The sequence below is a fragment of the Eptesicus fuscus genome, chromosome 1 (genome assembly GCF_027574615.1).
Source record: "Eptesicus fuscus isolate TK198812 chromosome 1, DD_ASM_mEF_20220401, whole genome shotgun sequence".
Lineage (NCBI taxonomy): Eukaryota > Metazoa > Chordata > Mammalia > Chiroptera > Vespertilionidae > Eptesicus > Eptesicus fuscus.
The window spans coordinates 69941867-70086045 of record NC_072473.1 but is presented as its reverse complement, the minus strand read 5'-3'; the positions used below and the strand labels follow the sequence as shown (position 1 = coordinate 70086045).

The 144179-nt window shown below is 40.9% G+C and overlaps 2 protein-coding genes and 1 pseudogene across 2 annotated transcripts; 2 read left to right on the top strand and 1 right to left on the bottom strand.

Annotated features, from left to right (window-relative positions):
• The first annotated feature begins 53495 nt into the window (after window positions 1–53495).
• SYTL4 (synaptotagmin like 4) lies at window positions 53496–112126 on the top strand. Its single transcript, XM_008156542.3, has 16 exons — window positions 53496–53624; window positions 53876–54091; window positions 54225–54334; window positions 54562–54664; window positions 67293–67394; window positions 67853–67928; window positions 76182–76272; window positions 76388–76491; window positions 79372–79482; window positions 81173–81351; window positions 81648–81750; window positions 98098–98259; window positions 103066–103174; window positions 105193–105292; window positions 106044–106252; window positions 110565–112126. Exons 1-16 carry the CDS (start codon window positions 53515–53517, stop codon window positions 110738–110740), a joined length of 2061 nt encoding a protein of 686 aa, XP_008154764.2. The 5' UTR covers window positions 53496–53514; the 3' UTR covers window positions 110741–112126.
• Window positions 93280–94207, top strand: LOC103299716 (heterogeneous nuclear ribonucleoprotein A1-like; annotated as a pseudogene).
• Window positions 112127–119608: 7482 nt separating the features above from the next.
• On the bottom strand, window positions 119609–142692 carry SRPX2 (sushi repeat containing protein X-linked 2). The gene is made up of 11 exons (XM_008156541.3): window positions 142533–142692; window positions 140411–140628; window positions 135999–136079; window positions 131373–131564; window positions 128638–128814; window positions 128213–128339; window positions 127961–128082; window positions 124835–125014; window positions 124354–124487; window positions 121925–122046; window positions 119609–120856 (listed from the first exon to the last, which is right to left on the bottom strand). Exons 2-11 carry the CDS (start codon window positions 140490–140492, stop codon window positions 120676–120678), a joined length of 1398 nt encoding a protein of 465 aa, XP_008154763.2. The 5' UTR covers window positions 140493–140628; window positions 142533–142692; the 3' UTR covers window positions 119609–120675.
• Between the last annotated feature and the right edge of the window lie 1487 nt (window positions 142693–144179).

Sequence of the window (144179 nt, the reverse complement as noted above, 5' to 3'; positions counted from 1 at the left end):
AGACTGAATCTACTTTTTACACCCTGAACTCCCTATAGGCCACTAGTACACTAAATATGCTTGGTCAAGAAGCCTTCTATTTGTTGTTCATTCATTTTTTTCAAAAGTAAACTATTACACAACAAGAAAGGAAAAGGAAGTGTCCCAGCATCCAGAAGTAAGATTTGGTAATTGAAGAGTACTTGATCAATAAGAGAACACATAAAATTATAATATTATTATGCTTGGAATGCTCTGTAGCAGTGAAAATGAATTAGAGCTACATCTATCAACAGGGATAAAACTCATAAGCATAATGGTGAGTGAGGAAAGTAAATTGCGGAAAGTACAGACAGAGTTATTTATGTAAAGTAGTACATATTGTTTAGGAATAGATGCATATGTAGTAAATGTATAAAAACACACATGGAAATGATCAAGATCAAATCTGGGAGAGTAAAATCCTTGGGATGGAGATGTATACAGAAGTCTTGGATTGCAGTGGTAATGCCTTCTTTCTTAAGCTGGGGGATGGGAATATGTTGTTATATTATTCATTATACATGTATATATTTTTGAAATATTTAATACTTTTCAAAAAGAGCAATTGCTCAATATTGAGGCATCCTGTCACCTGGGACTGAGGAAAAACTCCATCTTATCACTTTGCGCTAGCCAGAACTCCTTCAAAGTGGTAAAACTGAACCACTCATTGAATCCAGTCATTTACTATGGGACAAGAGCTTACATACTATACATAGGGTAATAATCCATAAGTTCCTGTTTACATTATTGCATAGGATGATGCCTGGGTTTGCTTGAATTAAAGCCTTTACAATAGGTGGCATAAGAATTTGAGCACAGAATGCTTGTGGCAAACATAGAGCATCAAACAGAAATGGACAGCAGTTTGCAAAACATAGATAGAATCTGTGGAAACAGTCCATTGACTAATTTTGTTTTGGTTCATTGTTTATGTTTGTCTCTGTATTTGCAGCTGGTTTAGTGATACTGTCTTAGAATAAATGAATCAGATACACATCCTATTTAATGAGGTGGATCTTGGAGAATGAGAAACTGCGCAGGTATAAAGAAGTACAAACTTGAAATGATATCTGGAAATTTTTATGTGGAATAAGAAGATTGAACTGAATGTTTTCTGAAGTCTCTTTTGGCTAAGGGTATTTCCAACTCCTGCCAAGCACCTCCTACAAAGAAGGAGCAGAGAAGTGCTTGGTCTGAATTCCTACAGACCAGGTTAAGAAAGTGTAAACAAGACAAAAAATCATCGAAGAAACAGCAATCCTACATGACTTATTAGAACAGATGGAATTAATTGACAGCTTCAGAACGTTTCACCCCAAAGCTACATAATCTACATTCTGTGCACATGGGACATTTTCAAAGATAGACCACATATTAGGGCACAGGCCAAGTCTCTATAAATTCAAGAAGATTGAAATCATATCAGCATCTTCTCAGATCACAATGGCATAAAATTAGAAATCAACTACAATAAAAACAATAAAAAATAACGAAACACATGGAAGCTAAATAGCATGCTATTAAACAATGAATGGGTTACCAAAGAGATCAAAGAAGAAATAAAAAAACATGCTGGAAACAAATGAAAATGAAAACACAACAATCCAAAATCTATGGGACACAATAAAAGCAGTCCTGAGAGGGAAGTTCATAGCACTACAGGCCTACCTCAAAAAATAAGAAAAACTGGTAAGTTATCTAACCCTACAACTAGAAAGAGAGCAACAAGAAAAGCCCAAAGTAGAAGGAAGGAAATAATAAAGATCAGAGCAGATATAAATGACATAAAGACCAAAAAAAAAAAACCATACAAAAGATCAATAGAACCAAGAGCTGGTTCTTTGAAAGGATAAACAAGATTGATGAACCTCTAGCACGGCTCACCAAAAAACAAAGAGAGCAAACTCAAATAAACAAAATCAGAAATGAAAGAGGTAAAGTAACAACCAACCCCACAGAAATACAAAGGATTGTAAAAAAATACTATGAACAACTCTACTCCAACAAACTGGACAATCTAGAAAAAAAAAGTACATATTATTAGAAAAATACAAGCTTCCAAAACTCAATCAGGAAGAATAAAAATAATGGAATAGGCCAATAACTACTGATGAAATTGAAGCAGTAAACAAAAAACTTCCAGCAAACAAAAGCTCTAGTCCACATGGCTTCACAGGGGAGTTTTACCAAACATTCAAAGAAGACCTAACACTGATCCTCCTCAGACTATTCAAAAATATTCAAAAGGAAGGAACACTTCCAAGCTCTTTCTATGAAGCCAGCATTACCCTAATCCCAAAATCAGATAAATACACTACAAAGAAAGAGAATTACAGGCCTATATTCCTGATGAACATAGATGCTAAAATCCTCAACAAAATATTAGCAAATTGCATCCAGCAATATATTAAAAAGATCATACACAATGAACAAGTGGGATTTATTCTGGGGATGCAAGGCTGGTAGAATACCCACAAATCAATAAACATGATACATCACATAAAACATTGAAAGACAAAAACTACATGATTACATCTATTGATGCAGAAAAGCATTTGACAAATTCCGACACCCTTTTTTGATAAAAAATTTCAGCAAAGTGGGAATAAAGGGATCATACATCAACATAATAAAAGCCTTGCCCAAACCGGTTTGGCTCAGTGGATAGAGCATCGGCCTGCGGACTGAAAGGTCCCAGGTTTGATTCCGGTCAAGGGCATGTACCTTGGTTGCGGGCACATCCCCAGTAGGGAGTGTGCAGGAGGCAGCTGATCGATGTTTCTCTCATCGATGTTTCTAGCTTTCTATCCCTCTCCCTTCCTCTCTGTAAAAAAAAAATCAATAAAATATATAAAAAAAAATAAATAAATAAAAGCCTTATATGACAAACCTATGGCCAACATCATCTTCAATGAGCAAATACTAAATCCATTTCCCCTAAGAACAAGAACATACAGGGATGCCGACTTTCACCACTCCTGTTCGAAGTGCTAGCCATAGCGATCAGACAAGAAGAAAAAAAGGCATCGAAATTGGAAAAGAAGAAGTAAAACTGCCATTATTCACAGATGACATGATATTGTACACAGAAAACCCTAAAGACTTCATCAAAAAACTACTAGATTTAATAAATGCATTCAGCAATGTATCAGGATACAAAATTAACACCCAGAAATCTATGGCATTTTTATACACCGATAATGAACTCACAGAAAGAGAAACTAAAAACAAACAAACAAAAACAATTTCATTTACCATTGCAACAAAAAAATTAAGATACCTAGAAATAAACTTAATTAAGGAGGTAAAAGACCTGTACTCAGAAAACTACAGGACATTCAAAAAAGAGATAGAGGAAGATATAAACAAGTGGAAAAATATACCATGTTTATGGATTGGTAGAATCACCATCATTAAAATGTCCACACTACCCAAAGCAATCTATACATTCAATGCAATCCCTATTAAAATACCAACAGCATGTTTCACAGACTTAGAGCAAACTCTCCAAAAATTTATATCCTATATAATTAAAGGCTAATATGCAAATTTCCCCCTCCACCAGGAGTTCAACCAGGGGGCAGGGCCAGCGGCCAATGAACTTCAGCCCCACCCCCGCCAGCCCCGCCTCCGATCAGCGCCCCCACCCCAATCGGGGGTGTGGCTGGCCAGGCAACCACCTGTGGCCCTTCTCCCAGGCCAGCCCAGCCCAATCGGCTCCAATCGGGGCAGGCCAAACAGACCCCACCTGTACACAAATCTGTGCACCAGTCCTCTAGTGAAATAATAATAATTAAAAAAAAAAAAACCGAATAGCCACAGCAGTCCTGAGAAAGAAGGACAAAGTAGGAGGGATCAGATATCAAACTATGTTACAAAGCCACAGTTCTCAAAACTGCCTGGTACTGGCACAAGAACAGACATATAGACCAATGGCACAGAACAGAGAACCCAGAAATCAACACAAGCCAGTATGCTCAATTACTATTTGACAAAGGAGGCAAGGCAGTCTCTTCAGTAAATGGTGCTGGGAAAATTGGTCAGATACATGCAAAAAAATGAAACTAGACCACCAACTTAGACCATACACAAAAATAAACTCAAAATGGATAAAGGACTTAAACGTAAGACGGGAAACCATAAAAATATTAGAAGAATCCATAGGCAGAAAAATATCAGACATATCTTGTAGCAATATGTTTACTGGTAGATCTCCTAGGATGATGTAAACTAAGGAGAAAAAAAGCAAATGGGACTATATCAAAATAAAAAGCTTCTGCATAGCAAAAGAAACCATCAACAAAACAATAAGAGAGTCCACTCCTTGGGAGAACATGTTTGTCAATGTTACATCTGATAAGAGATAAATCTCCAAAATTTATAGGGAACACATACAACTTAACAAAAAGAAGATAAACAACCCAATCAAAAAAATGGGCAAAGAATCTAAATAGACATTTTTCAAAAGTGGAATACCGAAGGCGAAAGACATTTGAAAAAAATGCTCCAAGTCACTAATCATCTGAGAGATGCAAATCAAAATGACAATGAGTTACCATCTCACACCTGTCAGAATGGCTGTCATCAACAAATCAACAAAGGACAAGTGCTGGTGAGAATGTGGAGAAAAAGGAACCCTCGTGAACTGCTGGTGGGAATGCAGACTGGTGCAGCCATTGTGGAAAACAGTATGAAGTTTCCTCAAAAAATTAAAAATGGAACTTCCATTTGACCCAGTGGTCATACTTCTAGGAATATATCCCAAGAGATCAGAAACACCAATCAGAAAGAATATATTCACCCCTATGTTCATAGCAGCACAATTTACAATAGCTACGATTTAGAAACAGTCTAAGTGCCCATCAGCAGATGAGTGGATTAGAAAACTGTGGTACATCTACACAATGGGATACTACGCTGCTGTAAAAAAGAAAGAACTCTTACCATTTGCAACAGCATGGGTGAACCTGGAGAGCATTATGCTAAGTGAAATAAGGCAGTCAGAGAAAGATAAATATTACATGACCTCTCTCATTTGTGGAATATAATGAACAACATAAAGTGATGAAGAAAAATAGATACAGAGACATAGAAGTATTGAACAGACTGTCAAACCTCAGAGGGAAGGCAGGGAAGGGGGATGGAAGAGGTAATAGACCAAAAGGACTTGTATGCATGCATATAAGCATACCCCATGGACAAAGACAGTAAGGGAGTGAGGGCATGTGCTGGGGGGTGGGAGTGTCCAGGGAGAGGACCATGGGGGTGGGGAAAGGAGACATCGGTAATACTTTCAACAATAAAGAATTTAAATTAAAAAAAAATTTTTGAAGAGAAAAAAAGGTGAAAATACGCAATGCCTAGGGCTGAGCAGAGAGCTCCCTAGGATGGAGTTGGGGAAGCTAGACAAAACAAAAGGATTTTCTTTTTGAAGTGGCTTCTTTGCACTTCAGGCTGTAGGCAGAGTATTGAAGAATTCAAGTATGGAGAAAACACTTGGGCTGAAGATGGCAGGAAGTTATGGAGGGAGAGAGTGTGAGAGAGTGAGGGAGCGATAGAGGAGTTTGTGGACATGTGTGGTGTGTGTGTGTATGAGCTAGGGACAGTTAGATCCTGCAGGTCTTCCAAGGAGCTGTCAAACCGGGCAGTCTTAGGCTGTGGAGCACCATTGCCATCGCGGACACTCTGGGGGCAGCCAGCGTGGGCACAGAGACCACACCATTTTGAAAAACAGAGCTTCTTGAGACTAGGATCCTGGCCTCAGCACCACCCAGTCTGGTCCCAGACGCAAACTGGGATCCTGCAGCCACTGGGGACAGAGACTTGCGACCACAGCTGCAGACCCACAGACACCAAAAATCCAGACATCCCAGCAGCAGATTTCTGTGAATCACAGAGCCCATCCCCCTTCCCGCAGGCAGTGCCATAATAACTGCTAGACCCGCCCCTTGCACAGGGCCACAGCGCTGCTACAGGAATTTGAGCCTGGGAGCATGTGGTCACTGGGAATCTGTTCCTCGCAATGCAATTGCGTGACCAAACCCCATGCCCACGCAGGGTGGCAGTGCTACCTGACTTCGATTCTGGGCAAGCGCACATGGAAGTCTGTTTTTCGCAGCGCAGGAGTGGACCTCCTGCCAAGACAGTGTTAACTGTGCAACCTGGTCCCCCAAGCTGACCGGGACCCTGATTCTTGACGCTGTTTCTCATTGCGTGTGCCTGGGATCCCTGATTCCCAGTGCATTCACACTAAGAGCCAATGACTCCAATTCTTGGAGCATGTGCACACAGGAACCCTGATTCTCGGTGTGAAGCCACACCAAGCAACAGAGACTCTGACACTCTATTCTTCGTGCGGGCACAAGGAAACTCTGACTCCTGGCACATGTTAGGGGACTCTGATTTTCGGCACACACCAGCGGGGTCTCTGTTTCAGTGCAGCACAGGTGAGGTCCCTGATTCTACATGTGCACATGAGGCCACACTGAGCGCTAGTGACTCTGATCCTGGGTGAGCGTGGCTCCCACCAAACCAAAGCAGCCACACTTCTTGGTGTCAGAGCTCTTCAATGACACTCGGGGGGGGGGGGGGGGCGGGGGGCGGTGGTGCGAAGCTTCCACTGCACATGGCCCAGGCCCATGCAACTTGACGTTTGAACCTTCTGGTGATAGTCAGAATGGCAAGATGACACAATCCCCAGAGGAAAGAAAATGAGGAGTCCCCAAGAAAGGAAATAAGTGAAACAGAAGCATGCAACATGTCAGAAAAAGTATTCAGAGTAATGGTCGTACAGTTCATACACCTGATGGATGAGAAAATCAACAACCTATGCAAAAATCAGGAAGAAATCAAAAGTGATATAACTACAATCAAAAACACCATGGAAGGTTTCAACAGCAGACTAGAAGAAGCAGAGAACCAAATTAGTGAGTTAGAAGATAAGGGAGAGAAGCTCAATCTGAACAGCAACTGGAGAAAAAAATTAAAAAGCAGGAGGAGAGTCAAAGGGAGCTTTGGGACAACACGAAATGAAGTAACATATGTATAATAGGGCTGTCAGAAGGACAAGAAGAGCAGCAAGGATTAGAAAATCTATTTGAAGAAATAATGACAGAAAACTTCCTGGATATGGGGAAGAAAAAAGTTACACAAGTACAGAGTCCCAAGCAAGATGAATCCCAAAAGACCCACAGCAAAACACGTCATAATTATAATGGCAAATGATAATGACAAAGAGAGAATCTTAAAGGCTGCAAGAGAGAGACAGAGAGTTACCTACAAAGACTCCCCCATCAGTTATCAAATAATTTCTCAACAGAAACACATCAAGCTAGAAGGGAATGGAAGGAGGCATAAAAAGTGATGCAAAACAAAGGACTGAATCCAAGAATACTCCATCCAGAAAGACTATCAATCAAAATTGAAGGGGAAATCAGGAGCTTCACAGACAAAAAAAAAAAAAAAAAAAAAAGGCTAAGGGAGTCTATCACTACCAAGCCAGCAAAGCAAGAAATGCTAAAGGGAATGCTGTAAAAATAAGAAATAGAAATGGAGGAAGGAACACAGGCTTAAAGTACAGAAATGGTTACAAACAAGTACCTATCAATAATAACATTAAAGGAAAATGGATTAAATGCTCCAATAAAAAGACATCGAGTGAGTTAATGGATAAGAAAACATGACCCATATATATGCTGTCTACAGGAGACCCACTGCAGAACAAGGGACTCACACAGTCTGAAAATGAAGGGATGGAAAAATATCTATCAAGCAAATGGAAATAAAAAAAATGCTGGGATAGCAATACTTATATCTGACAAAATAGACTTCAAATTAAAGACCATAATAAGAGACAATAAAGGCCACTTCATAATTCTAAAAGGATCGATACATCAAGAGGACATAACTTTGGTAAACATTTATGCACCCAATGCAGGAGCACCCAAATACATAAAAAAACTTCTGGAAGATATCAGAGGAGAGATTCACAGCAACACAATCATAGTAGGAAACTTTAATACCCCATTAACATCACTGGATAAATCCTCTAGAGAAAAAATTAGCAAAGAAACATTAATCTTAAATGACTCACTAGATCAGATGAACTTAATTGACATCTTTAGAACATTCCACCCCAAAAGTACAGAATATACATTCTTCTCAAGTGCACATGGGACATTTTCAAAAATAGACCACATATTGGGACACAGGCAAAGTCTCTCCAAATTCAAGAGGATTGAAATCATATCAAGCATCTTCACATATCACAATGGCATAAAAGTAGAAATCAATTACAGTAAAAACAATCACAAAAATTCAAAGACTTGGAGGCTGAATAGCATACTATTAAATAATGAGTGGGTTACCAAAGAGATCAAAGAAGAAATAAAACACATCCTGGAAACAAATGACAATGAAAACATAACAATCCAAAATCTTTGGGCACAGTGAAAGCAATCCTGAGAGGGAAGTTCATAGCATTACAGGCCTACCTCAAAAAAACAAGAAAAACTGGTAATAAACCATCTAACTCTGCAACTTGAAGAATTACAAAGAGATCAAGAAGAAAACCCCAGTGTGATCAAAAGGAAGGAAATAATGAAGACCAGAGCAGAAATAAATGACATAGAAACCAAAAAATCAATACAAAAGATCAATGAAACCAAGAGATGGTTCTTTGAAAGGATAAACGAGACTGATGAACCACTGGCCAGACTCACCAAGAAGCAGAGAGAGGACCCAAATAAACAAAATCAGAAATGAAAGAGTTGAAATAACAACAGATCCCACAGAAATATGAAGAATCGTAAAAAAAATACTATGAGCAACTCTACTCCAACAAACTGGTCAACCTAGAAGAAATGGACATATTCCTTTAAAAATACGACCTTCCAAAACTCAACCAGGAGGAATAAAAAAATCTGAATAGGCTGATAACTATGGAGGAAATTGAAGCAGTAATAAAAAAATTACCAACAAACAAAAGCCCTGGACCAGATGGCTTTACATGGGAGTTTTATCAAACATTCAAAGAAGAAATAAAACCTATCTTTCTCAGACTATTAAAAAAAGTTCAAGGGAGAGGAACCAAGATGGCGGCATAGTTAAACAACTAATCTGCTGCCTCACACAACAATTTCAAAAATACCACTAAAAGACAAAAACGTCTACCACCCAGAACCACGGGAAAGCTGGCTGAGTGGAAGATTTACAACTAAGAAGAGAAAGAAGCACAATCGCTGAAAAGCTGAGGTACGGAGGCACGCGAATCGGGCCGGCGGCGGGCGTCTGGGTGCGCGGCTTTTCTTCAACCCGCAGGGAGACAAGCTCCCGATCACTCTGAAATCCAGTTTCTGGGGACACTCGGGGGACCCAGGCATCTACGGGGAGAAGCTGGACTCTCGGCCATAGGGTCAGAAAGTGAGAGTGACTTTTTTGCAGTGGTGCGCCCAGCAATCATTGTTTACTGCACTGGAGCGCGGGGCGCAGGGACTTGGAAACGTGGAAAGGCAGAGACGGCTGACAGCAGCCATCGCCGTTGGCCACGCCCCAGCCTAGTGACGTACTGAGACCCCACCCAGCCCTGAGACCCCGCCCTGAGGCCCCGCCCCGCACATTCTACAAACCCGCCCCGGCTCCACACAGCGGCTTTTGCATATAAATGGCCTGTTCTGGAGCAGCTTAACCAACTGCAGCTCCAGTCAGACTGCTCCAAAACCGCCCAAGCAAAGGAGGAGAAAACTAGCCCTTGCTGTAGCTCCTGCTGGGGGACACACAGTACACAAGGGTACACCAAGAGTGTCCACCTCAAGTAACTGGGAGGCTGACCCGTTGAACCAATAGGACACCTAGTACACAAAACTACCCTACCAACTTAGGGAAGCAGAGAATATGAGAAGGCAAGGAAACAGATCACAAACCAAAGAAATGGAGGAGAACAAGCGACTGGACATAGAGTTCAAAACCACGGTTATAAGGTTTTTCAAGAATTTCATGGAAAAGGCTGATAAATTCCATGAGGACCAACTAGAAATTAAACATACACTGACTGAGATAAAAAATATTATACAGAGACCCAAAAGCAGACTAGAGGATTGCAAGAATCAACTCAAAGATTTGGAATACAAAGAGGCCAAGGACACTCCTCCAGAGAAGCATGAAGAGAAGAGAATTCAGAAAGTTGAAGGTAGTGTAAGAAGCCTCTGGGACAACTTCAAGCGAACCAACATCAGAATTATGGGGGTACCAGAAGAAGAGAGAGAGCAAGATGCTGAAAACCTATTTGAAGAAATAATGAACGAAAACTTCCCCCACCTGATGAAAGAAATAGACTTACAAGTCCAAGAAGCGCACAGAACCCCAAACAAAAGGAATCCAAAGAGGACCACACCAAGACACATCATAATTAAAATGCCAAGAGCAAAAGACAAAGAGAGAATCTTACAAGCAGCAAGAGAAAAACAGTTAGTTACCTACAAGGGAGCTCCCATACGATTATCAGCTAATTTCTCAACAGAAACCATGCAGGCCAGACGGGAGTGGCAAGAAATATTCAAAGTGATGAATAGCAGGAACCTACAACCAAGACTACTCTACCCAGCAAAGTTATCATTCAGAATTGAAGGGCAGATAAAGAGCTTCACAGATAAGAAAAAGCTAAAGGAGTTCATCACCACCAAACCAGCATTATATGAAATGCTGAAAGGTATTCTTTAAAAAGAGGAAAAAGAAGAAGAAAGATAAAAATTATGAACAACAAATACATATCTATCAACATGAATCTAAAAGTCAAGTGAATTAAAAATCTGAGGAACAGAATAAACTGGTGAACTTAATAGAATCAGGCATAGAATGGGAGTGGATTGATAATTCTCAGGGGGAAAGGGGTGTCTGTGTGGGGAGTATGGGAAGAGACTGGACAAAAATCATACACCTATGGATAAGGACAGCAGGGGGGGGGGAGGTAGGGGCAGAGGGGAGGTGGGAACTGAGTGGTGGGGAGATATGTGGGGAAAAAGGAGAAACAATTGTAATCTGAACAATAAAGATTCATTAAAAAAAAAAAGTTCAAGAGGAAGGAGTACTTCCAAGCTCTTTCTACAAAACCAGCACTACCCTAATCCCAAAACCAGATAAAGACAATTCAAAGAAAGAGAATTACAGACCAATATCCCTCATGAACATAGACGCCAAAATCCTCAACAAAATTCTAGCAAATCAAATCCAGCATTGCATTAGAAAGATCATACACCATGACCAAGTAGGATTTATCTTAGGGATGCAAGAGTGGTACAACATCCGCAAATCAATAAATGTGGTACATCACATAAACAAACTGAGAGACAAAGACCATATAATCATATCCATTGATGCAGAAAAAGCATTTGACAAAATCCAACAACCTTTCTTGATAAAAACTCTCAGCAAGGTGGGAATAGAAGGATCATACCTCAACATAATAAAAGCCATATATGACAAACTCGCAGCCAACATCACACTCAATGGGAAAAAAACTAAAACCATTTCCCCTACAAAAAGGAACAAGACAGGATGTCCACTCTCACCACTCCTCTTCGACATAGTACTGGAAGTTCTAGTCTTTGTGATTACACAAGAAGAAACAAAGGGAATTCAAATTGGAAAAGGAGAAGTACAACTGTCCTTATTCGCAGATGACATGATATTGTACATAGAAAACCCCAAAGACTCCATCAAAAAACTACTAGACTTAATAAATGAATTCGGCAAAGTAGAAGGATACAAAATTAACACCCAGAAATCTATGGCTTTTCTATACACCAATAATGAACTAACAGAAAGATAAATTAAAAAAGCAATCCCATGTACCATTGCAACAAAAAAATTAAGATACCTAAAAATAAAATTAACCAAGGAGACAAAGGACCTGTACTCAGAAAATTTCAGGACGCTAAAAAAAGAGATAGAGGAAGACATTAACAAATGGAAAAATATACCATGCACATGGATCGGTAGAATCAACATCATTAAAATGTCCATACTACCCAAAGCAATCTATAAATTTAACGCAATTCCCATTAAAATACCATCGACATACTTCAAAGACCTAGAACAAATTCTCCAAAAATTCATCTGGAATAAAAAAAGATCCCGAATAGCTGCAGCAATCTTGAGAAAGAAGAACAATGTTGGAGGGATCACAATACCAGATATCAAGCTATACTACAAAGCCACTGTTCTCATAAGTGCCTGGTACTGGCACAAGAACAGACATATAGACCAGTGGAACAGAACAGAGAACCCAGAGATCGACACAAGCCAGTATGCTCAATTAATATTTGACAAAGGAGGCAAGAACATACAATGGAGACAAGACAGTCTCTTCAGTAAATGGTGTTGGGAAAACTGGACAGATACTTGCAAAAAAAATAAAACTAGACCACCAACTTACACCCTGCACAAAAATAAACTCAAAATGGATAAAGTACTTAAATGTAAGATGGGAAACTATAAAAATCTTAGAAAAAGCCATAGGCAACAAAATAGCAGATATTTGTCGTAACAATATCTTTACTGATACAGCTCCTAGGGCAATGGAAACTAAAGAGGAAATAAACAAATGGGACTACATCAAAATAAAAAGCTTCTGCACTGCAAAAGAAACCATCAACAAAACAACAAGAATGTCCACTGCATGGGAGAACATATTTGCCAATGTTACCTGATAAGAGTTTAATCTCCAACATTTACAAGGAACTCATACAACTTAATAAAAGGAAGATAAATGATCCAATAAAAAAATGGGCAACGGACCTAAATAGATACTTTTCGAAAGAAGACAGAAGGAAGGCCAAGAGACATATGAAAACATGCTCAAAGTCACTAATCATCTGAGAGATGCAAATCAAAACAACAATGCGGTACCATCTCACACCTGTCAGAATGGCAATCATCAACAAATCAACGAACGACAAGTGCTCTAGAGGATGTGGAGAAAAAGAAACCCTCATACACTGCTCGTGGGAATGCAGACTGGTGCAGCCACTGTGGAGAACAGTATGGAGTTTCCTCAGAAAATTAAAAATGGAACTGCCATTTGACCCAGTAATACCACTTCTAGGAATATATCCCAAGAAAACAGAAACACCAATCAGAAAGGATATATGCATCCCTATGTTCATTGCAACGCAATTTACAATAGCTAAGATTTGGAAATAGCCTAAATGCCCATAAGCTGATGAATGGATTAGTAAACTGTGGTACATCTACACAATGGAATACTATGCTGCTGTAAAAAGAAGGAATTCTTACCATTTGCAACAGCATGGATGGATTTGGAGAGCATTATGCTAAGTGAAATAAGCCAGTCAGTGAAAGGTAAATACCACATGATCTCACTCATTTATGGATAATAAAGAACATTACAAACTGTTGAACAAAAAGAGACAGAGGCAAAGAAGCATTGAACAGACTGTCAAACTACAGCAGGAAGGTAGGGGAGGGTTGGGGGGTAAGAGATCAACTGAAGGATTTGTATGCATGCATATAAGCACAACCAACAGACGCAAGACACTGGGGGCGGGCAATGAGGGTAAGTGCCGGGTGGTAGGGGAGGCTGAGGGGACATCAGTGGAGGGGGGGGGAAGGAGACATATGCACTACTATTTGTAATACCTTAAACAATAAAATTAAAAAAGAAAATATATGAGAACAAAATGTTCAAACTGAGAAAAATTCTATCTAATAAAAGACTAATATGCAAATTGACCATCACTCCAACACACAAGATGGCTGCCCCCATGTGGTCAAAGATGGCCACCCCCATGTGGACACAAGATGACTGCCACAAGATAGCCGGCAGGGGAGGGCAGTTGTGGGTGACCAGGCCTGCAGGGGAGGGCAGTTAGGGGAGACCAGGCCTGCAGGGGAAGGCAGTTAGGGGTGACCAGGCAGGCAGGGGAGGGCAGTGAAGGGCAATTGGGCCAGCAGGGGAGGGCAGTTCAGGGTGACCAGGCTGGCAAGGCAGGGAAGTTAAGGGTGACTGGACCAGCAGGAGAGGGCAGTCGGGGGTGACCAGGCCTGCAGGGGAGGGCAGTTAGGGGCGACCAGGCTGTCAAGGGAGGGGGCAGTTATGGGTGACCGGACCAGCAGGGGAGGGCAGTTGGGGGCATCCAGGCAGGCCTGCAAGAGAGGACAGTTAGGGGCGACCAGGCCAGCAGGCGAGGGCAGTTAAGGGCAATCAGGCTGGCAGGAGAGCAGTTAGGCATTGATCAGGCTGGCTGGGGAGTGGTTAGGGGATGATCAGGCTGGCAGGTAGAAGTGGTTAGGGGCAATCAGGCAGGAAGGCAGGCGAGCATTTAGGAGCCAGCAGTCCTGGATTTTGAGAGGGATGTCTGACTGGGATCGGGCCTAAACGGGCAGTCAGACATCCCTCGAGGGGTCCCAGATTGGAGAAGATGCAGGCTGGGCTGAGGGCCACCACCCCTCATGCACGAATTTCGTGCACTGGGCCTCTAGTAAAATAAAATAAAAAGCTTATGTCCTCAAAAAAAAAAAAATAGAAAACACTTTGGTAGACCCTGGGAACTGAATTTTACTGTTTTGTCTTCTAGAAATAAAAAGATTTTTTTCTTTCTCTATTAAAGAGTTTAAAAAAATATGTTTTCTATTATCAAAGCTACACATGCTTATTTTAAGAAAGTTGACAAATATAGAAAAGTAGGAGGGAAAGGAAAAATGCATTTACTTCCACCACCTAGAGATGGCCATTATTAATATTTTGCACATTTCTTTGTAGATTTTTTTCATTAATATCTTCCCATTTCCATTAGTTGTGATTATATTTTATATTAAATGTTGTATCCTACTTTCAATTAATATTAGACATAAGCATTTTCTTGTCATTATGAGCTGTGTGTAAACACAGTAGTCCCCATTATCTGCCAATTTGCTTTCTATGGTTTCAGCTACCCGAGGTCAACTGCCGTTGGCAAATATTAAATGGAAAATTCCAATAATAAACAATTAATAAGTTTTACATTGTGTGCAATTCTGAGTAGTGTGATGAAATCTCATGCTGTCCTGCTCCATCCCATCCAGGATATGAATCATCCCTTTGTTTAGTGTATCCATACTGTAAATACACTATCTGGCCATTATTAATGTCTGGCTGTCTAGATTATCAGATCAACTGTTATGGTATTGCAGTGCTTGTGTTCAAGTAACCCTTATTGTACTTAATAATGGCCACAAAGTGCAAGAATAGTGATGCTGGCAATTTAAATATACCAAAGAGAAGCCATAAAGTGCTTCCTTTAAATGAAAAGGTATGTATGTATAGGAAAAAATCATAGTGTATATATGTGTGTGTATATATATGGTTCAGTACTATTTGTGGTTTCAGGCATCCCCTGGGTGCATTGGAATATATCTCTCATGGACAGGGAGGGACTACTGTGCCAGTTTTATTGGCTATATAATATTCCATTGTATGATTACACTAATTTACTTAACTATTGAACCATTAGGTCTATCCTCTAGTATTTGATTATTCTAAGTAATATTTCAATTAACATTGTAATACAAAAAGTCTGTGAAATACACATTCATTCATTATACAACTGTTGGTGAGGGCCTCCTATGTGTCAGGGATTATGTTAGGTGCCAAGTTTCTGCCTTGGTTTTTTATTTTGAGATAGGAAACACTGGATGAGGAGCAAATTTAAGAGAATAGATGGTAGGTTTATCTTTGGATGTTTTGAGTTTGCCTGCAAGACATTCAAGTGGAGACGTCCCGAAAGCAGCGCTCAGTGGCAAGGGCTAGATAGATACATAAAATACTGTTGTGGCCATATAGTTGTGGTAAATACAATCAAATGAGTGAAAGAGATCATTAGGAAGACAGTATAGGTAGCCTCGCCCAGAGAATGTCTGACTTTCACAGGTTAGATAGCAGAGTGGAATCTACAAAAGAGACTGAGGAGAGGGCAAAGGTGTACGAGGAACAGCAGAAGAGTATGGTGTCATAGATGCCACAGAAAGACTTTCAAGGAGAAGGAAATTGTTGACAGCATTAAATGTAGGAGAGAGGTCAAGCAAGGTAAGGACTGAAAATGCCTTATTTATTTATTTATTTATTTATTCATTCATTCATTCATTCATTCATTTATTTACTTATTTATTGGCATGGTTGAGTATCTTGTTGAACACAGTTTCAGTGGAGTGTTAGAGAAGGAAGCCAAGAAGAAAGGGAATGGAGATTGAAAATGCACATTTTCAATTAAATTTGCCTATAAAGAGGAGCTGGGGAGGTACCTACTGTGAAAGGAGGAGGACTTTTTTTTTTTTTTAACATGGTAAGAGACTTGAGTGTATTTAATTGCTAATGACATTTGAGAGGGACTTGAGTTTGGTTAATGGGTGATGAGAAGGGAGGGAAAGAGAGGAAGGGAGGAAAAGAAGGGGAGAGGAGTCTACAATTACTGGGTAGATATGAACATTTTACTGTCTCTTGATATATTGCTCACATGCTTTCTAAAAGGGTTTTTAACCAACATACACTCCCACTAGCAATTATGATATAATTTGCCTGGTGGCCCCTATGTCATCATTATTATGAAAACAAGCAAAAAACCTTTACCAAAGAATCTCATTGTTATTCTAATTTACTCTTCTTTGATTATTCTGAGTTGGATGTACCAATTGTGTCCGTGTGTGAATTTAGTCTTATGTCCTTTGCTCAAAATATTTCTATTTTAGACGGACATTTTTCTTTGCCATAAAAGACGGAAAGTCAAATTATCAGAATGGTATCATATTTTATTTCTCCAAATTATATGGTCTAGAGTCTTCATCTTCCTAAAAGAACACGACAAAAGTTTGATAACTGCCTGCAGAGGCAGGTAATTTATCATCTGAGAGAGTGACCACAGATGGAAGTGAAAGCGGGGTCCGGTCTAGTCTTAGACCCCTCTTCTTAGCCCTCAAGCTCCCTTTCCTAACCCGGGAGGACATCTGTCCAGTGCTTTAAAGCTTTGTCTCCAAGTGCTCCCCTTGGAGTGGCGCGATCCCCTACTAAGGAGCCCGGAGCCCTGTGCGGCCCCTTTAAGAGTCCAGCTCCTCCCCGCTCCAGGGAAAGTTGCAGCTTTTTCCGCCTCCCAGGAGGGTGAGAAGGGCCGGCCGCCTGAGCGAGATTGCAGTCTTCCCGGAGCTGTAGACCCTGTCCTGAATCGGACACTGGGACGTCTCGCCCTCTCGTGGCACCTGTTGCAGGTGACAGGTAGGTCCGCAGCCAGAGGCCGCCACTTTGCCGGGTCCCCACTCCTCCCGGGCCCCCAACCCTTTTGCGCTGCGCCCCCACCCCCATCTCCGGGACCTGTGCCCTACTGGCTCTCCCAGTCTTTCCTGTCCCTTCCCTTGCCTGCCTCTCAGGACCGCAAGTCCCAAGCCTTCACTCCAGTCTGCTTGGGGTGATCCCTCCCCGCCAGTTGGCTTTCTCGCGGGCCCCTTCCTTTTCCCGGCCGTCGCTAGGCAGGCTGTGCCCCTCGGTGTACCCTGTCTCGCCTCGCGCGGAGTGGCTGGCTTTTCCCGCCTGCGGGAGCTGAGGCACTTCCCAAGAGCTGGCCCTGGGGCGGAGGTGGGGCCGAGTTCCTAGCCGGAGCTTCGCCCTCGGAGGCGTCGAGTCACCTTTCGCTGGTTCCTCTGGCAGCGCCCAGCCTTCCCGCGTGGTCTCAGCCCCGCGCTTCTTCCGGACGGGCCGACGTCTGGTAGCGTCCGCTTCCTTGGCCAGCCGACCAGCCTGCTGCAGGTAACGGCTGCCGGCCCCAGTCCTGCCTTAGTGGGCTTCCTCAGTACTTGGGGCCCGGACGGAGCTGCTTTTACCTGCTAACCTTCAAGCAGGCTTCAGGGATTTGCTCCTGGAGGAGGGTCTCCAGAACCCCCAGAAAAGGCACAGAACACTTCTGTCTTCTGTTATGGTTTGTAAAGGGGTAGATGAACGCCTTCAGCCCTTAATGTAGAATGAAATGGTTGATTTTTGGTGGGGAAATCATTTGGTTAGAATTCTGGTGGCTTGAACAAGTGATCTGTTTGTCATTAACCTTTTCTTCCCCCAGTACCCTGCTTCTTTAGAACCAGAGGACCTAGCATTCCAGAATACAGCCTTTACCAGGGTTGGCCCCAGACCTTGAACATTTGTGGCAGAAATTAGTCTTCAGTACATCCTAGACCTCCTATTTTTAACTGGCTTCTTTTCTGCTTTTTCAGGTTCCCATCTCCACCCTTCAATAAATCCATTAATATTGCAGTATTAATGACCTAATGTGTTTACCCGCTGGTTTGTGGAGAGAACAATGTCTATTGCAAAGAATTGGGGCCCTGAGAAAGTATTTTGTTGTAGTTGTAGTTGACTTTTTTTTTTTTTTTTTAGCACCTGCTGGAAATCCTAGTAGGAAAAGACCACCAACTTGGTGTTCGAGACTTTTCCTGGCAGTGGGTGAACATTTCTGGTAACACAGCTTCCAGATACTAGCTCTAGGTCAGAGTATGTTGAGGGATATGTAGCATTCTGGATAATACTCTCTGAGCTTTTACCCTTAAAGGTTGTTACTAATAATGGTTGTTAGAATCCACTGAGCCAGGCGCTTTGATAAGTTCTTGACATAATTATCTCATATAATCCTCATAACTCTATGCAGTAGGCACTACAATTATAACTGTGTTGTGATGAAAAGGAGACTCAAAGGTTAAGTGCCTTGCCCCAAGTTATCCAATAGATGAGGGGCAGAGCTGGGTCATCTGACTGAACTGCTGTGTTCCTATCCCCTGTCATATCACCTCTGCTGTCTTAGATGTTAGAAACACTAAATAGCTCACAAGTGAAAACAAGTGATTAAAAATTTCCCAAGCTGAAGTAGACATAAGTTTTGGTCCTTGATTCCACCCTGGATGCACTGTGGAGACTTTGGACCACTTACCTCACTGGTGTCTTATCCACTTCACCATTTCACTTCCAATAGGGGTCCAATCACCACATTGCTACCATAAGCATACAACCCTGAATGTACCCAGCTGAACGAAACATCTGGGGCTCTTAGCTCAATAGTAATTGTCCTGAAGTTAGGAATGGGTAACTCTGGATTCTAGGGATGTGTGTTCTTGACTCAACTTCTTCCTTTTTTCCTGGCTAGGGGAGAAATAAGGATGTGAAATGTGAAAAGGTTTCCCCAACAGCCAGTCCAGAGAGCCTGAGGGGGAGTGTTTGCTTGTTTTATGGTGGGATGGATGGGGTACCTTAGGCAGGGACAGTCCAGTAGAAAATGTACTCACAGATCTCATCTCTGGGCCTTTGCTCAAACTTCTCTTCTCCCCCGCCCCCCTGAAAAGCTAACTTGCTAACCATAACACTCCCCTGCCATTAAATCCTATTCATCTTTCAAGATTTAGCTCTAAAGTCGATCACTTTGTTTACACCTCAGGAAAGCCCTTAACCCATCTTAATTGTGTGTTTTTTTTTCACCTGGAATGCTGTATCCTCTTTAAGGGCAAGGTCTGGATCTTAGGGCTCCCTTTGTTTTAGGCACAAGAAATTAACAAATATTTGTGCTAGGAATTGGGGATACCATGCCTTCAAGGGCCTGAGGTCTGGTGATGGTGGGGTTGAAGTACAAAAGAGGCACTTTAAATCTGACAGCTAGGAGTTTGTATTTAAATGTCATCTCCGTGGGACCTTCCCTAATCATTCTGTTTAACTTGCAACCCTTCCCTGAACATCCTATTTGCCCCTTCCTTACTTATTACTATAATGTATCATAGAGCGTATTTTATCCATTTTTCTTTCTTATTGTCTGTTCTTCTCCTCTCTCCATAATGTAAGTTCCATGTGGGTAGGATTTTGTTTGTTTTATTCACCAGTGAACCACAGCATCCATAAGAGGGCTTGGCACATAGGTGCTTACTAATATTGTTAAATGAATTAATGCATGACATTACTGTTCTAGGAATTGGCACTTTTTTTTTTGTGGTCTCCCAGAACTGAAATCGAGTGAACCCTGGCTGTCACCCTACAGCTGTAAGGTTGCCCTGGGCCCAGTTCTCACTGTTTTCCTTCTGCTGAGTTTTGCTTTGAGATTGCATTCCTGATAACAACTTTGACCTAGTTGGAAGTACTTCCTCTCTCTTTTTTAAGGTACAAGTCTCTGAATGGCAACTTCTGAAATTTAAAGTGGAAATGTAAAGATACTGTGCTTCAAGTGGATAGGGAGGGAGGCTGCACTGAAAGGATGGGGAGTGGATTGTCAGATGTCTCTAGGCATTTGGTGAGCTCAGTAGAAGCTGGAGAAAGTTACTGTGCAATAGGGAAGTAAATAGCCCAAAATAATAAAAGATGTCACAAATTAAGCATCTGGTCTCAAGTCACCTTTAGCTTTTTAGGTCTGAGGTAATTACTGGATTATGAACTTCATGGAAAGCCAATGCTGAGCACTGTATAGTACTTGACTAGTTTTTTAAAATTGATTTTTAGAGAGGGAGGGAGGAGAGACAGACAGACAGACAGACACACACACACACACACACACACACACACACACACACACAGAAAGAGAGAGAGACAGAGACAGAGAGAGACAGAGACAGAGAGAGAGATCAGTTGGTTATGTCCTATATATGTCTTGACCAGGGATATAACCCACAACCTAGGTATGTACCCTGATTGGGAATCACACCCGTGACCTTCTGGTGCACAGGCCGATGCTCCAACCAACTGAGCCACACTGGCCAGGGCAGTACTTGACTAATTTTATATTAGAATTATACTGTGAGGAAACTATAGGGAACATAAAAGAAAAAAGTACTGTTCTGTTTAAATGTGCTTTGCAATATTCAGAAAAAAAGGGCTAGAATCTCTTAAAAGACAAGCTTGCAAGGAATTAGGCCCTTGACATGGTGGTAAATATGTGATTCTTCACCATTTGATGTGTGTTAGTTAACTTATTTGATACTCAAGTTTGTACAGAAAACTTCTGCTTGGCCCCCCTATTCTACTAAATTTATCTCCCCAACCTTTGAACATTGGAGTGACATAGGACTCAGTTCATGGACTTTTCACCATCCAAAATCTTCCTAGAAGCATTCATCCAGCTCTATGGCTTTAAATACCATGTATATATACACTCATCACTCAGAAATTTATGTCTCTCACCTAAGCCTTTCTTCTAAGCTACAGCCTCATATATCCAATGGCCTATTCGACATCTCAAATGTAACATGGCCAAAACAGTACTCCTGGTTCCTCTCACATCCCCAGCCCCTTCCCTCAACTTCCCCTATCTCAGTAAAATGGCACCAACATCCATTCAGTTGCTCAAACTAAGAATTTGGGGTCACCCTTCATTCCTGTCTTTCTCTCAACCTCTCAACATCCAATTCATCAGCAAGTCCTGTTGACCTGAACTTCTAAGTGTGTCATATATTCTGTCATATGTATCCATCTAATTTGCCTATCACTCTAGTCTGAGCCATCACAATGCTGAAATAAATATCTTTGCACAATGCTTAAGGGGGGATATAGATATAAGATGCACACACACATACAAATATTTATGTAGGATAACTTTCTATTAGGAGAATTGTTGTATCAAAGGATATGTATTTTTAAAAATGTGAGTAGGCACTGCTGAAGTGGCATCTAAGAAGGTTTATACTGTCACCATTGAAAGTGGCTTTTCTTATGTCCTTGCAAAGATGGACATTCTTTTTAATTTTTGCCAATCTGATAGGTGAAAAAACAGTATATAACTGACTTAATTTGCATTTTTCTGATCACTGGTGTTATCTTTTCATGTGTGTTAACTATTTGTATTTTTCCCGAGACTTGCTTCTTAATATCCTTTGCACATATTTCTTTTGGCTTATATGTTTAATTTGTTTGCAAGAACTCTGTGTTTATTAGGGATATTTACCCATTGCCTGTTATATAGTGCAAGTTTTTTTTTCTCTCTAGTCTGTCATATGTCATACTTTGTTCATGATGTGTATCACTCCTGTAATCAGATAAAACACACTATAAAACATTTGAAAACATGTTCATTAGATTTGGCAATTAGGAGGTCAATGACGACATCGGTGCAGCAGGAGGAGAGAAAGGCAAATTGTAGAGAGTTGGGAGTGAGCACTGAGGACTGATAAGGAATATGGTATACACTTTGAAGGGGCTTGGCTATGATGGGAAGGAGATAGTGTTTCTTATAGATGGTCAAGAAATGTTGTTAATTAATTTTGTTTTTTTTAACCCTTTGCACTCGCTTGCTTTTTTCTCGATTCCTTTATTCTAATGCTAACTGTGTCGAGTCACACTCGACATCTGAGTGCAAAAGGTTAAATATAGAAGAGAGGTGAGCCCATTTATGTGTAGATGGCACAGAGCTTGATGATGCAAGGTTGTTGAGAAAGCAAGAGGATGGGAGCTCCAGATTAAAAGAGGTGAAAAGACTGGCCTTAGAGAAAGGGAGGTGGCTTTTCCATTGAGTCAGGAAGGAAAGAAGGTAGTATTGGCGAAGCTGTGGAGAAGGAAGGAGCTGTGGAAGGACAGGGTTTTGAGAGAGGTCCCATCTGTTGAGAGTGGTGAGGGGTTGGAAAGGCATTTGAGAGGGATGGAAAGAGGAGCCCTTTAAAGGCATATCATCCAGATTGCCACTTCTTAGCAACCCAAGAAAGGTTTGGATAACTTGAATGCGTTTCTGCCCCAAGTCATAGAACCCTGTATCCATTCTCTCTAGCACTCACCAGCCTAGGTGTAGAAACAGAGTGTAGAGACAGTCTAGTTTGAGGGATTTTTCTGGGTGGCTGTGACAGAAATATAAGAAGGCACGAGATTGGACACTGCTGCAGAATAGTTGAAATGATGGACCACTGTGGCTTTCATATCTGTGACTATCTAAATCTACCTTGAACTTGAGTAATTCTTAAGGCCTGGGAAATTTCCATGGCATCTACACTCTTTCTTGTTTGTAGCTCTTATCACTTCAAGTATCAGAATAGCTTTAGTATCAGTGTCTTTAAACTATTGCTTGCAACTTTTAAGAAAATATGGGTTGATTTACTGAGGGCCTACAATATGCCAGTTTCTAGGCTAGGTGCTTAAGATGTAGTGGAGAAGAACATAGATGATGGCCTTTTTAAATGGAACGTATTTTAGCAGGGGAAATATGTGTTAAACAATGTATCACATAATCAATAATTTAATCACAATTGTGATAGTTCTCTGAAGTTCAGTTTTTTAGAAATCAATTGTTACATTACTTACTCTAACAGGTTTTACCAATTTACATTGTATTTATTTTATTATTGACACTATTACAGATGTCCCCTGTCCCCTCCCTTTGCCCACCTCTACCCAGTCTCCCCCCCCCCTTTGGCTGTCACCACACTTGTCTGTGTCTATGTGCTATGCATATATGCATATACTTTCTTTGGTTAACCTCTCCCCATCATCCCCCTTCCCTCTGAGATCTGTTAGTCTTTTCCATGCTTCCATGTCTCTGGACCTACTTAGTTTGTCAGTTTATTTTGTTCATTAGATTTCACATACAAGTGAGATTATATGGTATTTGTCTTTCTCTGACTGGCTTATTTCACTTAGCATAATAATCTCCAGGTCTATCCAGGCTGTCACAAAAAGTAAGAGTTCCTTCTTTTTTACAGCTGTGTAGTATTCCATTGTGTAAATATACCACAGCTTTTTTATCTACTCCTCTATTGATGGACATTTGGGATCAATGTCACCAATTTACATTTGCAAACAAAGTATGAGAGTACCTCCTACATCTTCCTTCTTTAATATTGAATATTGTCTTTTTTTAAATTTGCTGAATTGATAGGTAAATATAAAAAAAATCTTATTACTAGTAAGAGTGAAACTTTTACTTTTTTATATCTATTGGTCATTTGATCTTCCTCCTTTAAGGATTATCTGTTCATTCTCTTTGTGTATTGGATACTTATCTCTCCTTGTTTTTAGTGTATCTCTATTTCCACGTTTGAAATCATTAATCACCCTTTTCTTTCTCCTCCCTTAGCTTTGGAAACACTAAATTAGATTTCACCCAGTCTCTCAGGCCATTCCCTTTTGATCTCCTTTGAACTTCTTTCTTAATTATTTTGGAAATGTTGGTGTGCTTAGGGACTGACTATATTTTTTATTACTTGACCCAATAAAAGATAACATAAATCTTCTGTTCTCCTCGCCACATTCCACTCCCTAGAGGTAACGATATTAAATATCTATGTCTTTCCATTTATATATGACTATATAAACATTTCCTTCCTTCCTTCCTTCCTTCCTTCCTTCCTTCCTTCCTTCCTTCCTTCCAGCCAGTATGCACATAAATGTTAAAAAAATACAAATGGAATAATAATATATATTTTGCAGTGTATTGTTTCCTTAATATTTATGACAAGTTTTCAATGTCAGTATATATAGAACTACATCTCTCTTTTTAACAGAGACATAGTATTCCATTATATGTATGCACCATACTTTTTAAATCAGTTCCCTATTGGTAGATGTTTAAATTATTGTGTGTTTTTGGTTTTTTTTTTTTTGCTGGTTCAAACATCAAGCATTCTTATGAATATATATTTGTGCATCTACTTGAATATCACTAGGATAAGTTTTTCAAGATGGAATGACTCCATCAAAAACTGGTCATTGGTGCTAAAGATTCAGAGAGGTCTAGGAAGATAAAGACTGACTATTGTCCATTGGATTTAGAAGGTTCTTGGTGACAGAGTAATTTCAAGGGAATGGGGGGATGAGATTCTAAACTTTGGTGGGTTGAGAAATGATTGGGATATGAAGGAGTAGAGGCAGTGAACATGGATCATTCCTTAGAGAAATTTGGCTCTGAAGAGCAGAGAGAGGGTGGTAGTAGGGGAAGGGTTGAGAGCTGGGGAATTTTTTTTTCAAGTTTAGAAGGAACTTAGAAGTCTTTAAAAGTTGATGGTAAGGAAGGGATAATTGATAGAGCAAAGTCCTCACAGGCCAGAGTCCTTATGCCAGATGGAAAAGGATCCAGAATGAGGTGAAGGGATTATTCTTAAATAAAAGTAAGGTCATTAGTGTTGGGAAAAACAAAAAGTGAATAGATATAGATGAAAATAAGTTTATAGATTTGACAGAAGGAACTTACTTGAAAGCATTTTTATTTCTCTGTGATATAAGAGAAAAGCTCATCCTTTTATAGCAGTGGTTGGGGTGGAACAAAGTTTGGGTTGGAGATTTGAGTTACTTGAGGAAGGTTTGAAATAGTTATCATGGTGACCAGGAGAGCAAATTAGGACCAGGGAAGCATACTTGGAGTGTCAGGCAGTGTTGAGGTGATCCTAGTGACTAAGCATTGATATTGATAATAATCCACCAGATTGTGATTTTTATTTTCTCTAGTAGATCTCAGGAGTCCTAGTCATAAAAGCACAAGAGTTGGGCTCTTCTAGGGTTATATGTTTTTATCAAATATTTGCAATGAAAATATGGGTTATTGAGGATATTGACAAGAGTGCAGTTGAAACAACAGAATCCAAACTGTCTAGGAAAGGAAGAGAAGACAGGAAGGAGCTGACAGGGTGAATGTAGAAGGCTCTATGGAAAGACGAACCCTCCTTCATGAGGTCTGAGAACCAGTGGGAGCAGTTTAGAAGGATAGGGGATTGTAATTGGCGTGAAGTATTTGAATTAATGATATCAAAAGTGGACAAGTTCTGGGTTATAAACTCTTAGGTGTGGCTGGATATATAGTATTTTTGATATCAGCTTATTCATTCAACAAATATTTATTGTGTGCACATTATGTGGCAGACAGTGCTCTTGGCACTGAAGGTATAGAGATGAATAAAACAAAGTCCCTTCTCTCACACAGCGTTCTACCTAGTGCAGAGAATTATTCATTTTTATAAAATAAAAGGGTATCTTCACGGATACGCTGATTATTGAATGTGTAGTTCTGTTTAGAAATAATAATAATGTCAAGGTCAAATATTTACATATATGGGGCTAGAAATTCCATCTTGACATTTTGAGTTCCTTACTTTATTATACCTTACATTAACTGAATTATGAAAATTCCTACTTCCTCCTCCTTTAGAACTTTTTAAAGTACTTTCATATGTTATGTCAGAATTGAAGATAAAACAAATATATATATACATGTAATTTAGAATTTTAGTACGTTAGTATTTTTTTATACTTCAGTATTTTCTAATGTTAGGACATTGTTTCTAGCTATAGACCAGATGTTGACAATGCATGTACTAATCTTGTTCTAGGGATTTGATGTAATGTATAAAGTAATTATGGTTAAGAAGGCAGTTTAGTGAGGAAAGAGGGCTTAAAGTATGTTAATATTTTACCTTTATTTCTTATGTTCTAATATATATCAACTGCTTTGTATATGTATACTCATGTATGTATTTATTAATATTTTATTTGAAATAAACTAGTATTTATTTTATGTTTTATTGGCCTTAAATAACAAGTTAAAATTATTTTCCATGTATACAGTTCAATTTAAGTTCAACTACAGGTTGGTTGATTGTGTTTAAGGTTTCTGTGGCCATAGCTAGATCACAGCATCCCTAAAATTAAAAAAGAAACCAAATGTGTGAAATAACAGTTATGTGTGAACATGGGTTGGATTAGTCACGAACCATCATGATTTCTCATTTAAGGGGACTGTGTGGGTGATTTTTAGGTGACATGGCCTGTAAGAAAGAATTAGATGGTAGCTAGAGTTCAATTTAGAAATCCCCACCATCTATGATCCTGGCAAGGAGAAGTGGATCTTCTCTGTGGGGGCTGCTGGTTTATCAAAGCTTGTTGACTAAGGAAAGATAATGGTGTTCCACAGTGATGAGGCTTATCATTGAAAAATGACATGTCAGGTGTCACCAGACTTGAAAAAATGTTTTATGTATATAAATGACCTGGATTTTAAAACAGTTTGTTCTTTTAGTTGGGGATTTTTTAAAAATCTTTTTAAGCTTTGACGCTATTAAGGAAAGGGACTTTGGCAGAGGAGAGGATGAACCTGCCATCCTTCACCCCATCGACTTCATGGGGCCCTTGTCAATCCACTTGGCTCATGTGAGAGGAAGCCTCAAGTGTAAGTCTTGCAAGCTGGAACACCAAATGGGATTTGTCTTTACTCTGCCCGGGAGTGGGTTGGAGGGGGGGAAGGCATGTATTTGCATGCATGGTCCCATTTTTATAATATTTTCTACTTCTATATACCATGTTTATGGAAATCTTCCTTCTAGGATTAGTGGTAGGTTTAAGGTATCTGGAGTTGCTGAGGAGCAGGAAAAAAATGTGAAATCATGAAAATAAGGCCACATTTCCATGTATTCAAGTAACCACTCTGCAGGAGAAATTTACAAACACACGCACACATACACACACACATAGGTGGGGCAAAAGTGGGTTTATAGTTATTCGTATGAAAATAATACAATAATTAATAAATAATAATACAACAATAAATTCTGTTTCACATATATCCTCTGGGATTCACTTTAGAGAAGTATATATTATTTTCAGTGGGAATTTCTTCAAGCCATTTTTGAACAGAATTTGGTGGTATGGAAAGGTAACTTGAAATATTGGGGGAAATCACTTTATAAAGTGTATGATTATGTAACCACTATGCTGTATAACTGAAACTAATAGAAAATAAGATTGAATATCAATTGTAATTGAAAAATTAAGTTAAAAAAAGGTAGCCTTGTGGATTCAATCTGTAGGAAATTGTACATTTTTATTATTCTGAGGGCTAACAAAGGAGATTATATTTTAGTTACTCCCCCACCCCTATATTCTCCTACCATCCTTAAGGAGGAATTTCCTGGATGAGAAGAATGGTTCCTTTCCCATGCATAGAGTTAATCTGAACCTGTTATACATTATTGCATGGGAAGGTCAGAGAACTGAGAAAGTAAGCTGGACCCAGGGCCTCTCAAATGTTCATCTGTTATTAGCTAAGGACTTTTAAAAAAAACTATGCCTCTAGTTCTAGGTAGGATGTCCCCTTTCCCAAATATCACCATGTAATGAACAATATTATCAGAATACGAAGACACTGTATACCATAGTGGTTAAGAGCTCAGACTCTGGAACTAGATTGACTGGGTTCAAAAACTAGACTATTGTTACAGGGAGGATGACCTTGGGCAAGTTATTTGCTCGATGTGTGCCTCACTTTCCTCATTTGTAAGACATGATAATATAGCACCTACCTCATAATGTGATTGTGAGAACTAAATGATCTCATATATGTAAAGTGCTTAGAAAGTTCTTGGTACATAGGAAACAATACAGAAACGTTATCTGCTTTTTTCCCCTCCCCCATCCTTCCTCTTTCTCTTCCATCATTATCATCATCATCATCCTCATCACTATTATTTAAAAGGAGATAAAACTGCAAAATACCTCAGTACATGCAAACTCCTCTTTTGTAGAGCCTGCTTTAAAAAGGATTGTGGGGGCAAAAGAAAGTGGAAAACCAAAATCAGAATTTTGTAAAATTGAGAGCTAGTTATAAACATTTTGTTGTTAGAGGGGAAAAAACTTGGCTACCATAATACTTTTGAGAATGGACCCTGTGTGGGCAGGCCTAAGGTATGTTGTTTGAGGCAATGGTGTGCTCCATGGGTGGGCTTGCTAAAACTCAGATGACCACTGGGAAGCCTAATTTGCCCTTTGGTTTTAGAGCCTTAATTCTGATTCTGTGTTCCTACTCTTGTTTTTTTTTCTTCTTTTTGAATCTATTTAAAATTTATGCTATTTTGTTATGTTTTATGTATTTTGGTAAGTCACTTTAAATCCTGTCTGGAACAGTGTATAAATAAGTACCTTTTAAACTGATCATATCTAATTACTAACCTTTGCTTAATATTTATGCTTGTCAGCCTACTTCTGTGCAGAGAGGTACAGTGGCTTTCCATCTGGGCAAGAATACTGATTAGATTTCTCAAATTTCATAGTAAGATGTCAAAAGAGCCATATGTTCATATATTTTCCAAAGCATATGGTTAATAATAATTCAAATTAAATAGCTACCAACATTGGGTGCTTATTCTAGACCAGGCTCTATTTTATGCCCTTTAATCATGATGTATACTTGAATCATCATAGCCTTAGGCAGGAGCTCTTGTTATTAATCACTGTTTTTACAACTGTGGAAGATGAGACTCAGGGAGGTTGAATAACTTGCCCATTGGTCACACAGCTAAAAAATAGTGAAGCTATGATTTCAACCCAGGCAGTCTGGTCCCAGATCCAGTGTTCACCTGCACTAGTCCGTGCTATACTACTCTTGATAAGAAATCCAGCGCACCAGAGCTCTAAGACTTAGTAGAAGCAACTGTTCTGTGTTAGAAAGCAGTCATAGGTTCTGCACATTTTAACTCTGTGTTATGTCTTAAATATGCCCCTTTCCATCTCTACTACCACAGCCCTGTACTTTGGGCTTTCACCATCTTTCCCTTGCATTTACAGCCACTTCAAATCTGTATTCTGCATAATTGTCACAGTGATCTAACATGGCCTTGCCTTATCTAAAATACTTCAATGATTTCCATTGTCTAAGGCTAATTAGCCATGTTGCTGAGCATAGCCTATCAAAATCCTCTGACCACGTGATATGACTCCCACCTATCTCTTCCACATCCTTCCTTACAATTTACTATGCAGTATCACTGCACTGCTTGCCCATACCGTGTTGCATTGTGACTCAGTGCTTTTATAAATGCTATGTACTCTACCTGGTTAACCTACCTACAATCAGCTCATATGCTATTGCTAGTATCTCTTTTTAGCCCCTTTCCTCCAAGTTGGAGTAGGTGCCCTACTTTGATATTCTCATAATACCCTGTACTCATGTTTCTTTGATTGCCATGCTCTTTTTATGATTATTTAAGTATCTCCTTTGATAAACTGTGTGCTCTTTGTGGGCAGGGTCTATTCATTATTTCTTTTGCTGCTGTTGTTGTTAATCCTCACCTGAGGATATTTTTCCATTGATTTTTTTAAAGAGAGAGAGAGAGAGAGAGAGAGAGAGAGAGAGAGAGAGAGAGAGAGAGGTATGAGAGAGAGACACATCTATTGGTTGCCTCCTGCATGTGTCCTGATCAGGGCTGGGGATCAAACCTGCAACCCAGGTACATGCCCTTGACTGAAATTGAACCCGGGACCCTTCAGTGTGTGGGTCAATGCTCTAACCACTGAGAACATCAGCCAGGGCTATGTATTATTCTTTTATCCTTAGCCAACTAGCACAACACTTAGCATAGTTGGCCCTTCTAACTAATGAGCATTGTGTAAATAGTGCAAAATACAGAACTCCAGGTCAGTGAAAGAAGTAGGGTTTTGAAGACCTGAAACCACATGCAGAGATAACTACAAGGACAGCAGAGGGAGGTTTTACAGAAGAATCTTTGAGGCCAGATACATTTACATTATTTAATCCAGGAGCTGGAAGTGGCTTGGATGATGGAAGGGGGTCCATATCCAAAGAGAACTTGGATAGGTCTGAGAAACCAGATTTAGTAGCTTTGTAATTAGAATCTATATTAAATTTGTCTGAGTGACCTTGATTAGAAATCTAAGATAGACACATTTTAATAAACATATTTAGAATTTTTTTGTAAGGACACCACCTTAATATTGAAATGAAGAGTTGACAAAATAACCAACATAGTTTTCAATGTCAATTTTATTGACTGTAGCAATGTTGCATGCTTACTCAGCTGTCACCAACCAAAAGATATCAGTCCTGGCTGGTGTACTTGGTGGTTAGAGCATCAGCTCACACACCGAAGGGTTGCTGGGTCCCTGGTTCGATTCCCAGTCAAGGGCACATACCTGGGTTGCAGGTTTGATCCTTAGCCGCAGCTGGGGGCATGTGTGGAAGGCAGCCATCGGTGTGTCTCATCTCTCTCTCTCTCTCTCTCTCTCTCTCTCTCTCTCTCTCTCTCTCTCTCTCAAAATCAGTGGAAAATATCCTTGGGTGAGGATTAATGATAAATAAATAAATAAATGAATAAATAAATAAGATGTTATTAGTGGATACCTTTGTGCATAGGTGACTGGATCCAAACAAGGGTATTTAGGGAATACTGCATCCCTGGAAACTTTCTTTTCTTTTTCTAAATTTTTAAACATTTTAAAATTTTTATTGAATTTATTGGGGTAACATTGGTTAATAAAATTATATAGGTTTCAGGTATACAATTCTACAATACATCATCTGTATTTTTATTGTGTGTTCACTACCCAAAGTCAAGTATCCTTCCATCACCATTTATCACCCTTTTCCGTCTCCTACCTTCTCCCAACCCCCTTTCCCTCTAGTAATCACTATACTGTTGTCTGTGCTTATGAGATTTTTTTTTCTGAGTGACCTTCACCCTTTTCATCCAGCCACCAACACCCCTCCCCTCTGACAGCTGTCATTATGTTCTCTGTATCTATGAGTATGTTTCTATTTTTTGTTTGTTAGTTTATTTTGTTCATTAGATTCCACATATGAGTAAAATCATATGGTATTTGTCTTTCTCTTACTGACTTATTTCATTTAGCATAATAATCCCCAGGTCCACCCATGCTGTAGCAAAAGGTAAGATTTCCTTCTATTTTTACGGCCAAGTAGCATTCCATTGTGTAAATATACCACAGCTTTTTTATCTACTCATCTAGGGATGGTCACTTGGGCTGCTTCCAAATCTTGATTGTTATAAATAGTGATGTAATGAATGTAGGGGTGCATATATTCTTTTTAAAGTGTTTTGAGTTTCTTCAGAGATATTCCCAGAAGTGGAATCACTGGGTCATAAGGCAGTTCCATTTTCAATTTTTTGAGGTAACTTCATATTGCTTTCCATAGTGGCTGCACCAATTTGCATTCCCAACAGTGCACAAGAGTTCCCTTTTCTCCCCATCCTCACCAACACTTGTTGTTTGTTGATAGCCATTCTGACATATGTGGAGTGATATCTCATTGTGATTTTAATTTGATGATTAGTGATTTGAACATATTTTCCTGTTTATTGGCCATTTGTATGTCTTCTTTGGAAAAGTGTCTATTCATGTCCTTTGCCCATTTAAAAATATTTTTTATTGATTTCAGAGAGGAAGGGAGAGGGAGAGAGAGATAGAAACATCAATGAGGAGAGTCATTGATCGGCTGCCTCCTGCATGCCCTCCATTGGGGATCGAGCCCGCAACCTGGGCATGTGCCCTTGACTGGAATTGAACCCGGGACTCTTCAGTCTGCAGAATGATGCTCTATACAGTAAGCCAAACCAGCTAGGGCTTCTCTTTCCATTTTTAATTAGATTGTTTGTTTTTGGTGTTGAGATCTCTGAGTTCTTTATAAATTTTGGATATTAACCCCTTATCAGATGTATCATTGGTGAATATGTTCCCCCATTCAGTAGGTTGTTTTTTCCTGTTGTTGAAGGTTTCCTATATTGTGCAAAATCTTTTTGGTTTGATGTAGTCTCATTTGTTTATTTTTTCTTTTGTATCCCTTGCCCGAGGTGATATATAAAAATGTCAGAGATTTTACTGCCTATGTTTTCTTCTAGGATTTTTATGTCCTAGAAACGTGTTTTTTTTTTTTTTTTTTTTTTTTTTTACGTGGAGACTTTTTTTTAAGTTTGCAGACACATAATTTGTATTTTGTCTCAGTTTTCCATACTCTAAAATCCACTCTCTTTTAGGGTAAAGAAGGAATAAATGGTGATGGAAGCAGGCTTGAATTGGTATGGTAAACACACAGTACAATATATAGATGATGTATTGTAGAATTGTATACTTGAAACCTATATAATTTTATTAACCAACTAGAGGCCCGGTGCACAAAATTCATGCACGGGGGCGGGGATGTCCCTCAGCCCAGCCTGCACCCTCCAATCTGGGATCCCTCTCACAATCCAGGACTGCTGGCTCCCAACCGCTTGCCTGCCTACCTGCCTGATTGCCCCTAACCGCTTCTGCCTGCCAGCCTGATCAACCCCTAACCACTCCCCTGTCAGCCTGATCAACGCCTAACTGCTCCCCTGCCGGCCTGGTCACCCCTAACTGCCTTTGCCTGCTGCCCTGGTCACCCCCAACTGCCCTCCCCTGCTGGCCTGGTCACCCCTAACTGTCCTACCCTGCAGGCCTGGTAGCCCCCAACTGCCCTCCCCTGCTGGCCTGGTCAACACTAACTGCCCTCCCTTGCCAGCCTGATCTCCTCTAACTGCCCTCCCCTGCCAGCCCGATTGCCCCTAACTGCCCTCTCCTGCTGGCCTGGGCACCCCTAACTGTCCTCCCCTGCAGGCCTGGTAGCCCCCAACTGCCCTCCCCTACTGGCCTGGTCACCCCTAACTGCCCTCCCTTGCCAGCCTGTTGCCCCTAACTGCCCTGCCCTGCCCTGCCAGCCTGGTCACCCCCAACTGCCCTCCCCTGCAGGCCTGGTTGCTCCCAACTGCCCTCCCCTGAAGGCCTGGTTGCCCCCAACTGCCCTCCCCTGCTGACCATCTTGTGGAGGCTATCTTGTGTCCACATGGGGGCGGCCATCTTATGTGTTGGAGTGATGGTCAATTTGCATATTACCTCTTTATTATATAGGATGACATCCCAATAAATTCAAAATTAAAGAAATAAATTGATTTTCAAATAGTTTTTTCCCCAAAGGGGGCTTTATTTTACTAGCCTTTAGTGCTATGGTTTACCCATATTTTAGAAACTCACATACATAATAGGTATTAATTCTGACAGTACTTTAGATTGATTGGTCTGCTTCAGATACTGCAATTGCCTTGGTCCCAATTAGTTAATAGAGTCCACTTTGGAATGTACCTTATGGCAGCACAAATCCTTATTCATTATCCTGCTCTACTTGCATTAGGGCAACTCCATTACATTCATCAGAATCATTTATTCTTTCCTAATTGACATACATTATAACTTTAGGCAAGCAGAATCATGATAACATATGGCAATTTGTAAGAATGGTTTGTTTCCTTTCTCCTTCCTTTGAGCAAAGGGTTTCCCAACTTTTTGGTCACTCTCCCTTACCTCCAAAAATTTTGATCAACCCAAATATACATAGGTTTATTTTTAAACAATATATTTACCACTGTGGTAATAGTATATATTATAAAGCATTCACAAAAATGAAATAAAAAGGATGAAAGATGAAATGAATACTATATACAATTAATTTTAATATTTGTTAATATTATAATAACTTTGGGTGTCATTTCAATGACAGCAGTGACATTGCATGTTTCATTTAAACAATATCTTGATTTATGATACAGCTCTTTGAAGGTCTGATTCTAAGTTCTGTTTATTTTTATACTTTATTTTAATGACTGTGGTAGCTGAGAAAGATACCTCACAAAACATATACATCTACAAATAAAAGAAGTGCATTGTTGGATGTACTCACTAAATAACTGTACTCATATTATAGTTCCAGGAAATAATTAGACATTTTGGTGCAGTTCCATCTTCCTGCTTTTTCACTTTTTAAACAAATGGTTGAAAACTCCCTGAAATTGCTCATTTGGAAGAATGGGAAAATAAAACACATATTTTAGGCAACAAAATTAAGTAATAATGGAAACTTTTTTATAGATTATACAGGTAAGTGAGATCATACAGTATTTGTCTTTCTCTGTCTGATTTATTTCACTCAGCATAAAAAGCCAAGGTCACAGATATGGAAAACAGATTGGTGATTGCCAGAGGTGGAGGATGGGGGTTGGCAAAATGGGTGAAGGGAGTAAAAAGGTACAAACTCCAGTTATAAGTCAGGGGATGTAACATACAGCATGGCTACTATAGTTAAGTTATACTGTATTGCATATCTGAAAGTTGCTTAAGAGAGTAAATCTTAGAAATTCTCATCACAAAAAAAACATTTTATAACTATGTATAGTGGCAGATAAAAACTAGACTTTTTGTGGTGATCATTTTGCAATATATACAAGTATTGAATGATTAGGGTGTACACCTGGAAATAATATAATGTATGTCAATTATACCTCAATTAAAATAATAATGGTAATATTTTCAAATCTACTCTGCTTTAGTTATTATCTATGGAAGAAAACCCACCTTTGACATAAAACATTTTATTACTTGAATGCATTTAAAGTCCCCTATTGCCTTATAGGTATTCTGAGATTATAAAACTTCTGATTATAATAATGATTAGTTACATTTAATATGAATTAAAAAACAATTAATTGAGGTATAATTTACATACAATAAATTGTGTATAATCTATACTAATAAAAGCCTAGGTGGTCGTTGCGCCCTTGTGTGACATCCTCACATCATCACAAGATGGCCACCCTCACATCATCACAGGATGACTGCCACTAGATGGCCAGCAGGAGATGGTAGTTGTGGGCTATCAGGCCAGCAGGGGAGGGTAGTTAGGGGCGAACAGGCCAGCAGGAGAGGGCAGTTGTGGGCGATTGGGCCTGCAGGAGAGGGCAGTGGGGGGCAACCAGGTCTGCAGGGGAGGGCAGTTGGGGGCAACCAGGCTGGCAGGGGAGGGCAGTTGGGGGCGACCAAGCCTGCAGGAGAGGGCAGTTGGGGGCCATCAGGCCAGCAGGGGAGGGTAGTTGTGCATGATTGGGCCAGCAGGGGAGCAGTTAGGTTTCAATCAGGCCAGCAGGGAAGCAGTTAGAGGGGAATCAGGCTGGCAGGCAGAAGTGGTTAGGGGCAATCAGGCAGGCAGGCAGGTGAATGGTTAGGAGTCAGCAGTCCTGGATTGTGAGAGGGCTGTCCCAGATTGGAGAGGGTGCAGGCCGGGCTGAGGGACACCCCCGCCTTCGTGCACGAATTTTGTGCACCAGGCCTCTAGTTAAAGTATACAATTTGATAAATTTTGATGTCTGTATATACCACGAAACCATCACCAAAATCAAGATAGTGAAAATATCCATCCCCTTCAAAAGTTTCCTTGTACCATTTCTTTCCTTCTTGTACCTCTCTGTACTATATCCCCCTGCAACCATTGATCTATTTTCTGTCACTATAAATTAGTTTGCATTTTCTAGAGTTTTATATAAATGAAATTACGTAGTATGTGTTCTTTTTGTCTGACTTTTTTCAGTCAGCATAATTATTTAGAGATACAGCCATTATTTGCTGTGTGTCAGTAGTTCACTCCCTTCTGTTGCTGAGAAGTATTCCATTGTATCGAAATACAACAAATATACCACAGTGTTTTTTTTAAATCCATTTACCACTTGATGGACATTTAAGTTGTTTCCAGTTTTTGGCTATCCTACCTAATATTAGGATATTATATTTTACTATTGCTAATATTTGGTATATTTTAAATTTTAGCCATTCTAATAAAGGGTAGAAATATCTCATTGTAGTTTTAGTTTGCATTTCTCTAATGATTAATGATCTTGAGCATCTTTTCATGTGATTATTTTGCTATTAATATATCTTTTGTTGATGTTAATTCAAATCTTTTGTCCACTTTTATTTTTTTATTTTTAAATATGCAAATTGACCACACCTTCGCTATGCCCAAGCCACGCCCACCAACCAAGCCATGCCCACCAACCAATCAGGACGAGTATGCAAATTACCCCAACAAAGATGGCGGCTAATTTGCATATCAAGACAGCGTTGAAAGAAGCCAAGAGCTGCAGAAGGGAGCAAAGCTGCGGAGAAGCAAGCAAGCCGGGGGAGGAGAAGGGAGGAGCAGAGGCGGGGCTGGGGGAGAAGGGAGAAAAGCAGGCGGGCTGGCGGAGAAGGCGGGGCAGGGGACAAGGGAGGAGCGGAGGCGGGGCCAGGGGAGAAGGGAAAAGCAGGCGGGCTGGCGAAGAAGGCGGGGCGGGGGACAAGGGAGGAGAGCAGGCAGGGCGGGGTAGAGTGCAGCAGGAAACCCTATTGCAGGATTTTTCCTGCAACGGGAACGCTAGTTACAAATAATGCTATTATTAGTGTTTATATGCAAGTCTTTGCATGACATGTGCTTTTGCTTTACTTGGGTAAATTCCTAAAAGTGAGAAGTCTGAATCATATGAGAGATATATGTTTAACTTTTTTAGAAAGTACCAAACTGTTTTCCAGTATGGTTGTAGCATTTTTACATTTCCACTTCAGTGTCTGAGAGTTCCAGTTGCTCTAAATCCTGGCTAATATTTGGTATATTTTAAATTTTAGCCATTCTAATAAAGGGTAGAAATATCTCATTGTAGTTTTAGTTTGCATTTCTCTAATGATTAATGATCTTGAGCATCTTTTCATGTGATTATTTTGCTATTAATATATCTTTTGTTGATGTTAATTCAAATCTTTTGTCCACTTTTATTTTTTTATTTTTAAAAAAATATATTTTATTGTTTTTTTACAGAGAGGAAGAGAGAGGGATAGAGAGTTAGAAACATCGATGAGAGAGAAACATCGATCAGCTGCCTGCCTCCTGCACACCCCCTACTGGGGATGTGCCTGCAACCAAGGTACATGCCCTTGACCGGAATCGAACCCGGGACCTTTGAGTCCGCAGGCCGACGCTCTATTCTTTTGTCCACTTTTAAAATCTTTTTTTTTAAGTTATAGAGTTTTTATTGTTGTTAATCCTCACTGGAGATATTTTTTCCATTGATATTTTTTAGAGAAGTAAAAGGGAGGGAGGGCAGAAGGGAGGGAGAGAGAGAGAGAAAAAAGAGGTGAGAGAGATGTGGAGAGATTTAAGAGAGACACATTGATTGGTTACCTAGTGCATGTGCCCGACCAGGACTGGGGATCAGGGATCAAATCTGCAACTCAGGTATGTGCACTTGACCCAGAATCAAACCTGCAACCTTTCAGTGTGCAGGGCAATACTCTAACCATTGAGCATACTGGCCAGTGTGTACATTATAGAGTATCTAGAGTTCTTTATATATTCTGCATGCAGGTCCTTATCAGATATACTATTTGCAAATATTTTCTTCCACCTTATGGCTTGTCTTTATTTTTATCATCTTTCAAAGAGTAGAAGTTTTTAAATTTAATTAAGTCCAATTTATCCAGTTCTGGATCATGTTTTAAGTGACATATTAGGAAGTATTTGCATTTATTTGCATATGGATATTCAGTTTTTCTAGCACCATTTGTTGAAAAGACTGTCATTTCTCCACTCCACTGAATTTCCTTGTACTTTTATGAAAAATGAAGTGACTATACTAAACATAATGATTTACTTCTGGATTCTATTCTGTTCCATTGATCTATTTGTCTATCTGTATGTCAATGCCATACTCACTTTACTACTATAGATTTAGAATAAATCTTAAAACAGGGTTTTGTAAGTTTTCAAACTTGGTTCTACATATGTTCTGAATCTCAAAATATGTTATTTAAGTATCCTTTAAGATATAATAGACTGCTTAGAGCAAAAATATTTTTATACATATAATTAACATTCCATGCATTTTTCATTCTTTTTTTGTAGACCCATATTTCTACCTGGTGTTATTTTTCTTCTGCCCGAAGTACTTCCTTTAATATATTTATAGTACGGGTCTGCTGGTAATTAACTATTTCAACTTTTGCATGTTTGAAAAGTCTGTATTTTACCTCGGTTTTTAAATATTTCACTGGGCTTAGAATTCTAGGTTGATATGTGTGTTTTTTTTCCTTTCAGTATTTTAGAGGTGTTCCACTGTCTTCTCATTTGCATTGTTTTCAGTGATAAATTTGCTTTAATCAGTATCTTCCACTGTATGTAATGACCTCCTTCCCTTGGGTTCCTTTTAAGATTTTCTCATTATCTTTGATTTTAAGCAATTTGACTATTATATGCCATATAGTGTAGTTTCCTTTATAGTCTTGTGCATGAAGTTGATTGAGCTGCTGGATCTGTGAGTTTATAATGTTCATTAAATTTATAAAAATTTTGGCCATTACTTACTCAAATATTTTTTCAGTCTCCCCAATTCCTTTGGTGACTTCAGTTACATGTACATTATGCACCTTAAAGTTGTTACACAGCTCATTAGTGCTCTGATCTCCTTTTTCAGTCTTTTTTCTTTTTGTTTTATGGATAGTTTCTACAGGGTATCCCCAAAAATGTATACACACTTTGAACAATTATTAATTCCATTGGGTTAAATCTGAAAAGAAAGAAGCATCAATTGAACTTTTAAGTGTATATACATTTTTTGGGACACCCTATATTGCTATGTCTCCAAGTTCACTAATTTTTTTCTATTATTATGTGTAATCTGATGTTAATCTCATCCTGTGTATTTTTTTTAATTAAAAAATTGTTTTTGTTAATCCTAACCCGAGGATATTTTTCCATTGATTTTTTTTTTTAGAGAGAGTGGAAAGGAGGGGGATAGACACACAGAGAGAAACATCTATGTGAAAAAGACACATCGATGGTTGCCTCCTGCATGTGCCCCAAACAGGGCCAGGGATCAAGCCTGCAACCAAGATATGTGCCCTTGACTAGAATTGAACCCAGGACCCTTCAGTCCCCAAGCCAGCATTCTATCCACTGAGCAAAACTGGCCAGGGCTCATTCTGTGTATGTTTCCTCAGTTTTTATCTCTATGTTTGATTTGGGGCTTTAAAAATATTTTTCATGTCTTTATTATTTTGAAATATGGAATGCAGTTATAATAAATATTTTAATGACTTTGTTTGCTAATTCTAACATCCGTATCAGTTATTGGTCAATTTTTTATTGCTTTTTCTCCTCATCATGGACTGTACTTTTCTGTATACCTATTAATTTTTTATTAGGTACCAGATATTGTCAATTTTACCTCATTGGGTGCTATATATTTTTATATTACTATACATATTCTTGAGCTCTGTTCTAGGATGCATTTGGCTTACTTGGAAACAGATTGATCCTTTCAGGCTTTGCTGTTTAGATTTGTTAAGTAGGACCAGAGCAGTGCACAGTTTAGGGCTAATTATTTCCCATTACCCAGGCAAGACCCTTCTGAGTACTCTGCCTAGTGCCCTGTGAATCATGAGGTTTTCTTTTTTTTTAAATTTCTTTATTGATTAAGGTATTACATATGTGTCCTTATTCCCCCATTACCCCCACCCCCCATTTATGCCCCCACCCCCTATTGTCTGTGTCCATTGATTAGGCTTACATGCATACATATAAGTCCTTTGGTTGATCTCTCCTCCTTACCCCCACCGTCCCCTACCTTCCCTGAGGTTTTCAAGTTTGGCTGGTGGAACAGGCAGTACTCTTGGACCTGTGTGAGTGACAGGCTGTTTTTTGAGTCATTTTATAAGTAGTTCTTTCCCTGGTACAGGTTAATATCCTCACAGGCATGCCATGCACTGATGAGTCCTTTGCTAAATACTCCAGGGAGACCTCTGCAGCTCTCTGAAGATTTATCTTTGTGTGGCTCTCATTCTCCTATGAACTGTAGCCACCTGGGTTTTCCTATACTCTCAGCTCTGTCACCTCAACTCACGAAGTTCTCCAGATTCTGCCTACACTCTTCCCTGCATAATGGCCTGTAATCTGTCTCAAGACAGTGAGCCTGGAAAATTAAGAGGGCTCACCCTATTTGTTTTCTGTCTCTTAGGGATCACATTCCTTTATTGTCTGATGTTCAGTGTCTTGGAAACCACCAGTTTCATGTATTTTATCCATTTTGGGGCGGGGGGAAGAAGTCTTGTTCCCCGCAGGGCGGAAATCCATTCTTTTTTGCTCCATCATGGCCAGAAGTAGAAGTCCATTGACATTTTATAATCCCAAATTTTCATGACCAGTCATAATTTGTAGTCCAATTTCAATTTTAATCTTTCAAAATTGTGGACACCATCAGGCTTCTTGACATAGCTAGATCAGTTCTAAATATCTATATTCAAATGTATACAAAATCTGACACCCAGCAGTATTTATCTTCATACATCACTAATCAGTTTGTATGTAAAACATAGTATCATTTGCTTAATAATAACAGTTTAATTCAGGGATTCATGGTTAAATGAATATCCTTTGAAAGACTCTAGTTCACTTTTTCATGTTCAGTGAGGTGTGCATTTTACCAAAATTGTCCATTGTCCTTTGTCCTTGGCCCAAACAGTAAAATGCTTTTATCACATCACTTTGGTGGGATATAACTGATAATCCAATATAATTTATATGCAAAAACAATCACATGATTACTACTTCTGAGTTTATAGGAGTAATTTAATACATGTTCAGTTGTTTTACTCTTGAGCAGGGATCACTTCTTCTGAAATTCTTCTGTTATCTCTAAAATTGTCTAAAGCTTACATTTTCACTTAAAAAATGCCTATAACTTTAAATGGTGTCTAGATGCAGTTACTCACAATTCATCTGTATTCTTTTTTTAAAAAATATATATATTAATGATTTTTTTACAGAAAGGAAGGGAAAGGGAGAGGGATAGTTAGAAATATCGATGAGAGAGAAACATAGATTCAGCTGCCTCCTGCACACCTCCTACTGGGGATGTGCCCGCAACTAAGGTACATGCCCTTGACCGGAATCGAACCTGGGACCCTTCAGTCCACAGGCCGATGCTCTATCCACGGAACCAAACTGGTTAGGGCTATCTGTATTCTTTAAGAGGAAATAAATGTCATTATGCAAGACCCAGTAACGTCTTAAAGTGCAAATGCACATATAAAAGCTGACAAAATAAAAATAGCTAATACTTAGCTTTTTCTGTATTCATATTACTCTAAGAACTTTACATATTTTTAAAATGCATTTAATATTTATAACAAGCCCATGTTATTATTTTCATCTTATAAATGAGAAATTTGAGGCACTGAAAGGTTTAGTAATTTGCCCAAGGTCACACAGTTAGTAAATGGCAAAGTTGGGATTCAAATTCAAGCAATCTGGCTCCAGAGTCCATGCTCTTAACTCATAACACCTCAGGAAAACAAAACCACCTTTCTCTCAGCTCTGTTACCACTCTTCAGATAAAGATGTTCCGTAAACATTAATTGAATTCATATTGTGTTTCAGACACTGCTAAATAAGCTCCTGGGAGTATGAAGTCCAGATAAAGTGGCTGCCCTCAAGGAGGTCACATCTGGTAGAAGATTCTAGTTTGAGCATAAATATCACCATTTTTCACATTTATATGTGTACTGCATGTTTGGAAGAGGGAGGGGTACTCATGTGTGCAACAAATTAAACAAAGCAAAATCTGTGTTATTTGCTGCCCAGTGCAGGAACATTATTTGGTGGTTTGTTTGTTTGTTTTCTTTTGAGAGGTAGGGAGAGGGAGAGAGAAACACCGATGTGAGGGAGAAACATCAATCAGTTGCCTCCTATACGCGCCACTACTGGGAATCAAACCCTCAACCTGGTATATACCCTGACCTGGAATCAAACCTGCAACACTTTGGTGCATGGGGCAATGCTCCAACCAACTGAGCCACACCAGCCAGGGCTATTTGGTGTTTTTCTGATTCAGATCAGTTTCCATTTTGGAAGCACCAACAATTATTTTAAAGTTAAATACTATTCTTACAAGGAATTCCATATTCTATATATTCTATACTAGAGGCCCGGTGCACGAAATTCGTGCACGGAGGGGGGTTGTCCCTCAGCCCAGCCTGTACCCTCGCCAATATGGGACCCCTCGAGGGATGTCCGACTGCCCTGGTGGGATCGGGCCTAAATGGGCAGTCGGACATTCCTCTCACAATCCAGGATTGCTGGCTCCCAACTGCTTGCCTGCCTGCCTTCCTGATTGCCCCTAACCACTTCTGCCTGCCAGCCTGATCACCCCCTAACCACTCTGCTGCCAGCCTGTTTGCCCCCAACTTCCCTCCTCTGCTGGCCTGGTCACCCCTAACTGCCTTCTCCTGCAGGGTTGATCACCTCCAACTGCCCTCCCTTGCAGGCTTGGTCCCTCTCAACTACCCTTCCTTGCAGGCCGGGTGCCTCCCAACTGCCCTGTCCTGCTGGCCATCTTGTGGTGGTCATCTTGTGTCCACATGGGGGCAGGATCTTTGACCACATGGGGGCAGCGATATTGTGTGTTGCAGTGATGATCAATCTGCAGATTACTCTTTTATTAGATAGGATAGAGGCCTGGTACAGGGGTGGGGGCCAGCTGGTTTGCCCTGAAGGGTGTCCCGGATCAGGTGGGGGTTCCCTTGGGGTGTGGGGCAGCCTGAGCGAGGGGCCTGTAGTGGTTTGCAGGCCGGCCACGCCCCCTGGCAAACCAAGCAGAGGCCCTGGTATCTGGAATTTATTTTCCTTCTACAATTGAAACTTTGTAGCCTGGAGCAGAGCCAAGCCTGGGGCTCCCTCCAAGGCAGGTAGCCATTTGTGTTGGGGTTATAATTGAAATTTTGTTGCCTTAAGCGGGTGGGCCCGGCCGGGGTGTGCGGAAAGCTTTGCTTCCCCTGTTGCCGGCGGCAACCCTGGCCTGCTCTCTCAAGCTCCATTCTGCTTGAATTTGTTTACCTTCTATAATTGAAACTTTGTAGCTTGAGTGGAGGCTTAGGCCTGGCCAGGGCAGGCGGAAAGCTTGGCTTCCGCTGTTACCTAGGAAACCTTGCTCTCTGTGGCTGTAGCCATCTTGGTTTGGGTTAATTTGCATACTCACTCTGATTGGATGGTGGGCGTGGCTTGTGGGTGTGTCGGAGGTATGGTCAATTTGCATATTTGTCTATTATTAGATAGGATTCTATATCTAATATTTTTTATATTCTAGGTCCTTGCCCAAGATCATATAACTAATAAGTAGAAGAGCTAGGATTTGAACCCAAGTCTGTTTTACACCTCTATATTCATTAATTCATGATTCCTATCAGTTTGGCTCAGCTTTTCATTTTAATAACTAGTCTTCAGAATTTAAAATAATTTATGATATCTCTCTCCACCCCTTTGTGAAAACTAGCTATGTTAGTGTTAGTATTAATTCTCATTTATTATTATTATCTCCTAATCTATAGGATTAGGTTATAAATGGGACATATCCATTGAATATATAATTCTACATATGCTCATTATATCAAACTTATTGTTTTGTTCAACTTGTTTATATATTTGCAAATTTTTATCTGCTTGTATGATCAGTAATTAAGTAGGGTATGTTAACCTCTCATTCTGATGGTATATTTTTCAGTTCCCCCTTTCTTTTGTAAGTATTTGCATTAAAATATTATTCTGAAGTTTTAGAAATAGATGTATGTAATTTTCTAACTAAACAAACCACCTTTTCTAAAGTATCTTTTTGTGGGCATGAAATCCCACAAGGGTGCAATATTAAGATATTTCATCTGAGTCTTGTCACCCCACCACTAACATGGAACAAATTGTCCATCAGAGCTCAGGTTTGGACACATGTAACTTGAGCTGTGGTTTTCTCGGTAGATAATCCTTGCCCTTTTATGTTTTTCTGTTTTTTTTTTTTTTTAATTTACTTATTGAATTTGTAGGGGTAACATTGGTTAATAAAATTATACAGTTTTCAGGTGTGCGATTCTATAATACATCATCTGTATATTGTATTGTGTATTCACCACCCCAACTCAAGTCTTCTTCCATCACCATTTATCCCCTTTTTACCCTCTTCTACCCGCTCCTATGCCCCTTTCCCTCTGGTAATCACCATACTGTTGTCTGTGTCTATGAGTTTTATATATGTACTAGAGGCCCGGTGCATGAAATTCATGCACGGGGTGGGTGTCCCTCAGCCCAGCCTGCACCCTCTCCAATATGAGACCCCTCGAGGGATGTCCGACTGCCCGTTTAAGCCTGATCCCAGTGGGATTGGGCCTAAATGGGCAGTTGGACATCCCTCTCACAATCCAAGACTGCTGGCTCCCAACTGCTCGCCTGCCTGCCTTCCTGATTGCCCCTAACCGCTTCTGCCTGCCAGCCTGATCACCCCTCACCACTCCCCTGCCAGCCTGATTGATGCCTAACTGCTCCCCTGCCAGCCTGTTTGCCCCTAACTGCCCTCCACTGAAGGCCTGGTCACCCCTAACTGCCCTCTCCTGCAGGCCTGGTCCCCCCCAACTGCTCTCCCCTGCAGGCCTGGGTCCCTCCCAACTGCCCTTCCCTGCAGGCCTGGTTGTCCCCAACTTCCCTCCTCTGCCAACTTGGTCACCCCTAACTGCCCTCTCCTGCAGGCTTGATCGCCCCCAACTGCCCTCCCTTGCAGGCCTGGTCCCTCTCAACTGCCCTCCCCTGATGGCCTGGTTGCCCACAACTGCCCTCCCTTGCAGGCCTGGTCCGTCCCAACTGCCCTCCCCTGCTGGCCATCTTGTGGCGGCCATCTTGTATCCACATGGGGGCAGCCATCTTGTGTGTTGGAGTGATGGTCAGTCTGCATATTACTCTTTTATTAGATAGGATATATTGTTTAAAGTATTACATATGACTCATTTTTCCCCAATTGACCCCCCCCCCCCCCGCCATTCCCCTCTCCCTAGGACAAACCCCCATTGCCCAAGTATCTGTGTCTATTGGTTATGCTAATATGCATGCATATGAGGGTTTTTTTTGTGTGTTTTTTGCTTAATCCCTTCACCCTTCTACCCCAGCCCCCAACTCCCATCCCTCTGACAGCTGTCAGTGTGTTCTCTGTATCTATGAGTCTGTTTCTATTTTGTTTGTTAGTTTATTTTATTCACAATCCTTGCCCTTTTTGCTATACACCTGTGAGGAAATTTCAGTGAAGGGCTTTAACAAGTTTTCCAGTTTTCTTGGTCTTTAGTTTTTCTACTAAACTCTAGTGTCAATTAATTGGGAATATATGAATGATCACAAGTTTTCTAATTTCAAATCTGCCTGGTTTTCTTATTTGTGCTTCCCTTCTTTTTTTGAGTTATGTATTTTGAAATGTGATATACCATTTACCATAAAAATATATCACATAACTCATTGCATGTGAAAGCATTATTATTTTTAAAATGTTTTTATTGATTTTAGAGAGAAAGGAAAGGAGAGGGGGAGAGAGAGGAAAAAAAACATTGATGTAAGAGAGAAACATTGATAGGTTGCCTCCTGCATGCCCCCTATTGGGAATCAAGCCAGCAACCCAGGCATATGCCCTGATCTGGAATCAAATCACCAACCTTCTGGTGTGCAGGACGATGCTCAGCCAACTGACCCATACTGGCCAGGGTGAAAGCATTATTTTCTATATTTTCCTTTTTTAATTTCTAGAAAATATTCTGTCCTATGGTAAAGGGGTGGTGAGGGTGGTGAGGCAGGTAGCAGGTTTCTTTTTGAAGATGTTAATGATAGATTTAGTATAGTTATGATTTGTTCTTTGAGTTATGAGTTATTAAGAAGTGTCTTTAAATTTCCAAAATGTATTGGGATTAAAAATATATTTTATTATTGAATTCATATTTAATTTTCTTGAGGTCAAAGACTGTGGTCTGTAAGATAATGATTTCTTTGAAATCACGAAGATTTGCATTATAACCTAATACAATGGTCATTTGGGGGAATAAATGTTCCATATGTGCTTGAAAAGAATGCAATTATCCAACTGGATATAGAAATCTACATATGCCCATTAAATCAAGCTTATTTTGTTGTTCAGCTTTTGCTGGGGCTCCTCACACGGGGCACCACCTTGCCAGGCCTGACCAGTAGCCCCTGAACGACAGATGAACAGATTACTCTGACACAGTTGCACTGTGAAAGAGAGGGCTAAGGGGTTGCCTGGCTCAAGGGACCAAGCAGTCTTGATTGCCTGCCTCGTTAGGCCTTTATTGTACCAGCAGTTTGAGATAAAGTTTATCTTTTAGAATAGATACAATCAGCAGGGTAAGTAATATTGGGAGGTCACATGTGTTTGCAATGTCCTTTAAGCAAGGGTATCCAGGGATTAAGCATAAGGATTTCAATAAACACCCGGGGGGTCTGCTCATGCATAGACTTGTTTGGAAAGGTCAAAGAATAATTAAGGGCACCACCTTCGACACTCCCCTAAGTCTCCCCTAAGTTGGAATTCCGATAAACAGGGCAGGTGGCCTTCCACACACTTCCCTTTTCTAAGAATGTCCTCCTAACAAACTTTCCAACCAAGTCTTGTGTTCTCCCCAACAGTCTATAGGCTTACTAATTTTTTTATCTGATTGTACTAGCAATACGGTCATGCAGTGCATAATGTTTCAGTGAATGACAGACTGTGGTGGTATACCATAGCCTAGGTGTGTAATAGACTCTCCATGTAGGTTTGTGTAAGTACACTATATGATGTTCAAATAATGACAAAATCGCCTAGTGACAAATTTCTCAGAATGTATCCATCATTAAGTGGTGAATACTATAACTGAAAGGTATATTAATCTCTCATTTTGATGGTCGATTTTTCAATTTCTCTCTCTAATTGTACATAGTCATCTTTTATATATTTGCTGGTGTTCTATTAGTGCATATGAGTTTATTTACTCTATGTAGTCATCTTTATCCTTTGTAATGCCTTTGTTTCAAAGTTTTATTTTTTAGATATTAATATATCTACCTCAATTTTTTTTGGTTAGCATTTACCTTATATATCTTTTCCCATCTTTTTTCCTTTTAATCTTTCCTCGTCCTTATGTTTTAGATGTGTCTCTTATAAAATGGCACCCTAGCTGACTTTTAAAATTGTATCTAGTGTGTTAATCTCTGTATTTTATATGGTGAGTTTTGGTAACTTATGCTTTTTATGTTTATTTATATACTAGAAAATTTGTGCACTCGGGGGGGGGGTCCCTTAGCCTGGCATGCACCCTCTCACAATCTGGGACCCCTTGGGTAGGGTCCCTAGGCCTGGCCTGAGATCAGGGCCTATCAGGACTTTCCTTATCCCAGCTGCAGGCAGCTGGCCCCACCCCCACTGCTGCCACTGCTTGCCATCTGTGCAGCACTGCTCCCCACCCCCTGACACCGGTGGCCTTCCTCTGCAGGTGACAGGCATGGGGTGTGATAGCTTGGCTGGCCTGGGCCTCCCTCTGTGTAGTGATTGCTGGCCGGCCGCACACCTGTCACAGAGTCGCCGCAGGTGGCCTGGGCCTCCCTCTTTCTTTTCTGGGGGGTGTGGCCAGCCCTGAAGGGGCTGTCTGCCTACCTGATTGTCCCTAACCACTTGCCTGCCTACCTGATTGCCCCTAACCACTTGCCTGCCTACCTGATCACCCTTAACCACTGGTCTGTCTACCTGATCACCCCTAACCGCTGGTCTGCCTACCTGATCACCCCTAACCACTCTGCCTGCTGGCCTGATAGCCCCTAACCACTTGCTTGGGGGCGGGGCCAGCCCAGTGAGGGGCCGTGGTGGTTCTAGTCTCTGGTCATGCTGGTTGTTATGCTTATGGTGGCTGGCCTTTTATTATATAGGATTGAAATTTGTTTTTACCTTCTTACCTTTTGCTTTTTATTTGTCTAATTTTTTCTATGCTTTCCTTTTTCTGCTTGCCTTTAATATTCTGTTTTCTTCTCCCCACTACTGATTCTGTAAGATCTCATTTCAAGTTAGTTGGCTGGTAACAGGATTAATGTTGGAAATCTCAGCAACCCATAGTTGAAGGTAGGGCTGGGGATGGGATGTGATTTTTCTGAAAGATTTTCAAGTGATGGGGAAGAAGAAACAGGGAGATGATTGAGGTAATGGATGACTGAAGCTAAAAATATATATATTTTGAAATTGTGAGATAAGGATGTCTGATAGGACTTGAGCAATGGGAAGTGGGAGGAGTGTGAGAGGAAACCTTAAAATAGAACCTGGCCTGGCTGGTGTCTCTCAGTGGTTGGGCATCGACCTATGAAGCAGGAGGTCACCGTTCAATTCCCGTTCAGGGCACATACCCAGTTTGTGGGCTCAGTCCCCAGTGTGGGGCATGCAGGAGGCAGCTGATCGGTGATTCTCTTCATTGATGTTTCTGTCTCTCTACCCCTCTCCCTTCCTCTCTGAAATCAATAAAATAAAATAAAAAGAACCTGAAGGGATTAGGTAGTGGAACTGAACTAAAAGCTAGTAAAAAGATAATGAGGGTCCAGCTGAGTTTGGAGATCAGGAAATTGATGATACCTGTGTAATCCAGGAGCTGCTGATTTGTTGAGCAGTGCTTCAGCCATAATCACATATATGATAATTTATTTCCACAATGCATTTGCTTGCTCTGTTCAATATTTTATAACTAGAGGCCTGGTGCACAAAATTTGTGCACAGCAATGGGAGGGACCCCTCAGCCCAGCCTGCACCCTCTCCAATCTGGGACCACTGGCTCCTAACTGCTCACCTGCCTGCCTGCCTGCCCGCCCCTAACTGCCCCCCCCCCCCGCCAGCCTGATCACCCCTAACTGCCTCTGCCTGCCAGCCTGGTTGCGCCTAACTGACTCCCCCCTGCTGGCCTGGTCACCCCCAACTGCCCCCCCCACCAGCCTGGTTACCCCCAACTGCCCACCCCCGCCAGCCTGGTCGTCCCTCACTGCCCCCCCTCAGCCAGCCTGGTCGCCCACAGCTGCCCCCCCACTGGCCTGGTTGCCCCTAACTGCCCCCCCCGCCAGCCTGGTCACCCACAACTGTCCCCTCTGCCAGCCTGGTCATCCCCAACTCCCCTCCCTGCCGGCCTGGTTGCCACCAACTGCCCCCCCTCTGCTGGCCTGGTCACCCCTCACTGCCCTCCCTGCCGGCCTGGTCACCCCATGAAGCCTGCTGTTCAGTCATTTGGTTGTCCCTCACTAACCCCCCTGCCGGCCTGGTCACCCCACGCTGCCTGCTGTTTGGTCATTACTATGAGGGTGTCCTGACCAATTTGCATATTACCCTTTTATTAGTATAGATTGCTTTTGGCCATTATCCTGCCTGATTCAGGCCAGTAAAGCACTAGCTCTAGAATCAGAATGCCTGGGTTTGAATCCCAGCAACTTCATTTACTTGCTGTTTATTTATGGGAAAATTAACCTAACCTCTCCTGAGTTCTCATTTATAAAATGAAGATTATAGTACCTCACTCTTGGAGTTTCTATAAAGATTAAATTAGTTAACATATGTAAAGTACTTGTTTCTTGGAATATAGTAAATTCTCAATAAATGGAAATGTTGGGGTGATGACAACAGTGATGATCAGTAATAGTAGTGGTATGTGCAATGCTGTGTGCCAAGTATTGTGTTAGGTTCTGGTTCAGATACATAGAATAAAATTGACAAAGTCCTTGTTCTCATGGAGAGTTTATATTTTCCTTGGGGATAAGAATTAAGATGATTTCCTCAAGACTATCTAAGAAAGGGCCTAGGAAAGAGGCTATTGTATAGTTCAATAAAGACCAGGAAATAGCCAATTTGAGAAAATGTTAAGGTTTCAGGAACTTGTATAGCTTTGCTGGCTTTATATTTCTACTAGGGGCCCAGTGCATGAATTCATGCAACTTGAAAGGAACTGTGGGCTGCAAGGCTGCGGTAGGCACAGGGGTGGGTCTCAGCCCATCCTCCGAGCCCCCACACAGCCCCTCCTGCCATGGCCCCTGGTCACCTGTCTGCTGGCAGCCCGGCTCTGGCCACCTCCGCTCTCATATGCTGACAGTGCTGGTCCTGCTCGCACCCGCTGAATGTGTGAAGCGATTGGGGCCTGCGCCAGCAGTGGGTATGAGCAGCAGCTGCTGCCCTGATCGCCCCTCAGGAGCAGAGGAAGGTGGAGAAGCGCTCAGGGGAGATCAGGGCCAGTAGCTGCCGCTCGCATCTGCTGATGGCGCTGAGTGATCGGGACCAGTGCTGAGCGCCGGCAGTGGGTGCCAGCAGTGGTTCCGGTGCTGGCTGCAAGTGTGAGCGGGGCCGGCACTGGCAGTGGGTGAGATCAGCAGCTCCTGCACTGGCAGCGGGTGCAAGTGGGGCCATCGCTGGCAGCAGGTGCGAGAGGCAGCTGCCGACCCCGATCTCCCCTCAGGAGGAGGGGAGGTGGAGAAGCTTTGGTCTGGCACCCCCGCTCACCTGCTCCACCATCCTGCTGCAGCCAATGTCTACCATGTTCCACGCATGCCCCCTGGTGGTCAGCGCATGTCATAGCGATCGGTTGTTCGGATGTTCTGGTTGTGCCACTGCTCAGTCTATTTGCATATTAGCCTTTTATTACATAGGATTATATAGGATTATCCAGTAGGGAATTAGTTAAAAAAAACAACAACTTAAGTTGAAAGAGTTTGTTGTCTAGTTTTAAGGGAGAGCAGAGAAAGTAAGTATAAACCTCATATCTCTCTCCTGGGCTCTGACTCACATGACTACCAAATATATATTTTCAAATATAGTCTCTCTTCCTAACGTCCAGCTTTGTGCCTCCAACATCCTGGGTCTAATTACCTGAATATGCTGTGTGCAGGACAAACTCAATATGACTAAAACTATGATTCTTGCCTTATTTCTAAACCCATTTCTTCTCTTATAGCATATACAAATGTTTAGATAAATACTTTACCAAAAAAGAGAATTCAATATTTTCCTGCAACTACTTCTTTTCCACTAAGGAATGTATTTTCATATAGATCTACCACCTTTTTAATGGCCAAACAGTATGCTGTTATATGGAAGTAGTATTTGGTTTAATGATTCCTTTGTTAAAGAACTTTTTTTCTCTTGCAAATGATGTTGCAGTAACATTCTTGTACATATACCCTTGCATTCACATTTGTGTGAATATTTCTACTAGGTAGATTCTTAGAAGTGGTATTGCTTGACTAAGAAGTATGCATATTTTACAATGTGTTATGTATTACCAAATTGCACTTCAGTCTGTCCTTTAAATCAGTCTTTTTTTATAAAAGATATTTTATTGATTTTTTACAGAGAGGAAGGGAGAGGGATAGAGAGCTAGAAACATCGATGAGAGAGAAACATCGATCAGCTGCCTCCTGCACACTCCCTACTAGGGATGTGCCTACAACCAAGGTACATGCCCTTGACCGGAATCAAACCTGGGACCCTTCAGTCCGCAGTCCGACGCTCTATCCATTGAGCCAAACCAGTTTCGGCTAAATCAGTCTTTTATATTATAGCTAGAGTGATCTCTGTAAAATGAATTTGATCATGTGACTTCCCAATATAAGAAACAAAGCAACAACAAAGATGTTTGATGGATTTCTATTGTCTATATAATGAATTTTAAAATTCTTAATTTTTAAGAGTATTTGAGATTTATATAATCTCCTACCATTGTCCTCTACTAGCAAACATATACTCTGTTGTATAAGACAAAATTCACCTCTTCTGTAAAGCCTTCCATGTCCCTCTCTATGCAAGTTAGAATTAGTTACTTCCTTCTCTAAGTTCCATAGCATTTAATTTATGATCCCTCTGATAGAACTTAGTACATTGTACTGTATTTTTGTGTATCTGTTTTCCCTACTACTCTGTGAACCTAAGGCAGGGACTGTTTTACGGATCTCTCTATTTCCCACACTTTGCACAATGGCTGTCAGAGTGGGTGCTCAACAAATGTGCATGAAATGGATGAAGATATCCTTGAGGTAGTGTTAGCAATAAGAGATCAACCAAAGGACTTCTATGCGTGCATATAAACATAACCAATGGATGCAAGACACTAGGGGGGGTGAGGGCATGTGCTGGAGGGTAGGGAGCCAGGGGGAGGTCAATGGAGAAAAAAAGGAGACATATGTACAACTATTTGTAATACTTCAAACAATAAAATAAAATTTAAAAAATAACTTTGGGAGATAGAGTAGGTGATGGAAGTTTTGAAATGTAGCAGAAAGCTGACTAAATCCTGGGAACATGGAAGTTGGTCAGGAAAGGAAAAATGGGCTTCAACTGGCAGGAGTCCTCATGTGGTTTTCACTTCTACTACAGAGACCAGCTATCTGATATTTTGCATTATTAGACTTGGGGCTTGAGAACATTTAAAGTATTGAAAATTGGATGATTGAGGATCTGCTTGATGGAGGGGGAGTTTGACTCATTTCATCTGAGCTCTTTCCTGACCAAGATGAAAGACCCAACCCTTTCCCAGAGTCATGAATAAGTTTTTATTTGAAAAATCAAAGCATCTTAATTTTAAATCGAAGGCCTATCTTTAATTCAGGTGGGGGTAGGAATGGTAAATAGGTCAGATAATTCTACATTGTCTCTTTTTAAAATATATTTTTATTGATTTCAGAGAGGAAGGGAGAGAGAGATAGAAACATCAGTGATGAGAGAGAATCATTGATTGGCTGCCTCCTGCATACCCCACACTGGGGATTGAGTATGCAACCCGGGCATGTGCCCTGACCAGGAATTGAACCATGATCTCCTGGCTCATAGGTTGATGCTCAACCACTGAGCCACACCAGCTGGGCTGCACTGATTGTCTCTTTAGCCTGACTCAAGGGGAAAGTGGTCTACTAAAAGCCTCTAGAGCTGTGGGCCTATTCTGGAGTAAATTATGTGTGAAATTAATTCTTAACTTATTTCAGGCAACTCTGGTAGCTCTCCTACTCTGGTTGTTTTGAAGAAAGAAGAATAGAAGAAAAAATAGAATAAGTCATGTCAGAGATGCTTGACCTCTCTTTTCTGTCTGAGATGGAAAGGGATTTGATCCTCAGTGTTCTACAGCGAGATGAGGAGCTCCGGAAAGCAGATGAGAAAAGAATTAGGTAAGAGTTCCAGAAAAAGCATGGGTTCCCAGGCTTTTGACCAATGATATCCAGACTTTTTCTTATAACTCTCATATGACTTTCAGAGGAACTTGTGTATGAGGTTTACAACTCTTCATTGGCTTAGGTTGGGCTCTGAGGTGATTGTTTTCACAGAACTAAACAGTTTTACTGTCTCTACTCCACAACCCCTCTCTCTCTAACCTGTGCAGATCCTGAATCAACTTGTTCTTCTTTTTGGGTCTCGGCAGGCGATTGAAGAATGAATTACTGGAGATAAAAAGGAAAGGGGCCAAGAGGGGCAGCCAACACTATAGTGATCGGACCTGTGCCCGGTGCCAGGAGAACCTGGGCCGTTTGACTCCTAAGACCAACACTTGTAGGGGTTGTAATCACCTGGTGTGCCGAGACTGCCGTATCCATGAAAGCAATGGTACCTGGAGGTGCAAGGTGTGCGCCAAGGAAATGTGAGTGTCACTTAGGACTGAGTAGAGAGAGGAAATGAGGCCCTAGCTATGGTGAGACTTTCTCCTCTCAGCCTTCGTTGGTTGAATAACAAGGACCATTATCTATCTGTTATTTTCTTATATTCCTTCCCAGAGAGCTGAAGAAGGCAACTGGAGACTGGTTTTACGACCAGAAAGTGAATCGCTTTGCTTACCGCACAGGCAGTGAGATAATCAGGATGTCCCTGCGCCGCAAACCTGCAGGTACAGGATCTTTCTGGAGGTGGTTCCTTTAGGTGTTTGACCTCAAGTCATAGATCCTCTGGTGTGAAATCCTCATGTATTCTTATTGGTGGTATCTTAACCTTCATGGGCTCAAACTGATTGTGGGAGAACATAAAGATTATATTGCCATCCCTTTTTCAAGTGTAATGTGTTTCCCTTTCCTCCCTCATCACCACCACTCTGCCATGTTTTTGTTTGTCTTGAAGTGAATAAAAGAGAGACTGTGGGACAGTCCCTCCATCATCAGTCACAGATGGGTGATGTCTGGCCAGGAAGAAAGATCATTCAGGAGCAACAGAAGGAGCCCAGGTAAGAACCAATCATTTCAAGAACTGATACACATCTCTTTAATTCTATTATTTTTTACTTTGTTCTGTCTCTAAAATAATAGATGTTCATTGTAGGAAAATTGGGAAAGTACAGAAAATAATAAAGAAGGAGGGGAAAAGCCCTGGTCAATGTGGCTGTTAGTTGGACATTGGCCCATGCACCAAAAGGTTGCTGGTTTGATTCCTGGTCAGGGTACATGCCTGGGTTGCAGGCTCAATCCCCAGTAGGGGTCGTGAAGGAGGTAGCCAATCGATGTTTCCCTCTCACATCAATGTTTCTCCTTCTCTCTCCCTCTCCTTTCCTCTCTCTCTAAAAATCAATGAAAATATTTTTAAGGGAGGAAAACAATATTCCTAATCCTACTACACATATGTAAACATTAATACTTTGGCATATTTACTTTATAAGGAAAAATTTAAAGATAAATACAAATAACACATACTCATTATTGAAAATTTAATCAATATCTATATATATAAAAGCCTAAGCGACCATTCAACTGCTCAACTGGTAGTTATGACATGCATTGACCACCAGGGGCCAGACGCTCAATGCACAGGCATGGAAACATGGAACAGACTGATGAATCTCAGAGGGAAGGAGGGCGGGGGGTGGGCGGGAAGAGATTAACCAAAGATCATATGCATACTAGAGGCCTGGTGCATGGATTCCTGCACCGGTGGGGTTCCTTGGCCTGGCCTCTGGGGATCGGGCCGAAACCAGCAGTCTGACATCCCCTGAGGGGTTCCAGATTGCGAAAGGGCACAGGCCAGGCTGAGGGACCCCACCGGTGCACGAATCCGTGCACCAGGCCTCTAGTAGGAAATAATAAAGAAAGCAACAAATCGCCCAAATTCCTATTTCTCAGGGTTTACATGATATGAAAATTATTTCAGATATCTTTTTTGTATATCTAGACATAGAGGCAAGAGTGAATGGGTACATAGAAAAAACTTTGTAATATAGGGTCATAATAAATTTAAAACATTTTGTTTAATTTTACTTGATTTTATCAGACTGAAATACTTAAGTTGAAGAATTGCTAATCTTCAGACAAATGTGTTTTTTAACCATCCTACCTAATAAAACAGTAATATGCAAATTGACCGTACATTCGCTCTACCCATAAGCCACGCCCACCAGCCACGCCCACCGCCATGCCCACCAGCCAATCAGGAGCAAATATACACCTTAAACCAGCAAAGATGGCGGGGGGAGGGGGCAGCGCCTGCTGCCAGTGGAATTCAAGCCATGATGGTAGACTGGGGCAGCCGGCTGACAAGGTCCTGGATAGGGGCTTCGAGTCAGCTGCCGCCAACGGCGGCTGACTCGAAGCCCTGATCAGGGATCATGGACCAGGGCAGGCGGTGTGGGTTAGTGCCTGCAGCCGCCTACCCAGGTCCGCCATCACGGATCATGGACCAGGGCAGGCGGCGTGGGTTAGTGCCGACAGCTGCCTCCCCAGGTCCGCCATCACGGATCATGGACCTGGGCAGGCGGTGTGGGTTAGCACCCGCAGCCACCTGCCCAGGTCCGCCATCATGGATCATGGACCTCGGCAGGCGGCGTGATCACGGATCACGGACCAGGGCAGGCGGCGTGGGTTAGCACCGGCAGCTGCCTGACCAGGTCCGAATAAGGGCTTCGAGTCAGCCGCCGCCAGCGGCGGCTGACTCGAAGCCCCTATCAGGGATCACGGACCAGGGCAGGCAGCATGGGTTAGCGCCCATAGCTGCCTGCCCAGGTCACGGACCAGGGCAGGCGGTGTGGGTTAGCACCGGCAGCCGCCTGCCCAGGTCCGCCATCCTGGATCACGGACCTGGGCAGGCGGCGTGATCATGGATCACGGGCGAGGGCAGGCGGCGTCGGTTAGTGCCCGCAGCCGCCTGACCAGGTCCCCGATAGGGACTTGGAGTCTAGCATAACAAAAATAATATTCAGCAAAAGCAGGAGACAAAGTTTCATAAGTTCTCCCCCAGGTCACCACTGTTCTCTTATACATTTTAATTATCCCAGACTTTGCCTGATGGGATTTGATTTGAATTATGCCTGATGGAGATTACATGGCATGAATTGTAGGCTCATTCTTTTTGTGGTTGCCTGACTGAGAAAGGCCTTGGAATGAGAGAAGGCACTTTTATTTTCCTTTTTCATTCTATAGAGACTGAGGAATTACAGTTATATGAAGTTAGTGATAGAATGAAAGTCTCATGCTGTAGTTTTTCTGTAAGTTTTATCATGTGGACTATCAAAAACTTGGTGGGATCCTTTTCAAGAGGTGTTACAAAAATTATGTTGGAATTAACATTCAAGAGTAAAAGGAGAGAAGTGAGTGGTGGGTAAAGGAAAGAACTTTGTCCTAGAAACCAAATAGAAGCCACATAAACCTTCAGATTCTTACTCATTGTGCTTTGGAGGTATTAAAGGATAATTTTTTTAAAAGGTAAAATCATAACTCATAATCTGTATAGATAAAAGGCTAAGTGACCGACATTTGTCCATCCGTCTGACCAACCAGTACATATGACGCACACTGGAAATTTAAAAATAAACTTTGACTCGCACACGTGCCATACATATAAAGCTCTCGCTGGCGCTACTTTGAATGTTGCATTTGGTGGGAAAGTTCTTTTCAGAGGGTATTTTTGTGCCACCATGCTATACGATTGGCCATAGTACAAATAAGTTTAAAGTACTGTAGTGTTTGGGGATGTTTCAGATAGTTGTCTCTTAAAACAAATATGAGATCAGAGGATTCTGCTTATAGTGAATGGTTAGTAAAACTTGGAGATGGCAAACTTGATACCAGTTTTCATTTAGGAATGGATATTATTGAAATTCCCCATGAAATGATTTTTAATGGGTCTATTATTAAAGCCACCTTTGGAAATAGTATATCTATAGATAATATTAAAAATATATCTAAACGTGCAATTCTTTGTTCAAAAAATGAGCACGTTCAAAAATTAAATGAAGAAATTTTGGATATACTTGATGGAGATTTTCACACCTATTTGAGTGATGATTCCATTGACTCAACAGATGATGCTGAAAAGGAAAATTTTCCTATTGAATTTCTTAATAGTATTACTCCTTCTGGAATGCCGTGTCATAAATTAAAATTGAAAGTGGGTGCAATCATCATGCTATTGAGAAATCTTAATAGTAAATGGGGTCTTTGTAATGGAACCAGATTTATTATCAAAAGATTGCGACCTAACATTATCAAAGCTGAAATATTAACAGGATCTGCAGAGGGAGAGATTGTTCTGATTCCAAGAATTGATTTGTCCCCATCTGACACTGGCCACCCATTTAAATTAATTCGAAGATAGTTTCCCGTTTCGCCAGCATTTGTGATGACTATTAATAAATCACAAGGACAAACTCTAGACAGAGTAGGAATATTCCTACCTGAACCCGTTTTTGGACATGGTCAGTTAATGTTGCTTTCTCTTTCTCTCTCTTTTTTTTTTTAAGTATTTTTAAAAAATATTTTATTGATTTTTTTACAGAGAAGAAGGGAGAGGGACAGAGAGTTAGAAACATCGATGCGAGAGAAACATCGATCAGCTGCCTCCTGCGCACCTCCTACGGGGGAATGTGCCCATAACCAAGGTACATGCCCTTGACTGGAATCGAACCTGGGACCTTTCAGTCCACAGGGCGACGCTCTATCCACTGAGCCAAACCAGTTACAGCTGTTGCTTTCTCTTGAGTTCAAAGAGCATGTTACGTTAAAGTTAAAGTTGTAAATACTTTATCTCAAGGGAAATTAGTCAAGCACTCTGAAAGTGTTTTTACTCTTAATGTGGTATACAGGGAGATATTAGAATAAGTTTAATCACTTTATCAGTCATTATTTGCATCAATGTTGTTTTTATATTACGAGTTTGTTATTGTTGTTATATCATTTTGTTATTGTTTAGTTATTAATAAAATTATGTATTATTTTCCTATACATTGTACTCATTTCCTTTTATCTCTCACACTTTTATTATAGAGAAAGGGCAAATAGCAATATTAAAATATTTCATCTAATTAATTCCCTTTCAATGTGCACGAATTTCGTGCACCAGGCTACTAGTAAAATATATTAGTCATTAACATCCCTCTAAGGTTAAGAAAAAATATTATTAAAACATTGAACAGTTATTAATTTTTTTCTAATATCTTTTTGTTAAGGAACTTTTCGAGATAAAATTCACTTACCATACAGTTCATCCACTTATAGTGTACAATGCAGTGGGTTTTAGTATATTTACAGAATTGTGCAGTCATTACCCCAATCGATTATAGAACTTATCATCATCTTAAAAAGAAACCCTGTGTCCTTTAGCTATCATTCCCCACAGCCTCGCTATCCTTTCCCATCCCTAAGCAATCACTGGTCTACTTTCTATTTTTATATATTTACCTATTCAGAATGTTTCACTTAAATGGAATAATAGAATATGTGGTCCTTTGTGACCATCTTCTCTCATTTAACATAATGTTTTTAAGGTTCATCTATGTGGTGGCAGGTATCAGTACTTCATTTCTTTTTATTGCCAAATAATATCCCATTATATGTAGATATCAAATTTGTTTATCCATTCATCTGTTGATGGACATGTGGGTTATTTCCACTTTTTGGCTTTTGTGAGTAATGCTGTTATGAACATTCATTACGAGTTTTTGTTTGGACATATGTTTTAATTTCTCTTAGGTAGGTAGATACCTAGGTGTAGAGTTGCTGGGTCAGTCATTTAGTCATTTTTTAAAGCTACCTATTTCAATATTGCACATTATCAGTGACTGTCTGCTATGAAAGAGGAGATTAGGTGTCTTACACTCCCTCCCAACTTTTTCTCCTACTCCCAATTTTTATTACTCAAATTATTATGGCATTTACATTCTGTTACACTATCATAAATCATTTGTTTGTTATATCTGTGTTTTTTTTATTTTTTATTTTTGGTTCATATTTGAAAGGATCATATGTTTATAAACATGCACAGTACCATGACTTCTCTGCATTTCTGAATTCTTTACTTTGATTTATTTTAGTTACCTGGATTTTTTCATTGAGAATTTCCTTCAAGAAGGGCTTGTGGGAGCTATTTTTATTTCATCCTTTCATGATGAGAGTATCTGTCTAGTGCCCTTATACTTGAACGATATCTTGGCTGGATATTATATTATTGGATCACACTTTCTTTCCCTCAGAATGTTGTAGACATCACTTTACTGTCTTCTGCCACTGGATGTAACTGTGAAGAAGTCTGAGGCTAGCTAGCTAGTTCTTATTTTTCTCCCTTGTAGGTAACTTTGTGTGTGTGTGTGTGTGTGTGTGTGTGTGTGTGTGTGCGTGTGTGTAAACAAATTCTTTTTATTTTTCTTTTAAAAATGTATTTTTATTGATTTCAGAGAGGGAGGAAGGGAGGGAGAGAGAGAGTGAGAGAGAGGGAGGGAAGGGGGAAGAGAGAGAGAGAGAGAGAGAGAGAGAGAGAGAGAGAGAGAGAGAGAGAGAGAGAGAGAGAGAGAGAGAGAGAGAGAGAGAGAGAGAGAGATGAGAGAAAATCACTGATCGGCTGCCTCTTGCATGCCCCCTACTGGGAATTGAATCATGACCTCCTGGTTCATAGGTCAATGCTCAACCACTGAGCCACACCAGCCAGGCTAGTTTTCTTGAAGTTTAGTAACTTAGCAAGGATATGTCTCAGTGGTGTATCATTTTCCCCTAATATGTGGTGTACCCTTGATGAGTTCTTTCTTCATTGCTGGACAAATTTTTTGTACTGTGTACTCTGAACTTTTTTTCTGTTTTCATTAGTTAAGTTCTCCACCTCAGGGACATTGGATTTCCTTGTTCTTCATTTTTGTCCTTTTCTTTTACTGTTAAATGCAAGAGATAAAATAGAAAGATGAATACAATTAAGCATGATTAGTCCAACCCTTTCCTCTGTGCTATTACTTTGATTTTTCAGCCAGTTTTCTCTTCCCCTCCTTCCCTTATTTCCTCCCTCCCTTCCTTTTTGCTGTTTCTAATTATTTGAATGAATTATCTTATTTAGGTTTTAATTTGTTCTCTTATTTCAATCTTCCTTTTCCTTTAATTTTGTTACTTTATCAGCTAGTATTTGAACTCTTGCATTTCATCAAATCTATATTCTTATTCAATTCCTGTGCAATGTAAAAGACTCACAAGAAACCTACTTATTTTCCTAGGGTTATATTCTTCTCCAGAATGGGTTCTTTGTTCATTTTTCAAGTTATTTCTTTCCCCCCACCTAATGGCATATTTATATATTTGCAAGATCATTTCTTTTTATTTTACTCATGCTTAACATGGGAAGTTCTGCCTATATATTTCCTTTGCTCTGATATAGTGTGTGAATTCTTCTTGACAGGCTTCTCACCTCAACTTGAAACAATTTATCTCTTCCCCACTCCCCACTACATTTTGATTTAAAGATAGAATATTGCTTTCTATATACTTTTTTTTGTAACCCTAGGGGAGGGGCAAAAGGCAAGTTGGGGGTTGAGGATTACAGTCTCCTAAAATTATCCTAAATGTCCCAGCTCACTCAGCCCAGTTCCAGATGTGTCCTCTAGCTCATACCAGTGCCCTGAGAGATGACATGCCCCAGTGGTCTTGTCTGCCTCAGTTGAGGTTCCCCAGGGATATCTGGGACTACAATCTCAAGGATTCTGTTTTCCTTGACTTATCCCAGGACTGCTTGGTCACTCACTCAGTTTGCACATCTCCATATTGGAAGGAGTTTTACTGAGCTATATCTTTATTCTGTTTCTTAGCCATAATCTTTTGAACTTTATGACTTGAGACTTGACTCCTTTCCTCATTTGGTTGCTGCTGGTGAATTTTTGGCTTTTTATTTGTGTTTTATTTATAACTTTCCCTCAGCCAGAGACAAATAACTTTCTCACATTTTATATGATTGTTGAAAAGCAGTATGGAAATATATTAAATGTGTACCCACACCGCTTCTGCCACAGACAAGAGTTGTTAATAATTTTGGTATATGGACTATCAGACTGTCTAAATGTACACATATGGGATAGATTCTTAAAACTTTTTTTAGTTTTATTTTTCAATTACAGTTTATATTTGATATTATTTTATATTAGTTTCACATGTACAACATAGTGGTAAGACAATCATATACTTTACAAAGTATTCCCCCTGATATTTCCAGTACCCACATGGCACCATATGTAGTTATTAAAATATTATTGATTACATTTTCTATGCTGGCACCACACGTAGTTATTAAAATATTATTGATTACATTTCTATGCTGTATTTACATCCTCATGACTATTTTATAACTACCAATTTGTACTTCTTTTTTTCCAATAAGTACTTCTTAATCCCTCCACCTTTTCCACTCAGTCCCCCAAACCCCTCCTCTCTGATAACCATCAGTCTGTTCTCTGTATCTGAGTCTGTTTCTATTTTGTTCATTTATATTGTTCTTTAAATTCCACATGTAAGTGAAATAATATGGTATTTGTCTTTCTCTGACTGACTTATCTTACCTTTAGTGACAGTATGGATGGACCTAGAGGGTTTCTTAAATTTTTAATTTACTTTTTAAAATGTTATTCTAAATGCACATTAAGTGAATGAGGAAGAACTTCAAAAACTCAATAATACAGATAATTCGATAGAAAATGGACAAAAGATTCGAACAGACATTTCACTAAAGACAATATACAGATGTGCAATAAGCACTTTAAAAGATGCTCAACATCATTAGTTACTACAGAAATGCAAATTAAGATTACAGTAAGATGCTACCATATACTGACTATAATGGCTAAAATGAAAAATACTGAGCATTCCAGTTGTCTGTAAGGATGTAGAGCAACTGGAATACTCATACACTGCTAGTGGGAATGTACAACAGTCAAGCCACTTTGAAAAACAGTTTAGTAGTGTCTTAGCAAGTTAAAGGTACACTTATTTTGTGATTCAATCATTCCATTCCTAGGAGTTTACTCAAGAGAAGTGATCGCATATGTTCATATAAAGACTTATACATGAATGTTCATAGCAGCTTTATTTGTAATATCCAAAACCTAGAAACATCCCAAAGGGATAAATTGGCATTTGTTTATACAGTGCAGTACTACTCAGCAATGAAAAGGAATGGACTACTGATACATGCAGCAACATGGATGAATCTCAGAATAATCATGGTGAGTGAAAGAATCCAAACAAAAAAGACATACTGTATGATTCTGTTTATAGAAAATGCAAACTAAATTTGAGTGACGGAAAGGTGGATGGATTACAAAGGGGCACAAGGAAAGTTTGGGTAGTGATATATGTGTTCACTAACTTAATTGTGGTAATAGTTTCACGAGTGTATACACATGTCAAAACTCATCAAATTACACACTTAAACATGCAGTTTATGTCAGTTATAATTCAAGTTGTAAAAAGGAAAAAAATATATGATAATATAACCTTGATATCTTTCTATGTCAGCACCAAGGGTTTACGTCATTCATTTCGCTATCTGTGTAGTATTTCCTTGTATGTATATACAACAAATTCTTAAATAACATTTTTTCATTCAACGTCATTTCCTTATAGTGTTGATGACAAAAAACTTGATTCCAGCCCAAGGCTACTGTCTATGTGGCATTTGCATGTTCTCCCCATGTCTGTGTGGGTTTTCTCTGGATACTCCAGTTTCCTCCCACATCCCAATTCTGTGTATGTTAGGTTAAGTGGTGTATAAATTTTCCCATTGTGAGTGAGTGTAGCTGGGTGTGAGTGCGCCCTGTGATGGAAGGGCATCCTGTCCAGTGCAGGTTCCTGTCCTGCACTCTGAGCTGAGTCTCTGGCCACCAGTGACCATGAACTGGAATAAGTAGGTTGAAAATAATTTTCTTACTTGTTCTTTTTAATCTTTCTTAAATGTTGTATAGCTCACATTTATTTCAGTGTTTAATATTAGAAGTGCTGTGGGTCTTTATTTAGAAGTTTGGTCATGTTTTTGTGATCAGAAATATGCCTTAAGTACTTAACCATTGTTTATATCAATTAGCCTGTGGTAAAATTGGTTTTGTTATACATCATTTCACTTAAAGTCACAGTTTCCAAGAACCTATGGATGACACAAAGTGAGGAGTTACTGTATGTAGTGTGATTTTATCCACACAGCCTTAGGTAGGTGACTCATCTGTTTTAGGTGATGAGGCCCCTTTTCCTTTGTGGATAAGGCTAAGAATGACTTTTTTATTTCCTGAACCTGATTAACACATCTGACATCATTGGTTAGAATGTAATTTCTGAATCCTATTGCTTCTGGCTGTCTATGACTTTCTGTCTCATTGGATCCAGAAAACTCCTATTTATTCTAAACATGAAAACAGATTAAGTGGCCATAAATGATATTTTCCATAAAATTATGGAGCTTAAGAGATAACCTAATTCAACCCCCTTATTTTTTATAGAAAAGAGGTCAGGATAAGTGATTTACTTGAGATCATACAGATAGTTAGAGCCCAGGACTCCCATCTCTTAGTTTATGTTTTTACTGCACAGATGTCAAATAATTGCTTTTTACCCCTAGGGTTGTTTGTATTAGCTCTGGATCTGTATGTATTAATCTTTACGGAAAAATACAAGCAGAAAAACACTCTCCATGGACCATTGTTAAACTACCTCTCTGGAGGAATGGTTTTACTTTGGGTTATTTATTCTATGTAGAAAAGATGAAAAAAGAAGAATTTTAAAGTAAAAATAAAATCAAGCTCCCTGCTGTGTCTTGGACTTTAAAGCTAATACATCTCTTTAAAAAATGACTGCTGTTTCACTTTGTGCATTCCCTAGGATTTCAACCACTCCTGTTTTCACAGAGCTACCTTAAACACCAGTTGATAACTTGGAAAGTTTAATGTTTACTGCCTAAGACATAGATTTTGCTTACTTCAATCTTAGTTCATTTACTGTTTAGTTTATTTGTTAATAAATACCTATGAATGCCTACTATTTGCCAGGCATTGTTTTAAGAAGTCTGACACACTGGTGAATACAACAAAGTCCCTTGCTTGTGGAGCTTAAATTTGGGGATAGGAAACACAGACAGTAAATAATCAAATAAATATATTGTATATAAGATGTTGACAAGTGCTATGGAGAAAATGAAGTAGGCTAAAAGGATATGGGATGCCAGGAAAGCATGTGTGTACATATGCTGTTTTACTAAGGATATCCAGGGAAAAGTCTTAATAAGGTGACATTTGAACAAAGATGTGAAGCAAATGAGGGAGCAAACCCTGAGAGTATCTGGGGGGAAAGCATTCTAAGCAGAGAAAGCAAAAGATATAAAGACCTAAGGTGAGTTTGTATTTGACATGTTAGAGTATTCTGGAACTGCATTGGAAGCGGGGAGGGGTAGGATATGAAGACAGAGATGGGGTGAAAAGCAGATCATGTAAGACTTTGTTGACACTGTAAGGACTCTGTCTTTTACTCCAAGTGAGATGGAGGGCTCTGAATGACTGATATTTTTTTCTTTTTCTAAATTGAAGTAAAATTCACGTAGTATAAAATTAATAATTTTAAAAGTATGTATTTTAGAACATTTTCATCAATCCAAAAAGAAAACCTGGACCTATTAAGCAGTCATTCCACATTTCTCCAAGCTCCTAACCTACTTTCATTCTCTATGGATTTGTTTATTGTGATTTCGTATAAATGGAGTCAACAAAATGTGGCCATTTATGTCTGGCTTTTTTAAATTAACATAATTTTTCAAGGTTTATCCATGTTGTAGCATGTATTAGAACTTCATTCCTTCTTACTGTTGATAATATTTCAGTTTATATATAGGCCACATTTCATTTATCCATTCATCCATTGATGGATATTTGGGCTGTTGGCTATTGGGAATAATGCTGCTATAAACATTTGTGAACAAGTTTTTTTGTGGAAATATGTTTTCATTTCTCTTGAGTATATACCTAAGAGTGGGATTGCTAGGTCATATGGTAATTCCATATTGGATTTATATTTTAAAAGCTCATTTTAGCTGTTGAGTTGAGGATACATTGTGCAGGACAAGGGCAGAAGTAGGGAGTTCGGTTAGAAGGCTATTGCAATCATCCAGGAGCTAGTGATGGTGGTTTGGATCAGAGTAATAGCAGTGGAGGGGGTGAGAACTGGTTAGATTTTAGACATACATTGAAGATATAGCCAAGAAACTTTGGTAACACGTTGCTTTTGTATTGTGAAAGAACAATGGGAATCAAGGATGATTCTTAAAAATTTTGACCTGAGAAATGAAAGGAGAGAGTTGCCACTTGATGAGATTGAGAGAAGAGAAGGTATGGGGAGGATTAGGGCTTTGGTTTAAGATTTGCTATGTTTGAACATTCAAGCAGTCAATTAGGCTCTTGGAAATATAAGTCTGGCATTTGATTGAGATATAAATCCAGGAATTATTAATTGCTAATAATATGTAAAGAATATGAGATTAGATAAGATCATGTAGGAGTAACTCTGGATAGTGAAGAGAAGCAGTCCAAGGAATAAGCCTGAACACATCCAAAGTTTAGAGGTCTAGAACATGAGGAAGGACCAGCACAGGAGACTGAGGAGTAGACTGTGAAGTCAGAGGACTAGGAGAGTTTGGAGTCCTGGCAGCCAAATGATATTACTTCAAATCCTTGAGGAAGATACTTTTTTTTCTTTTCTTGCTGCTCTCACAAATTCCTAAAAGTGACGGGTCTAGGAATTGTGTTCTTTCCTTTAGAGATGAGGACTGCTCTTTTGAATGCCTCGGTCATCTTCATTAAGGTGAAAAAAATTCTGGTCTTCTGAATACTGTCTTCAAACCATATTGCTTATTTGTATATATACTTTAAGCCCCACTGAGGGCAGTTAGTCAAGAATGTAGTCAACAAATATGTGAGTGCCCACTCTATGCTAGTTTCTCTTCTAGCCATTGGGAACACACAGTGAACAAGATGCATGCTCACTGATCTCACAGAACTTAGGCTAATTGAGAAATACATTAAACAAATCATTTGTTTAAATTATTGAACAAATAAGTTCTCTAAAAGACATAATTAGAAATAATTAGATATGTGATGACCGTTACCAAGAAATCAGGATGCTTTAAGAGCACATAGGAAAGTTACTAATGCAGACTTGGAGCAGCATGACCAGAGAGATCTGGAAGGATTAACATATAAGGAGAGTCCTGAAGGAGTAGATTTAGCCAGATGAAGAAAAATGGCCATTGTGAAATAATATCCAAGGCAGAGAAAAGAAGGAGAGTGTTGTTATATTCAGGGAACCAAAAGAGCTTCATCATTCTGGAATGTAAAGTATAAGGCAAAGTGGAGGGTGAAAAATGAGTCTGGAGAGGTGAGCTGGGGTAAAGTCATAAGGATTTTCTTGACATGCTGAGTTTGAACTCAATCCCAATAGTAGTGGGAACTGCTGAACAATTTTAAAAGTATACTGAGATAATTATTCTAGAAAGATCACTTAGGCTACCATTGTGAATAGGTTGGAAGGAAGGCTGATACTCATCAGGAGAGCCCACTTCCTTTATATGTTGGCTCTTGGGTTTTATTCTAGTGTACCAATCGAAGTGCCCAAGCTGAAAAGTGGAAAGAGTGCACTGGAGGCTGAGAGTGAGAGTCTGGATAGCTACACAGCTGACTCAGATAGCACATCCAGGTGAGATACCCGCAAATCCCTGAACATCTGTTCAACCAAAGTTCCCATTTTGTTCTCTAGCATCAGAATGTAGGGCTCCTATGCCTTCAGTGATACTGACTTCTCTTCAGCAAGTTGAATGAAGTCTTCTCACTGACTTTGCTAAGTCTTTCATTAGCACTTCAACTGTTGTCTCCAATCACAGCCTTCCACAGGCTACTGTGCCTTGGAGGAGTGTTCTTGGACCAGCAGCAACAGATGCTGCTGTCCTTTAGGAATGGGGGTGGGGGGTGTTTGTGTTTGTGCAAAGTTGCTTATCTAATCATCTGCATTACTTCAAGGAAAATCTGATGTTAAGTTTATCTTACGGATTTGGTGAGAGCAAGGCAGTTGCTTTCCTTCCCTAGAGCTTGGGTCTTTAGAAGAGGAAGGGGAGGAGGTGGTTTTGGTTTTGTTATAATTTCTGTATCTACCTACAGGAGAGACTCTCTGGATAAATCTGGCCTCTTTCCAGAATGGAAGAAGATGTCTGCTCCCAAATCTCAAATAGAAAAGGTATAATCTCTCTCTCTCTCTCTGTCTCTCTCTCTGTCTCTCTCTCTGTCTCTCTGTCTGTCTCTCTCTCTGTCTCTCTCTCTCTCTCTCTCTCTCTCCCTCCCTCCCTCCCTCCCTCCCTCCCTCCCTTCCTCCCTCCCTCCCTTCCTTCCTTCCTCCCTTCCTCCCTCCTTCTCTCCCATCTTCCCTCTCTCTCTCCCTCTTTCTCTGCTCTTTCATTTCTCAGGAAGAATTTAAATTAAAAAATTCAACTAAAAAATTTTAGTTCTGATTCACTTGGGGACATTTTCTAAGGTTTTGCTTGAAACATGTGAGAAAATAGGTTTTATACTACTTCCTAGGATTAAATTAAATTCCTAAGATTAAGCTTTCCTTTATGTTTGTAATAGTTTAGTGAAACTCTAAGCCTTATTCTTTTTAATTTTTATTATTAAAAATTTTTCCATTACAGTTTACATTCAATATTATTTTGTTTTAGTTTCAGGTATACAACATAGTGGTTACATAATCATGTACTTTGCAAAGTGATATCCTTGATATTTCAAGTACCAACCTGCTACCATTAATAGTTATTACAATATTATTGACTATATTCTCTATGCTGTAATTTATACCTCTGTGACTATTCTGTAACTACCAATTTATACTTCTTAATCCATTTTCCTTTTTCACTCAATCCTCAAACCCTTCCCCTGTGGCAACCGTCAGCTGTTCTCTGTATCTATGAGTCTATTTCTACTTTGTTTGTTCTTTTTTTGTACTTTAGATTCCACATTTAAGTGAAATCATATGGTATTTTTCTTTCTGTGTCTCACTTATTTCACTTAACATAATATCATCTAGGTCCATCCATGTTGTTACAAATGGTAAGATTTCATTCTTTTTTATGGCCAAGTGTGTGTGTGTGTGTGTGTGTGTGTGTGTGTGTGTGTGTGTGTGTGTGTATAGTACTTATAGTGGTATATATATATACCACTACTTATCCACTTATTTATAGATGAGCACTCAGGTTGCTTATGTATATTTCATGTTGTAAATAATACTGAAATAAACATAGGGATGTATATATTCTTTCAAATTACTGTTTTCAGTTTCTTCAGATAAATCCCCAGAAGTAGAATCACTGGGTCATAAGGAAGTTCCATTGTTTTGTTTTGTTAATCCTCGCCAAGTATATTTTTTCCCATTGATTTTTAGAGAGAGAGAGAGAGAGAGAGAGAGAGAGAGAGAGAGAGAGAGAGAGAGACATCGATGTGAGAGAGATACAGCAATTGGTTGCCTCCTACATGTGCTCTGACTGTGCCCTTGCAACACAAGTATGTGCCCTTGACTAGAATGGAACTCATGACCTTGCAGTGCATGAGTTGATGCTCTAGCCATTTAGCCACACTGGCCAGGGAGGAAATTCTATTTTTTACTTTAAATGTTTGGGGAACTTCCACAATGTTTTCCAAAATGGATGCACCACCAACAGTGCCTGAGGGTTCCCTTTTTTCCACATCTTTGCCAACACTTTTTGTTTATTGATGATTTATTGATGATAACCATTCTAAGAAGTGTGAGGTGATATCTCATTGTGGTTTTAATTTGCATCTCTCTGATGATTAGTGACGTTGAACATCTTTTCATATGTCTTTGGGCATCTGATGTTCTCTTTGGAGAAGTGTCTATTCAGGTCCTTAGCCAATTTTCTAACTGTGTTCTTTGTTTTTGTTGTTGCTGAGTTGTATATTAGTAAGTTCTTTATATATTTTTATATTAACCCTTTATCAGATGTATCATTAGCAAATAGATTCTCCCATTCAGTAGATATTCTTTTCATTTTGTTGGTTGTTTCCTATGCTTTACAAAACTTTTTTAGTTTGATGAGTGCCACTTGCTTGTGTTTTCTTTTGTTTCCTTTGCCTGAGGAGATATATCAGAAAAAATATATTATTAAGAACAATGTCAGACAGTTTACTGCCTATGTTTTCTTTTAGGAGTTTTATGGTTTCCAGTCTTACACTTAAGTCTTTAAACCATTTTGAGTTTATACTTATATGTGGTATAAGAAGGTGGTCTAGTTCCTTTATTATTATTTTTTTTTGCATTTATCTGCCCAGTTTTTCCAGCACCATTTATTTATTTTTAATTTGTTTCTTTATTGATTAAGGTATTACATATGTGTCCTTATGGCTCCATTTTCCCCCACCCCCCACTCATGCCCTCACCCCCAGTTGTCTGTGTCCATTGGTTAGGCTTATATGCATGCATACAAGCCCTTTGGTTGATTTCTCCCCCTTACCCTCCCCCTCCCCTACATTCCCTTTGAGGTTTGATGGTCTGATTGATGCTTCTCTATCTCTGGATCTGTTTTTGATCTTCAGTTTATGTTGTTCATTATATTCCATAAATGAGTAAGATCATGTGATATTTATCTTTCTCTGAATGGCTTATTTCGCTTAGCATAATGCTCCCCAGTTCCATCCATGCTGTTGCAAATGGTAAGAACTCCTTCTTTTTTACTGCAGCATAGTATTCCATTGTGTAGATGTAGCACAGTTTTTTAATCCACTCATCTGCTGATGGACACTTAGGCTGTTTTCAAATCTTAGCTATTGTAAATTGTGCTGCTATGAACATAGGGGTGCATATATCCTTTCTGATTGGTGTTTATAGTTTCTTGGGATATATTGCTAGAAGTGGAATCACTGAGTCAAATGGGAGTTCCATTTTTACTTTTTTGAGGAATCTCCATACTGTTCTCCACAGTGGCTGCACCAGTTTGCATTCACACCAGCAGGGTCCTTTTTCTCCACATTTTTGCCAGCACTTGTCATTTGTTGATTTGTTGATGATAGCCATTCTGACAGGTGTGAGATGGTACGGCATTGTCGTTTTGATTTGCATCTCTGGGATGATTAGTGACTTTGAGCATGTTTTCATATGTCTCTTGGCCTTCCTTATGTCTTCTTTCGAAAAGTATCTATTTAGGTTCATTGACCATTTTTGATTGGGTTGTTTATCTTCCTTTTGTTAAGTTGTATGAGTTCTCTGTAAATGTTGGAGATTAAACCCTTATAGGTGATAACATTGGCAAATGTATTCTCCCATGCAGTGGGCTTTCTTGTTGTTTTGTTGATGGTTTCTTTTGCTGTGCAGAAGCTTTTTATTTTGATGTAGTCCCATTTGTTTATTTTCTCTTTAGTTTCCATTGCCCTAGGAGCTGTATTGGTGAAGAAATTGTTTCGGCATATGTCTGAGATTTCTCTGCCTGTGGATTCCTCTAGTATTTTTATGGTTTCCCGTCTTATGTTTAAGTCCTTTATCCATTTTGAGTTTATTTTTGTGTAGGGTGTAAATTGGTGGTCTAGTTTCATTTTTTTGCATGTATCTGTCCAATTTTCCCAACACCATTTATTGAAGAGACTGCCTTGACTCCATTGTATGTTCTTGCCTCCTTTGTCAAATATTAATTGAGCATAGGGGTTTGCTTCGATTTCTGCTATTCTATTCCATTGGTCTATATGTCTCTTCTTGTGCCAATACCAGGCAGTTTTGAGAACAGTGGCTTTATAATACAGCTTGATATCTGGTATTGAGATCCTACCTACTTTGTTCTTCTTTCTCAGGATTGCTGCAGCTATTCGGAGTCTTTGTTTATTCCAGATGAAATTTTGGAGGGTTCATTCTTTGTCTGTGAAATATGCCATTGGTATTTTAATGGGGAGTGCATTGAATCAATAGATTGCTTTGGGTAGTATGGACATTTTAATGATGTTGATTCTCCCAATCCATGAACATGGTATGTTCTGCTATCTGTTTATATCTTCCGCTATCTCTTTTTTTAGTGTCCTTTAGTTTTCCGAGTACAGTTCTTTTACATCCTTAGTTAAGTTTATTCCTAGGTATCTTAATTTTCTTGGCCCAGCATCATTTATTGACCAGACTGTTTTTACCCCATTCTTGCCTCCTCTGTTAATTGACCATATAGTTGTGGTTTTATTTCTGGACTCTCTATTCTGTTCCATTGGTGTGTGATTTTAAGCCAGTCCTGGTTTGCTGGTTTGATTACTATGGCCTTGAGGTAATGTTTTATATCAGATAGTGTGATAGGTCCAACTTTGTTCTTCTTTCTCAAGATTCCTGAGGCTATTAAGGGTCTTTTGTGGTTCCATAGAAATTGTTGGATGATTTGTTTTAGTTCTGTGAAATGTACCGTTGGTATTTTGATACGAATTGCATTGAAACTATAGATTGATTTAGGTGGTATGCATATTTTATTTTATTTATTTATTAATTTAATAAATCTTTATTTTTCAGATTATTACAGTTGTTCCTCTTTCCCCCCCCCCATAGCTCCCCTCCACCCAGTTCCCACCCCACCCTCTGCCCTTACCTCCCCCTCACTTTCCTCATCCATAGGTGTACGATTTTTGTCCAGTATCTTCCCGCACCCCCCACACCCCTTTCCCCCTGAGGATTGCCAGTCCACTCCCTTTCTATGCCCCTGATTCTATTATATTCACCAGTTTATTCTGTTCATCAGATTTTTAATTCACTTGATTTTTAGATTCACTTGTTGATAGATATGTATTTGTTGTTCATAATTTTTATCTTTACCTTTTTATTCTTCTTCTTCTTAAAGAATACCTTTCAACATTTCACATAATATTGGTTTGGTGTTGATGAACTCCTTTAGCTTTTTCTTATCTGTGGAGCTCTTTATCTGACCTTCAATTCTGAATGATAGCTTTGCTGGGTAGAGTAATCTTGGTTGTAGGTTCTTGCTATTCATCACTTTGAATATTTCTTGCCACTCCCATCTGGCCTGCATAGTTTCTGTTGAGAAATCAGCTGACAGTCGTATGGGTGCTCCCTTGTAGGTAATTAACTGTTTTTCTCTTGCTGCTTTTAATATTCTCTCTTTGTCTTTTGCTCTTGGCATTTTAATTATGATGTGTCTTGGTGTGGTCTCTTTGGATTCCTTTTGTTTGGGATTCTGTGCACTTCCTGGACTTGTAAGTCTATTTCTTTTACCAGGTGGGGGAAGTTTTCAGTCATTATTTCTTCAAATAGGTTTTCAGTATCTTGCTCTCTCTCTTCTTCTGGCAACCCCATAATTCTGATGTTGGTACACTTGAAGTTGTCCCAGAGGCTCCTTATACTATTTTCAAATTTTTGGATTCTTTTTTTCTTTTTTCTTTTCCAGTTGAGTGTTTTTTGCTTCTTTGTATTTTAAATATTTGACTTGATTCTTGCGTTCCTCTAGTCTGCTGTTAGGTCTCTGTATAATATTTTTTATTTCAGTCAGTGTATGTTTAATTTCTAGTTGGTCCTTTTTCATATCCTCGAGGGTCTCGCTAAATTTATCTGCCTTTTCTAGGAAATTCTTGAGTAACCTTATAACCGTGGTTTTGAACTCTATATCCCGTCATTTGCTTTCCTCCCTTTCTTTCATTTGTCATATGTTTCTTTGTCTCTGCATTTTCGCTGCTTCCTGAATTGGTAGAGTAGCTTTGTATGCTAGGTGTCCTATAGAGCCCAGTGGCTCAGCCTCCCCAGTTACCTGAGGTGGAAACTCTTGGTGCACCTCTTTGTGGACTATGTGTACAGCCTTGTTGTAGTTAAGTCTTGATTGTTGTTGGTATCACTGGGAGATATTGACCTCTAGGCCAATTGGCTGTGAGGATCAGCTGTGTTTACGCCAGGAGAACTTCTGTGCTGGAGACAGCTTTAAGAGACAATACTTGCAAAATTGTAAAAGCCTCTGTGCTCAGCTTGGATGGGGCGGAATCTCAGGGCTGAGCAGACAGTCTTGGCTTCCTGTCAGCTCTGCCCTATGAGGCCCCTGGGTCTCAGTGTCCCTCGGTAAACGCTGCAAGCACCTCTGAGAGAAAGCTGCCCTCAAGTTTCGCCCGCTGCTAGACAGTCCAGCTTCTCCCACAGTGAATCTGGATTCCCAGATTCTCGCCCGGAACTGGAGTTCAGCGCAGTTGAGAGCTTCCGTCTCCCTCCTGCTAGAGAAAGCCAGCAGCACACTCAGCAATCAGTCCTCTCTGCATGCACTCCCACGTGCGCCTCCTGACCTCTGCCTTTCATGGCTCCCCTGAGTTTCCGTGTGCTTTTCTCTTTTCCTGACAGTCCAGATTCCCCCTGTATGAGCCTGGTTCCCCAAGGTTTCGCCCAGAACTGGGGTTCAGTGCAGTCGGAACTGGAGTTCAATGCAGTCGGGAGCTTCCGTCTCCCTCCCGCTAGAGAAAGCCAGCCAGGCCTCAGCTGCCCGTCCTCTCCGTGCACGTGTCTCTATACCTCAGCCTTTTGCAGCTCCTCTGATTCTCCATGTGGTTTTCTCTTTCCTTCTAGTTGTAGAATTTCCACTCAGCCAGCTTTCCTGTGGTTCTGGATGATGTCCATTTTGTTTTTAGTTGTAGTTTTGAAATTGTTGTGCGAGACAGCAGTTTAGGTGTTTACTTATGCCACCATCTTGGTTTCTCTTCAGGTAGTATGGATATTTTAATGATGTTAATTCTTCTTGAGTATGGCATATACTTCATTTATTTGTATGCTTTTCAATTTATTTCTTTAGTGTTTTCTAATTTTCTGAGTACGGGTCTTTTATCTTTGGTTAAATTAGTTCTTAGGTATTTTATTTTTTGATGTAATTATAAATGGTATTGTTTTCTCAGTTTCCCTTTCTGATATTTCATTATTGGTGTAAAAATGCAACCAACTCTTGAATATTTATTTTGTATCCTACTACTTTACTGAATTCATTTATCAGTTCTTGTAGTTTTTCTGATGGAATCTTAAGGTTCTCTATATATAATATCATGTCATCTGCGAATAAGGACAGCTTTACTTCCTCTTTTCCAATTTGGATGCCTTTTATTTCTTCTTCTTGTCTGATAGCAATGGCTAATACTTCCAGTACTATGTCGAACAGGAGTGGTGAGAGTGGGCATCCTTGTCTTATTCTTGTTCTTAGGGGAAATGGTTTTAGTTTTTGCTCATTGAGTATGATGTTGGCTGTGGGTTTGTCATATATGGCCTTTATTATGTTGAGGTGTGTTCCCTGTGTACCTCTGGAACCCCCAAGCTTGCCTGAAATTCCTCAAAAGTTTTTTAAGGAAGACTATAATGAAGGTTCAGGCTGGTCGCCACCAGCAGATCCCACAACCTTTTTTGAACTTGGTTGGGTGGGGCTTCAGGGAGTCGGCAGGGTTGGGCTAACATAGTTCTTCAGGCTGATGCTGAGATGGGTATTTGGGGACCCAACACAGCAACAGTAGTACCAGTAAGGCATGCGAGGGGAGGGGCCTGGGGGGATGGCCCTAGCCCTAAAGCCACACAACTTAGTCTCTCCCTGTGTGTTTCTGGCACCTCCTGAGGTTGCCCTGAATTTCTCGAGAGTTTTTTTGTTTTTTTTTAAGAAAGACTGATGCAGGCCCAGACTGGTTGCTGTCAGTAAAGCCCACAGCTGAGTGCAAGCTAGGCAGGGTGGTGCCTAAGGAAGTTGGCAGGGTGGGGTTTGTGTAACTCTCTCCTGGCTAATGCCATATGGAGGGGAGTGCTTGACCCAGGATCAGATGACATCTGTGTGCAGTGTGGGAGAGGGACTCAACACAGGGACATTGGTGGTTTTCCCTCTAGCCCTGTCCTTAAAGCCACACAACTCAATTTCTCCCTGCATGATGTCAGCATCCTATGAGTTGCCATCCCTCCATTGGAGCTCAGGGTGAGTGCTTGTGAGTGAGATTTTGCACACTGCTTTTTTTCAGAAGGTGCCTGAGTTTCCAGTAGTCTCTCATCTCATCTGGGTGGTCGGAATCCCCACTGATTTTCAAAAACAGATGTTATGTGTACTGGTGCCCTGGTCTCAAAAGACTGACATGGGGTTGAGACCTCTCGCTCCTCAGGGGGAAACTCTGAAGCTGAGATATCCTTCTAGATTCTCAGCCATGGCACATGGGTGCAGGACCAGCCTTTTTTGTATTTCCACCCTTCCTACCAGTTTTGAAGTAGCTTCTTATATAAATCTTTAGTTATAAGACTTCTATTCAGCTAGTCTTAAAATGGTTATCCAGGTTGATTGTTCTATAATTTAGTTATAATTTTGATGTGGCCCTGGGAGGAGTTGAGTGTAACTTCCATCTACTCTGCCATCTTGGGTCAGTTCCCCGAGCCTTATTCTTTATGACATTATCCTTCCTTATTCCATCCTTTCACTTATCCAACTGTCCTTTTGCATTTCCTTGCCCTATTCTTTCCTAGGAAACTCAGTCTGGAGGTCAAAATGTGGTATCTGTCAATGAGGGTGAAATGATATTCAAGAAGAACACCAGAAAAATCTTCAGGCCTTCAGGTAGCTTTCTTCCCTTCATGGCCTTTTGAGATTGAAATTGTGAGTGCCCTTGATGGGTTTTTAGTATGGAGAATAGTATGTCTCTTTTGATTTGGGATTTTGGTCTTCCACTTAGAATATACTAAGTCTGTGATTGATCTTCGCCCAGAAGATGTGGAACATGAATGTGGCTCTTTGGGAGACAGAAGCAAATCTGTCCCTGGACTCAGTGTGGATATGGTAAGTACCTTTCTATTTCACATGGTCACTAGGTGTAATTTTATATATTTAGAGTAGACTTTAGTACCTGATAATCTCAATCAACCTTAATTATTGAGGAAATGGTAACATGAATCTTTATTTTCCCAAATTACTAAAGTAAATCTGTTTGCTGAATTGCTTAAAGAAAGACTGTCTTTATTGTCTTTATCTTCTAATACAATTTTTTTGATATATGGTTGGGTGCTCGTATAAATACTTATTTTTTATTAAAATGTAAATGATTGGGGCAGTCGAATGGGAAAGAGATATTCTTTTTTTATTGTTTAAAGTAATATAGTAGTACATATATCTCCTTTTTTCCCCTATTGACCTTCCCCCAGCTTCCCCTACCCCCTGTCGCATGCCCTCATCCCACCCACCCCAGTGTCTTGTGTCCATTGGTGTGCTTATATGCATGCATATAAGTCCTTTGGTTGAACTCTTTCCCCCTCTCCCCAACACTCCCCAGCCTTCCCACTGTAATTTGACAGTCTGTTCGGTGCTTTACTGCTTCTGTATCTATCTTTTTGTTCATCCTATCTAATGATAGACAAATATGCAAATTGACCATACCTCCGACACACCCACAAGCCACATCCAAAGCCACGCCCACCATCTAATCAGAGCGAGTATGCAAATTAACCCAAACCAAGATGGCTACAGCCACAGAGAGCAAGGTTTCCTAGGTAACAGAGGAAGCCAAGCTTTCCGCCTGCCCTGGCCAGGCCTAAGCCTCCACTCAAGCTACAAAGTTTCAATTATAGAAGGTAAACAAATTCAAACAAATGGCGGCAGAATGGAGCTTGAGAGAGCAGGCCAGGGTTGCCGCCGGCAACAGGGGAAGCAAAGCTTTCATCACACCCTGGCTGGGCCCACCCGCTTAAGGCTACAAAGTTTCAATTATAACCCCAACACAAATGGCTGCCAACCTTGGAAGGAGCCCCAGGCTTGGCTCCGCTCCAGGCTACAAAGTTTCAATTGTAGAAGGAAAATAAATTCCAGATACCAGGGCCTCTGCTTGGTTTGCCAGGGGGCGTGGCCGGCCTGCAAACCACCACAGGCCCCTTGCTCAGGCCACCCAATGCACCAAGGGAACCCCCACCTGATCTGGGACACCCTTCAGGGCAAACCAGCTGGCCCAGACCCCTGTACCAGGCCTCTATCCTATCTAATAAAAGAGTAATCTGCAGATTGATCATCACTGCAACACACAATATCACTGCCCCCATGTGGTCAAAGATCCTGCCCCCATGTGGACACAAGATGGCCACCACAAGATGGCCAGCAGGAGAGGGCAGTTGGGAGGCACCCAGCCTGCAAGGGAGGGCAGTTGAGAGGGACCAAGCCTACAAGGGAGGGCAGTTGGAGGTGATCAACCCTGCAGGAGAGGGCAGTTAGGGGTGACCAGGCCGGCAGAGGAGGGAAGTTGGGGGCAAACAGGCTGACAGCAGAGTGGTTAGGAGGTGATCAGGCTGGCAGGCAGAAGTGGTTAGGGGCAATCAGGAAGGCAGGCAGGCAAGCAGTTGGGAGCCAGCAGTCCTAGATTGTGAGAGGGATGTCTGACTGCCCGTTTAGGGATCTGACTGCCCACTGGGATCGGGCCTAAACGGGCAGTCGGACATCCCTCGAGGGGTCCCATATTGGAGAGGGTACAGGCTGGGCTGAGGGACAACCCCCCTCTGTGCACGAATTTTGTGCACCGGGCCTCTAGTCAGGTTATAATGTTCTTTATTTTCCATAAATGAGTGAGATCATGTGGTATTTTTCTTTTATTGCCTGGCTTATTTCACTTAACATAATGCTCTCCAGGTTCATTCATGCTGCTGCAAATGATAAAAGTTCCTTCTTTTTTATAGCAGCGTAGTATTCCATTGTGTAGATGTACCATAGTTTTCTAATCCACTCATCTGCTAATGGGCATTTAGGCTGTTTCCAAATCTTAGCTATGGTGAATTGTGCTGCTATGAACATAGGGGTGCATGTATCCTTTCTGATTGGTGTTTCTAGTTTCTTGGGATATATTCCTAGAAGTGGGATTACTGGGTCAAAAGGCAGTTCCATTTTTAGTTTTTTGAGAAGACTCCATACCGTTCTCCATAGTGGCTGCACCAGTCTGCATTCCTACCAGCAGTGCACGAGGCTTCCTTTTTCTCCACATCCTCACCAGCACTTGTCGTTTGTTGATTTGTTGATGATTGCCATTCTGACAGGTGTGAGATGCTACCGCATTGTCATTTTGATTTGCACCTCTAGGATAATTAGTGACTTTGAGCATATTTTCATATATCTCTTGGCCTTCCTTCTGTCTTCTTTTGAAAATATTCTATTTAGGTCCGTTGCCCATTTTTTTATTGGATCATTTATCTTCCTTTTATTAAGTTGTATAAGTTCCCTGTAGATGTTGGAGATTAAACTTTTATCAGTGATAACATTTGCAAATATGTTCTCCCATACAGTGGGCTTTCTTGTTGTTTTGTTGATGGTTTCTTTTGCCTTGCAAAAGCTTTTTATTTTGATGTAGTCCCATTTGTTTATTTTCTCTTTAGTTTCCATTGCCCTAGGAGCGGTATCAGTGAAGAAATTGTTTCGGCATATATCTGAGATTTCTCTGTCTGTGGATTCCTCTAATATTTTTATGGGGGAAAGAGATAGTCTTAATCTTATTCTTTGATATTTGAGAATGATGGTTGGAATATTGTTTGAAGCCTGAAATGGGGGGACAAAAATAAGGTTATGTGCATACATGTTCACATACACCTCAGGGCTTAGCAACAATTATGGCTTCCACTAAAGGAAGAATACTAGTCTTTGAGATATTTCTTATTTTTATTAACTCTGAATTTATATTTATTGCTTTAGGAAGAAGAAGAAGAAGAGGAAGAAGAAGAAGAAGAAGAAGACATTGACCACCTGGTGAAGTTGCATCGCCAGAAACTAGCCAGAAGCAGCCTGAGAAGTGGCTCCTCCATGGTAAGTTCTATTAGTTCTTTGACTGTAGACACATTTGGATACCAGGAAGGAAGAAAGCACCACCTTGGAGCAGAGTCAGGACCTGGGGAAATATTCTAGTCACTCTTTCCAGGTAACCTAGATGCATTTGTTCCTGTCCTCCATTTAGACCGTGGTTGCTTATTGCACAGCTAGGTGTCTTCCTCAGCTTCTCTCCTAGAGATTATTATGTCAGGTAAGAATTAGGGATAGAGACGTGCTTCATCACAGCTTTTGAACAGTAACCCTTAACTTCTTTCTTAAAGAGTTACTCAGGCCATAAAGTGAGCAAGATCAGATTTCTTTATCAGGACCCAACCCAGATCTCACATTCAAGGATAGTGAGTGTCATGAGAAGGGCCTTGGCAGTATTAATTGGCATTAGGGTGTGATTAAGGAGCAATAGTACTAACCATAATCATGAAGTTGAAAAGAACATTTAAGAATCAAGGCCTAGTTACATCATAAGTATAAAGATTGATGTTTAGGAGGAACAAGAGTCAGGAACCAGAGTGATTAGAGTTTGTTCCTGCTCACACACAGGAAGAGAATAGCAGGCTTGCAGAGTTTATCACAACCTGAGAAAATGTATTTTTACCTCTGGTGGTATTTTGATCCATTCACTTTTTTTCTGTAGCCCTTTATAGGAATACTAGCTTTCCCGTTGCAGGAAAAATCCTGCAATAGGATTTCCTGCTGCACTCTACCCCGCCTCCATTCCTCCCTTGTCGTCTGCCTCACCTTCTCCTCCAGCCCGCCCGAGTTTCCCTTCTTCCCCGGCCCCGCCTCCGCCTCCGCTCCGCCCTAGTCACCCAGCTCACCTTCTCCTCCAGCCCGCCCTCGTTTCTCTTCACCCCCGGCCCCGCCTCCGCCCCGCCCTTGTCACCCGGCTCACCTTCTCCTCCAGCCCGCCCGCGTTTCCCTTCGCCCCCGGCCCCGCCTCCGCCTCCGCCTCCGCTCAGCCCTTGTCACCCGGCTCATCTTCTCCTCCAGCCCGCCCGAGTTTCCCTTTGCCCCTGGCCCCGCCTCCGCCCCGCCCTTCTCCTCTCCCCCGCCCTCGGCTTGCTTGTTTCTTCGAAGCTTTACTCCCTTCTGCAGCTCTTGGCTTCTTTGGACGCTGTCTTGATATGCAAATTAGCCATCTTTGTTGGGGTAATTTGCATACTCGTCCTGATTGGTTGGTGGGCGTGGCTTGGCTGGTGGGCGTGGATTAGGTGTAGCGAAGGTGTGGTCAATTTGCATATTTGCCTATTATTAGATTAGAAGATAGATAAAAGAAACACACAGATAATTAAGGCACTTTGTTTTAAGTATAACTGTCCCCTTCTAGCGAGTGTTTTAGCATATATAACAAATAACAGAAGTGAAGTTACGTCCACCTTACCTGTATACTTTTCCCACCTTCTAAGGCAGGTGAAAATTAACAATAAAATATATGAAAAGAAGGGAAGAGGAGAAACTAAGAACCTATAGAAGCCATGAGCTGAAGTAAGAGTGCTACTAGATGTCTCTTATACTCTATTTACAAGAGTGTTGGTATACTGGCTTGTTGTAGGAACTTTGGAAACTTTTGTTTAATTCAGTGACTGTGGTTGTATCATGAGGAAAGATGTGAGCCATGTGGATGGGGGAGTATGCCTTCACCAGATGTTTGTGGGTGCTTTATCTTCAGAGTACAATAGGCAGCATGATGAGCATCTATAGTGAAGCTGGTGATTTCGGGAACATCTCTGTGACTGGCAAGATTGCCTTTTCCCTGAAGTATGAACAGCAAACACAGACTTTGGTCATTCACGTGAAGGAATGCCACCAGCTGGCTTATGCTGATGAAGCTAAGAAGCGCTCTAATCCGTGAGTGTTTCTAGAATCTGACTGATGCTCTGAAATGAGAGCTCAGACCCTGTCATCTGTTTTGGAACTCTTGAACTGAGATTATCCCTTCCTGGACGAATAGGAATGTGTGACTGAGAGTGGGTAGGAGAGATGTGGGAAAGGGACCACGATTGGGAAAATATAAGAATGGCATATCTAAGAGAGTTTGATATGACCTTTTAATTTCCTCATGGCATATGTATATGGAGAGCATGGAAATGAAGAATATGTTGAGAAAAGATGGTGAATTACTAAGTACTCTCCTTGGTTTCCAGATATGTGAAGACTTATCTGCTGCCTGACAAGTCCAGGCAAGGAAAAAGAAAAACCAGCATTAAGAGGGACACCATAAATCCACTATATGATGAGATCCTCAAAGTAAGTATCCAGATCTAGAGGGAAGGGGAACATGTTCTGTCTTGTGCACTAAGTAAGCTGTAGCTGTTCTCCTGCAACATGGCTGGTTGACATGGTTTTCAGTGGCCATGGCTGTGTCTGGGAATACACTGTAGGCATCTGTTCACATCCTGATTTCCAGAGAAGAGAACAAAGGTGATCTGGCTTTCTTGGAATATTGTGAAGTTAGATATTCACATGGCCACAAATCTCCATTTAAGAAGTCATTTGGTGGATCAAAGATGGCGCCAGAATAGATAGAAGTTACACTTACCTTCTCTCAGGACCATATCAAAATTACAACTAAACTACAAAACAATCAACCTGAATACCCAATTGAAGACCAGCTGAACAGAAGTCATAACTTAGGATATACAGAAGATGGCACGTTGAGACTGGTAAGAGGGGCAGAGACATGAAAAGGACTGACCCTGTACTCAATTGCTGAGGTTTAGAATCTGAAGGGATATTTCTGCTGAAGCGGTACCCTTATAGGTGCAAGAGACCTCAACTACATACCAGCTCCCTAGCCTAGAGTACCATAGTTGGGAAAAGGAGCTCACATAATATCTGGCTGTGAAAATCAGCAGGGAATCCATCCACCAAGGTATGATGGGAGACTACTAGAAACCCAGGAACCCTCTTAAAGAACCAGTACACAAAATCTCACTTTCAGGCACTCACCCTGGGCACTATGGAAGGGATGATGGCTCGAAGGAGGGAGGAGACTGGTTTCATACAGGGAGAGATTGGGAAAGGGCTGGAGGGATAGCCACCAATTGTGCTGAGTCTCTCTTTTATACTGCCCATTGATGCCATCTTTCCTGGGTTGAGCACTTTCATCCATACAGCATTAGCCAGGAGAGATGCACTTGCCCCTCCCCACTGACTACCTGAGATCCGCTCTGCCAAGATAACTCCAATGGAGGTATCTACTCATGGTCTCCAGCCTGGACCTGCATTGCAGTCTTTCTTGAAAAACTCTCAAGGAAGTTCAGAAAAACTCAGGGAATGCCACACACACACACACACACACACACACACACACACACACACAGGGAGAAACTGAGTTGTGTAGCTTTGGGGTGAGGGCCATTTTTTCCCCACATGCACAAGGAGGCACTACAATTCCTGTGTTTGGACAGTCTCCATGATCACACAGCATCATCCTAGGGAGAGGCATTAGCCCCTCTCTGCCAACTCCCTCAGGACCCACCCCACTGCAAAGGTTTGCAGGCCTCAAGCAGGTAGCAGCTGGCCTTGGCATACTCTGAGACTTCTGCTGAGTGGCCTTAGACCCAGCACTGGTGCCTACTTTGTATGAAACACTCACCTCTACCAGATAACTCACTGAGAACTTGCCTCATGCAGCTCAAGTACTGCCAGAGGCTCTTTTAGAGGCTGAGTCTAATAGGCAGCCAGCAGGTGGTGATGAGTTTTGGGGTGCCTTGGGACTTTTGGTGACCTGCCCCAGACTCAGTACTGGTGTCAGCCAGCCTTGATGCACAGCTTGGCCCCTCCAGTAAGAACTCAGGCCATGCAAGAGCAGCTACTAACTGTGGATTTCCTTGTGGGGCCGAACAGGTAACCTGGGACCCGCTACAGACTATCTAAATTGACGTGCACTGGAGTCCCTTCGAAGAGGCCTCAGAACCTTAACACCCCATGACATTAATGGATAGATCTTCCAGATGGAAAATCAACAAGGAAACACCAGATCACCGGTGGCTAGCTTGAGGCCACATCAGAACATGGCACATAGAAAGGGAGGTCTTGGCATGTACCAGAACCTGCAGGTGCAAGTTCCACCTCAGGGGTCAACAGCTCATATACTGTGGTTGGGGTCAATTCTCACAGGCTGAACCTGCCTGAGGGTCAACTCCACCCACAGTTGGGCCAACATCATTCAAGACTCAAATGTAATAGGAGGGATCACATAACCTACTCAAGACACACTTCTAAATCACCCAGCTCAGGTAGTCATAAAACTGCACTGATAAGACCCACAGAACACCTACTACATAAGGCCACTCTACAAAAACTGGGAGAAATAACTTATCTACCAAATACTTAGAAACAAACACACAGAGGCAGCCAAAATTGGAAGATAAAGACACATGTCACAAATAAAAGAACAGAAAAAATCTCCAGAAAAAGAAATAAATGGAATGGAAGCAAACAATAAAGTGATACAGAGTTCCAAGTAATGGTTATAAAGATGCTGAAGGAACTTAGAGGAAGAATGGATGAACTCAGTGAGAATTTCAAAAAAAGAGCTACTAAGCATAAGAAAGGACATAGAAACCATAAAAAAAAAAAACAGTCAAAATGAGTAATACAATATCTAAAATGAAGAATAAACTATCAGAAATCAATAGCAAATTAGATGAAGAAGAGGATTGAATCAGTGATTTGGAATACAATGTAGCAGAAAATACACAATCAGAGAATTGAAAGGAAAAAAAGAATTTAAAAAAAAGGAGATTCAGGGACCTCTGTGAAGACATCAAGTTTAACAACATCCATATCATCTGGGAACTAGAAGGAGAAGAGAGAGAATAAGGGATTGAAAACCTATTTGAAAAAATAAAGACTGAAAACTTTCCTACCCTGATGAATGAAAAAGTCACACAGGTCCAGGAAGTACAGAGTCCTAAATAAGATGAACCCAAACAGACCCATACCAATACACATCATAATTAGAATGGCAAAGAGAAAATCATAAAATCAGCAAGAGAAAGACAGTTACCTGCAAAGGTGCCCCAATAAGACTGTCAGCTGATTCCACAACAGAAACTTTTCAGGCCGGAAGTGACTGACATGAAATATTCAAAGTGGTGATAAAAACCTAGAACCAGGATTACTGTACCTGGCAAGGCTACCATTTAAAACTGAAGGAAAATAAAGGGCTTCCCAGAGAAGAAAAAGCTAAAGGAGTTCATCACCACCAAACTGGTATTACAAGATAGGTTCAAGGGAGTTAAAGAAAAAAGAAAGTAAAAACAGAAAAATAAATATGAATGAAAATAGCAATAAATATGTACCTATAAATAATCACTTTATATTTAAATGGATTAGATGCACCAATCAAAAGACATATGGTAGCTGGATGGATAAGAAAATAAGATCCTTCTGTCTACAAGAGGTCTACTTCAGATCAAAAGACACACAGACTGAAGTCAAGGATGGAAAAAGATATTTCATGCAAATAGAAATGTAAAAAAGGCTTGTATATCAGTACTTATATCAGACAAATAGATTTTAAAGGCTATAAAAAAAGACAAAGAAGACCATTACATACAAATAATGGGATCAATCCAACAAGAGGATATAACCCTTGTTAACATTTATGCACCCAACACAGGAGCATGTAAATATATAAAGGAAATATTTATGGACATAAAGGGAGAGGTCAAGAGTAATACAGTCATAGCAGGCTACCTTAACACCCCATGACATTAATGGATAGATCTTCCAGATGGAAAATCAACAAGGAAACAGCAGCCTTGACACATTACACTAGATGGATTTAATTAATATTTTCAGATCATTTTACTTCAAAATGGCAGAATATACATTCTTTTCAAGTGCACATGGAACTTTTTTTTGCAAAATAGACCACACGTTAAAACGTCTCAATAAATTTAAAAAAGATTGAAATCATATCAAGTATCTTCTGCAATCACAATCTTTTGAAACTAGAAATCAATTACAAGAAAAAATGAAAAACACACAAACACATGGAGGTTAAATAACATATTACTAAATAATAAATTGATTAACAATAAGATCAAGGAAGAAATAAAAAAATACCTTGAGAAAAATAAAAACAGAACAACCCCAAATTTATGAGACACAGTGAAAGCAGTCTCAGTAGGGAAATTCATAGTAATACAGGCCTACCTCAAGAAAAATCTCAATAGTGCACAAGAGTTCCCTTTTCTCCGCATCATCACCAGTACTTGTTATTTGTTGATGATAGCCATTCTTACAGGTGTGAAGTGCTACCTTGTTGTCGTTTTGATTTGCATCTCTCAGATGATCAGTGACTTTGAGCACATTTTCATATGCCTTTTGGCCTTCTGTATGTCCACTTTGGGGAATGCAGACTGGTGCAGCCTCTGTAGAAAACAGTTTGGAGTTTCCTCAAAAAATTAAAAATGGAACTCCCATTTGACCCAGTGATCCCACTTCTAGGTATATATCCCAAGAGATCAGAAATACCTATCAGAAAGAATATATGCACCCCTATATTCATAGTAGCACAATTTACAATAGCTGAGATTTAGAAACAGCCTAAGTGCCCATCAGTAGATGGGGGGATTAAAAACCTATGGTACATCTATACGATGGAATACTAGGCAGCTATGAAAAAGAAAGAACTCTTACCATTTGCTACAGCATGAATGGACCTAGTGAGCATTATGCTAAGCAAAATAAGCCAGTTAGAGAAAGATAAGTATCACATGATCTTACTCATGTGGAATCTAATGACCATCATAAACTGATGAACAAAAATAGACCCAGAGACATAGAAACATCAAACAAACTGTCAAACCTCAGAGGGAAGGCAGAGGAGGGTAAAGGGGGTGGGGGGAGGATATCAACCAATGCACTCATATGCATATATGCATAACCCAAGGACACAGACAGAGGGTGGTGAAGGCTTGGGGTGGGGGTGGGAGAGGGCAATGGGGAACAAAAGGGACATATGTAATACTTTCAACAATAAAGATTTCTTTTTTTTAAAAAAAGAAAAATCTCAAATAAACAATCTAACCTTACACCTAAAGGAACCATAAAAAGAACAACAAACAAAGCCCAAGTTGAATAGAAGGAAATAATAATCATAGCAGAAATAAATGAAATAGAGATTAAAATAAACAACACAGCTTTCTTCCAGTAGACGCCAATGAGTAAGCATCATTAAAGTCCCCCACCCCTTGGGAAAAGGGGACCACGCAGGCTTGCGCGCAGCACTGGAGTTTGCACACTTGCGTTTTTTCCTCTTTGAATCCTTGCTTCTGATTACTGAGCCCAATACATAGGATCACCCAGTTGGGGACACCCTAGGAGACTGCAGGGGAAAGTTGTTTTTCCGGAACCTGGGGATCAGAGTGGGGAGGACCATCGGAGAACCAGCTCTGGGGCAGCCCACTCCCACAAACCTGTATTGAATGCCACAGGGAAAGCAGGATCTAAGCACAGGCTAGAGAGGACCTATAGACCCGGAGATCAATCCAGAAACACTGCCACCCAGGGGCTGAATCACAAATTGACTCTTGCGTAATCACAAATAAAGGAATACAAGAAAGTAAGACACACTGCCTGCTTAAAAATCAGGACTGGCTTACAACACTGAGGAGCAGTGGAATGCAGGGAACTGCAATACTGTCCTGACTGGGAAACAGGTGTGCCAAACAGAACAATAGAGGAAGTGAATGACCTTCACTACTGCACATTTTATTTTTATTTATTTTATTTATTTATTATTTTTTTTCTCTTTCATCTTTTACTTAAGAAACGAATTTTTTTTCCTCACTTGATTTTACCTTTTTAATTATTACAATTTTATTTTCAATCACTATTATTACTACTACTATTTTACCTTTTTTTAAAAAAAGTGTCATTTCATTTTCTCTTTATTTGACTTTGAGATTAGTGTTCTACATTCTATTTTCATCTTTCCTTTAGCATCATTCTACTCTATCTAAACTCTACCTTTATGCTATCACTCTCTTCCTAACTTTTCCCCTTTTGTTGTTCTGTTTCTCTTACCCTTTTCCTGCTTTAGATTTTCCCTATTCTTTCTTTTTACCCCCTGTTAAAATTTCACCATACTTATATATCTAATTTCCAATTGCCTGCTCCGTATTCATACACACCTCTCTCTTCTTTGTCTTCACTATCCAAAAAATTGTTTTTCTCTCTGTCCTTTTGTTGTTGTTGGCTTGAATGTTAATTATGTCTATTTTTTATGCTTGTTTGTGAGATTGTTTTGCCTATTCTTTTTGTTTTGTATTTTTTGTTTGCTTTGTTTTTGTTTGTTGTTTTTTTTTTTTTTTTTCTTCTGTTTTCCCTCACCTCGCTTGATATTAGTTGTTATTTGTAGTTTGAATTCATCTCCAGGTACTTGTTGTTGGCATTTGCTGGGATTAGTGGCTATTCTATTGGAGTTTTCTCCTCATATACATAATTTGTTCCCTTTTTCTTTCCTATTCCCTTTCTTTTCTCTCTTACTTTTTTCCTTTTCTCAATTTCATTTTGGCACTCCTTTCTTTTTTTTTTTTCTCTTCTTTCTCTCCTATCCCCTAATTTGCCTTTCTCTGGTGGTCACCTTTATTTGGGGTTATTAATATCGTGAATACATTTCTGTTCAGTGCCTTGTGTGTTGTACCTGGTTGTGTTGTATTTTGTGCCTTTAAATCAATGCAGGAGAGAGAGAACTACATAACCAACACCCGGAGAAGAGAGATCATGGGGAGACAAAGAAACAGCCTGCATATGAAAGTAAAGCAGGCATCACCAGAAAAGGAAGTAAATGAAATGGAGGCAATCAACCTGTCAGAGAAAGAATTCAGAGAAATGGTCATAAGGTGGCTGAAAAGAATGGAAGACAAATTCGACAATATGAGTAAGAACCAAGAGGAAATGAAGAAGAACCAAGAAGAAATGAAAAATGACATTGCTTCTGTAAAGAACTCAATAGAAAGCATCAAGAGTAGACTAGAAGTAGCAGAGGACCGCATCAGTGAGGTAGAAGACAAGGTAGGAAAAAATACCCAAGTAGAGCAGCTTCTAGAAAAAAAAATGAAAAAGCAGGAGGAGAGCCTAAGGGAACTTTGGGACAACACGATACGAAACATAATAGGAGTTCCAGGAGGAGAGGAAACTGAGCAAGGAATAGAAAACCTGTTTGAAGAAATAATGACAAAAACTTCCCTGATATAGGGAAGAAAAAACGCACACAAATCCAAGAAGCTCACAGAGTCCCAAGCAAAATGAACCCCAAAAGACCAACGCCAAAGCACATTATAATTAAATTGGCAAACACCAACGACAAAGTAAAAATCTTAAAAGCATCCGGAGAGAGACAGAAAGTTACCTACAAAGGAACCCCCATCAGACTAGCAACTGATTTCTCAACAGAAACTCATCAGGCCAGAAGGGAATGGAATGAAATATACAAAGTCATGCAAAGGAAGGGTCTCAATCCAAGAATATTGTACCCAGAAAGGCTATCAATCAAAATTGAGGATGAAATCAGGAGCTTCACAGACAAAAAAGGACTAAGGGAATTTATTACCACCAAACCAGCAATGCAAGAAAAGCTAAAGGGTCTGCTGTAAAAGGAAAAAAAAAAAAGAACTAGAAAGCAAAGAAGAAACACAGGAGTATAGAATAAAAATGGCGACAAATAAGTACCTATCAATAATAACTTTAAATGTAAATGGATTAAATGCCCCAATCAAAAGACATAGAGTAATGGATTGGATAAGAAAACACATCCCATATATCTTCTGTCTACAACAAACCCACCTCAGAAAAAAAGATGGACACAGATTGAGGGTGAAAGGATGGAAAAAGTGTTTTTCAGGCGAATGGAAAGGAAAAAAAGCTGGGGTAGCAATACTTATATCTGACAAATTAGATCTCAAAGTGAAGGACATAACAAAAGATAAGGAAGGCCACTTCATAATACTAAAGAGAGCAATCCAACAAGAAGAAATAACTCTGGTAAACATATACGCACCCAATACAGGAGCACCCAAATACATAAAAAACTCCTTGAGGATATCAAAGGAGAGATTGACAGCAATACAATCATAGTAGGAGACTTTAATACCCCACTATCACCATTGGACAAATCCTCTAAACAAAAAATCAGCAAAGAAACATCAATCCTAAATGACTTACTAGACCAGATGGAATTAATCGACATCTTCAGAACATTTCACCCCAAAGCCACAGAATATACATTCTTCTCAAGTGCACATGGGTCATTTTCAAAGATAGACCATATGTTGGGTCATACACAAAGTCTCTTCAAATTCAAAAAGATAAAAATCATATCAAGCATCTTCTCAGATCACAGTGGCATAAAACTGGAAATCAACTACAATAAAAACAATCCAAAGAAATCAAACACATGGAGACTAAACAGCATGCTATTAAACAATGACTGCATTACCAGAGAGATCAAGGAAGAAATAAAAAACATCATGGCAACAAATGACAATGAAAACACAACAATCCAAAATCTATGGGACACAGCGAAAGCAGTCTTGAGAGGGAAGTTCATAGCTCTACAAGCCTATTGCAAAAAAAAAGAAACAATGGTAATAAATTACCTAACCCTACAACTTAAAGAGTTAGAAAGAGAGCAAAAATAAAAGCCCAGTGTAAGCAGCAGGAAGGAAATAATAAAGATCAGAACAGAGATAAAGGACATTGAGACAAAAAACACACACAACAAAAACGATACAAAAGATCAACAAAAACAAGAGCTGGTTCTTTGAAAGGATAAACAAGATTGATGAACCTCTAGCCAGGCTCACCAAGAAGCAAAGAGAGAGGAACCAAATAAACAAAATCAGAAATGAAAGAGGTGAAATAACTACAGACCCCACCGAAATAAAAAAGATTGTTAAAAAATACTATGAACAACTCTATTCCAACAATCTGGACAACCTGGAGGAAATGGACATATTCCTAGAAAAATATAACCTTCCAAAACTTAATCAGGAAGAATCTAAATATCTCAATAGGCCAATAACTGTGGAAGAAATTGAAGCAGTCATCAAAAAGCTTCCAGCAAACAAAAGCCCGAGGCCAGACAGCTTCACAGGGGAGTTTTACCAAACAATCAAGGAAGAAGTAAAACCTATCCTCCTCAGACTATTCCAAAAAATTCAAGAGGAAGGAACATTTCCAAGCTCCTTCTATGAAGCCAGCATCACCCTAATACCAAAACCAGATAAAGACAACACAATGAAAGAGAATTACAGGCCAATATCCCTCATGAACGCAGATGCCAAAATCCTCAACAAAATTCTAGCAAATCAGTTCCAGCAGTACATCACAAAGATCATACACCATGACCAAGTAGGATTTATCCCAGGAATGCAAGGATGGTACAATATCCACAAATCAATAAACGTGATACATCACATAAACAAATTGAGAGATAAAAATCACAGTCATATCAATTGATGCAGAAAAAGCATTTGTCAAAATCCAACACCCTTTCTTGATAAAAAACTCTTAACAAGGTGGGAATAGAAGGATCATACCTCAACATAATAAAGGCTATATATGGTAAACCCACAGCAAACATCATACTCAATGGGCAAAAACTAAAACCATTTCCCCTAAGAACAGGAACAAGACAAGGATGCCCACCCTCACCACTCCTGTTTGACATAGTACTGGAAGTATTAGCCATTGCAATTAGACAAGAAGTAGAAATAAAAGGCATTCAAATTGGAAAAGGAGAAGTAAAACTGTCCTTATTTGCAGATGACATGATATTGTACATAAAAAACCCGAAAGACTCCATAAAAAATTATAGACTTAATAAATGAATTTGGCAATGTAGCAGGATACAAAATTAACTCCAAGAAATCTATGGCATTTCTATACACCAATAGTGAACTTACAGGAAGAGACACTAAAAAAGCAATCCCATTTACCATTGCACCAAAAAAATTAAGATACCTAGGAATAAACTTAACTAAGGAGGTAAAAGACCTATTCGTGGAAAACTATGGGGCACTGAAAAAAGAGATAGAGGAAGATGTAAACAGTTGGAAGAACATACCATGTTCATTGATTGGGAGAATCAACATCATTAAAATGTCCATACTTCCCAAACCAATCTATAGATTCAATGCACTCCCCATTAAAATACCAACAGCATATTTCACAGACCTAGAAAGAACTCTCCAAAAATTCATCTGGAATAAAAAAAGACCCTGAATAGCCACAGCAATCCTGAAAAAGAAGATCAAAGTAGGTGGGATCTCAATACCAGATATCAAGCTGTATTACAAAGCAACTGTTCTCAAAACTACCTGGTACTGGCACAAGAACAGACATATAGATCAATGGAATAGAATAGAGAACCCAGAAATCGACCCAAATCACTACACTCAATTAATATTTGACAAAGGAGGCATGGACATACAATGGAGTCAAGACAATCCCTTCAATAAACGGTGTTGGGAAAATTGGACAGATACATGCAAAAAAAAATGAATCTAGACCACCAACTTACTCCATACACAACAATAAACTCAAAATGGATCAAGGACTTAAACATACGACAAGAAGCCATCAAAATACTAGAGGAATCCACAGGCAGAGAAATCTCAGACATATGCCGAAACAATTTCTTCACTGATACTGCTCCTAGGGCAATGGAAACTAAAGAGAAAATAAACAAATGGGACTATATCAAAGTAAAAAGCTTTTGTACAGCAAAGGAGACCAGTAAAACTATAAGAAAGCCCACTGCATGGGAGAACATATTTGCCAATGATATCAACGATAGGGTTTAATCTCCAACATTTACAGGGAACTCATGCAGCTTAACAAAAAAAAAAGATAACCCAATGAAAAAATGGGCAACTGATCTAAATACACACTTTTTGAAAGAAGACAGAAGGAAGGCCAAGAGACATATGAAAAACCTGCTCAAAGTCATTAATCATCAGAGAGATGTAAATCAAAACAACAATGTGATACCATCTCACACCTGTCAGAATGGCTATTATCAACAAATCAACAAATGACAAGTGCTGGCGAGGATGCGGAGAAAAACGGACCCTCGTGCACTGCTGGTGGGAATGCAGACTGGTGCAGCCACTGTGGAGAACAGTATGTAGTTTCCTCAAAAAACTAAAAGTGGAACTCCCATTTGACCCAGTGATCCCACTTCTAGGAATATATCCCAAGAAACTATAAACACCAATCAGAAGGATTTATACACCCCTATGTTCATAGCAGCACAATTCACCATAGCTAAGATTTGGAAACAGCCTAAGTGCCCATCAGCAGATGAGTGTATTAAAAAACTGTGGTACATCTACACAATGGAATACTACGCTGTGGTAAAAAAGAAGGAGTTCTTACCATTTGCAACAGCATGGATGGAGATGGATAGCATTATGCTAAGTGAAGTATGCCAGGCAGTGAAAGATAAATATCACATGATCTCACTCATTTGTGGAATATAATGAACAACATAAACGGATGAACAAAAAAAGATCCAGAGACAGAGAAACATCAATCAGAACGTCAAACCTCAGGAAAGGTATGGTAGTGTGGGGTTAAGGGGGAGAGATCAACCAAAGGACTTATATGAATGCATATAAGCCTAATCAATGGACACAGACAACAGGGGGGGTGGGGGTATGAATGGTAGGTCGGGGGTAATGGGCGAATAAGGACACATATGTAATACCTTAATCAATAAAGAAATTTAAAAATGCCCCCCCCCTTGCAGTCCTCATGTCTATGTCAAAGTCTCCCCAAAAGCCTGAACAGATGCAGAAGCTCTTTAACAGAGCTTTGTGCTTTGGAACAACCATCGAGAGTCTGAGAAGTGAATATGAGCAATGGGGAATGTTCACAGACTGTGTGGTGATGAGAGATCCTAACACCAAGCACTCCAGAGGCTTAAGGTCTGTCATTTATACCACTGTGGAGGTGGTGGATGCAGCCATGAATGCCAGGTCACACAAGGTGGCTGGAAGAATTGTGGAACTAAAGAATGCTGTCTCAAGAGAAGATGCTCAACAACCTGATGGCCACTTAACTATGAAAAATATTTTTGTCAATGGTATTAAAGAAGACATTGAAGAACATCACCTAAGAGATTATTTTGAACAGTATGAGAAAATTGAAGTGATTGAAATTATGACTGATTGAGGCAGTGGCAAGTAGAGGTTTGCTTTTGTAACCTTTAATGACCATGACTCTGTAGACAAGACTGTCATTCAGAAATACCATAATGTGAATGGCCATAACTGTGAATTAAGGAAATCCTATCTAAACAAGAGATGGCTAGTGCTTCACCCTTCCAAAAAGATCAAAGTGGTTCTGGAAACTTTGGTGATGGTTACAGAGGTGGCTTTGATGGGAACGACAACTTTGGTTATGGAGGAAACTTCAGTGGTTGAAGTGACTTTGGTGGCAGCCATGGTAGTGGTAGCTGGGATCGCTATAGTGTATTTGGTAATTATGGAAGCAATTTTGGAGGTCGTTGAAGCTACAGTGATTCTGGCAATTACAACAATCAATCTTCAAAGTTTGGACCCATGAAATGAGGAAACTTGGAGGCAGAAACTCTGGCCCCTATGGTGGTGAAGACCAATCCTTTGCCAACCCATGAAACCAAGGTGTCTATGGTGGTTCTAGCAGCAGCATAAGTTTTTAATTACTGACAGGAAACAAAGCTTAGCCGGGGAGGAGAGTCTGGGAACTGACAGGGAAGCTACAGGTTACAAGAGATTTGTGAACTCAGGCAAGCACAGTAGAGGCAGGACCTAGCTACTACCAAGAAGACATGTTTTAGACAATACTAATCTGTATGGGCAAAGGAAACCATCAACAAAATGAAAAGGGAACACACTGAATGAGAGAACATATTTGTCAATGATACATATGATAAGGGGTTAATTTCCAAAATGTGTAAAGAGCTTATACTACCTAACACCAAGAAGACAAACAACCCAATTTAAAAGTGGGCAAAGGACCTGCATAGACACTTTCCCAAAGAGGACATACAGATGGCTAATATACATGAAAAGATGCTCCATATCACTAATATACATGAAAAGATGCTCCATATCACTAATCATCAAAGGGATGCAAATTGAAACCACACTGAGATAGCACCTCATGCCTGTCAGAATGGCTCATCAATAAATTAACAAGTGCTGGTGAGGATGTGGAGAAAGGGAATCCCTGGGGAACTGCTGGTAGGAATGCAGACTGGCACAGGCACTGTGGAAAACAGTATGCAATTTCTTCAAAAAATTAAAAATGGAACTGCCTTCTGATCCAGTGATCCCACTTCTGGGAATATATCCAAAGAAACTCGAATTTGTAGCAGGTTAAGAGCCCTTGAGCGACCTCAGTTTTCCCAGCAGCCCCATTCAAAGAGCCCAAACTGAATGAAGCACTGGTTTAGCCCAGTACTAGCCCCAAAATCCTACAAGGGAGGCATTACCATAATTCTATTTTACATATGAAGGAACTGAAGTCCAGAGTGGTTCAACCATGTTTGTAAAGTCACACAGAAAGTGAGAAGGCTGGATGCCTGATTCCAAATTCATTGCTCTTTCAGCCATACCAGAATTGTCTGGAGCAGGATCAGGACCTAGTAGGTGCTAGTGAGAGAAGACAGTCAAGAATAGGAGCAGGGAGATTGGGTACATTATTCAAGGCGGGGTGGGGGGGATACATGGGATTCAACTAGAGTTTAAAAAAAAGAAGAAAGTAAACAAAGAAAATAGAAACAGACTTACAGGTACAGAGAACACAGTGATGGGTGCCAGAAAGAAGTGGGGGTTGGGGGAGCTGGGTGAAAAAGGTGAAGAGATTAAGTACTAGTTGGGCCCTAGCCGGTTTGACTCAGTGGATAAAGCATCAGCCCATGGACTGAAGGGTCACAGGATCCATTCTGATTAAGGGTACAAACCTCCGTTGCAGGCTCAGTCCCCAGTTGGTGCGCATGCAGGAGACAATCAATCAATGTGTCTCTCTCACATGGATGTTTCTCTCTCTGTTTTGCCCCCTCCCTTCCACTCTCTCTAAAAAGCAATGGAATCCACATGTCTTGGAGTTGTTTTCTGAAAATATACAAACATATTCTCGACCAAAAGTTAATAAGGGAATATTTTCTATGAATTTGATTTGCGATCCTTTTTCATTTTTTTGCCCAAATGATTTTCCTTTGGCTTGTTTTGACACCATGTATGTTTTACCTGGGTGACTTGCTGTTAGCATTACAAATGAAAGTTAATTTTCTAAAGTAAAAATTTTCTAGATGTAATTTATTTGCAGGATATTTTTCCTTACATGATATTCTTCTACTATCCCCCCTTTTTTGGTTTAAATATTGGGAGGCTTTTGGAAATTTTATGCTGTAATCTTGATAGTTTTTAAATTTTACTGTTTTGCACTAAAATGTGACTGCTTTAGGTTCATTATATGTTATGCAATTTTACCATGAGATGAACTACCAATAAAAATTTTAGTTAACACTTTAGTAACAGCTTTTTTGTCCAGTACAATTGATTTTTCTAGAGTATTTGCTTATTTTGGTTGGCCAATTTAAATTAGTCTGAAAACTTGACTACTATTTTACTGTCAAATTTAATATTCTAACAACCATCTTGTTTTACCTTGTAATTATTAGTGGAGAGGATTATTTGCCTTCTTGAGTAGGCCCTGAACATTCCTGGTGCTATGCTGGATTTAGATATCCTAGACCCCAGTTCCCCGGATCATGGGTGCAAGACATCTCCATCAAGTCTTGTTGCGGTGAGAGGGCATCTGCTGTCGGCCAAGTCTCTGTTACCTGGGTCCCGATTTGAGCTGGGCATGTGAAGCTGAGCAGCCACGGGGGCAGGAGATCTCCTTCAGCAGGGGTGAGGGTTCAGGCCCCTGAAAACTTGGGGGGGTGAAGGTCTGTGCCCCACCTCTGTTGACCCCCAAGTTCTCTCCTGATGGCCCCTGTGCGACTGTGCCTGTCTTAGGTTGTTCCTTCCCTGAGGAATCTTACCCGTCTCTGGCTAACCAGCCATCCTCCGGGGCCAAGCAGGGTGATGTGAGGTTTAGTTCTGTCTCCTTGGTCGCCTATGCCCCCATGGCCTCCGCGCCCAGCACCTGTCTTGGGATCCCCTCGCCTGCTGGCAGGGTCCCAGCACTGATCACATATCTTGTGGAACCCAGGTTTCTTCTCCAGGGAGGCCCAGCTCACCCCACTGGGCGAGAGACACATCCATGGTACCAGCCATCATGAGGTTTCACCCTTGGCATGAACAGAAGCTCAGGCAATAGCTGTGGACAATTGGATTGTGAGAAGCAGGTCCCTCTTGGCTAAACTCCGAGACATGTGGATTCCTGCAATAGAGAGGAATTGACAGGAGTGCTCCAGCCATGAAGTCAGAAGAGAAACAGTCCAGAGATGGAAGACGCTGACGATGCCTTGCCATACTAGCAGTCAGCAGATATGCATCACTGCAGATTGCCCAGGACCAAACCAGAGAGGGTCAGACCTGCAATACTACCATTTGTCCACCATCCAGAACTGAAATATCATTGCTGTTATGAACACATTAACAACTGTTGGACATAGAAACCGGGACTCAAAAGAACTGTTGGCCCAGAAAGAAACTCACTACAGACTGATTCATTTGCCTCTCAGCATAACCATTATTGCTTGTCTCATTTTCAGTTCCTATAAGTGTATTCCTAGTATCACATGAGCTCACTCATCTAGGGGAAAAGATGAACAACATAGACTGAAGAACAAGAACAGCATCCATCAGACTGTCAGACCTCAGAGGGAAAGTAGGGGAGGGTGGGGACAAGGGAGATAGATCAACCAAAGGACTTGTGTGCTTGCATATGAGCCTAACCAATGATCACGGACAACAGGGGGAGGGGGGCTTGCGTGTGGGGGGGATTGGGAAGGGAACGGGGGGAGGGGGTTGAGGACAAATATGTGATACCTTAATCAATAAAGTAATTAAAAAAAAAGCAATGGAAAAATGTCCTCAGGTGAGGATTAGCAACAATAAAAAGAAGTACTAATTGGTAGTTACAAAATAGTCATGGGGATGTAAGGTACAGCACAGAGAATATAGTGAACAATATTGTAATAACTTATGTATGGTGCCAGGTGGGTACTTGAAATATTGGGGGGGGGGGCACTTTGTAAAACTTATGATTGTCTAACCGCTGTGCTATATACCAGAAAGTGATACAAAATAATGTTGAATATAATCTGTAATTATAAGATAAAATTTAAATAGCATCATTTGGGATCAGGAGTCTCTGTGCAGTTTTTTTAATGTTCCAGTATTCTCTTACCCACTCAAGGAAAATTAATTTCCAGGTTCTCCCATGGAATATGGTAGGTTTTTTTGGTCAAATGGGGTAAGTGGAGGCTTTGAGTGAGGAAACTCATAGTGCTTAGGGACTAGAGTAATGTGATGTTTGATACTATGGACTTTGGGTATGGTTGCTCAGATTTTGGAGTAATCTTTGCTGAGGAATTATCACTAATTATCTTGGTCTTCTCCTTGTTTTTCACAGTATGAGATCCCAGAATCTCTCCTGGCCCAGAGAACGTTGCAGTTCTCAGTTTGGCATCATGGTCGTTTTGGTAGAAACACTTTTCTTGGAGAGGCAGATGTCCAGATGGATTCCTGGAAGCTTGATAAGAAACTGGATCATTGCCTTCCTTTGCATGGAAAGGTAGTCTGCTTTTACAACTCGGGCAGTTTGCATTTGAGGTGGAGTTGTCTGCAGTGTCCTCTGCTGGTACTTGTTGGTACTGTCTTTGAATGTAGTCTGTTGTATAGTTCTAGTGCACTCTGCTGGAGTTTCCGAGTTTGACAGTAATTTCATATGCACTTGTATGACCAGCAGATGAAGCCATAGTTTTCTTTGAGAAGTCTTTCATATGTGTGCCACACTTTTCCTCCTAAACTTCCAGAGTCTGGGTATATCCTAACATCCTAAATTGCACCTCGTCTCCAAGCTAACCTTTTCGGTGTATCCTAATCTGCACTCCTTTCCCAAGCTAACTTTTTCACTAAAGAAGTGGGAAGTAAAACAATTAATGGAGTTCCAATTGCTGTGCTCTTGGTAACACAAGCCATGGAAATGGAGATGGCACCTCAGGTAAGAGTTTATCAGTGTGTATAATAGTGGCTGGGATTTGAGTACAGACCTAGATTTGAATCCTGGTCCTGCTATTTGCCAGGTAGTTAAGTCATCTAATTTATAAAATAACTTAGGTAAGTCACCTAACTTCTGTGAACCTTAGTTTTTTCATTTGTAAAATGAAGATAATAATATTCCTCGTTTGAAGGATTGCATTCAAAGTACCGATTAGTGCCTGGTACATAATGAACATTCAATAGGTTGCTGTCATTCTGGTTAAGATGAAGTTGCTAAAACAGAGTTAGGACTTCTTGATTATCAGAACTATTCAGTTTCAAGGTCCTTCAGTAACACTTTTTTTATACTAGCATTTTAATTGCTAAAAATAGGACATGGCACATAGAATATTTCTGGAAAGGTAGACAAGAAACTAGTAATAGTGGCTGCCTCCAGGAGGAGAGACTGAGGTGGGAGGGCAATTTAGTTTTCTCTATCTGCCCTTTTAAAGTGCTTGAACTTTTTACTGTGTGTGTGTGTGTGTGTGTGTGTGTGTGTGTGTGTGTGTGTGTGATACCACTCATTTAAAAATTAAGAATAAAAGAATTTATATGTTCATGGTTAAAAATTAAAACAACATAGACATGTATAAGAAGAAAAGTAGATTCCATTCCCTAGAAATAACTGTTTATCAACTACTTGGATAACTTTATAGAAATTTTAAGCAGCACAAATGTGCACATATCGAATTACATTTTTTCCTTTTTACACAAATGGGCTCATACAAAACTCATTGTTTATATATATCTTGATTTTTTATTTATCATTTATCATGGACATCTTTCTCTGCCATCACTTACAGATCTATCTCATTTTTATTGCTGTATAATATTCTTTCATGTGCCTGTATTGTAATTTATTTACCATTCCCCCACTGATATACATTTAAATTGTTGGCCTTTTTTTTCTTTTTTGCTGTTAAACCTTTGCTGTAATATATGTGACTATAGAAGAAATTTCTGGTGACAGAACTGCTGAGTCAAAGGAAATGTACATATAATATTTTGATAGCTACTGCCCTCCAAAACCACCAGTAAAAAATAAAATTTGTCCCTTTAAATACTAGTAAAAACAGGAAAGAAATTATCACAGAACTATAACATATTGTTAGAAATTTAGAATTTCTTAAGCATTTGGCACACAGTCGTTCTCTTAAGGGCCTACAGTTGATATAATTATATTAGAAATGGTAGTACAAACCATCATGAACTACTGCCAATAAAAATGCTTCACATCAAATTAAAGCTGCATTAAAATGGAGGTATTTGCTCTTTGCAATTATTTTGAACCAGAATGAAGATATATTACTGAAACAAACACACCAATTTCCAACTAAGGCTAAATCCAATTCTTAAGAGTCCACTGAAGTTCACAGTTTAAATTTTGTAGACATTTTATAAACAATACAAAGACCATTTCAATATTACATATCTATTTTAACTTAAAACATTCTACATTTATTGTCTCTAGTTCATTTGTTTTTTCCCCCAGTAATCTTTTTGCCTCCCAATCAATATTCTCTTCCAGGCATTCACCACCTTTATTATTTTTTACATTGAATTTATTGGGGTAACATTGGTTAACAACATTATACAAATTTCATGTGTACAACTTTATAATACGAAATCTGTGTACTCTATTGTGTTCTTACCACCTGAAATCTAATTTTCCTCCATCACCTTGCATTTGACCCCCTTTACTCTCTATGTCCTCCCCGCAACCCTCTTTCCCTCTGATAACTACTATTACTTCCCTTTTCTTTCTCTCACCCATACACTAAACTTTGTGCATTCTGGGTATGCGGTACATTTTTCTAAAGTTATAAGGATTATGCCCTCCTGGCATTGATGTAGTCAACGATAAGGACCTCATTTAGAGGAGCCCTGGTGAACACAGGCAGGTGAAAGGGCATTTCTAGTGTGCATCAGCTCATGCTCAAGATACTAAAGCATAAAGAACAGAGCCATCCTGAAAGAGCCAATAGAGTAAAGCAGTTCTGCTACCCACAGCCAAAGATGAAAGACCACTTGCTGTTCATCCAGGACATTCATTCATTCACTTTTGCATTCATTCAGTAAATATTTATGGAGCATGTACTATGTGCCAGGAACTTTGCTAAGTGTTGGGTATACTAGGATGAACAGGCTTGATTCCTGTACTTCTGGCATTTATATTCTAGTGATAGAGATAGTCATTAATCAAAAGTAACATAAATAAATTTGAAATAAAAAATTGCTGCATATTCAAGTCCTTGTAACAGAGTTCCATCTAGCCCTCAATTTTTTTATGAGAAGCTTTCTTTAAGAAAATGTTTCTTTGAAGGTCATTAAAGTGATACATGCTATTCTCTATACAGAAATATACAGAATAAAATGTGAAAGCCCTCTTTTCTTTTACCATTCCATTCCCTTCCTTTGAAGAAACAAGTGTTAAGTTTGTCTGTATCCTTTGCGGGGGTTTCTGTGCAGTGTAGTAGAGTGGTTAATGCCTGAATTTGAATCCTGCCTCTGCCAATTACTGTGTAAACTTGGGCAAATTACTTAACCTCTCTGTTCCCCTGTTCCATAATCTGTAAAATGGGAACAATAGTAACTATTTAATAGGGACTATTTTGAGGATTAAACAAAATGATATACTTAGAGTACTTATAACAGTGCCTGGCACAGAGTAAGTACTATTTAAGTGATAATGATAATAATCATTTCTTACATACATATATACATATGTACAAATATGAATATATTTTAATGCTAGAGGCCTGGTGCATGAAAATTCATGCACTAGAGGGGGGTCCCTCAGCCCGGCCGGCCCCCTCTCACAGTCTGGGAGCCCTCAGGGGTGGGAGGCGACCTGGTGATCAGGGGAAGGCAGTGCCCCCATCACACCTCTGCTGCTGCCACTGCCGGCAGTGCAAGCCTCGGCTAGCCCTGTTTACCTGAGCCTTGGGTGGCCCTAGGTGGCTAGGCAGCCACCATCCAAGGCTTCCCTGCACCTCGGGCCGGCCCTGGGAGGCTGGGGGGCTGAGGGGACTGGGGGACTCTGGAGGCAGGTGTGCGGAGTGGCCAGACCCACCTGGGGGTGAACCCGGCCCTGCTGCGTGCCTGCCGCCCCAGCAGGGCTGAGGGGACTGGGTGCTGCCATCTTGTGGCTGTGAGTGCTGCTATCTTTGAGGGCGTGGCAGTCAGTTAGCATATCCCCTCCTTATTGGCTGTGGGCACCGCCATCTTTTTGAAGGTGTGATGGTCAATTAGCATATTCCATCTTTATTAGATAAGTGGGATACTTTTCTGCATCTTGCTTTAGTAACTTAACCCCACCAGACCGCTGTACCGATTTTTCGGTAATTTCTGAATCTGCCGCTATACCGCTGTACCTAATTTTCGGTACTTTGCCTGGTATATGAAAAAAATGCGTCACAAACTAAAAATAACCAACCAGTCGTGGTCAAACCTCATAGTTAGCCATTGCAAATGTCTGCCCCCATATGTTTGAATTGACTTTGTGTGGTTTGATGTGAAAAAATTCTGAAAATTCACAATGAAACGAGTGGCTGATGAACCAAGCACTTCAACAGGAAAGCGAAGTAGGTCTAGGCTTATCACAGTCCAACAGGTGGTCGATACTTTGGTTGATTCAGACTCTGAGGTGGAATATTGGCGCTAGATGAAAGGTAGACCTATTTTCTACAATGTCTCCAAGTTCCATCTTATTCTAACCACTTGTTTGCATGTGACTAACATTTTTCTATATCATGTTGCTTTTTTCTCTTTAATGCTCAGGAGCCCAGGTATAGGGGACAGTTAGGTTCAGGGCCTCATGTCTGGTAGGGTTAACATGTTGGATATCTTTCCATGTCAGTGTGTACAGATTCACCACATTCTTTTGATGATTGCATTCCATATGCCATATGAGGGCATTAAAAACACTCATTTAACCTTTCCTATATTGATTGATATGTTAAGTTGTTTCCACTTTTTGGCTATTACTAACAATACTCGTAGTAGAATCCTTCATCATGGTGTCAGTCCCCTGTGAGTTTGTGTGACAAGCTTGCTGGAAGACCTGTGAGGGTGTTTGGAATCTAGTAGGTGTATCACCAAGTAGTAAAATAGTGGGCATTGCAGAAGACTTTTAGTTGGTTCTTCTGCATCTCCTTCTGAAGAAATTGCCTTAGAAACCTGTGACTGTCATGGCCTAGGGACCCTGGATTATATTCATAAGGAGAAGGATCCTCATGCTGTGAAGCTGTTTGGGGGGATAATTTTAGAATCTCCTCAGAAAGAGGTCCCAACAACTCCTGAAAAGCCCAGCTTGACCTTGGGTTTCCTTGTGTTTCAGATCAGTGCTGAGTCCCTGACTGGCTTGCCATCACACAAAGGCGAGTTGGTGGTTTCATTGAAATACATCCCAGCCTCCAAACTCCCTGTTGGAGGTGACCGGAAAAAGAGTGAGTTTTCTTTGGGGCTCTGGGTTTAGCCCTTATCTTCTGTAAAGGATCTGTCTGAGGTGGCTAGCACTGTTGGAGAGATCACATTGAGTTGAGCCCTGGATCATCTTCTAGGGAAGATTCCTTTACTTACTAAGTAAGCCTTTTCTGCATTTTTTTAAAATATTTTATTGATTTTTTACAGAGAGGAAGAGAGAGGGATAGAGAGTTAGAAACATCGATGAGAGAGAAACATCGACCAGCTGCCTCCTGCACACCCCCTACTGGGGACGTGCCCGCAACCAAGGTACATGCCCTTGACCGGAATCGAACCCGGGACCTTTGAGTCTGCAGGCCGACGCTCTATCCACTGAGCCAAACCGGTTTCGGCGCCTTTTCTGCATTTTTTAACCAGAAGGGAATGCCTCAGGGTTGGCATTTAATTTTTTAGGTTATTAAACTAACTTGGTCTTGGTCCAGCTGTGGCAAGCTACTAAGAGGGCAGCACAGAACTGAAACCTTGGGGCTTAGAAAGGATGGCTGTAAGAGGTGTTAAAGAATGAGGGACAGGAAGTTGAAGGCTGAGGAAGAGTGAATCAACATACCAGGCACTGTGCTAGTGACTATGGATATGTAGATGAATGAGACATGATATTTGCCCCCATTGAGAAGCTTAGTTTAGCAAGAAAGTCATATGCAAAAAGAATACAGATGCAGGAGTGATAATTCTTTCTGCTTAAGTTTGGGAGAGCTTTAAAGAGAAAGTAATGATGAAACTGGACTTAAGACTTTATCAGGCATAAAAGGAAGAGGATGAGGAGAGAAAAACATTTCCAGAAGAGAAAATAGCATGATCATGGTAAATGTGGGGTGTATGTGAGTGTGAAGGAGTGAAGTCCTTTTTTCAGTGGGGCTAGAGTTATAGGATATAGATATGGGAGTGGGGCTGAAATTGTTGCTGAGGCTAGAGCTCCACTGAAAAGGGCCTTGAACCTAATAGTAAGGAGTTGAAATTTATGTATTGGTAATAGAAACCCAAAGTTCTTTAAAAAGATACCTACATCAAAGTCTAACTATAGGATGTGGGGAATCAATTACATCCCCAAGGAGGTTGTGCAAAATGACTAGAGAAGAGAGGCAAGGATAGAGCCATTTGAAATGTCACCATCATAAAGGTTGAAGAGAGAAAGAAAAGCCAGTGAGATAGGGGGTTATCAGGAGAGAGCAATGCCAGGATAGAGCTTGAAGAAGGGAGTGGGATTTGTCAACAGTACTGAAATACTACTGGGAGGTCAGGCCCAATGAGGATTGAGAAGACATGGCTTATGGATGTTAAAGCAGAAACCAGATTTCAGTAGAAACTGGGCAGAGTGAATGAGGCAAAGAAGTAGAGGTATTGAGTGTGGATTCCTTTTTTTTTTCAGGATAATTGATGGCAAAAGAAAGGAGAGACATAGAGAATAGCCTGAAAATGAGACAAGGTTGAAAGGCATTTTTCTTTTTAAAATATATTTTCAAAAGGAGAGATGAGATTAGCAGATATTTAGACAGAAGGGAAGGGACCAGTGGAAAAACAGATATTAAAAATGGGAGATGGGGGTTGAAATTAATGATGACTGATGAATCCTGTGAAGTGGGAGTAGGATCAAGAACACAGTGGAGGAGTCCTCTTGTTTTAACCATTCAACTAATATTAGGCAACTTTATTTCTCTAAGGCTCAATTTTCTCATCTATAACCCTATTTTATAGATAATAGGGTTATTTTAATAATTAAATGCTTAACATTTAATAATTAAATGCTTAATCTGACACATAGCAAGTTTTCTATAAGCATTTATTGCTGTTGTTTTTATTAATTGAGCATTTATTGCTTACTGTCAGGAACTCTGCTAGGTACTGAGAATCTGGGCCAGGTGCAGTCCAGTTATGGAGCTTGCTGCCTTCAGGAGCAAGGGAAGGAAATGCTATATAGATAAAGCTCAAGAGAAGTCTGGAGGTGTAGGGGCTCACTATTTGCTATGGCTGACATCCCTTACAGGTAAAGGTGGGGAAGGGGGAGAGCTCCAGGTATGGATCAAAGAAGCCAAGAACCTGACGGCTGCCAAATCAGGAGGGACTTCAGACAGCTTTGTCAAGGGGTGAGTCCCTGGACCAGCATGAAATTAACCAGTTTTAGGATAAGAGAGCTAAGGGAGAAGCCCAATTTAACCTTTCTCTGTGGATATTATACTTGTGTGTTCTACCACCTCCAGCAAGCAATATTTTCCCTGAAATTTACTGCAAACCCACCACTACCACATTTGTACTGGTCTAAGCTCAGTTTGGACTGGATTGTAGTGCTGAATGCCAAAGAAGAGGGTGGAGACAGATAGGTTTGGCTTTTCCTTTGTTACAGACTTATACTCTTAATTAATCCTTAATAATAAAAAACATCTGTCCCCTGACAGTTAAGATTTGGGGACTCATTACTTTGTTCCCTACAATATTTAAGCAATGCTAGCTTTCCCCAAATTATAGATCACCCCCTGAATTAAGTTCTCAAGTAAATCATGTTTGGCTATACCTATAATTACTAACATTGGTTTTATTTAAAGAAGACCTTGCCCAAAAGAAATGTAAACAGATATTTAAAATCCATTTTTAATTTAATATAATATTTTAAATAGAATAACATATTAATTTTCTCTCCAGGTTGAAGGAATTGAATCAAATGAATGATCTAGTGGGGGTAGTAGGAACTCTGCTTCAGATTCCAAGGCAGGAATATTTATATTAGGATCTGAGAGTTTTCACACATCCCTGAGCTAGGCCTGTGGTAGTGGAAAGGAGAATTTAGATACATATTGCCAAACTTGAGTAGGTTGTTGATTATTCCCCGCCCTCTGCCAGATACCTCCTTCCCATGAGGAATAAGGCCAGTAAGCGTAAAACTCCTGTGATGAAGAAGACCCTGAATCCCCACTACAACCATACATTTGTCTACAATGGTGTGAAGCTGGAAGATCTACAACACATGTGCCTGGAACTGACTGTGTGGGACCGGGAGCCCCTGGCCAGCAATGACTTCCTGGGAGGGGTCAGGCTGGGTGTTGGCACAGGTGAGAGCTTCTCCCCTTCTCAATATCTTAAAGGCCTTTTGTACATTTCACTCCCAATATAACTAACTTCCTCTCTACAAAGATTCTTTATGACAGGAGTTGTCTTCTTTTCTTTGAATTAATGTTCAACCAATATTTATTGAGTACCTACTACGTACAGGCCTAGAGGAATACAGCTCATGTACTCTTTCTTATGTGTACAGATAAATGTGACCCTGATTTCCAGGAACACCATCCATCATCTTCCCCCCAAAAATATCTGAAAACCTACTTATATCTGTACCTATAATTTCCATCTTCCATCCTGTCATAATGAAAGAAGGGTCCTTTCTAGCAAAGGCCAATCTCTTTCCAAATGTTTGAATTATATCCTCACCTCTCAATGACCTCACTTCTGGAATCTCCTATCTCTCCTGACTGATCAGTTTCATTCTCTCTTCCTCCCTACTGAGGTGAAAACAGATATGCTCTGGTATTTCTGATTTTGAAAAACATAAACCTTCCCTTAATCCTACAACTCCCCTTTAACTTATTAAAAATAATTATCTCCACTCCCTCACCTCTTCTTTAGTCTTCAATCCACTGTGAGCTGACTTCTGTCCCACCGCTCCACTGAGCAATTGCTTCTGCCAAAGTTTTGTTTTACTCTTACTAGAATTTTAAGTGCTATTCAACGTAGCTGATCACTTCCCTTTTCTTGAAATACTTAGCTTTTAATCAAACCATTATACTCTTGATTCCCTTTTAACTCACTGCTCACCTTCTCAATTTTCTTTGTAGTTTCCTCATTCTATACACAAACTCTAAATGTTGGTGTTTCTTAAGGCATAGTCTTAGATCCTTTTCTTTTCTCTATAGTCTCTGCATTCCTGTGGCCTTAAATAGTAATTATATATTAACTCATACAAAGCATTTAACACAAAACATCTAGGATGATATTTTTACATATATAAGCCAGTTCATGTCAGCTCCCTGCTTAAAACCCTTCAGTGGCTTCCTATTGCACTTAGAACAAAGTTCTCAGCATGCCTACAGGCCCCATATGATCTAGACCTTCTCTGTTCCTTTATGATCCATCTCTGTATCTCTCCTGCTTACTCACTATGCTCCAACCACAATGACTTTCTTTCTGCTCTCCAAATATATCAAGCTTATTCCCACTTTATAACCTCAGCAATTAGTGTTCTCCCTGTCTGGAAAGGCTGGCTCCTTCCTGTCCTTCAGATCTTGACTCAAATGTCTCCTTTTCATAGAGGCCCTCAGACCACTCCATCTAAAGGATGCCCTGCTCTACGCACTACAAATCACATTGTTTACTAACTTCATGACATTTACCTCCTTATCTGAATTACTCTTATTGATTTACTTGGATATTTTCTGTCTTTCCTATTCAAATGTAAGCCACCTACAGGCAAGACTTTTTCTGCTTTCCTCACCACTATATTCCCTAGAGACTAGAAGAGTACTGGCAAATAGTCGGCACTCAATAAATGTTTATTGAATGAATGTACAAGAGAATAGTAATGAGGCTACATACAATCCTAACTTCAGGCCTGGAGTTTACAGCTAGAGAAAAAAGGTGTTCAGCTTCTTTATTAAAAACATACACAGGAAGATCCAAGATGGTAGCGTAGGTAAACATTTTAACTGCTGCCGTCAATTCAATTTCATAACTACAACTAAGAGACAAAACGTTTATCGCCCAGAACCACGGGAAAAGCTGGCTGACTGGAGGCTCTATAACTAGACAGAAAGAAAAAAGGCATTCAGGGTACAAACACTGAAAAACTGAGGTACGGGGGCGCGCACGGGATATGAGCTGGTGGCGGAGCCCGGTTGGCCAGCTGGTGGAGGAGCCCGGTTGGCAGCGGGCGTTGCTTTCTTCGGCCCGAAGAGAGACAAGCTCCCGATCTCTCTGAAATCCAGTTTCTGGGGAGAAACTGGGCTGTCTGCCATCGGGTTGGAAAGTGAGGGTGGCTTGCTTGCAGAGCTGCGTGCAAGAATAACCTTTTGCTGTGCCGGGGCACGAGACGTGGGGACGCGGTCGAGACGGCTCATGGCCAGCCATCGCTGTTTGCCACACCCTAGCCTAGTGACGCCCTGAGACTCCACCCCGCACAATCCACCAAAATACCCAAGCTCCAAGCAGTGGCTTTTGCATATGAATGGCCTTCTCTATTGCAGTTTAACCTAGTAAACTGGCAACCCGGTAGAGACAGCGCCAAAGCCTCCAAGCTCCAAGCAGGGAGGAGAGGACTGTGGTTCTCACTGTAGCACCTGCAGGGCAGCCTCAGACAGTAGCTGACCTGCACCCCATTGGAGATCCAGAAGCCAATGCACCTAGTGGTCAGTGTGAGACACCAGATTTCAACTCCTCACACCCATAAGTGACACATTCGGGAGGCGGACTCAGCACCAAAGCCCCAATGAAACAAGTCCTGCACCATAAGCGTGTCTCTAGCACAGCAGTTCTCCCATTATAGACACAGCGGGTCCTCACAGCCAATTGGCCTGGAGGTCAATTCCTCCCAGTGTACCAACAGCAATCAAGACTTAACTACACCAAGACTTTACACTCAGCCCACAAAGGGGTGTACTAAGAGCGACCACCTTGGGTGATTGGGGAAACTGAGCTACTGGCCCCTATAGGTCACCTACCACACCAAGCCACTCCATCAACACAGGGAGGCAGCCAAAATGTGGAGACAGAGAAGCATATCACGAACGGGAGACATGGAGGAAAGTAAACTACTGGACGACACAGTGTTCAGAACCACATTTATAAGGTTACTCAAGAATTTTCTAAAAACCATTGAGAAACTTGAAGAGACCTCCAAGGAACTTAGTGAGACCATCAAGGACCTTAATGAGAATGCCAAAAAAATGGAAAAGGACCAGTCAGAAATTAAGCATACACTGTCTGAAATAAAGAATATACAGAAACTCAACTGTAGATCAATGTACCCCAAGAGTCAAACCAAAGAACTGGAATATGAGGAATCAAAAAACACTCAACCAGAGAGGTGGAAAGAAAGAAGAATACAAAAGTGTGAGGATAGTGTAAGGAGCCTCTGGGACAGCTTTAAGCATACCAACATCTGAATTTTTGGGGTGCCAGAAGAAGAGAGAGAGCAGGATATTAAAGGCCTATTGGAAGAAATAATGTCAGAAAACTTTCCATACCTGGTGAAAGAAATAGACTGACAAGTTCAGGAAGCATACAGAACCCCAAACGAGGAATCCAAAGAGGACCATCCAAGACACATCATAATTAAAATGCCAAGGGCAAAAGACAAAGAGAGAATCTTGAAAGCAGCAAGAGAAAAATAGTTAGTTACCTACAAGGGAGTACCCATACAACTGTCAGCTGATTTCACAACAGAAACTATGCAGGCCAGAAGGGAGTGGCAAGAAATATTCAAAGTGATGAATAGCAAGAACCTACAACCAATATTACTCTACCCAGCAAAGCTATCATTCAGAATTGAAGGTCAGACAAAGAGCTTCACAGACAAGAAAAAGCTAAAGGAGTTCATCACCACCAAACCAGGATTACAGGAAATGCTGAAGGGTATTCTTTAAGAAGAGGAAGAAGAAGAAAAAAGTAAAGGTAAAACTTATGAACAACAAAAAGACATCAAATACATACATACCAACAAGTGAATCTAAAAATCAAGTGAATAAAAATTCTGAAGAACAGAATGGACTGGTGAATATAACAGAATCAGGGACATAGAAAGGGAGTGGACTGACAATTCTCAGGGGGAAGGGGGTCTGAGGGGTGCAGGAAGAGATTGCACAAAAATCTTACACCTATGGATGAAGACAGTGGCGGGGGGTAAGGGCATGGGGTAGGGTGGAAAATCAGGTGGAGGGGAGCTATGAGGGGGAAAAAAAGAGGAACACCTGTAATAATCTGAACAATAAATATTTATTATTAAAAAAACCCACACACACCACCACACAAAACATTTAAGTCAAGTTGGCAATAACAGAAGGGCAATAGCACTGGCATGAGGTGAGTTCTCAGACACCAGAGCTCCTCACCAGCCTCAGAATAAGAGGTCTCTAACTATTGGTGTCCCAGTTGGAGTACCATTTCATTAATCAGAAGCCTCTTGACATAGTCTCAGGAATAGCTGTGCAGAATCATTGGAGAATACTTCCCAGGGAAGTCTGCTGTCCCTATTAGTCCATCTTCATAGCACACTGTCTTTTATGGGGTGGCTGGCTATCCTTGTAGTAAACCCATCTTTTCTGGTGAGCTAAGGGGTGGGGTTCCTGTTCAGCCTCCTCTGGTGTTTCTTTTCAGGGATCAGTAATGGGGAAGTGGTGGACTGGATGGACTCGACTGGGGAAGAAGTGAGCTTGTGGCAGAAGATGCGACAGTACCCAGGGTCTTGGGCAGAAGGGACTCTGCAACTTCGTTCCTCGATGGCCAAGCAGAAGCCGGTTTATGAGTTGGCCAGAGAAAGTCAGAGAAAGTGAAGAAAACCAAGAGTAAAGATTTATAATTTAATATGTGTATTATGTCTATGTGTATACAAATATGTATTTCTATAAATCTCACTATGCTAGAGTGTTGCAGACATGCTCCTCTTTTGAAAACAGGTTCAAGAATAAGGGTCTCTTCAAAATGTTTTTATTTGTGCGTAAGCTAGTATACTTGCCAAGTCCATTCTTATATCTTTCTGAGTTTTAATTAACTTCTAAAATGTTTTAAAATAACTTTTTTATCTTCTGTCTTATTATCCTTGTTCCTACTTCCCTAGGAAGCCCTGGCTGCCTCTGGCATTAGTAATAATCTATGTTTAAATGTGTTCCTGGTCTGAGGCCAAGGATCTGGGAAGCAGGGTTGGGTTACTAAAGACAGGAGAAGATGGTAGAAAGGTGAGTAGGTCCTCTCCTTCCTCTCTAATTTATGCTTTTAATTCCTTTTCTACCTTGACAAATTTCTAGAACTTTGCTTTTAACTCCTCTTGTTTTTTAATCAGTTTCCACCTTGCTTGAGTCTAATGATTTTTGTGAAATGGTAAGAAAATTATTCAGTTCCTTCTGGTTCTAGACACCTTCACTATACCTTATAATGGGGCTGCTTTTAAAAGAGCACTTTAATTAAATAATAGCCTTTAGACCAAGTCATGGACATGCGCAGCAAGTAGTTCTTGGTGGTTCCAGAGGACCAGAGTGACTGAGGCTGAAGTGTCTTCCAGTCTGTGTTGAATTCTTTGCATTTAAACTGTTACAGTGGTTGTTGGAGAGCTCATTTCTCTAATGAAAGGCAAGACATCTTCATTCTCAACATGTACCACATCTTTCTTAGTGTTTGTGTCCACAATGTATTACCAAACAGAATATGGTCTACATACCATTTTGTCCACCAGAATAGCCAAGTACTGTGTAAACTGGTCCAGTGTTTCTCCGGGTTGGGCACTGTTAGTTCTCCGAGATAATGTATTCTGACTTCTTTCTTGAAATGGTTTCAGATCTTATTTTTTCTATTGTTTCCTAATCTTAACCTAGATTTAACATGGGAGTGATATGTTGAGACCTTTCTAAGAAGGATTTTAATGAGCTAAGGTTCATTTTTCTAAAACTTACTGTTCCAAACTGACCTTTTTATTCTCCCATGTGTATCTACATAGTCATTTTTTGAAAGAAGTCTATACCGGAGAAGAAATACCTGTCAGTCTTGTCATGTGCTCACTCACTGACTCTGCTATATATGTGAACTGACTGGGAGTGTTTTTAAAAGGGTTATTTGGTATGGATTGATATTGTAATGGAAGGCAAACTTGAGATACTGTGCTGTAACTTGCTCCTTTGTTCTCCACCCCCTGAAATGTACTTGTTCTTCAATAAAGTGTTCTCACTTGTTAAGTGTTTGCATTTGTTGGTTCTATAGATGCTTTTGTCTCTGATGTCCTGACTTCCTATTGTTGTTTTTCATGTGGCTTGAAGGATAAGGAACAAAGTGACAAATGCCCTTCCCTAACCGTTGTATACAGATTCAAAGAAAATTTCCCTTTCCCCACATTGCTTTCCGATGCCTCCACTGAGCTCTGATCCATTGTATGTAGGGAAAGAACTGAGAAGCCATCTTAAAAGTGGCACCACTTTTCTTTTTCTCAAGTACCAAGAGAACTCCTCCTTTAGCTTTGTGCCCCCCCAACCACATGCTGGAGGGGTGTACACAGGGGAAATGTTCCAAGCTGTGTTTCTTTCTTGATCCTTCAACTTCTCTAGGAGATATAGAGCCTTTTCCTTCACTCTTACTACCATTATTTTGTTTTGAGAGATAAATAACACATATGCTAAGTAATCCATCTGAGAAATAAGGCTCTGGGTTTCTAGGTAGGTCTATGTGACTTTTGACCTCTTGTGTAAAAAGTGTGATATGCAAATCAACCAAACAGCAGAAGGACCATTCAGACGACCTTGTGGACGACCTTCCGGACGACCATGCTATGACACCCACTGGTGCCAGGCCAGCCAAGGCAGGTGTGATGTGATTGGTTGGGGGCCCAGCCATCGCTCCATGATCACCCTGCAGAGGGAGGCGAGGCCACCGGCCGGCTGGGCGATTGATTAATCGGGGGGCTCCATGATCACCCTAAAGAGGGAGGCCCAGACCACTGGCTGGCAGGCTGCAGCAGGTAGATGGGGCCTACCTCTTTGGTGCGATCGATCATGGGGCTCCCAGACTGTGAGAGGGCACAGGCCGGGCTGAGGGTCCCTACCCCCCACGAGTGCACAATTTTGTGCAGCTGGCCTCTAGTTAGTATATGTTTAATAACTTCTGTGTACAAGGCTTTATGCTAGGTATATTACATATTATTGCTTTAATTTCTCCAAGAACAATATGAAGTAGAAACATTTACCTTTTTACAGAGGAAAGTCAAGGCAAGAGTTAGGATTTGAATCAAGGTCTGACTCTATAGTACCATGCTTCTTCCTGCAAGGATGATATGTGTGTTATGGATGAAGATTCCAAGGAAGGAATGCTTCCTGTCTTCTAAAATATCCCGAAGAAATAAGTTTATTTTACAAAATAGGACAATCAGATTGCTTTGGAAGTTACCTAGCCAGCTGACTAACTGAATAGTTAGGAGGAGAGTGGCAGAGAAGGGAACAGAGAAGAACAGAAGCAGAGGTATGGACACGGTCAGGGTGGAGCTAGCCCCTTTGGGTCTGGCAGTGGGCCTAATTCTGCTCTCTCCTTTCCCTACTTAAGGAGCTGAGATTTTGTCAATTATAATTTAAAGGAGGTTGCAGTGAAACTGCCTAAAGAAAGCAAGACTGACTTGCCTTAACTATTGTAAAACAAAACAAAAGCTTTTCAATTTTTTAAAGCATTTATACGTGAGAGTCAGGCCCCGATGGGAACTCTGTTCAGGAGGCAGTATGTTATCATTGGGCCTTTGACTGCTTGTATGCCCTGGCTTGCCACTTGGCATGTTAATGATAAAGATAAGGAAGGGCATTCAATTACCTTTAGAACAATAGACTCTGTCTGACCGGAGACTTCTGACATAAACTCATTGTATTTTGCCTTTTGCCCAAAACTTGCCTCCTGCCTTTCACAACTCCTATACTTCCCTTAGGGAAGAGGAAGAAAGGGACCTTTTTGGTCCAAGTTTGATAATTTCTTCTGTGTCTCATTCCACTCAGCAACTGCCTAACTTTTTATTTTGCATTTTTAAAAGATTTCCACTAAATCTCCCACCCCCAATAGAAACAGCATTTCTATGACTTACCACTGGCCCCACATGTTCTGGGCTCATGATTTATGTCCCATTGCTCTGCTTTGGGGAATGAATTTTTACAACTTAAGAGCCTCTCCTCCTGGGTCCACACTGAAGTCTTGTGTCTGAGTAAGATTATATATAGAAGGTGAAATATTTCTCCTTGCTTCGAGTTGTCAGCTGTCTTTAAATGAAAAGTAGAAAAAGAGGTAGGGGCAGTATAGCATAATATTTAAGAACATTGACTCTAGAGCCAGACTACTTTTGTTTAAATCCTGACTCTGCCACTTACTAGCTGTCTGGTCTTAGGCAAGTTGCCTAACTTCGCTGTGCTTCAGTTTCCTCATCTGAAAAATGGGAATAATAATAGTGCCTATCTTATAAGTTTCTTGTTAACATTTCAGAGTCAATCAATAGAATGTTTAGAATGGCACCTGGCATATAGTGAATGCTCAAACATCATAAGCTCTGCCTCTCTACCCAGCCTGCTTCCTTTTCTCCTCTAATTTTTCACTGATGACCCCCTGGGAAGAGCTAAATCAGAAAGTGTGCTGGCTCTTAACCATGACACTAGGTCCCTTCCATGAGTGTGGAACAGAAGGTCCTCTGCAGCACAGAGAAGAACACTTTTCTTTAAAACACTGACAGACTGTTAAGTGTGCCTGAAGCCAGAGCAGGGGTCTGAGTATAGCCACACTTCCCAATAGCCCTGCCTTAAATTTACTTTCATGCCTGGCCCCTAAGGCTAGATTTGTGCTGCTGTAGCTCCCATCTGCTCTATGCTCATCTCTTAAAAGTGATTATCTGATGAACTTAATAAATTAGGCTATCTTTTTTGTGCCTTTTCCATTGTTTAGTTTTACTGAGGCTTGCAGTGGTGCTTTCAAGTGTTCCTAGATCATGAGCTTGGAGCTCCTCTGAGAGCTTGACCACCTTTGACCACCTTTTACTATGGGACTAGAGGCTCAGTAAGAAGAGGTTGGGTGGGGCCAAAGAAAGCATTCTGCTCTGGCCTGATTTTTCTTCCTAAGCTCCCACTCATAGTAGCATTTTCCCAACTCTTAGATGAAGCAATGGTAAACATAGCATTTGTAGACTAATGCCCTAAAAGGTGAAATGACAAGTCCAAGAATGTTTTGAAGCTTCCCCAACCACCAATGATACAGTTAACCTATGAGGAAAATTCAGCTACACTTGCTAAGGTGTCCTGTTTGTTATGATGGTGCTGCCCTCTATTGCCACCTGAGGGTAGAGGAACCATTTAAAACACGGTCAGTTGTTGGTGATCTCATCCAGAGACACGTTTGTTTGGGGGGCAGTGTACCAACAACAAGGAATGACATTTCACAGACAAGCTAAATTGGCATTCAAGAGCCAGGCTCCTGGCTTTGAGTTCAAGATGGTGGAGTAGGAAGATCCTGAGCTTACCTCCTCTCATTGACATAAACACTACAACTACATATAGAACAGCTATCTCTGACAATGGCCTGAAGACTAGCAGAAAAGATTTTCTACAACTACGGATATAAAGAAAAAGACACATTGAAATTAGTAGGAGGGGTACAGTCTAAGACTAGTCATAACCTACCCTACCCTCCACTCTCCATGTGGTGACTCACAAATGGGAGGGGTATCACAACAGTGGAGGTTGTCCTAGAAGAGTGAGTGGTCCAAGCCCTAGCTTGGGAACTGCACTAGGAAGAGGAACCACCATAACAACTGGCTTTGAAAAATCTAGGTGCTTATGTCTTGGAGAGCCAAAGGGCTGTAGGAAACCCATGTTGTGCTCTTTCTGAGTCCTGGCACAGAGGCAGAAGTTTGAAAAGCACTTAGGTCATATATAAAGGTGATACATTGAGACTAATTTTAGGGTATGTACTGGAGGGACACAGATCTGTCAGAACTTTCTCCTGAGTCAGAGTTGCTGGTGGGTGACAATTTCTCCCTTTCTTTAACCTAGTTGGTCAGACACTGGCAGACACTATTTCTCCATTAAGCTTGCTAACACGGTTCACCCCTCCTTGGCATGTTCCTGAGGACCCACCCAGGCTAGCACCCTTTCAAATGGCTCCTGATCTGCTACACCTAGTGGGGTAGGTAAATGTGGTACTTGCATCCTCCCACAACCACATCAAAATTACAACTAAAATACAGAAGAGCCATCATTCAGAACCACCTAAAATCTGGCTGTATGGAAGACCTACAACTAGAGAATTAAAGATGAAAGCACATTGAGACTTGTAGGAGGGGTGGAGGCTGGACTAGGCTGGTCTGACACCCACGTGTGGTGTTTTTTTAATTGGGAGGGATATCTTGGCTGTGGATATCCCAGCCACACACCAGACCCTCAGCCCAAGGTTCCAGTGCTGGAAAGAGAAGTCCCTGTAACTTCGGGCTATAAAAACCAGCAGGGACTGTGGCTGAGTGACACAGAGGTTGCTAGAGACCCAGACAGTTCCTCTTAAAGGACCAGCACAGGGACTCACTCCCTCTGAGCTCCAGTGCTTAGGCAGCAGCTTGAAAGGATCCAGGGACATATGGGGAGGAACTAAATTGTCTGCCATTGGGGCAAAAACTCAGGGGCAGCTTTCTCCCAGACAAAAGTTCTTGCAGAGGTCATTGTTTCTATGCTGAAACTTTCTCCACCACATAGCTGAGTGGCAAACACCATATCTGAGTCTCCATCAATCTGCCTCACACTGTTTTCCCTGCCCTGATGATTCCCTGAGACCCTGCTTCACCCAATTTGCTGCCCTATCCAAGCTGTTTGCAGTGGCTTTTCCATATGAATGGCCAGTCCTGGTTCAGGTTTCAGACTTTCCTAAAATCTCTCAAACAAGTAGCAGCTGGACTCAGCATGCCCCATATCACTTGATAAGCAGTCCCAGGCCTGGCACTAGCAGAAGCCTGCCTTGGTTCACAGTTTGGCCTCTCCTGGGCACCTCTAAGCCCAACACAGGTAGCAACCATCTGCAGATCACTCTGTGGCTTGTGTAGGGCACAGGCAGTGGCTGACTTTGAACCTCTAGGAAGCCCCAGAGCCAGTGCACCTGGTGGACAGCTTCAGATCATGCCAGATTATAACTCTACACATCCACAAGTGACACACTCATGGGGCAGACTTAGTGAGCACCAAAGCCCCACTGAAGCAAGTCCTTCTCCATAGGGGTATTTCCTGCACAGCAGCTCTTTTGCTGTAGTCATAGCTGGTCCTCACTGCCAATTGGTCTGGAGGTCAATTCCTTCCATTGATGCCAAAATTAAGGCTCAACTATAACAAGACAGTGCACACAGCCCACACAGGGGCGCACCTAGACTGCCCAGCTCAGGTGACTGGGAAGGCTGAGCCGCTAGGCCCTACAGGACACCTATTACACAAGGCCACTCCACCAATTCCAGGAGACATAGCAACTCTAACTAATACACAGAAACAAACACAGGGAATCAGCCAAAATGCAGAGACAAGGAAACATGTCACAAATGAAAGAATAGAAGAAATTTCTAGAAAAATAATTTAATGAAATGGAAGCAAGAAAACTACTAGATACAGAGTTCAAAAACAATGGTTATAAGGATGCTCAAGAACTTAATGAGAGCTTCAAGGGACTTAGTGAGAATTTAAAGGTTCTCAGTGAGAATTTCAAAGACATGAAAAAGCATCAGTCAGAAATGAAGAATACACTAACTGAAATAAAGAATAATTTATATGGAATCAATAGTAGTGTAGAGCAGGCGTCCTCAAACTATGGCCCGCGGGCCACATGTGGGTGTTTTTGCCGTTTTGTTTTTTTACTTCAAAAAAGATATGTGCAGTGTGCACAGGAATTTGTTCATAGTTTTTTTTTTAAACTATAGTCCGGCCCTCCAACGGTCTGAGGGACAGTGAACTGTCCCCCTGTTTAAAAAGTTTGAGAACCCCTGGTGTAGAGGATGCAGAGAATCAACTCAGCAACTTGGAATATGAGGAAACAAACACACACACACACAATCAGAAGAACAAAAAGAAAAAAAGAATAAAAAACGTTAAGAAAGTGTAAGGAGCCTCTGGGACAACTTAAAACATATAACATTTGTATCATGGAGGTGCCAGAAGGAGAAGAGAGAGTGAGCAAGATATTGAAAATCTATTTGAAGATATAATGACAAAACACTTCCCCTACCTGGTGAAAGAAATAGACTTACAAGTCCAGGAAGCGTGGAAAGTCCTAAACAAGATGAACACAAAGAGACCCACACCAAGACACATTATAATTACATTGTTAAATGTTAAAGAGAGAATTTTGAAAGCAGCAAGAGAAAAATAACAAGTTACTTTCAAAGAAATGTCCATAAGACTATCAGCTAACTTTCAACAGAAATTTTGCAGGCCAGAAGGGAGTGGCACAATGTATTCAACACAATGAAAGGACAAAACCTACAACCAAGAATAATCTACCCAGCAAGGTTATCATTCACAATTGAAGGACAGATGAAAAATTTCCCAAACAAGCAAAAGCTAAAGGAGTTCATCACCACTAAACTGACATTACAGAAAATGTTAAAGGGAATTCTTTAAGTGGAAAAGAAAGCCCAAACTAGAAATTCTATATAATAAAAGCACAATATGCAAATCAACTGAACAGCGGAACAACTGGTCGCTATGATGCACACTGACCACCAGAGGGCAGATGCTCAATGCTGGAGCTGCCCTCTGGTGGTCACTGTACTCCCAAAGGAGGAACACCACTCAGTCAGAATCTGGGCTCATGGCTGGTGAGCCCAGCGGTGGTAGCGGGAGCCTCTCTTGCCTCTGCTGCTGCAGGAGGACATCCCCCAAGGGGCCCTGGATTGCAAGAGGGCTCAGGCCAGTCTAAAGGACTGCCCCCACTGCACGAATCTCATACACCAGGCCTCTAGTAAGGAAATAAATGAAGGAAAAAAAATCTCACTAGGAAAGATAAAGATTATTTCCAATAGCCAAAATATGGAAGAAACCTAGGTGTTCATCAGTAGATGAATGGATAAAGAAGAAGTTAATATATATGTGTATACACACAAACATACAATCAAACACACTGGAATATTTACTCAGTCATGAAAAGGAATGAAATCTTGCCACTTGTGACAACATGGATAGACCTAGAGGATATTATGCTAAGTGAAATAAGTCAGAGAAAAACAAATACTATATCATTTAACTTTTGTGTGGGATCTACAAAACTAAACAAATGAACAAACAAAACAGATTCATAGATACAAAAAACCTGATAGTTGCCTGAGGGTTGGGTGGTGGGGTATGGGCAAAAGGTGAAGGGATTACTAAGAGATGCAAACTTATAAAGAAGTCACAGGGATGTAAAGTACAGCATATGGAATACAATCAATAATATCACAATAACTTTTTATGGTGATATAGTTAGTGGACTTTTTGTGGTGATCACTTTGTAAGGTGAATAAATGTGAAATCTAACTATGTTATACACCTGAAACTAATATTATAGTGTATAACAATTATACTTTAATTAAAAAGATTTTACATTCTAGAAGAAAAATTATACATGAAGCCAATGTTTTGTTTACTCTCTTTTTTTTTTAATTGATTTCAGAGAGGGAGAGGGAGAGAGAGATAGAAACATCAATGATGAAAGAGAATCATTGATTGGCTGCCTCCCGCAAGCCTCCCAGTGGGGATCGAGCCCACAACCCAGGCATGTGCCCTTGACCAGAATTGAACCCAGGCCCCCTCAGTCCGCAGGCCGACACTCTATCCACTGAGCCAAACCAGCCAGGGCTACTCTCTTTAAAACAGTGCTATAAAATACCCAAGGTTGTTTATACTTAACTTCAGAGAGAAGTACCCCATGCCATAAAAATGAACAATCTGAATTTGGAACAAAGTAACTGAGAACTGGGGCTGGGACATTACCAGATCTTGTCCAGGAGCTTGTTCATTTCCTTGAACAAAAAGAAGGGAAAACCCACTATAGAGCAGCTTTGTTCCTCCAGGACAGGAAGGAATTGCTGTGGTTTGACTATACCGGTTGAAAATAAAACCTCTCATCATTGTGCTGGTTGCAAGGTAGTCTGGTGTCACTAGGTTTCCCCTTAAAACCTGCAGTCCATCTAATCCAGATGTCCTTTCAAGAAAACATGTTATACATGTTGCAACACAAACAACCTCAAACTTGTTGTTTCAAAGTACTAATTTAAATGTTTGTGTATACTGGTAAGCCCCAAATATAGAAAGGAGTCACAAAGAATAGTGGCTTTAAAAATGACCAAACAATATTATTAAATGCTTACTAATGTAAAAAACAAAACAACAAAAAACGCCACACAAAACCGACAGTCAGTTAGTGAATGAATTTAGGATTTACTTATCTAGAAGACTTTGAAGAGCTGGGAGAACCCCAGGATAGGAAAGGAAAACCTACCACCAACCCACTGCCCAGGACCTCTCCTCAGTCCCTACGTAGCTTCTTATGCTCCTCCAGTGCTACTTAAAGCAGAGACTTGCTTAGGGAAACTATTATGCAGCCCTAAAAAGGTTCCTGGAAATGTCCCAAGATTGGTGAACCTCACCTACTTCAGAGTCCTGTCCCTAGAATTATGGGAAACCATTTCCTCCTTTTTTTAGACCCTGGTTTCAGCCAACTAGGGGAGCTTTTCCTTTGACCTCAACCATGCCCTGGCTCAAGTTTACTCGCATACATCCCTTTGTTCCCGACGCTGGGTCAGCTCCTGATTGCTCAGTAGGTAGTCATCAATGAATGTGAAGATTTCCTCCGGGGTGACAGGTTCCATGTAGCGTTCCCGGTCAATTCCCTGCTTGTCAATCAATACCATATTGAAGTAGGAGCGAGTGAGGTGCTGGAATTGCCTAGAGAGAGGAGTCAAGGGAGGTGTGAGATCTTGTCTGGGCTTCATTCCACCAGTCTCTATTACCCTCTGACCTTTTGTAGCTCCACTGATGGACTAATTCCTTCCCCAACTGAGTCCTTGTCCCCATTCTCTCCACTACCTATCTTAAAACCCTTTGTTTTTCTCTGCTCTGACCCTGCACCTCTGATCTTGTATGTCTGGCTCTGCTAAGCTGTCCCTTCCTCACCGTGGATGGAGCAGCTACATTATTACTAGGTGATGTTTCCCTCATATAGCAATGTGGGGTGCATAGAATAAGTCCAAGGAGCACCAGTCACATGCACTATGATATGACTAGTGTTTTCTAGAATTGAGCTGGGCATACTTGCACAACCATATATGATAGCTCATAGGTAGATCAATTCACCTGATCAACTCTTCCATCTGTAGCTGCAAGTCTACAGTCTCCTTCCTCTGAGTGTTTCTCAGTCTCTCCCCTACCTGAGACTGAATCTTTCTGTCCCTACTGAGAATGAGACCTAGAGGCAGGTAGTGTATCTAGAAAAGAGAGCAGTGGTGGCTTTATTGGCTCTGAGCATATGTGGAGGCATTGGAAGGGTGATAATGGATAGATAATGAGAAAAGTCAACTTCTACCGCCTGTCACCAATAGTTTGTTCTTCCCCCAAGGGCAGATAGATATGATTCAGATTTCACTGCCTATTGGAGACTGAAGGTAAAGAGATGAGGACATGAGGCAACAGGATCAGAGGCCTATCTGAGTCATGTTTGGGTCTGTGACTCAGCTCTGGTTGTACTTCAGAGTCAGGGGACATGCCTTATTGAAAAAAAAAAAAAAAGGACAGTCCTGAGATGGTTTGGGATGGGGTCTGGTCCTCTGTATTTTAAGCCCCCCTCCATTTGATTCTGATTCTGGCCACTCTCTGATCTTAATTAATGTACCCCAAGAGTTCAAACATGGTAGTGTCCCAAGAGAGTAGTATAGTTGATTCTCTCACACCCTCCTGTTGCCAGTGTTTCACCTAGGGTTTCTGCCCACCCCTTCCCTGTGGCCCTTCAGCCTGGACCTGAGCTCCTCGATGATGTTGGCTGACAGCTGTTGCTCCCTGATGCGCCCCACCTCCTGAGGTGGCTGCCCCACCAGCTCGATGATGGTCACATGCCGCAGGTCCAGTCCACAGGTGGATTGCTGGGAGAGGAGAGAAGGTTTTATGGAATAGGGTCTCAGACTCAAACCTAAGACTACTTAGCTGATTCTTCCAGGGACCACAGTGAGGCAGTGTGGGAAAGGAGGGCCTTCTCTCCCAACCATCACATGATGGAGTCTACAACCTCTTCCCTCTGTCATTCCTGATTTACTTTCCCTAACAGTGTTTTCTTTATTCTAATGAAGTGCATGAAGCTGGTTATAACACGTGGGGTAGAAAAGAGAAATATAATTTATAAATTGCAGGAACACAATCCCTACTTCCTTCATTTTTTATAGGTTTTAAACTATGTAGGTTCTTTTTTTAAATTGAGATACTAATTGACATATAATATTAATTTCAAGTATACCACATAATTATTCAATATTTGTATACATTATGAAATGATCACCACAAGAAGTCTAGTTAACATCTATCACCATACATAGTTATAATTTTTTTCTTGTGATAAAAATTGTTAAGATCTACTCTCTTTGCAACTTTAAAATATACAATGCAGTGTTAATAACTATAGTCACCATAACTTATTTATATTACAATTGGAAGCTACATAGGTTCTTAATAGATAGCTATTGTGATATGATAATAATGTCTATAAAGAATACACATACCTAATGCTTTGCAGGCATAATCTAACTTAGTCCTCATAATACCCCTAACAAAGCAGGTGATATTCTTTTTTTTTTAATATATATTTTATTGATTTTTTACAGAGAGGAAGGGAGAGGGATAGAGAGCTAGAAACATGATGAGAGAGAATCATCGACCAGCTGCCTCCTGCACACCCCCTCTCAGGGATGTGCCCGTAGCCAATGTACATGCCCTTGACCGGAATCGAACCTGGGACCTTTCAGTCCGCAGACCGACGCTCTATCCATTGAGCCAAACCGGTTTCGGCAATATTCTTATTCTGTAGAGTAAAAAAGTAGCTTGTTCAAACTTGCATGACAGTAAAATTCTAAGCCAAGATTTAAACTTAGGGCTGCTACTGCCTACCCAAGTGTGTGCTCCTTACCACTAGGCTACAATTTTGGTCTTCAGGATTTCTCAGAAATAGTGCCAGTGTTCTCATTACCCTTTGTTGCCTTCTTCATACCAGGCAGTACACCCTATAATTCTACCCTGGCTCTTTATCCTGCATTGTCTTGTAGGGTTAACTCTGAGCCAGTTACCTGGGGTGAGGTTTAAAGCCTCAGTGAACACTCCCTGATGCCCAACCCCTTGTCTAATCTTTGGGCTACTCCTCTAGTCCTGACTTTCAGAGTCACTGTCCTCATTGGCTGGTTCCAGTTCTTGTTCTTGCTTTCTGTTCAAGCTGAGGTATTGCCTTTTTTTTTTTTTTCCTGATCCCTGGAGGAACTTGGTCCTTATTGGTCTAGATACCTAGGGTCATGCTTTTTATAAAGCTGCTTCCATCATGGGCCTCTTGGCAACTTGTAAGATTCAACCTTTAGAAAACACCTTTGCAGCTTCTTAGAGCTGGTTCTCTTAGTCTTTTCATCATACCCTGAGTTCTCTTCAAGAACCTAGTCTATTTTCTTTATAAATCCCAATGTTCATATCTATTCTGTCCTATTCACCTTTCCTTCCACATAAGTGCCTTTGGTTAGGTATCTCATAGTGTGTTAAAAATCATTGTGCAAGTCCCTCATTTTACTTTGAGATATCACAATACTTGTCTTTCTCTCCTGTTACAAGTGTTGGTTAAGAGCACAGATCCTCGAGTCAGACTGAGTTCAATCCTGGCCCAGTCACTTACTATCTAGTGATCTTGGGCAAATCTTTAACTTCTCTATGCCTCAGTTTCCTTACCTTTAAAATGAGGATAATAATAGTATCTCTCTTAAGGGTTGTTTCGACAATTAAATGAATATATGTAAAACATATACTTCTATACCTGGTACCTATATAGCACTTACCATATAAATATTTGTTAATGCTATTATTTCTTGAAAACATAAACATAATTTCATCCCAACATTTATTTTACAAGTCTCTCTACAGCGCTCTACCACACTCCCTTCCTACCCTTACCAAGCCCCCTGTAAGTCACACCCACCATTCCAGGGTCCTCACTGCCTTTTTAGTAAAAACATAGACGTTTTTACTAGTAAAGTGTGATAAATTTGTCTAGAGTAAAACTGATTAAGTGTCCATAAAGAGTTTGAGGAAATAGAGTTTGTGCTGTAGAAAAGCAACTCTTTGATTTGGAAGAGGTAAGGGAATAATGGGGTGGGGTTAGAGGGTATATAAAGGAGCTGAACTTGCATTAGGGGATTAGATCTCACCTGTAGCATAGAGATCTGCATTTTGTAATATCGGTTGGAGGGATCAGGAGCTGAGATGATGAGGAGGCGTTGTTTCTCATAGAACTGATCCAGAAGGCCAGTAGCCGAGTTGACATTAACATTAATCTTCATAGCTAGAGAAGAAGCAGATGGCCAGTCAGAGTATGGCCTTCTCCTTCACCCCAACATGGGTAATACTATCTTGAGGAATTCCAGTCTTTCAGGATAACCCTTTTTGGTTGTTTCTCCCTTTCCTTGGGGGAAATCCTGAAAGAACACCTGGAAATTTTAAACCCTTCATCTTGGAGTAGGACTATTCAGAAGGATAACACTGGCCCTTAAAATAAACACATTTTAGAACACCCTCCCATTCCCATATCACACACTTTACTATTGAACCCCTGTGCTATACACATTTTAAGATCTTTCAAAGTAGCCCTGATCAATACATTCACTCTCCTCATTCCCTGGTTTCACTCACGAGCACAGATGGGTGGTGATCCTGACCACTGGCGGCTGGACTGGCAGACCCGGGAGGGAGTCCCTTGGCGCTCATAACCTCCATCACAGTGATATTCACAGGTGGCACCATAGTTGTCCCCCGCTGAGGTGCAGGTGAGGTAGCCATGCTGTGGTGGTTTCAGCATTGGGCAGCGTCTCACTGTTAGTGAGGAGTTCAAGTTAGGGGCTATGGTATCTCTTTTAAGAAAAAAAAAAAGATTAAGCAGGTGCCCATGCTGGGTTTTCTAGATCAGGAGACCTAGGATGATCAGAATGAATGACTTCTTCATATTTCCAATGGATGAGGATAAAGGCTGAATTTTCTTAAGGAATTAAATATGAAATGTAGACAAATGTGTTCAAAAAATCTGGAAGAACAAGTGAATATACATATTGTCATCATTCTGTAAAATAAATATTGCTATTTTTGTTTTCAGATTCTGTGGACACCCTATGTAAGGATGACCACCTTATAAAATTACTTTTAATATTAAAAATAAATAGAAGAAAACTTAAATACCCATAAGTGGGAGAAATATTAAGCAAATTATATTCTTTTAAAAAAAATACATTTTATTGATTTTTTACAGAGAGGAAGGAAGAGGGATAGAGAATTAGAAATATCGATGAGAGAGAAACATCGATTCAGTTGCCTCCTGCACACCTCCTACTGGGGATGTACCCACAACTAAGGTACATGCACTTGACTGGAATCGAACCTGGGACCTTTCAGTCCACAGGCCAACGCTCTATCCACTGAGCCAAACTGGCTAGGGCAACAAATTATATTTTTGGAGGTAGATTATTATGGTGTCATTAAAATATTTCTGAAGAATTTTTAAAGAACATGGAAAATTATTATAATGAAAAGGGTGATCTAAGATTGGATATAAAGTATGATCTCAACTATATGATTTTTTAAATATCTTATATAATAAAGAGGTAATATGCAAATTGGCCGTCACACCCTCGCACAAGATGGTCGCCCCCATTGGTCACAAGATGGCCGCCCCCATGTGGTCACAAGATGGCTGCCACAAGATGGCTGGCAGGGGAGGGCAGTTGAGGGGGACCGGGCCTGCAGGGGAGGGCAGTTGGGGGTGACCGGGCCAGCAGGGGAGCAGTTAGGTGTTGATCAGTCTGGCAGGGGATTGGTTAGGGGATGATCAGGCTGGGAGGCAGAAGCAGTTAGAGGCAATCAGGCAGGCAGGCAGGTGAGCGGTTAGGAGCCAGCAGTCTGGATTGTGAGGGGGATGTCCAACTGCCCTGTGGGATTGGTCCTAAACCAGCAGTTGGACATCCCCCGAGGGGTCCCAGATTGGAGAGGGTATAGGCTGGGCTGAGGGACACCCCTCCCCAGTGTATGAATTTCATGCACTGGGCCTCTAGTCTTACAAAATAATAGACAAACATGTAAATTGATCGTACCTCCACTACGCCCACAGCCATAATCAGAGTGAGTATGCAAATTAACTCAACAAAGATGACGGTTAATTTGCATATGTACGTGGGTCCTGGGAACATCCTTGGCACCCAGGTCATTCTGAGCCAGCCATCAGAGGGGCGGGGGCCCCCTAACCAAGCCTAAAGCCTTGGACTGAAGTTTTAGGTTTGGGCAGGGGCCAAGCCAGGGATTGGAGGGGCAGGGGGCCCCCTGCTCAAGTCTAAAGTCTCGGGCCGAGCTGGCAATCAGAGGGGCAGGGGCCGAGTAAGCAATCAGAGGGGTGGGGCCCCTGCCCAAGCCTAAAGCTTCAGGCCAAGGCTTTAGGCTTGGGCAGGGGCCAAGCAGGCAATGGGAGGGGCAGGGGCCGAGCCTGCAATCGGAGGGAAGGGGAAAAAAATCAATGGAAATATATCCTCACGTGAGGATAAAAAAGAAAGAAAGAATGAAAGAAAGAAAGAAAGAAAGAAAGAAAAAGAAAGAGAAAGAAATGTCATATCCTATGAAAGACACATCTTGAAAATGCCTAAAGAAAATTGTCATTTTTTTCATGGTGAAGGGACTGGAGTCTGTGTTGATGAAAATACCTTGGCGCCTGTGGTGACTGGCAGTGGCTGCAGCAGCAGGGTGATGGGGCTGGTGCCTTCCCCTGATCAGCCTGGTCGCCTCCCACAAAGGGAGGCCAGAATGCAACTTAGGCCCGCTTCCAATGGGGCGCATGCCTAAGCAGTCAGTAGGACATTCCCTGAGGGTTCCCAGTATGTGTGAGGGGTCAGGCTGGGCTGAGGGACCCCTCCCCAGTGCACAAATTTTGTGCACTGGGCCCCTAGTGTGTAGATAAAAGACTAGAAAGAAAATACTAAAAGGTAGCTTCTGGACAATGGGGTAATATATTTTTTTCCTTTGTATATTTCTCTATTTCCCACATGTTCAAAACTGAGTATAAATTATCCTATCTAATAAAAGGGTAATATGCAAATTAACCATCACTCCATCACAAAGATGGTGGTGCCCATAGCCACAAGATGGTGGTGCCCAGTCCTCTCAGCCCTGCCGGAGTCCCCCAGTCCCAAGGGGGTGGCCACTGAGAGTGGGCAGCATGAGCGGCCTGGCAGAATGCTTGCTTCGTCGCTGCAGTGATGAGGCAAGTGTTCCGCGCCTGGCCTCGGATGGGCCTCTGGGCCACGGAGAGACTCTGGGCAGCGGATGTGGAGCAGCCAGGCCCCACAGAGAGCTACTGGTGCACGGATTTGTGCACAGGGCTACTAGTATTTATAATAAAAAAACAAAACAACACTAAACAAAGGGGTAGAATCAGGCATGCAACACCACCAATTTCAGCAAAGGTGAAAGACTGAGGATGCAGGCTGATTAGATTTGATGATTAGAATGCCAAGAAAAGAGATACAGAATATCTTTGTGAATTTTATCTAGATTTAGGAGAATGAGAAAATCCTGTTGGGGGTTCAGGGTTTCTGAAACGTGTATATGCACAATATCATGCAGACTTCCTGAATAACCCTTTTTAGTGAACTTGTTTTTCCCCTCTCCCATGAGTGTCTGTTTCAGGCATAGCAAAGAGAGGGTTGTGGTGAGCATCTACAGGGTCAAAGCAGAGCAGGAATAATGAACAATGTGAAAATGGAAGACTTCTTTTGGACGGACCTTGTACTTTCACAATGAACTTGCAGCTGGCCCGGTTGTAGGCTCGGTCATAGGCAGTGTAACGAATCACATGTTCTCCTTCGGGAAAGTGAGAACCAGGCTCAGGGCCCCGAAGTGTCACCCTACATGGGACAGAGTGAAATAATCACTAAGGAAAGAGACTTTTAGGATCAGGGGCATATCATCACAGTAGTCTCAGCCTGAGAGCCTGGGAGAAGCTCCTGGGAGGCACAAGGGGCATCTGTTACTCACCTGGTGATGGTACCATCAGCAGAATCTTTCACCAAAGGTGGGTCCCAGTATACTCGAGCAGTCAGTTTTTCCGGCTCTGCCATTTTTTCACGTGAGTGGGGACAACGGATCTTGGGGGGATCTATGTCTGCCAAGGTCAGAAATCAGGTGCTGACTCATGGGCCCCCTGCCTTCCCTGAAGGGAACCCATAGAAGTAATATCGCACCACTGGGTAGGTATAAGATACACTATTCAAGATGCTTAATGAAATTGGGGGGAAGACCCCAGTAGCAGGGGAAGTGATAACTTCTTTAAGGGTGTGTCCAGAGTGCCATCCTCATAGCAAGCAGAAAAGCCTTCTGCTGAAAGGATTCCACATCCTTTGTGGACACAATACCAGGGTGACTCTTTGCAGCAGGACAACTGGGAGCAAACCACCATTTACCTACACATACAGGCTCGCCTCCACTCCATTGACCATCTTCCATACAGATTCGGCTGCGGTCACCTTCCAGATGGTAGCCAATGGAACAGCTGTAGTCACAACGGGAGTCAAGAAGTGCACCATTTGTGCAGGTGTAGGTGCCACTCGTAATGAATGGCAATGTGCGGCATCTTATCTCTAAGAGAAAACCAAGTAGAAAGCTTAGTGGCCTATGGGACTATCTGGAGGTGATGCCTGGGCATCTAGCACAGGAAGAACCATATCAGAGATAGCATAAAATACAGAAAATTTTACCCCAAACTGCCCTTAAATTTTTGTGCCTAATTGGCTCTTTTTACTAATTGCTTCCTTATTTTTAGACTATAAGTTACAATAGTGCTGGGGATGAGTGTTTCTCAAAGAAGTAAATTACTTGTCCAAGTGCATGGACTTGAGAACCACACCTGAGTTTAGATCCAAGCTCTACCCATTACAAGCTCTCTGACTTGAAGTTACCTCATCTCTCTGAGTCTCAGTGTTTTCACCACTAAAATGTGGATACTTCAGCCTGGCTGGTGTGGCTCAGTGGTTGAGCTTTGACCTATGAACCAGGAGGTCAGTTCTATTCCCAGTCAGGGTACATGCCTGGGTTGCGGGCTTAACCCCTAGTAGTGTGTGTGCAGGAGGCAGCCAATCAATGATTCTCTCTCATCATTGATGTTTTTATCTCTCGCTTCCTCTCTGAAATCAATAAAATATACATATTTTTTTAAAATGGAGATACTTCATAGAACTTCATAAAAGGGATAATGCATATACACATCTGGGCTCATTTAGGGCCTCAGCTGCTATTCATTTTTACCTCTTGTTCCTCAAATGTTAGATATCCTTGAGCAAATTCAAAGCTCCTTTTTGAATACTAGAGGCCCAGTGCATGAAATTCTTGCATGGGTAGGGTCATGAGGCCTGGCCAGTGATCAGGACTGATCGGGGCCTTCTTGCTGCCAGCCAGGGCCTTCCTTCCCTGGCTGCTGGCTGCCAGCTGGGGCCTCCCTTCCCCAGCTTTTGGCTGTCAGCCAGGGCCTTCCTTCATTCCACACCGCCCCCTGGTGGTCAGTGCACATCATAGTGAGCCATCAAACTCCTGGTCTCCAGGTCGAACTCCCAAGGGGACAATTTGCATATTAGGCTTTTATCTATATAGTGCTTGTGTTGCCACAAGCACTCCTCAGCTGAGTCTCACTTACACGTGAAAGTAGGTTGGCCCTCTCACCGGGTGAGAATACAGGTCAGGCCAGTGCCTGGAGGGCCAACTTTGGCTAAAGGGGAATCCATATGCTTTAGATACCACATGTGCCAGAAGTGGAGACTGCTACCATGAGTTGATTGTGAGCCTATGCTTACCAAAGTCTAGCTTGAGATACCTGATACTTGAAACAAGCCACACATTCCTTCTTATTTCTAAGTTCTAACCCTGCTTAAATTCAATTACTGGAGCTTTCCATAAAGACTCTATAAGCTATGTTCATTTTGCTTCTTGGTCAAACCAGACTTGAAGATTATTTTCTTTTATGATTTTTAGTATCCTGTATGCAAAAATTACTTCCTTGAAATCAGGGCCAAGAAAAAAGTTTGTCTTTGCAGATGAATTTGTTTTCTTAGTATTATATGACAGTGAAAATGATACATCCAAAGTGTTTGCCCTTTTTTCACTTATGAGAAAGGGCAAAGTCAGATTCACTCTTCAAATATAGTAAGTAAGTCATTCTAGGCACCTGGAAATATGTATATCTCCTTTCTTTTAACTGGTTTTATGTTCATTTATAGACATATTATTTCATTTTGTGAGACTAATTCTAATTGATTTTGGAAACAATGGCATCCAAGTCTTAAAAAAAAATAATTACAGTCATCTAAAGGGGTATAGTGGTGTCCTTATTTCTGACTATAAAACTTTTCTCCTCCACAACATCTTTTCTGACTAACCCAATATCTCTCTAAATGCTCAGTACTCTGTGTCTGGTCACACTGCCTTCATGTGCACATATTTGTGTTTCTATTCATTAGTCATAAGCTGCCTGGGAGGAATTGAGAATTGAATAAGCTCCTGAAACAACCAATACATGGCCCTGCACACATGGGTGTCTTACAAATGGCATTCAGAGATAGACATATAGACATCAAAGATAGACATATAGACAGACAAAGCTCAGCTGCTAAAAAAAAAAAAAGGTAGCCTGTAGAGCTGGAATAAGATAGAGATTTGGGAGCTGAGAGGGACATGGTTTGGAATGTGTGTGTATTAGCACTCCTACATACTAGCCTAAGGATTCTTTGTGGCTTTCCGAAGAAAATGAAGAATAACAGATGTCTCATAGCTTCACTGCCAAGGTCTCCTAAGGCATTAGGTCAGGAAGTATAGCAGTGTGGGAAAGAGTCTGAGATCACACATCCTTGAGAGTGCCAAAAGAAGGCATAGGTCCACATAAGCCCCAGGCCCAAGTCTTACATGCACTCCTTGGCCTCCCAAGCCAGAAGAGCTGGTTGCTATTTAAATGCTCATATTAATTGGTCAATAAACACAGGGAGAGAAAACAAGCTAAAATGTTAGGATGGAGAAAGGCCATTTTGGGTGCCTGTGAAAAATTCCTAATTTTCACTTGACATAAGGCATAGTAACACCTCCAGGCGTATACACTCAGTGGCTGCATGGCTGGCCTCTCTCATATATACACATCAGCATCTGCACCACTTACGTCTGCAATAGGCAGTTCCAGACCAGCGGCGGCTTGGCAAGCATTGCACCGACCTTCGTCCGATCAGTCGAAAGCCCCGGTCACAGGAGAGCTCACAACGAGTGCCCAAGCTGCTGTGATAATTCTCTCCCCTTGGTGAATAGCATGTGGCTTCTCCGTCTTGGATATTTAATGTATAACACCATCGGGGGACTGTAACAATAGAAGAAAAGTAAGCTGAAGTACAATAATTAAGACAGTGTATTGGTGAAAGGACAGACACATAGATCAATGGAACAGCAAATAGACCCACACAAGTATGTTGAAATAATTTTTGACAAAGATTCAAAAGCAATTCAACGGAGGGAAGATAGCCATTCAAACAAGTGTTGCTGGAGCAATATTGAACTTCTATAGATAAGGAGGAGAAGGAGGAGGAGGAGGAGGAGGAGGAGGAGGAGGAGGAGGAGGAGGAGGAGGAGGAGGAGGAGGAGGGGGAGGAGAAGAAGGGAAAAGAACCTCAATCTAAGTCTCATACCCTATATAAAAAATAATTCAAAATGGATCATGAATTTAAATCTAAAAAGTAAAATTATAAAATGTAAAAAAAAAAACAGGGCAAAATCTCTGGGATCTAGAGCTAAGAGGTCTTAGACATGCAAGAGCACAATTAATACAAGAAAAAAAGACAATAAATTAAACCTTGTCAAAATTAAAAACTTTTATATTATGAAAAGCATTGTTAATAGATGAAAGACAAACCACAAACTTGGAGAAAATATCTGCAAACCACACATTCAACTAAGGACTGGTATCTAGAATATATAAAGAACTCTCAAAACTCAAAAGGAAAAAAGCAAACAATTCAGTTAGAGCATGGACAAAAGACATGAACAGATATATCACTGAAGAGGATATACTGATGGAAAATAAGCACATGAAAAGATAGTCAGCATTATAAGTCACTAGAGAAATGCAAATTAAAACCACAGCAAGATACCATTATGTGCCCATTAGGATATCTAAACTTAAAAGAAAAAAAACAAAACAAAACTGGCAAAACCAAGTGTTGGTGAGGATGGAGAGAAACTGGAACTCTTACACATTCCTGGGGGTAATACAAAATGAGACAGCCACTTTGAAAAATATTTTGGTAGTTTCTTAAAAAAGTAAACATACACTTGCCATGCAACTTTGCAATCCCACTTTAGTTATGAAATGAAAACCTGTGTTCATACAAAATCCTGCATACAAATGTTTTAAAATACCTCTATTCAGAATGGCCAAAGCTGGCAAAAATTCAAATGTTCTGTGGGTAAATGGTTGAGGTCTAGGATAACCTCAAAGAGGCAGCCTTGGGCAAGTTCTTGATGTGATGAAGCTGTTTGGTATGGTGGTGGTGGTTACATGACTATGCACTTGTCAAAACTCATAGAACTCTGTACCAAAAAGAGTGAATTTCACAGTAGGTAAATTTAAAATAATTTTTAAAATGATACAAATATGGAAGCTAGAGAGAGGAAGGGAATGCAATATCAAACAAGGCTGCTTAAGAATGAAAGTCCAATCCCAGGTCAATACTGAACACAAAAGGTAATAGGGCCATCTATAATAATAAAAGTGTAATATGCTAATTAGACCGGACAGCTGAACAACCTTCCAGACGTCCTTCCGGATGACCTTCCAGATGAAGCTGGGGCTGCGAGGGCCTAGTCCCTTGCATGAATTTCATGCACTGGGCCTCTAGTTAAATCATAAAAGCATCATAAAGTTGTCTCATTGGCTACACAATAGGAATGACTCTTCAGCTGGTTCAGATTTTAAAGGAGCACTTATAAACAGGCAGAGGGCCACCTGTCCAAGGATGCATACACAGTATGACATAGATCTGTTAGTCTCAAGTCAGGAAGGCTAAAGCCCCATGTGAGCTCATTCAATCCCCAAATCCTAAGGGACAAAAACAAGGGGGATTTGAATAAAAGTGCATTAGGAGTTAAAGGAAAAAACGAAAGGCTGGAGCCTCTGCTTGCAGGCAGCTAAAGAATGAAGACAGATGACAGTAAGAAAGTTATCATTCAAGCAAAAACACGCTTGTGGCTTTCAGCATTAGTTTTGTGCCTGTGTCTGTGACACAAGGCTGCCATCTGGAGACACCATCTCCAAATTACATAAAGTTGGAAGCACTACAGTTGCAGAGCTGTTAATTATGTGATCACAACACATATCACAAAGACTTTATATGGGAGGCTGGGGCCTCAACAATCACTCCTGTCCTATTTCTCTCCAGCATTCTGTCAATAAAAATACAAATCAAATTGTAAGAGATAGAATAAGCAAATTTAGTAAAAGGAAATATAGAGCTAAATAAGTTCAAATTTGTAGGTTCAGAGGAATCCTGGTATAAAGAAAACATGCTGGGAAGCTGGAAAAGAACAAAAACATTATCCCAATTTTCTTTTTCCACCCAGAATTATTTGAGGTATAATTGACAAACAAACTGTATATGTCTAAGGTGTACAATGTAATTTTGTTTAATTACAGTTGACATTCAATATTATTTTATATTAGTTTAGATATGCAGCATAGTGGTTAGACATTTATATAATTTATTAAGTGATCCTCTTCATAAAAGTCTCGTACTCACCTGGCACCATACATGAACTATAGTCACCATGCTGCACATTAGATTCCCAAAAGGAAGAATGCAGCCTCTGGAAACTTTAGCCTGGTAAGAGCGACAGCACTGATAGCATAGTATTTAAATACAGGCTTATGAGCAGTTAAAAAGAGAAGTGCTGATCTCCATGTGTCCTCAAGAACAAGTCATTGAAGACTGACCTCATTTTCTTTTTGGTTAGAGTCACCAGACTGGTAGAGCAGGGGAAATTAGTAGATACACTATGTGGAAGTCAGTGAGGCATATGACAGTGCCCTTCATGCCATTGATGTGGATGAGATACAGAAATACAGGAGAGATGACAGTACAGTTATGGAGATTCACAACTGGCTGAACAACTGTACCCAAAGAATGCTAATTATGGCATGGTGAAAATTTCTTGCAGGAAATGTGTTAGTTATTACTGAGTAGCTACTGTGCAGTAGGCACTATGCTTTATATTTTCACTTTACATCCATTATCTCAAATAGTTCTCCCAAAAGCTTTATCTTGCAGGTGAGGAACTAACGTGTCCGCAGTCCCCAAGCAAGTAAGGAGCAGAGATTTTAACCCAAGCTTTGACTAGCTCTAAAACCAATATTTTTCTAACTCTATTATCTGCCACTGTAAGTATGCTAGGATTTTATTTTGAAGTATGCATTTACATTTTTGAATAGGTAATATAGCCACATGGTTCAAAATCCAAAAAGTATAAAATGTTACAGGGTAAAGACTCTCTCCCACCCCTGTTCCAACACATACTGCCACTTAGTACCCCCATAAAGAACCACTGTTAATAGTATATGCATATCAAGCAACTAAAGCAAGTATTACTACATATTCTTTTTCCTTCTTTTTAACATTTAGAGTAGCGCAGTATGCTCACTGTTCCCACCAATGCTTTTCTAAAATAAACTTAAAATGTTTTAGAGACCTTCCCATATCACTACAAGCATGCACCTTACTTAAATAAAATAACATTTATAAAATACATAGCACAGTGACTGGCATATAAAGGTGTTTGTTTGGGGTCAAAGAGCTGTAAGGTGGAGTAGCTGGGACTTGAGCTCAGGCCCACAGCAACTATACACCTATCAATTTTCAGGGATAATAAAGGAAACAAAGTGCTTACAACAGGGTTAAAAGGGCCTTCTCTGTAATTATCTTCAGATAATGCTGGCAGAGTTACCGGCTTGCCCAGTGCTGAAATGATCCTCAGGGAAAGTGGAAGATATTACCTGGTCTAACTTTCTTTCTAGTATAGGAATAGTTATTCAGGACTTGTCACAGGCAGTCCTTCTGCCCCTCCTTAGAAGAATCTTGTAGATTATGGAGCCTTTCCTAATTTGGTCTCACTCTATTATATTCAACTTTATTTTCTACTACTTCCTCCACATCCCATCTCCTCCAATCAGGCTGGTTTCTTCCTAGCTCCTTCCTCTACATAAGTGGGTTTGTTCATACCTCTATATCAGTGGCCATCTACTTGTCTGAATGCCCTCCCCTCTCCTTCCCAGTTCTCAAAATCCACCCATTATTCAAGATCTAGTCTAAATGTTATTTTTCATGACTCTTTCCCTGAATTCTTTTTCTTAACATCTATTGCATTTACTGCTACCACATAGTTTCACACTTACTTGCTCTACATGTGCTAATTTTACTGCCTCCTCACTAATCCTTCCCCCAGCAGAATGTAAGCTCCTTGGTGGGTACAAGTTTTTGTATCATCCACAGGTTTACCTTGCACAGGACTAGGTTTACAGGAGTACTCAGTCCATATTTAATGGCTAATAATAGATGGGCAACCTTAGTGCTAGAGAGGTAAGGTCAAACAACAAGTCAGTAACCAAGTTCATGACTGGAAATCATGGCCCCTAATTCACTGAGCTTCAGTTTTGGCACATATAAGCCAAGTTGGATGAGGATGCTTCAGGGAGGGCCTAGGCCTTAGGCTAGAAAAAACCTTTTCTGAGCCCGAGAAGGAGTATTACCTCGGTAGTCTAGGGCAGGGACCTGTGGGACCTCTTCAGCATATACTTCATTGTAGCTTTCATCTGGGTAGTAGCCTGAACCTAGAATGAATAAGACAATATTAATATGACACATTGATTTCTCACTCAAGTCCTTCTGAACGGTTCCCCCTTTCAACTTGGTCTCTTACTGAGGACAGGGCACTCCATATAGGGGTGGCAAGCCAGGTGGATATTTAGTGGGGAAAATTCTTCCTTGTAAAGCAGCAGAACTATTGTGGGTAAACCTCAATACTTTAGGTGCATAAAGGGGGAACTAATGGGTTGGGGAGGGGGGCTACTGGTAACACTAAAAGCCTCCATTCAAAAGAAAAAAAAATCCAAATATATTGATCATCAATCAATCCCACCAGTCTGGGCTATGAATGACTCATTTCCTTGGTGAGTCACTAATAACCAAGCTCTGAGGTTGGACAGCTGTCACAGACAGGAGGAAAAAATAGAGCCGGAGTAAGGGTCTTTCCACTAGTGACAAGCCTGCTCACAGTCCTCAGAAGGATGTGATTCCTCAAGCTCCCACTAGCCCACAGGGCACCAGCCTTTTGCCACTTGGTTGCTATTGCTAAGGCTGGCATGCCAAGACAAAGAGAGAGGGCTCAAAGGGCAAGGGGAAATGAAAATAGTTTTATGTCCTGAGTGGTTTGTCCTGGTTTGGAGGAAAAAGCAAGCAGAGTCCTTTCTGGTTCCTCTAATCAGCAGGAGTTTGACAGGGAGCTGATGAGCTGGAGAATATTTCCAGTCCACCCCTATTCCGTTAAGTGGCCCAGTCTCTGGTACAGGCAGGTCTGCGGCTGTCTGGGAGACTAAACAGTGTGTTCCACTAGACGGCAGGAAATCAGTCATGAACACAAACTAATTGGAATACAACTTGGTACTTTCCGGAGTGAAGTTTCAGGAAGTGCTCCTTCCAGCTTCCCTGAGCCCTAATGCACGCACAGGAATACAGCAGCCAGCCATGCTGGAGTCAGAAGACAATTCCTCACTTCCAGGAAAGGTTGTGCTTCCAGGACAGGGCTGGGTTTTAGTTCTGGAGCCCTTTGGCCTGTGTAAACACTCAGACCACAAAGTGCCTGCCTCCTCTCTGGGAAGAAGCTCAGGGCCCCCTACACAAAAGGGTGGAGCAGATGGCTAGATGATGAAGGTCATCCATTCCCCACAGACTGGGGGTGGGGGGTATTGGGAAACCAGTCCAACTTGATGAACAAGGGAATGAATCAAATAGAAAATTTGCCTTATGAAATCATGTCCTCATTGGTTTGCCCTCATTCCAGAGGAAAGACTTCATTTTTTCTCTTTCCCTTGACTTTTTATATTTTTCCATTTCAGTTCTTGTGGCTTCCCTTTATTTCTCCCCAGGCTTTCTCTTGCTTTTCCCACATGGGAGGTTTCTTCGTGGAGGGCAAAAAAACTCTCACCAGCTGTTTCAGTTTAGCATTAGCCTCAAAGCCTTACAGCTCCCGTTAAATAGGAGGCCAGATGTGTGTGATTCCCTTTAGGGCCTAAACTTTAGGCCCTAAAGGATCAGTCCCCACACTCCTGTTCCAGAGCTTGCTTGTAAGAAAAGGGCCAGCAGGGAGCAAGCCTCTGTTTACCAGAAGAGCAAATAGGAATGACAGAGGCTTTTGGCTGGATAACAACAATGACTGCTAACATCACTCATCACGTGTTCTGTGTTTAGTCCGTTACATGTATTATCTCATTATGCCATCCTAACATCTCAGTGAAATTGACACCCTTATTTCTCTCTAATGTATAGATGAGGAAATAGGTTCAGAGGAGTGCAGGAGTAGCTCAAGTTTCCCAGCTAGTAAAAAGTAGAGTGGACATTCTAGCCCAGGGATGTTTGACCCTCTCAATACCAAACTCAGACACCCCACTAAACATGGCAGTAGGGGAAAACTTTGAACAATGTCCAGCAGGGCTAAAAATCTGAAATCTTTTTTGCAATTCAGTTTTTTTACTTTGTGTGTGTGGGATGTGAAGCCAACAAGTATTTTACATCATTCTAGAATTACAGGGGATGTGGGAAAGCTGAGGGAAGACTCAGTCAGATAATTATAGTCTCCACCAGGGTGCAGAGGTAGCTGCACCAGTGCCAAGTTTGCTTTGTGATGGCAATCACCTTACTACTTTAACCCTTTCCATTTTCCCTCTCTGCCTGTCTTTGGGTATTTTCTATGAATATTAGGATAGTGAGATCAGATATAAGAAACTAGAAGGGCACCCTTTCTGCATTGTTTTATCTGCTTGTCCCTCTTCAGCCCTTTGGTAGAGAGATTTGGGCAGCATTCCTCAGTGGTTACTGTGAGGTCTATTACTGGGTTCCATAGTAAAGTCAGATGCTCTAAGCACTGCCTTTTACAAAGGTATGGTTGGAAAAGTAACTGATATTTGAAGACTATTTTCAGATCCACACTAATGTTTGGCTTATAATAGCAAATATGCTCTGACTTACTGAACTGCATAGATATGCCAATATACACTTCTAACCCACTGTTTGCTTTATTTATATTCTTAACCATTCCCAACCTCTGCTGATTATTCCTGGGTCCTTTTACTGATTGTCCCTGCTTTCCTTGTGCCATTCCCATTTGAGAAAAAGCTATAGCTGGGAACAAAACCGTGCTGGATGCATATAGAGAAGTCAGTATGTATAGTGAATGCATGAATAAATGAATGGAATAAGATCAGACAGCTGAGCTAGCAATTTGGAGAAAGATTATTGGAAATTTTCCAAATTTCTCTCATCATGTAGTCTCCTAAAAACAGAACAGGGAAGAATGAGTGGGTTTGCAGGGCTGTAAGAGATTTCCCAGCCTGGGCTCCTCTGAATGAGTGGTGACCTTGGTGATTCTTGTGCAAGTGGGAGTGCCACCTTTGCAAACAGCCCTTTGAGAACTTCAAATGGATCTAAGTTTTAAAATAAAACTGCCCTTTCCTCAAGACTCCAATAGCCCAGGCTTTCACCCTGATAAAGGTAAAGGCCTTTGTATTCCATGTGGTTTCTTACAGGTGTTCAAAATTGGGCTTTGAGGCATCTAATCTCCACTCCCTTAAGTCCTATGGTCTTTGGCTGGATTTTGGTGTTATGTACTTGAACTGAAGCTTTGGAAGGTTGGGGTGGATGACTCCTTTAACTCCAAACAGTGTGTACTCTGCCAAGGGCTTGACTTGAATTTCTTCATCTCAATGACATCCCTTGTGTTTCACCCCCTACAAAGCTAGGTTAAGCCAAAGAGGACAAGAAGTTTGCATATTTGTTTGAAAGCTTCATGCAGCTGTTCCAGACAAACAGAGCTATTGCCAAAGTCCTCCACCAGGAACCCAGGGCATGTGGAAAATTTTAGCTGCAATGACTGTGGCTGTGATGGAAGCAGTTTGTTATTTACTCATCTCTGGATATTTTCCTAATTCCGTTGGTTGGGCCTGTCTCCTTCTGCTACTCTCCCCCAGCCCTCCATGAGGGCAGACACTGCAGGCCACAGAATATTCTTAGCACTTGGAATGCCAGCTGGACCCAATCAAAAACCTCTGCCTGCCCCCTCATTATCCTTTCATCATTCTTCCTACTCCTCTTCCCCCTCTCCTCACTGAGTCTGTTCTCTTCAGCTCCCTATGTTTTCAGGGGCAAAGGATGAAACATTCAGGAATCCAGAACTGTCCATCCCTTCTGAAGTAAGGAACAAGCCAGAAGAAATTAGGGAATTCCTGTTTAAGAGAATGTGATTTGTATTGTCATTAAAGCTTTAGCAGAAAAGGGCTTTACAAATCTCATCCTATAAATACAGTCTGGGGTGAGAGTGAGGGGGAGGGAAAGAGAGAGGGAGGGAAGGAGGGAGGGAGGAAGCTAAGTGCAAAAGCAGGTGAAGCAGGTGAGATAAGGGACTCAAAAGCCATGTAGTTCAACCTTCTCATTTTTGTTAATCCTCACCCAAGTATATTTTTTCCATTAATTTTTTTTAGAGAGAGTGGAAGGGAGGGGGAGAGACACACAGAAAGAAACATTGATGTGAGAGAGACACATCAATTAGTTGCCTCCCCCATGTGCCCCTACCAGGGCTGGGAATCAAGCCTGCAACCGAAGTACGTGCCCTTGACCGGAATCGAACCCAGGACTGTTCAGTCTATGGACCAGCACTTTATCATCCACTGAGCAAAATCCTCTAGGGCATAGCTTGTTTTCAAATATCTTTTAGTTTGTCACAAAGTCTCCCTTAGTGGCCTATTACAATGTTTAACCATCTTTGTTGTTAAGAATAGTTCTTGGTATCTAATTTAAGTATCTTTCATTGTAGTTTAACTCTTTCTTTCTCCAAGACTTGGTCCAGACCCCACCTTCCTGGAGATAATGGGACACAGCTCCTAGAACTTACCTGCTAACCATGTTGGTGTCACTGCTGGAGCAAGGAAGAGCAGCAGAGAGAGAGCTCCTCTTTGAGTTATTTTACCGGCCATCCTTTTAAGGGGTAGGGATTGTTAGGGAGACAAGAATAGGAGTAGGTGGCCAGAAGTACCAGAACAAAGGAAAGTAACTTTCATAAATCAGCCATCAATGAACTTCCAAAAGTGAGAGGAAGCAGAAATGTGGGATCTGTGAGGAAGAAGAGAGATTTTTAAATTAATGATGCCTATTTTATCACCCCCCTTTTGTAAGGATCTTCCACTTTGTAGAATAACAAGACTATTTGTTATTTATGGTCTTTTTCCTTCCCAGAAGAAGGCTATAAAAACAATCAATTTTCAATTGACCTTGGTGAGATCAGATGCAAATATTCCATGGTACAAGTTATAGTGAGGGACACTGAGGTACCAAAACCAGGAAAAGGCCAACATAAAGTCATATAGAATCAAGATGGAATCCTGTGATCTAAAGGCTGCCAGTTGATGGTTTTATCAATTTAGCTGGTATTTCCTTAACCACTAATCTGGGAAAGCATTAGCCTCTATGGACTAAGCTTGAACACTAGAGTTATACAGATCTGAGTATGTATCCAATTCTGTCCCTTTAAGGTATGGGGATATGGGCAAATTCTTTAACTTCTCTGAGCCTCAGTTTCCTCATCTATAAAATGAGGATAATAATAGTACCTACCTTCTTTCCCAGCTTGTTAATTTTTTTTACTTTTTATTGAATTTATTGGGGTGACCCTGGTTAACAAAATTATACAGATTTCAAGTGCACAATTCTACAACATGTCATCTGTACACTATATTGTGTGTTTACCACCCCAAGTCAAGTCTCCTTCCATCACCTTTTATTCCCTCTATACCCTCTTCTACCTCCCTCTCCCCCACCACTGGCAATCACCACACTGTTGTTCATATCTACCTTATAGAAAAATTTTCCCTGGAACATAGGGAATCAATCATTATATATTAGTTATTATTACCAACTTGATATTGGACAGGACTGGATGTCTCCTAACTTTAGTTAGTAAATATACCCTACCTATGTTCTTAACTTTGGTTTTTGAAGCTTAGCCGTTTGGTAGTGGCTTCTGGCTTTCAATTCAAGTCTAACCTTCTAGTTTTACCCACTGAGCCAGCAGGAAGTGAGGTTGAGAAGAACCTACTGAGATACGTGAGGAGAGGGTGAGCAAGCTCCAATTGCCCTCTCATTTCCTATCCTGTTCTCACTCTGATGGGATTAGAATTTTGTGGTTCCCAGTAGACAAATACCTCATAAGTGACAGTATTAAAACTTGCTGCCCATTGGTATAAACTGGCCACTGGACTTTTCAGTAAACACCCATTCACCCACATACTTTCAATAAAATGCCATGGTTAGGGAAGGAGTCAGTCCCAGAAATTGAGAAACAAAAAGATGACAGATTCTGGCCAGAGTCCCCAAGGGACACAAGAAGTCCAGGAATGGCATGAATTCATTTTCTAATTTATTGCTACTTGACTTTAGACTTTGTCTAGACAGTGGCAAGGAAGCAGGATAGAGAAAAAGTGAGAGCAAGTGAGGGAGGCAGGGAAAGTGGAAAGATGTGAGAGAGAAACTAGAAAGAAAAGTAATCTGTCAGAGCTGAAGGAAAGAGATAAAATCAGAAAAAGGGAACCAAAGGAGAAAGAGGTGTTTAAAGAAATTCAGGAACATGAACAGCTAGATAAATTAATCCCTGAACCTGCCTCCCACTTGCAGCCTCAATCCAATTCCTTAGTTCAGGAGCAAGAAGGGCTTTTCTTTCTAGACCCGATGCTCTGAGACTATTACTGCTTCCCTGCCCACCTCCTCCACAATTTCAAACTGAGAATTTGACTCACTGGAGTCAGCCATCCCTCTGCTGAGCATCGGGAAGGTGGTGGGAACCTGTATCTGCAGCCAGGTCACAGCTCAAATGAAAAACAGCATATGATCCAGTTTCATAAAAGAACTTCTTTCTTCCCCTCCATCCCCAGCCATGTTGCCCAAGTCATGGATCTTGTTACCCCCCCGTGGTCTTAAAGTAGGGGTAGTGTAGTATAGAGGGGTTAAGCAGCAGATCTTACCTGTTTTATGGGTTTTTGTGCTGTCTTTTTCTCTCCTCGTTCTCTTTCTCCTTCCTTTCTGCTTCTCTCATCAGTTGAAAAAACTTCTAATTTAACATTCCTAGAACGAGTGGCTCCCAGTCTGTCCGGGCCTCCGGGATTCTGTTAAAACTGCCCAGATGTTAGGACATCCGCATCTGCCAAAAGTTTCCTTAAAGCTATATTAGCCCCAAGCTATAGCTATTTCTCCCTTAGAGAAGGGTTTTAGAGAGGTTGGAGAGAAGGAACACAAGGATTAGAGGAACTCAGTCTGCTGCCGAACAGGGGAAAGTGTGAATGGTGCTGGCCCCACGCCTGTGCTTATAGTAATGACTAACAGAGGCTGGCTAAGGGGCCTCCCTAGAGATGTGGCGTACTGGAGATAGCGTCTTTTTATGACTCAGCATCACATCAAAGTTGAATGAAAAGGAATTTCTCAAATTTGAAGAAGAGCATAGCTGACTCTAACATTCCTTGGAGATTTCTCTGTAGTTCCTTAGTACTCCCTACTCCTAGTTGCCTTGCCATATACCAGGATTAGATACACTTTTAAACCCTAGCACTGATTACCTAACTTCTATGGACTTCAGTTTCTGATAAGATTATGTTGTTTACAAAAATTACCATGCACTTCTTGGCTGAAGAATAAAGACTGATTTCCTGTAATGAGTGGAGGGAAAGCATGCTTAGAGAGGCTTTAGCTGAAGGCTGTTTAAGTTAATCTAGATGTTCTGTGCATGGCAAGGTTGTAGCCATTGCTAAGCTGTTTCTCAGTGTCTTCTGATGGAGAACTATGTTTCTATTCACTAAGCAAGATTTCTTTTTAGTATCTGATAATGAGACTATTCTACTATAGTGCAGGCCAACTCCTTACATTCTCCGTCACCTCAGACTTGACATTTCCATCCTTGAAAGATCAGTGGTCCTAGTAGAAATATTTTAACTGCTATAGAAAGGGTTCCTTCCCTGTGTATGCGCAAACAAACTGATAACTTCTTTTCAGCTATGATAACAAAAAGTTCAGTAACAAGCCTATTTAATTTCTAATCCATCAATCATAAATATGAATTGAGTGTCTATCATGTGTTCAACAGTGATAGTGGTACAAAGAAGCTGAAGATATGTTTATGGCCTCATTAATTCAATAAATTTATCAAACATTTACTGTTGTTAAGGATAGTAGACAAATAAAAATTCCTGAATCCATAATTAATTTAAGAAATATTTATTGAGCACCTATTTTTTGCCACACACACTACTAGGTGACTGAGAGACATCAGTGAACCAAAAAGACAAAAATCCTTGCCCTGATGAAATGAAGGAGACAGACATTCAAAAAGATGTTATTGATTACAATTGTGTATGCTTAGGGAAATAACCTTCTTTGGGCATCTACTATAAACTATCAACTAGGGAACAGTGGTGAGTATGAACTGTGTGATCCTTGATTTTAAGGAGCTTACTCTCCAGCTTCCAGAGGGTTTATGTTTAGTAGAGGAGAGAAGGGGCACAAACAATTAGAAAATAGTACAAGAATATAAAGTTCCAAAATATATGGTATAGACTGTGAAGACTCTGAGCATCCCATGGGAAGAGGTGGTCCTTGGTCTGTTCTCCAAAAAGGAAAAT

Bases quoted from the DNA above. Each gene is read 5' to 3' on its own strand.
- SYTL4 (XM_008156542.3), top strand. From the start codon at position 53,515: ATGTCAGAGATGCTTGACCTCTCTTTTCTGTCTGAGATGGAAAGGGAT. The intron at 67,395-67,852 runs GTGAGATACCCG...ATCTACCTACAG, and splicing joins GACTCAGATAGCACATCCAG to GAGAGACTCTCTGGATAAAT. The intron at 105,293-106,043 runs GTGAGTCCCTGG...GCCCTCTGCCAG, and splicing joins TCAGACAGCTTTGTCAAGGG to ATACCTCCTTCCCATGAGGA.
- SRPX2 (XM_008156541.3), bottom strand. From the start codon at position 140,492: ATGGCCGGTAAAATAACTCAAAGAGGAGCTCTCTCTCTGCTGCTCTTC. The intron at 128,340-128,637 runs GTAAATGGTGGT...TGACCTTGGCAG, and splicing joins AGGCGAGCCTGTATGTGTAG to ACATAGATCCCCCCAAGATC. The intron at 128,083-128,212 runs GTGAGTAACAGA...TGTCCCATGTAG, and splicing joins GCTGATGGTACCATCACCAG to GGTGACACTTCGGGGCCCTG.